Here is a 144,179-nt window from a genome sequence, read left to right on the forward strand (position 1 = left end):
ATATCTGAGTTAAGATGCAGAAATAAAGCAAGCTAAAAATAAATTATCCAAACAGCAGTGATATATGCAGCAGTATCAGGTGGTCAAGATTATATATACAACTGGAGTCCTGGAGGGAGCACAGAAAAAATATTTAAATAAATGATGTTCAAATTTTTTTTCCAAATAAGTGCCAAGGTCTGGGCTTGGCACAAGATTCAGGAGGCACCCACACTTTGTAGATTCAAACAGCAATTCTTTATTCCCGCTCTCACACCGCCTCCACACAGGTCCAGGGACAATCGCGTTCTGCCGTCTCCCGCACAATCCACCTACTCCACGAGGCTCTCTCCAAATCCCATTTTAATCTCACGAGAACTCAACGGGAACAAGCAACAGGAACACCCTAATCCCAGCAATAATCTTCAACCTCTAACTTCCCTAAAACCCATTATCTTAAACTGACAACGCCTTAAACTCAAGGAGCCGGTTACTTCCTCAAACCTGATCAGCTCTAAACCCGGATCCGCCTTGGTCCTTGAGCAAGGTCACCTTATTAAAGCATGCATGCAATGTCCCATCGAATGTCCTCTAAGCAGCATGGGGTACGCTTGGCAAGGAAATTTCGATGCATCATTCCTACTTGGTAATGGCCCTCAGCAAATAAGATGAAGAATATGAACTCACAAATCAAAGAAATTCAACAAATCTCAACAGAATAAGCTCAAAGAGACTCATGGCGAGGCAGATCATAATAAAATTGCTGAAAATCAATGATGAAGAGAATTATTGTAAAAATCAGGAGAAGAAAACATACATTGATGCAAGGGAAATGAAGATAAAAATTATCACCGATCTCTCATGAACAAGCCAGAAGAAAATGGACCCACATTTTTTTAAAATTTAAAAATGGGGAAAAGGAGTCAACCCAGAAATCAATTTAAAAAAAAAAAAGACCTTCAAAGACAAAGTTGAAATAAAAGAATTTTCAGACAAATTAAAACTAGGAGAATTCATTGTCACAGACAAGACTTCACAAAATGTTGAAGTGGTTAGACTCAAGGACAGACAAGAATTTCAAATGGAATAAGTTCACACAAAATGATGAATAGTCTCAGAAATAGTAAATATGTAGGTAACTGAAAGAACCTTGTCTTGTTTTTAAAAGTCTTGAATATATGTGATTTTTAAGGTGAAAAAAGGGGATCTTGTGAGATTTATATCATGTGGAGAAATAAAATCTATCATGATAATAGAACAAAGAAAAGGAAGGAGAGAAAAAAGGTATGTTCGCTCTCTGTGTTTTGACTTTCCTGGCAAGTGTTAGACATGTACCTCTTATCCTTCTGCCTTTATTATTCCACCAAACCCTACTGAACCCAATCTTGGCCTTCATTATCACCTCCATACCAATTCTTCAACTCTATTGCATTCCTTTGTCTTCCAACTAACTCAGCAGGAGCCTGTGGCCCTCACATGGATTCACAGATGCTACAGTGCCAAGAATTGGACAGTATCCATCTCAAAACCTTCTCTTCATCCAGGTAAAGAGAGAGAATTCAGTCTTCCAGTTTCTTTGCCTCCAGTGATTCTCTGACCATGACCCCTTGCTTCCAATGCTCTGCTTTGCCTTGCCTAACGCCAAGCTGTCTACACCCTTCATTCAGTTTCTTCACTTTTTAGAATTCATTGCTGTGATTAATTGCTTAAGAAATTCACTGGTAACTCAAGGGGTCCCATTACCATTATGTGCATCTCATCTCTGCCTGGCTTCTAACACTGCTCTATCTTCCTTCTGTCAATCTCTATTTAGTTCCTTGGTGGAATTCATAATTTCACCTCAGATATTTGCTTTTTTGTTTTCTTCTAGGTTGACCTTCCCTCTGTCTTCCTATGGTAGACATTTTTTTAAGTTTTTTACTTCCCAGCCTATAAGCCACCCATACTTCTTCCTATGTTTGAAGAAATTTCCCTCTGTCGGGGACAGACTTCTAAACTAGCCCCCAGGAGTTCCAAGCCCTTTGGGCACAGACCCTTTCTCCCAGTAACTCAAAAACTAATGCTGTGAATTTCCTGTTATTTAAACACTAATTTCAGATGTAATTAAGTTCCAACATCAATTGACCTTAACATAAGGAGATTATCCAGGTTGGCCTGACCTAATCACAAGAATCCTTTAAATCTGGTTTAGAGGTCAGAGATAAAGTCAGAGAGTACAGAGAGGGATTCAATCAGGAAAAAAAAATTCTTCATTGTTGACCTTGAAGATGGAGGGATCACGTGGCAAGGAATTGAGGCATTCTCTATTCTCTAGGAATGGCCCCCCTAGCTGCCAGTCAGGAAACGGGGACCTCAATGTTACAACCAAAAGGAGCTGGATTTTAGCACAACCTGTGAATTTAGAAGAGGATTTCAAGCTCTAGATGAGAATGCAGCCTGGCCAATACCTTGATCTCTTATAAAACCCTGAAAGGGAGACCAAGAGTCTTGCCCTACAGCTATGAGCCAATAAACAGTTGGTTGTTTTAAACCACCAAGCTTGTGATAATTGCTATGCAGCAGGAAAAAAACCTACTACACCCACATTATGAATTTAGGTAAGAGCAGAAACCATGTACTGGCAAGATGTAAGCATGCACCTTGAGGTTTTGCCTCTTGGATCTACTCACTTCAGACTTAACAGATAATGTCCCAATAAAAAGGGATTGTGACAGTCTCACTCTCCCCTTAGTGTTACAGGAAGTCATTTAAAATAAAGTTCACCACATAGAAATGATGTCCATACTAGAAATGATTAGACAGGACCAATTTTCCCCAATCTTCATCCTGCATCATCTCTCTGTGGCACTGAACCCCACCAGTTTTTCTCTCCATTTGCCTGTTCAATAAACTTTCCTTGGTCACACAGCATGTAATTTTTTTCCTAAGCATTGAAAACATGTTGGATTAAAAGAAAAAAAAAGAAAGAAAGAAAGAGGGGTTAGGATTATGGCTCAGTGGTAGTATAGTCATCTGATACACATTAAACAGGAGGACCTGGGTTCAATCCTCAGCACCACACAAAAACAAATAAATAACTAAAATAAAAGTATTGTATCCATCTACAACTAATATATATATTATTTTTTTAAGAGGAAAAAGACAGGCCGGGCCTCTATACTCAGAGTATAGTGGTTACACCATGTCCACGTATGTTTCTATATTCTACTCATCAAGTCCTGAATATGGGCTGATATTACTTCTAATTAAGAGTATGCAGCTGAATTGAGAGTGCACAGCAATGACCCTCTCCTTGGCCCTCTCCAGGATGAAACCCAGATAGCAAAGAATCCCTGATCAATCACATGCAGGGGTCACATATAGATGTTCAAGCCAACAGTCCCAACTGAAGCTTCAGTGGACAGCTGCCATTGACTACCAGACATGAGAGAAAAGAAGTATTGAGATGATTCCAACTCTGGTCCCTATCTGGCAACAATTAAATGAGAAATTCTGAGTGAAACCTGTGTACCTGATCCAAGTCAACTCTCAGATCTGTGAGAGATAATAAATTATTATTATTATTATTATTATTATCATTATTATTTGCTTTATATCATGAAGTTTGAGATTGTTAGTTATGCAACAATAGATGAATTTATAGCCTAACAGAGGAAAGCATACATTAAACAGTTATCAAAAAAGAAAGAAAGAGTGAGATAGAAAGTAAGAAAAGAAATTTCGCTGCAAGGGTCCCACAAGACACTCTCTTTCTTGGTCCAAAGACATCACACCAGTCCTCTTCCCCCTTTCCAACTTACCTTTCCTTGGTTCTTACTCTGGCAAAAACCAAGGCTGTAAAATTTGAGTCACTCTTTACCTATTTTCTTTATACTCATACTTAATCGATTATCATGGCCTGTTGATTCTCTTTCCTAAGGTACCTGCCACCTGGCTTTTTCTTTCCAATCCCACCACTGCCTCCACCGGTGGGACCCTCAGAATCTCACTCCTGGTTTGTCGGAATGCCTTCCCCAATTGGTCTCCTGAGTTGCCACTCACCACCTGGCCAATGTACTCTAGTTCTTGTCAGACGTATGTTCCTAAACCACATCCTCAATCACAAAACTTCTCCTGCTCACAAAACATTACTCTTTTCACTGCCTAAAACATGCAGTGCAAATGTCTTAGGCCTTCATTTTCTACTGCTCACCTTAGACCTGGTTTTACTTCTCACTCAGTTCTGCTATTTTGTACTACAATCCAGATATTCCAACTTCTCAATATGCACCTTCTGAACACACCTCTTCAATGCCTCTGAGCTCTTTATTCTTCCATCTGAATGCTTTTTTCTTCTCCATGTATCCAGGAATACACTACCTGCAACCTCCAAGGTGCCCACAGCAGTAGCTGTCATCAGTCTTATAGTAGGCTAATAACGATGCCCATCGCTCACCTGCCTCTGGCCCACCATCTCATACAACAGAAGTTATGAATTTTAACTGAGCACTTGACCAGGTAGAGGCTAAGTTCCCACCATTCTCTTGCAGCTTGACACAATCATGTGACTAAATTCTGGCAAATGGGCTGCAAACAGAAATGATCTGTGTCATTTGTGGGTCATACAATCAATACAATTAATCATGCCCTCCCCTGGCTCTTTCCATTTCCTGCAAGCTGGGATGTGGTAAGTACTGGACCAACCATCGTGGTCTTAAAAATGGAAGCTGCAAGCTGAAAACAGAGGAGATACCTTTACAGCCCCAGAATTCCTACTTCTGAACAAAGAGAAGAATAAACCTCTATGACACTATGCTGCTGGTATTGTGATCCCTTTGCTAGAGCAGCTTAGTTTATACCCTAATTTATTGTAATTATTAATCTTCATATTGATGACTTTTTATGTTGTAGATACAGTACATCATATCCTTTAATCCACCCACAATGATACTATGGGGAAAGTAATATTAGAAATACAGAAACATGAAATGACAAAGAGACTTTGCAATTTTCCCAAGGCCACGTGGCTAATAGGTAATGGAATTAGAACTCAAATCCAGGCCAAATGAGTTCAGAAACTGTTCAGCACTGTTCATCTTTCTCTGTTGCCTAACAGTAAAGCCATGCAGGTCTCCTTGAGGCCTGCCAAATGTCTCCATAAGAAAAAAATGCTTTGCATGTACTAGATGTTCAATAATCATTTCTTGAATGAATGCTTGGTTGGTTTTGGGAAAACAGGCTTTTCGAAAATTCTTAACTATACCAATGTGATAGAGTTGTTTCTAGCTATCCAGCACCTCTGAATCCCTATTTTTTTTTAAGAGAGAGGAGAGGGGAGAGAGAGAGAGAGAGAGAGAGAGAGAGAGAGAGAGAGAGAGAGAGAGAGAGAATTTATTTATTTATTTTAGTTCTCGGTGGACACAATATCTTTGTTTGAATATGGTGCTGAGGATTGAACCCGGGCCACACGCATGCCAGGCGAGCGCGCTACCGCTTGAGCCACATCCCCAGCTCCTGAATCCCTATTTTATACAGAACATTCTCCTGGGTGCTTAATACCTGAAATATTTCTCACCAGAGAATACCATACACCCGAGCACTTTAGGTCCATGTCTTTATCCATCGTACACTCAATCAAAAGTGTCTATGTGAGGTAGTTGGGAAACCAACAGCTGTTGCAGTCATCTGTATTTATTTACACAGCTGCTCTTCTCCTTGTTTAAGCAGAAGACTGTGGCCCAGAAACCAGAGATGGAAATAAAATTAGGGGGCTTTTTGAAGACTGCTGGGCAGGATCCCGCATCCTGGGCTCTCAGCAGGAATGTGGGGTCCAGGGACTTTCAAAGTCCTCCTTTGTGCTGTGTGAAGGGTACTGGTACAACGTGAATAGTGCTGGGAGCTTGGGCTGTGGGAGAGGTTATTATAAAGTACTCATGTCCTGCTGGGAGGGCTGAATGTGCCCCTTCTTTAGAGCTCTTATCTGGAGCCCTAAGATAGAAAGGGAATAGGACAGAACGTTGGAGCTGTTCTAGGGTTTGCCTTCGGTCATCCGCTGGGAAAACTTTTAGCAATAAACACAAATCAAGAGGAAGCTAAAGAATGATTTTTTAAGGGGTCTTCAAACAACCAGGCTTTATTTTTTCAAGCAGGGGTGGGGGGGTGCAAAAATAAGAAATTGGAGCCAACTTTCTTTCCAATTAAGTTCCATGGACCTCCCCAAACACAACACAGATGCTGTGATGAGCACTAACAAGCTCTTCAGTGGAGTGTGCTTGAACTCAGAGGCACTTGGAGAATGACTTTTGAAACTAAAAATTTGAAACAAAAACAGAACACATTCACAGAGGAAGATCATAAAAGCTTGTTGTAATCATGACTTGCATTAATTTCTTTGGGAGGTAATACAATAAAGCAGAATTATTTTCCATCAATACGTTCAAAGTAAATTCACTTTTCTCCTTCTGTTCCATACTGATGTACTATTAAGATATTCTTTCTCTTCCTAGGTGCACTTACCATATTTACATTAATATGTCAATTTAAAAGTAAGGCTTATTTTGTTTCAAAACAGATGTTGGGAAACTCTGCCCGTGTTCTGGAATTCCATGCAGCTGTATGTCTCAAGTTCACTAAATCAGAAAGGATGCTGGGTCATTCCATTCTGGGTTCAGGGTCCACAGCAATAATTGCACCATCAAGGACATGAAGGGGACACTAGGAAGATGGTTTAGCAGCACTCTGGGGTTCATTAAGTTGAGGCAAAAGTGTCAGACAGAAACAAGCCATGTATAGGTGCCAAGAAAGATGGATGATGATTCTGAAAGTAGGATCACTGGAAAGAGTTGAGCCCAGTGTCCAAATGCTAACTAGAAGCAGTTGAAAGTTGGTCTGAGGATTATTTGCCTGTGAGATTGTATTAAGGGTTATTTGTAAATCGTTTCAAGGAAGAAAAGAAAAGAAAACAAGGGGAAAATGTATCCGTTTCATGGATACATTTCATGTTTATGTTGGAGTAAGAGAGTAAACCAAAATATGTAGAGAATTTGTTTAAAGCAAGAAAAGCTTTGCATATGAAATGAACTAAAGTGGAAGATGAAGGTTTATTGCTATATCGCTTCTTAATATATGTGTATTATGTCTCTCATCTAAAACAGCGTGGTAATAATTTATTCCTATCAGCATCAGACTGCTTAAAGGACATTATGGCTTGAACTTGGAATGAACTCCAAAATCTCATGTGTTAGGCAATGCAGCATTGTCCAGAGGTGAAATCATTAGATCATGAGGGTTCCGCTGCATCAGTGGTAATACTAGGAAGTGGTAAAGACTGACGACAGAAGGGGCATGGCTGGAGGAAGTAGGTCACTGGGGATGTGCCCTTAGGGGATATAGCCAATAACTATTTCTCTCTCTCTCTCTCTCTCTCTCTCTCTCTCTCTCTCTCTCTCTCTCTCTCTTTCTCTCTCTCTCTCTCTCCTACCATGAGCTGAGCAGCTTTCCTCTACCATGATGTTTCTGCCTTGCAGCTAACCATGAACTATATCCTCTGAAACTATGAGCCAAAATAAACTTTTCCTCCTCCGGGTTCTTAGGTATGTTGGTCACAGTAACGAAACATTGACTAACACAAAGGAAAGGCTTCGTTTCCCTCCTGTGGTGGGGTAGGTAACTCAAGGCCTCTCTCCAGCCTCACATTCACACCTCTGGAATGAGGAGCAGCTCCTATCTGGCAGATTTGGGAAAAATAGACCAGACCTTCTTGGCTCAAGCCCTTCTTTCCTTTTGGAAATGATCAGCCCACAGGAACAGTAGTCTTACCTGGACAGCTCCCAGCCCAAAGCCTCCTCCCTCTATCATTCCCTGACTGTGACTCTTGATGAGGTGGAACTCTGTCTAATTTTATGGTTGTTTCACAAGCCCATTTGGAGGTCCGACTTAGCTATCCAACTCAGCCTTTCTCTCTAGGAGAGGTTATCTATTGATTCTCCAAACACCTAATTCTGTATCTTTTCTCCCAATTTGTTCAGAACATAGACAGAGAAAAGGAATGCTATAAGATGCTCCCTGAGTTATGGTAGAGTTACATCTCAAAAAAAAAAAAAAACACCATAAGTTGAAGATACTGTAAGTTGAAAATGCATTTGGAATAACTAACCTACTGAATATCACAGCTTAGTAACACCTTAAACTGCAGAATACTGGTTGTTTTCCCTGTGATCACAGGGCTGACTGAGAACTGCAGCTCATGCTATAGATTAGCCTCTCAAGAGGCATTATATATACTACTTATCACTGGCCCGGAAAAAGATCAAGATTCAAAGTATGGCTTCTGCTAAGAGCTATCACTGCACTGCACACCATGGTAACATTGAAAAAATATAAGTCTAACCATTGTTAAGTTGGGAACTATCTGTATATAAGGCTGTCTGGGAAATTCCTACCAAATATTGGGGTTTCTTAAGATATCGCAATATATCAGCTGATCTATATATAGTAGTACGTGTAGAAAAATAAGCAAGCAAGAACAACTGTGAACACAAATAATAAAGAAAAGTCTATTTTACAAAGCTACAATAATTAAAACTGTAAAGTTGTCACATTGGTTATGCAGATTGATCAATAAGTTGAATTAGAAAGCCCAGAAATAAACACATATGTAGAAATGTAATAGTTCTCAAGATGGCACTAAAATCAGTAGAGAAAAAGATGATTATTTATTATAGTGTGTTGGAGCAGCCACCTGAAAAAAATTAAGTTGCACTTAGTAATTTGTGGCAAAATAACTCCAGTTGGAGTAAATGCTTAAATTCAAAAAAAAATGAAATAATAAAAATCCAAGGAGAAATTGTTGGAATCTTTTTATAATCATGCAACGGGGAAAAGTTTTCAAAGTACAAGAGAACCACCACAAATCACAGAAGGAAAGGCCAATCATTTCAATCACATAAAAAAAAAAAAAAACCTGAAGTACAGCAAAACCTACCAAAAGCACAATCAAAAGACACATGACAGGGGAAGGAAGATGGCGGCGAAGGGAGTGCATCATCCCAGTGCGCCACGTCACTGAGTGGGAGAAAGACGAGGTGAAATGGCTGAAGGCTAGCTTGTTGGGAATTTCCAGTGAAACTGAGGTGCTCCAGAATCTAGTGGACGGATTTCCATCGCGTGAGGTTCGGCTGCGGGAACCCAGTCGAGGGCGATTTCTCCGCGATTTCTCCGCACGGAGGTCGCATTGCCTGATGGGGGAACGCCCCGCAGCTGGAGTCTGAGGCGCGCACGGGGAAGCGTCGAGGTGCCGGAGCGGGGGTGCAGCGATGCGGATTCTGGGGGCTTCCGACAGTGGTACAATGGCCATGCTTAGTGCTGAGTTCCGGCTTTGAGACAGAGGAGACAAGCGGTCCAGTTCGGTTCCCGACACCGGTCAGACCACGGAGGAGGATAGCAGCTGCCATCTTGGAGAAATGATGTAATCATCCCTGTTTTCTACTGATCTCAGTGCATTCAGCTACAGAACAGGTGATTTCAGGCTGGTATTTGCCTGCATCTCCCAGACAGATTGCTCAGGCGTGGGGCTGGAGAACCTGTCGAGAATACTCTTGGGGGGGGGCTCGTTCCTGGCAAGGCGTGCGCTGGGCTCTGAGTGGCCGGATTCTGGTCCCCGGGGCTGCCTTGGCTCAGGGTTGGGGAACCTGCGGAGACTGCGTATGGAGGCCAGCTCCAAGTGGAGCCTGCACTGAGCTCGGGGCGGCTGGGTTCTGACTCCCGGAACAGTTTTGGCTCGGGGTTGGGGAGCCCGCAGGGAATGCATCTTTGAGCCTGCGCCCAGCGGAGCGTGCACCGAGTTTGGAGAGCTTGGAGCGGCCGGGCTCTGGCTCCTGGAGCTGCTTTGGCCTGGGGCTGGGGAACCCTCAGGGGGGTGCTCCTTGGAGCCAGCCCCCAGCAGAGCGTGCATCGGGATCGGAGAGGCCGGGTTCTGGCTCCCGAAGCTGCTTTGGCCTAGGGCTGGGGAACCTGCGGTGACTGCTTCTCGGTCAGGGTCCTGCTGGGTGCTGTGGGGGCCGGGGGGGCAGAGTGGAGCTGCCGCCTGCGCCCAGAGCAGGCCAAGTGACCCGCCGGCGTGGTATCACGACACCCCAACTGCAGTTGGGGCCAAAGAGAGTAGCCGCCCACGCCCAGAATAGGACCAGCCACCCGATGGCGCGGTAGCCAGGTAATTCCATTTGGAGTAGCGGCTGTGCAGAGCCGCTGTCTGAGCCTGCAAGGTAGGCAGACCTGCGACCCACTGGCAGGACAGGCCTGGTAGCCTGCCAGCGTGGGGGACACGTAGCACGAGGCAGTCACATCACACTGGTTGGAGTGGAGGTGGAACAGGGCCGCCGCCCGTGTCCGGAGGGGGCTCAGCGACCCATTGAAGAGGCAGTCAGGTACCCCCATTGGGAGTGGGGGCTGTGTAGAACTGCCGCCTGATCCCGCAGGGTGGGCAGACCTGCGACCCACCAGCAGAACAGGTCTAGAGGCCTGCCAGCATGGTAGACACGTCACACCAATTGGAGTGGGGATTGAGCAGAGCTGCTGCCCACATCCGGATCAGGACCAACGACCCAAGGGCGTGGTAGTTACGTGACCACAATTGGAGTGGGGGCAGAGCAGAGCCGCCACCGCGCCCGCAGGGGGGGGCCAGACCTGCGACCAACCAGCGTGGAAGACAGACCACCCTAATTAGAGGAAGAGCACAGCCACTACTCACCCTGCAAGGGAGACTTCCCAACTATACAAGAGCAATATAAATAAATAGGGGGTAAATTTCAAAAACACAACAGTTTCACCAAGCAGAAAGAAACACCAGCAGTATGAAAAGACAAGGAAAGAAAGGACCACAAGCAATGCAGGTCAAACGTTAGAAGAGGTAATAGCTGCAACAGATGGAATGTCAGATAAAGAGTTCAGGATATACATGCTTCAGATGATCTGGAGTCTCAAGGAAGACATGAGACAGCAAAATCAGACAATGAAAGATCACATTGACAAGGAACTACATAAACAAATTCAGGAAGTAAAAGATCAATTTCACAGGGAGATAGACGTAATAAAAAACAAACAAATAGAAATCCTAAAAATGCAGGAAGCAATAAACCAACTTAAAAACTCAATTGAGAATACTACCAGCAGAGTAGATCACTTAGAAGATAGAACATCGGACAATGAAGACAAAGTATTTCAACTTGAAAAGAACATAGACAGCTCAGCAAGTCTGCTAAGAAACCATGAGCAGAACATCCAAGAATTATGGGATAATATTAAAAGACCAAACTTAAGAGTCATTGGGATACAGGAAGGCACAGAGATCCAAACCAAAGGAATAAACAATCTATTCAGTGAAATAATACGAGAAAACTTCCCAGACTTGAAGAATGAGACAGAATCTCAAATCCTATAAGCCTACAGGATGCCGAATGTGCAAAATCACAAGAGATCCACACCTAGACACATTATAATGAAGATGTCCAACATACAGAATAAGGAGAGAATTTTTAAAGCTACAAGAGAAAGGAAGCACATTACATTTAGGGGTAAACCAATCAGGATAACAGCTGATCTCTCAACACAGACTCTGAAAGCTAGAAGATCCTGGAATAACATATTTCAAACACTGAAAGAAAATGGGTTCCAACCAAGAATCGTGTATCCAGTGAAATTAAGCTTCAGGATGGAAGATGAAATTAAAACCTTCCACGATAAACAAAAGTTAAAAGAATTCGCAGCTAGAAAACCATCTCTTCAAAAAATCCTTGGCAAAACATTACAGGAAGAGGAAATGGAAAATAACATTGAAAACTAACAGGGGGAGGTAGGACAGTAAAGGGGAGAAAGTAATCAAAGAGGAAAACAAATCAGGTTTAGTAACATTAATAAAAAAATATGGCTGGAAGAACAAACCATATCTCAATAATAACCCTAAATGTGAATGGCTTAAACTCACCAATTAAGAGACACAGGCTAGTTGAATGGATCACAAAACAAGACCCAACAATATGCTGCCTACAGGAGACGCATCTGATAGGAAAAGATATACATAGACTGAAGGTGAAAGGTTGGGAAAAATCATACCACTCATATGGACTGCGGAAACAAGCAGGAGTGTCCATACTCATATCTAATAAAATAGATTTCAAGCCAAAGTTAATCAAAAGGGATAAAGAAGGACACTTCATACTGCTCAAGGGAACCATACACCAACAAGACATAACAATCATAAATATATATGCCCCAAATAATGGTGCAGCTATGTTCGTCAAGCAAACTCTTCTCAAGTTCAAGAGTCTAATAGACCACCATACAATAATCATGGGAGACTTCAACACACCTCTCTCACCACTGGACAGATCTTCCAAACAAAAGTTAAATAAAGAAACTATAGAACTCAATAACACAATTAACAACCTAGACTTAATTGACATATATAGACTATACCACCCAACTTCAAGTAGCTACACTTTTTTCTCAGAAGCACATGGAACCTTCTCAAAAATAGATCATATATTATGTCACAGGGAAACTCTTAGACAATATAAAGGAGTAGAAATAATACCATGCATCTTGTCTGATCATAATGGAATGAAACTGAAAATCAATGATAAAAGAAGGAAGGAAAAATCATGCGTCACTTGGAGAATGAACAATAGGTTACTGAATGATCAATGGGTTTTAGAAGACATCAAGGAGGAAATTAAAAACTTCTTAGAGTTAAATGAAAACACAGACACAACATATCGGAATCTATGGGACACTTTGAAAGCAGTTCTAAGAGGAAAATTCATTGCTTGGAGTTCATTCCTTAAAAAAAGAAAAAACCAACAAATAAATGATCTCATACTTCATCTCAAAATCCTAGAAAAAGAAGAGCAAAACAACAGCAAAAGAAGTAGAAGGCAAGAAATAATTAAAATCAGAGCTGAAATTAATGAAATCGAAACAAAAGAAACAATTGAAAAAATTGACAAAACTAAAAGTTGGTTCTTTGAAAAAATAAATAAAATCGACAGACCCTTAGCCATGCTAACAAAGAAGAGAGAGAACCCAAATTACTAGCATATGGGATGAAAAAGGCAATATCACAACAGACACTTCAGAAATACAGAAGATAATCAGAAATTATTTTGAATCCTTATACTCCAATAAAATAGAAGATAGTGAAGGCATAGATAAATTTCTTAAGTCTTATGATCTGCCCAGATTGAGTCAGGAGGATATAGACAACCTAAACAGACCAATAACAATAGAGGAAATAGAAGAAACCATCAAAAGATTACCAACTAAGAAAAGCCCAGGACCGGATGGGTATACAGCAGAGTTTTACAAAACCTTTAAAGAGAAACTAACATCAATACTTTTCAAGCTATTTCAGGAAATAGAAAAAGAGGGAGAACTTCCAAATTCATTCTACGAGGCCAACATCACCCTGATTCCGAAACCAGACAAAGACACTTCAAAGAAAGAAAACTACAGACCAATATCTCTAATGAACCTAGATGCAAAAATCCTCAATAAAATTCTGGCGAATCGGATTCAAATACATATCAAAAAAATTATACACCATGATCAAGTAGGATTCATCCCTGGGATGCAAGGCTGGTTCAATATACGGAAATCAATAAATGTGATTCACCACATCAATAGACTTAAAAATAAGAACCATATGATCATCTCGATAGATGCAGAAAAAGCATTCGACAAAGTTCAGCATCCCTTTATGTTTAAAACTCTAGAAAAATTAGGGATAACAGGATCATACCTCAACATTGTAAAAGCAATCTACGATAAGCCACAGGCCAGCATCATTCTGAATGGAGAAAAATTGAAGGCATTCCCTCTAAGATCTGGTACAAGACAGGGATGCCCTCTCTCACCACTTCTGTTCAACATAGTCCTCGAAACACTGGCCAGAGCAATTAGACAGACGAAAGAAATTAAAGGCATAAAAATAGGAAAAGAAGAACTTAAATTATCACTATTTGCAGATGACATGATTCTATACCTAGCAGACCCAAAAGGGTCTACAAAGAAACTATTAGAGCTAATAAATGAATTCAGCAAAGTGGCAGGATATAAGATCAACACGCATAAATCAAATGCATTCCTGTATATCAGTGACAAATCCTCTGAAATGGAAATGAGGACAACTACTCCATTCACAATATCCCCCAAAAAAATAAAATACTTGGGAATCAACCTAACAAAAGAGGTGAAAGACTTATACAATGAAAACTACAGAACCCTAAAGAGAGATATTGAAGAAGACCTTAGAAGATGGAAAAATATACCCTGTTCATGGATAGGTAGAACTAACATCATCAAAATGGTGATATTATCAAAAGTTCTCTATAAGTTCAATGCAATGCCAATCAAAATCCCAACAGCATTTCTTATAGAATTAGATAAAACAATCATGAAATTCATATGGAATAATAAAAGACCCAGAATAGCAAAAACAATGCTAAGCAGGAAGTGTGAATCAGGCGGTATAGCAATACCAGACTTCAAACTATACTACAGAGCAATAGTAACAAAAACAGCATGGTACTGGTACCAAAATAGGCGGGTGGACCAATGGTACAGAATAGAGGACAGAGTAACCAATCCACAAAACTAAAACTATCTTATATTTGATAAAGGGGCTAAAAGCATGCAATGGAGGAAGGATAGCATCTTCAACAAATGGTGCTGGGAAAACTGGAAATCCATTTGCATCAAAATGAAACTGAATCCCTTCCTCTCGCCATGCACAAAAGTTAACTCAAAATGGATCAAGGAGCTTGATATTAAATCAGAGACACGGCATCTGATAGAAGAAAAAGTTGGCTATGATCTACATACTGTGGGGTCGGGCTCCAAATTCCTCAATAGGACACCCATAGCGCAAGAGTTAACAACTAGAATCAACAAATGGGACTTACTCAAACTGAAAAGTTTTTTTCTCAGCAAAAGAAACAATAAGAGAGATAAACAGGGAGCCTACATCCTGGGAACAATTCTTTACTCCACACACTTCAGATAGAGCCCTAATATCCAGAGTATACAAAGAACTAAAAAAATTAGACAATAAGATAACAAATAACCCAATCAATAAATGGGCCAAGGACCTGAACAGACACTTCTCAGAGGAGGACATACAATCAATCAATAAGTACATGAAAAAATGCTCACCATCTCTAGCAGTCAGAGAAATGCAAATCAAAACCACCCTAAGATACCATCTCACTCCAGTAAGATTGGCAGCCATCATGAAGTCCAACAACAACAAGTGCTGGAGAGGATGCAGGGAAAAGGGCACTCTTGTTCATTGTTGGTGGGACTGAAAATTGGTACAGCCAATTTGGAAAGCAGTATGGAGATTTCTTGGAAAGCTGGGAATGGAACCACCATTTGACTCAGCTATTCCCCCTTCTCGGGCTATTCCCTAAAGACCTAATAAGAGCATGCTACAGGGACACTGCTACATGGATGTTCATAGCAGCACAATTCACGATAGCAAGATTGTGGAACCAACCTAGATGCCCTTCAATAGATGAATGGATAAAAAAAATGTGGCATTTATACACAATGGAGTATTACTCTGCATTAAAAAATGACAAAATCATAGAATTTGGAGGGAAATGGATGGCATTAGAGCAGATTATGCTAAGTGAAGCTAGCCAATCTTTAAAAAACAAATGCCAAATGACTCCTTTGATATAAAGGGAGTAACCAAGGACAGGGTAGGGACGAAGAGCATGAGAAGATGATTAACATTAAACAGGGATGAGAGGTGGGAGGGAAAGGGAGTGAGAAGGGAAATCGCATGGAAATGGAAGTTGATCCTCAGGGTTATACAAAATTACATATAAGAGGAAAGGAGGGGTAAAACAAGATAATACAAGTGAAAGAAACGATTTACAGTAGAGGGGGTAGAGAGAGAAAAGGGGAGGGGAGGGGAGGGGAGGGGAGGGGAGGGGAGGGGGGATAGTAGAGAATAGGATAGACAGCAGAATACATCAGTCACTAGAATGGCAATATGTAAATCAATGGAAGGGTAACTGATGTGATACAGCAATCTGTATACGGGGTAAAATTGGGAGTTCATAACCCACTTGAATCAAACTGTGAAATATGATATATTAAGAACTATGTAATGTTTTGAACGACCAACAATAAAAAATAAAAAAAAGAATAAAAATCTTTAAAGGACAGATAAAAAAAAAGACACATGACAAACTGGATAGAATATCAAAAAGTTAAATCACAGAAGAATATGTAAAATTTCCTAATACATAGTTTCTATAAACCAAGAACAAAAAAGAATTAACAACTCAATAGATAACCAGACAAAGGTTACAAAATACAAATGACTCATAAGATATGAAAAGATGTCTAGCAACATTCACCAAAAGAAATAAGTAAGTAAGACTACAAAAACATTTTGGTTTTGGTCTTTATTTTGGGTTTGGGGTTTTGTTCTTATCTATTAAATTGGCTAAAATAACCACCAATGTCAATGCATACTTATAGGAGTATAAACTGATAACTCCTCTACTGAGATTAATTTTACTATGTCAGTCAAAATTATAAATGGGCATACTCTCTGACCGTGAAATTCCTCTTCTAGAATTGTAGTCTACTAATATATTTGCATAAATGTGAAAAATGAAATATGCATGAGTTATTCACTATAGCATATTTATAATACAAAAGATTAAAGACTGTCTAAATGTTTATGATTAGGAAGCTAACTTTAAAAATGGTGATGGACCTCCTTTAGAATATAAGCTACATGAAGGAAGGACTCTTGCTTATTTAGTTTACTGATATTTCTGAGATTACAAAATCACCTCACACATAGTACAATTCTAATAATTATTTGTCAACTATGTCCAGACAAGGTAATGCTAAGATATAAAAGGGAAAGATGAATCTGTCAAATACTTCATGAAAGGATGTCCAGATATATTATTAAAATGTAATAAACAAGTGAACAATGTGTATAATATGCTATTAAGTGTATATATACACAGTATATATACATATATGTATATATATATATATATATTTGCTTACATATGCATAAAAAATCCAGGTGTTAATATAAAATAAACTATGACATTGATTGTATCCACAGAGGAAAATGAGCACCCCAGGCTGGGGATTGGGTATGAGTAATAAAGAAACTATTTACCACATAACATTTTGTATCTTTGAATTTTGAATCATATGAGTATATTAACTATTCAAAGAAAAACAAATAAGGTGCAAGTTATTTAAAAATAAAAATGGTTCATTCTCTTGATCATGGGATGGTTTCCTGGATATATGCATATGTCAAAATTTAACAAATTATACACTTTAAGTATGTCTAGTTTATTGTATATCAATTATCCTTCAGTAAAGCTGCTAAAATATATTCTAAATGAGAAAACGGTTCAGCATTCAATAAACAGTGTTGGAACATTTGGTTACCATTTTAGAAAAACAAACAGAAAAGTTAGATCCTTACATCACAACAAATTCCAATTAAAGTACTACATGAAAAACAAAACAAAAACCCTATAAAACGTAAGGGAGAAATATTGGATCAGACAGCTTACTTTTATAACTTTTGAGTGGGGAAGTTCTTTCCAAGAAATACTCAAAACACAGAAGCCATGGTATGTTAGTCCATTTTTCAGCAATGTGACCAAAATACCTGGGAAGAGCAACGTAGAGGAGGACAAGTTTATTTGGGGGTTCATAGTGTGAGAGGTCTCAGTTCGTGGTCAACCAACCCCATTTCTCTGGGACTGAAGTGACATAGAACATCATGGTGGAAGGGCAGGGTGGGGAAATCTGCTCCACTCATTGGTGCCCAGAAAGCACAAAAATAGTCTCCAAAGGCAATATCCTAGTGACCAACTTCCTCCACCCAAACCCCACCTGCCTACAGTTACCACCCAGTATCCTCCATATCGTCTTCACCTATAGACATTGGTGAGCCCCCAATCCTTCACTATCTATACTTTGTTCCCCCCAGCTACCTTCACATACCATGGAAACACCATGAATATGCTGAAAAACCAAAAGTAATCTCAAATCAGACCTCTCCCCTGAATTCTTTCTTTTGTACCCAGCAACATATTCAACATTTCCAATTTTGATTTCTTGTCCTGACCACACCTCACATAATCTGTTCCTGGTCTTTCACAAATCAGTAAATTACAACTACATTCCTTCTTTGCTCTGGCCGAAAACCTTGATGTCATCCATTTAGAGCCAATAAATGCTTATGAAAATTTGGCTAACCAAAAGAGGCAGAATAGAAGAGACTCAATTACTGTTCTAGCTTTTGTAACACTGCTTGGTGTACTAGCATGCATAATGTTAAGCAAAACAAATTTGACTATTTAACTTTCAGTTATTCCATCCCATTTTGGTAATGAATCTTCCCTAGAATCATGTACTCTCAAGCTCTCGAAGTACATTCATGCAGAGTCTTAAATTACAGATGAATCCCAAATGTGGAACTCCAAGCATCTTCTCTCTCTACGATGCTGCTGCCCGCTGGACATCTCCACTTGAAGACCTGAGAGAATCTGAAACACAGAGAGGTCTTCATTCCACTGCACCTCACCTACACCTGGGGCCCTCCACCCATTTCAGTTAGACTCTATTTACCCGGTCGCTCAAGCTTAAAACCTAGGCTTCACCCATCATGATTTGCTTTTTACACACTTTGTTCAAACTTCATCAACTCCTGACAGTTTTTATTTCCAAATACATCACCACATTGTACCACTTTTCACCGCCTCTGTGGTTAGTCAGTCCTGCTGTCAGCTCATCGGGACTCTTCCAGTAGCTTCCTAACTAGCTTCTCTCTCTACCAACAACCCTCCACCCAGCAGCCAGAAATCTCTTCTGTTTGTCTTCTTTGTAGTGCTGGGGATTGAACCCAGGGCACTCTACCACTGAGCTACGTCTCCAGCCCTCTTTGTTTTTGATTTTGGAACAAGATCTCACAAAGTTGCCTTAGCCGGCCTCCAACTTGAGATCCCCTGTCTCAGTCTTCCCATCTCTGCAGTTAGCCCTAAAAAAAAAAAAAAAAAAAAAACAACCACTTCTCCATTAGGCCCTACAATGGCCTCCAGTCTCACTGAGTGAGATCCAAGGTCCTTTCCTGAGACTGCCACGAAAGGGGGTCCAAGAAGGTCCTGGAGAAGGGTCCTCAACCAAGGACCTTGGGTCCTTGACAGCATCACAGAAAAGAATTTCAAGATGGGTCTGACAGAGGCACAAGCAGAAATGTATTAGGAAAGTAAGGAGGCACATGTTCAAGGGAGAACTGGACCATCTCAAGAGTGAGACGTACCTTCGGGGTCCAGGGCTCTCCTTGTCAAGGAAACTTAGTGAGAGTTAGGCATGGGAAAGTATATGGAGGTGACATCAATCTGGTGATCACAGGATGGTTTATGGTGGTCTGGTTGTTCTTAGGATCCGTAGGTTGATGTCTTCTCCATTATCTGATTAATAGATAACACTGGGTAAAGTTACCCTATGTTACAAGTTTCATATCTTTCATTTCCTAATCTATGCTCAAAATGCATGTGTTTGTGGGCTAATTAACAGTGCACAGAGCAATTTTCATAAGTGGGTGAATCTCCAGGAACTTTAAGATTGTGAGAGAAGCTTTGCAGATTTCGCAGAAATTTGGGAGTGACGGGCCTGAGGAAGAACTGGCTTGGAGGGACAGGACTATGAGGGATACTGGCTGCCCCTTTCCCTCCCTGTGTCTCCTTTCTCCTTATCTCTTGTATTTCTTCTATCTCAAGACAGGGTGTCTTTGTTTGTCTAAGGTCTTTCTCTCCCAACTAGAATTCCATGAGTCAAGACCCCTCTCTTTTGTTTACCACCTTATCCACAGCACAGTCCCCCAGAGCAGGGCACAATGAATATTTGTCGTGCAAAGAGACAATAATCTGCTAAATGTGAGGTCAAGGTCAGGATGTGAGAGGGCAACATCAACATCCTTCTCTATGCTTCTTTGCATTTACCCCTCTGCAAAAAGGAGACATTTTGAAGACCCGAATCAAAAAAAAAAAAAAATTAAAGAGAAAATGTTTAGTTGAACTTGATAATAAGTCTTAGCTATATATGATGACTAAAAGATTACTAGAATAAGAAAATTTGTGAGGTCAAGATGAATAGAGCTGAGGAAGTCAACTTCAAGAGAAAAATCCCAGAGAAGTCATCTTCTAGTATGAATTGTCTTTACAATGAGAAATCAAAGTCCCCACTTTAACTGGAGCCTGTTTCTGTCTTTTTGAAGAATATTTGTGACCTTGCCCATGCTCTTCTCCTGTTTATTCTTTTCCCTGTCCTTACTTGAGTAACACCAATTTCAGTTCAGTCACTGTAGGTTTTCTCAATCTCCAGTCTCCAGGCAGCCCCTCAGCAGTGAGGAAGGACATGCCTGAAGGAAGGACCTTTTCCCATAAAGCCTCAACATCTCAAAATAAAGACTGGGAGCATATTAAGAAGACACAAGAGAACATTTCAAAATAGTCAACAAGAAAGCCATGAATTCTGCCTGAGCAGAGTCCTGGCCCTGGGGATTTGGGGATTTGGGGATTTGGGGTGGTTTTTCAGTCTGTGATTAGGAGTTGGGAAAACCAGACATTCTTAGTGGGTAAATGAAATGCTAGAGGCAACTCCAGGATTGACAGTAAATGCCCTCTTTCAGTTCTGGAGGGACTAGCATTTGCTAGATACCTGTAGTCAAAGACCAACACAAAGGGGAGTGACCTTGGAGTCACTTGCAGCCTTCTTACCCTAACCGATCCCCACACATTTTAACCAAGGGATAAGCCCCAGGCTGGGATTAGATTGGGACTCCATTGTACTCACTAAACCTCATAACACTAGATTTCATCTCATGGATTCAAGAGAAAGTCTGAAAAAAATCCTGGAGGAATTTGAAGGCAGAACTAGAAGAAAAAGCACTGGAGTCCTGTCGGATTTGGTGACAGAGACAGAACGCAAGGACAAACAATCCTCTAGAAGGGGACATTCCAGCGGCCATGCCCAGGGCTCAAGGGGTGGGCTCTGGCTTAAATTAAAAAGTTACAACTGGAAAACATAGCAGTCATCTAAAAGGGGACTCTGACCAATTATATATTAAAATTTTTCACTCTGTTCTACATCTGATGAAAGGTGGTTTTTCTAGTCTTTTCTCTTTCATAAATGTTAGCAATTATTATCCCTCAGTGAATCTGTTGCCCACAAGACTGGTCCTCCTCTAATGGAATAGAAGAAAAACTAAAGGGTTTGAGCAGAGAATGTATGGGAATGCAGGGTAACCCTGGTTCTGCTGTTAGATATCCTGGAACGTGGAAGAATGTTTGCCACCCCCAAGGAATCACTCCTGTGGTGTCTGTCACTTTGGATATATTTCTTTTGGCTCATGAAGGTTAGATAGTTCTTGGAAGGACTTTGAGATGATTTTGCTATGATTGGTGTTATTACTTGTTATGCCAAATAGCAGAAAACTTCAGCATTCTACAAAGTACATTGGCACAAACCTACCCTTAATTTTATAAGGCACACCCAAAGACCTTTTCCAACCCAAGAAATGCAACAACTACCTTGTTAAGAAAGCAAAGCATACTTGTTTCTTACTTCCCACTCCTGTAATTGTTGAAAATGTCCTATTCTGTCCTTCTCTCTCTCTCTCTCTCTCTCTCTCTCTCTCTCTCTCTCTCTCTCTCTCTCTCTCTCTCTCTCTCTCTCCTCTGTCCTCTTTGGTTCCTTGCTGGCCCTCCTTTTCATAAGTCTCCATGTCTTTGCCCCTGCCAAACTCTTTTTTTTGTTTTTCTCTCCTATCTGGAATGTGTTTTCCTAGCTATTCCTAACTCTGGGGGAAAAAAAGAAACTTTCTCATCTTTCAAGGTCTGTGTGAAATCCTGCCTCTTCCATGAACCCCTCTCTTCTCCCCACAACTGGAACTAATCTCTCTCCTTTCGGCCTCGGGCATTTTTTAACAGATACATAATGACATAAAAATTATGTATGTTAATAGGGTACTATATAATGTTTTGATATATGTATACATGGCATAGTGTTTAAATCAAGTTAAATATATTTATCTTCTGAATCATTTGTAATTTCTTTATGGAGAAAACTTTCAAAAATTCTTTTCCCTGACCTTTTGAAATGCATGGCAAATTATTATTATCTGTAGTCACCCTACCATACATGGGGGAATCTGTTGTGTATTTTTTTTTTTTTTGTACCAGGAATAAAACCCACGGGGCACTTCACCCCTGAGCCACATCCCCAGCCCTTTTTTGTATTTTATTTACAGACAGGGTCTCACTGAGTTGCTTAGGGCCTCGTTAAGTTGCTGAGGTTGGCTTTGAACTTACAATCCTCCTGCCTCAGCCTCACGAGCTGCTGGGATTACAGGCATGTACCACAGCTCCCAGCTTCTGCTGTATATTTCATTGTGCATGTTTCCCTTGCCATACTGTGAGATCCATGAGGACTGAAACCATTTTCCCCCACTTTGTATCTGGCCATCCCTCCAGTGCTTTTAAACATAGCAGGAATACTATAGGACATTATTTTCATGGGGAGTGTTAGTTAGTCAAGGCAAAGCAAAATCATGTGGCACTTAAATGCCTAAGCTTTGAATGCAGGAGGCCTGTGGTGGAATCCCTGTCGAACCACTTAACCAGCTTCTGACCTCGGTGGTTGCTAATTCTCTCAGAATCTCAATTCCTTCACTGGTAAAGTGGGAATAATAAAGCATAGTAACAATGGAATTGTTGTGACAAGTAAATGAGGCAAATACAAAGTACTTGGCTCAGTACCTGACACATAGGAAAAACTTAATAAGTGGTAGCTGCTTTTATTGTTATTAATATTACTATTAGCATGAAACCTCTGTGCAGAGACCAAAACAGTCTCACCACATGTTAATCTATTTAAGTAAATTGGGAGAGAGTGTGCTGGAGAGGGAATTTCACTAGTCCTGCCAATTCTACTCTCTTCCAAAGAGTCCTCTATAAAGAACAGTCACTTTGTAAAACCTATCCAATAGAAATATAATGCAAATCACATATATAACTTAAAATTTTCTACTCATCACATCAAAAGGACCAAAAGGAACAGGTGAAATCGATTTCAATATATCTTACTTTACCCAATATATTCAAAATATTATCATTGCAAGACATAACCAATATAAATAATTATTCATGAGCAATTTTACGCTTAGGAAGGACTAAGCTTTTAAAATGCAATGTACACTTTACACATAAAATAGCACATCTCAATTTCCACAAGTGGTATAAAAGTGTTACATGTGGCTAGTGGCTAATATATTGGTGTAATACAGGATTTGAAAACATATGTCTTGTGAATGAATGAAATCATACCAGGCTTCCACCAAATGCAGCTGCTATTATAGGACAGTGTGTTTCCTTGAAAATGACCAGAGGTGAGAGCACCCATACTAGGTTCTGGTATTGATTGTGCGGTTCATTTGGTTGACTTTGGACAGACCATTTAATTTTGTTGTTTCATTTCCCACCTTTGTCCTAGGGCTTAGCCAGGTCACAGAGCCATAAAATATGTGACCAGCCACTCAGTCCAGTCCATTTTATTGCCATCCACTCCTCCAAACCTAAGCCTGAGACCTGAAACACAAACCCCCTACTTGTGGTTGATTTGTTAAGACAAGCCACGTGTCTACAGGCCGTATTAATTGAGGCATCACTAATACTATGAGGTTCTTGGAGTTTACTTCAGGTCTTAGGTCTTTTCCTCAGAAGTTATTCCAGCTCCTAGGTACCTTATTCTTAGAATTTGAGTATTTTTAATTTCTGATCCAATCATTTTTTTCCCTTGCCCTGTATTTGAGCCACACGCAGGGTGCAGACACTGACAGAGGGGAAAAAGGGAAAAGAGGTGGGGAGAAGAAACCAGAGGAAAGGGCAAATCTAGTGGCTCCAGATTCCCCACCCCGACTTAAGGCATAGAAGGTTATAAGGCATATAACGGATGTGTAACATTGTTGTTGTTTCATCATAACATTTTATTTAAATGAAGGTTTGAAAACTTTGAAACCCAGAGCTCACCTCACCCTTTTCTTTGGAGGAGAGGAGCTCCTACAATTTTGCCCGAGCATATGCAATGCAGGTCTCCTGAGCCCTGGTCTCAGTGCATTTTCCTTTAATGTCCACACTATGTTTTCACCGGCTGGTGGTGAGAAATTTGAAGCACTTATTGGACTTAAGCAACTCTCATAGAAATAAAGACTCTTACAACCAGGGCCTGTTGGTGTTAGTAACTAGTCGCCTGCATTAATTCTATTTCAGTATATGCAATCCTTTCTGGGTAAGAAAGGAGTCTTGCCTTTGCCTTTTCTATGACCCGGAAGTGAATTGCCTCACAAGGTCGCAACAATTTCCCTGCCTGACCAAGGAAGAGGGGATTGTTAAGTCCTGAGGACTTTCTTCCTTGGTGTCTGAGCTTAAAAATCAGCCTACAGACATGGCAGAATAGGAATTTTGACTCAGGAGCTCAGCATAAACCTTAAATGCATGCTTTAATGCCTAAGCTAATTCTATTCTAACCTAACCTCCATATTGCCATAACAGAATTCCATGACCAAAAATTATTTCAGAAGCTAATGTTGATCTGTGATCTAGTCCCAGACAGTTTCCACCATTCCCCCTGTTTTCTCAGCTCAAAGCTGTATTTTCTGTTGCTTAAAAAATTTGCATATTTTCTCAGTGCCTGTTTCTGACTCACAATAAACAATGCCCAGACCTTCTGCCAAAAAAATGTCCAAATGCGAAATAGTTGCTATAATAGTCGTTTTTGTGATGGCAACTTTGAGCTGTGTGCTTTTAAATTATAATTACTTTTTTTCCTTACAAAAGATGTGTATCTGTCTTGATTGCTGTAATTATGATTCTATACCAGCAAACAGTTATAAAAGACCCATGTCATCGCTGTGCTTCATAAAACCCGTGCCTTTCAATAAGCTTCCTTTGGTGACTGTATTATGTTTGTGTTTAATTTGTGGCAGGGAAACCTAATGAGAAACTATTAATCATTGAGTGTATATAAAAATTTGTGTCCTTAACTAAATAGACCAAAGAGGGATATGGCAAGCCCATTATTGGCATGACATGATTTAGAGTTGGGAAAGGGACTTGAGAAAAATCATCTAGTCTAACCCAATTTTATGGATGATATTCAGAATTGGAAGGGGCAGCCTATGGGTTTGGCGGCTGCAAACATCATGGGACCAGAAGTTTAGGGAATATAAAGTCTTAAACCTGAACTTGGCACTAAGGAATTACGGCACAGACTGACTCGACTTCCTCATTCATTCCTGGTTTTCAACTGCGATGTGTAGAATCCATGGACCAAGGAGTTGTTTTAAGGGGCTTCTTGGGAGAAAGGAAAGGGAGTCACCCATTCCATCAGAGCTGCCCCACTTGGGTCTATTTTATGTTGAATGAATGAAAAAATAACTCATTGACTTTTTTTTTTTCTTTTTTAAGTTTGATGTTTACTGATGTCTTTTTCTCCAGTCTTAGAATCACAGATGGACTAAGAGGGAGAACTACAAGGGCAGTGTGGTAATGACTTTGGAAATTCACATCCAGGGGCCTTGGGAGCACCTGGGAGGGGGAACCGCCCTTCTGGATCTGGGAAGTGGAAGGAGTTTAGAGTTGACTTCCCAGAAGAAATAACAGACCGGAGGCCTTCCTTTTAATATTTACTTTCTTTTCTATCTACCTTTAATAAAAGCTACGTCTTTTATGAGATGAGAAAAAAATGAGAAATCAGAGTTCTAAGATGGGTTAAAGAGAACGCTTGTCTTGTTGGACTGTACTCCTAGGCAAACTGCTTCATCTCTGTGAACCTCCCTTTCTACGTCTGGTTGTTCAGGACTAGTCATGACAGAAGTACCTCAAAGCATTGTCACCAAGATTAAATTATGTGATGTGTGTGAAAGTACTAGTAAACCTATAAAGTCCTATAAAAACAGTGACTATCATTGCTAAGACTCGGCTGAAAGCTTAAACTCCAGTGACTTTCCATGATCTTTCCCAGACAAATCAAGACTGTGGTCCTACTAAGGTTTGGCTCATGTTGGGCATCTGGGGAATATATTATTTCACAGTGTAAAGAATAATAACAATAACAATTGAGAAGTCTTCTTTTAAAAGCAGATTCTCTTTAGCTTCTCCTCTCCCTTGACTTTCTCACTCAAATCTCACTTAAGCACCTGGAGAGTTCTCTCCAAAATCAGATTCACACCCATGCTTAAATTCTGTGACTCCCTACTGCCCAGGAGTAGTTCAAGGTCTTTAATTGGGTGTTTGGGGGCTCTCCTTGCCTATTCTCCAGCATGTACCCCTACTTCGCCTGGCCACGTAGCACTGTGTCTGCTCTGTGCAGGCACCATGCTAGACACTGCACACACAGCAGAGAGCCAGGCTCACAGCTTTTCCTTAGCTTGCCTTCAGTCTTATTGGTAGACTGACTGGTAAATAGGCCTCGGCACAGAGTTCCCATAATTCTCTGTGAGATCCTCCTATGGTCCATGGCCTGAGAATGATAGGAAGTGTGTTTGTGAAAGGAACTAGAATTCGGAGCAGTGGTTGCTCACAGTTTGTTGAGTGAATGAATATGATAAAGATTAATTATAGCTAATTAATTAGAGTTAATTATAATTAATCTCTATAGTTGGATACAGTTAGATTTTGTTGTCTTCATAGGATTTTTTTTTAAAAAAAAAACTTTTTTTTTAGTTGTAGATGGACACAATACCTTTATTTTATTTATTTTTATGTGGTGCTCAGGATCGAACACAGTGCCTCATACGTGTGAGGCAAGTGCTCTGCCACTGGGCCATAATCCAAACCCATCTTCGTATGATTTTAAAATAAAGCCTAGTTAGATAAAAATCCAACTCACCAGGATTCCTAGAGGTTTTTTTCATGGGTGTATGCATGTGTGTGTGAGCTAATTTTACACTCACATATTCATATTTAAGGAGCTAATTTTACACTCACATATTCATATTTAAGACAAAAAGAAAGACCAACAACCAGCAGTAGTACTTCACCTCCTGCTCTCTCTAGCTGGTCCACCCTTACACCCTGGGATGAAGTCTGGTCCTGTTCACTATATTAAGATTCTATAATTTCTCAATTGTAGAACGGACACTCCTTACAGGTGATCCTAAAATGCATGCTATTTGAAAAAGGAATGAGAAAAATCCCTCCTGACATTAAAAATTAAAATAGAAAATATTCAATAAAGGCTAAAATGTCTTCATAATCCATTTTCTTGCTCAAAAAATTCAATTTTATCAGAATTCTCTCATTTTAAGTGCTGAAGTTGAAATCTAACTCTCCTGTACTGTATTAGGAAAAGCAATTGTTTATTATCCATCATGATCTCTCATACTTCAAACCAAATAATGAAGATGCTCCCTTTCTGGATGGGTTAGATTCCATTGTTTCTTGTTATACCAGCATTTTTTCCCCCAAAGGAAAGGACCTGTCTACAATATAGTCATAGAATGTTCAGAGAAAAATCTTGGCAGATTTTCCAAAAGGAACAGCAATTGTTCCATGTGTTTGTTTGTTTGTGGGGTTTTTTTTATTCAGGAATCCCAACATTAATGATTCCCTGGCTCTGGGTCCCCCAGCCCAAGGAGCTTTAAATGAAATAGAGCATACAGAGGTTTATTCATAATTTATGGATCTTTCACTTATTTGGAGTTTCTATGAAGAAAAATAAATGTTTTTAAACTCAAGAATCTTACCCATAAAGTAGGATGGGTAGGGGTGGACAGAAACACATTTTGAGTAAGCCCAGGTTTCTCCCAGGACATTATTGCTATCATTTTTCCAAAAAAAAGAAAGCGGTGCTTTAAAGAAATAATTCACAATATTTCCTTTAGACTAAAACTAAATTCAGATGAACTCTGAACTGACTGGGACTCTTTGCATCTCATTTTCTCATTAGGTTTTATTACAGCCAACAAAACTTTCAGTGGTGAATTACTTCCCCTCTCAATGAACACCAGACTCCCATAATGTTTGCACAAACTGAAATCATGAAAAGGTGTTTAACCAAACTTTAGGGGTTAGAGGAGGGAAAGAAGGGAAATCAATATCATCTCATCTCTGTGCTAACCAAAGTGTGGTGTTCCAGCTCTTTTCCTTGCTTATGAAAAATTTAAAAAAATGAAAATGCCCCTGGGCTTGAAACTCCACTTAAAATCATCTAGGTTTCTCTTTCAAGCTCCCTTGAAATATAAATCATTTCCACAAAAAGGAAAAACAAATTGGTCCTAAATTAGTGGCTCAAGTAGGACCTGATGCAGTCAATAAAGTGCTTTTAAAAACTGTCATGGTATTGAGACATGAGATCTTCTCCAGGCATCTAAGTCAAGAGCACCAATATCAAAAATACTAGTTTTTAACACATAAGGTCAAAAAGTATTTTATTTCACATCCTTATATTATGCCAGCCATTCCAAAGAATTGCTTGATGTTTGCTACGTGCCATAGGACAGGTTCTTAATTTCAAAAAGCTTAGAATTTTGTTGAGAAGCCAAAACTTAACACAGTTTTAAGAAGGACTCAGGGCAAGACATTGTATTATTAAGTGTTGAACAATAGAGTGCAGATGCTAAATGATTCAGGAGGAAAAATGAAAGATCATGAGAGCTGAGACTGTCAAGAGAATGCATTTTCAATAAACTCTTAAAATGATGCCAAATTAGAAAATTGTTATAATTGCTGCTAATTTGTCAATTTAAGTCATTTACGTGATTCACCATTCCTTTCCAACCAGTAGCTGTTCAAAACCGCATACATGAACAGTTGAAGCTGGCAGGAGACGTTTCATTACAACTCCCTTGATTTGCTAATGAGGAACAAAAACACGTATTTTCGTGTTGGATAACAGACACAAGAATTGAGATTTTGCATGGAGAATTTAGTGAGCAAGAACACAAAGCTCTGGCTGTGATTTTTGGTATGAGTTTTGGTTTCTAATGAACTATTTTCTTCCTCCCAAATAAGTTTTATGTTTGGGGAATGAATCAGTCTCAAAAAAAATGTTTTTTTGTTTTTTGATTATCCTATTTTCAAAATTTACTTTTCTTTTAAGAAAAAAAAATGGACGAGAAGTGCTGGTTATATTCTGAAGGCAATGACAATTTTTAACTCCTAAAAATGGTGTGTGGGGTGGGTGGGTGGGTTGGTGGGGGTGTTTAGCATCCTTTAAAATTGAGGCATCTGAATAGCAGCTTATCTTTTGAAATCACGAGACTTCAAGTGTGCATTTGCATTCTTGGTCTTAAAATGCTTTTTACTTTAGAGTTTGGCAAACATCCTAGTCCCTTTGTGTTCCTTACCTTTTCAATCTTTGCATTGCAGGCAGCCTGAGTTCAATTAGATTTGTTATAATGGAGTTTAAACTGCTAAAACAGAGGCAGGTCTCATCTTGTGTTTTCGGTAACTTTAGACAAGTTTAGAGAATTGTAGTAGGCATTTTTCTCTATATTTGATCGCGTTCAAGATCTCCCCAAGAAACGTCAATTATAAACCTAATTCTAAAAGGAGGCACTTCTTCCTAACAGTTGCACGACCAGGCAAAAGAGCACACTCTCCGACTCCCCTAAGAGTAGGAATCCTGCAATAATGTGAGATAATTAAATTTAGCCTTAGAAATTTAGTCTTCGAGATGTACTAATCAAGAGACTCCAGTTTTCCCGAGGGTAGGCGCGATTTATTTTTCAATTCTTCCTGGTCCTGATTTTGCATTTCTAATGCAAGGGAACTGACAAAGCGTGAAAGTGGGCTAAGGAGCAAAACAAAGCCAGCAAGCATGCTTCTGGTGTGCCAAAATTAATCAATATTCCAGAAACCTCGGGGCTCCCCCTGGGTCCCCGTGCCGTTTTCGCTTCCCCACTCCCCTTTCCCGCGCGCTGGCTCCTCCCCTTTTCTTAAGTTGCCTGATAGTAAGTTGCAGTTTCGGAGCACATGCAGTGTGTCAGGGCTGGCCGGCTCGCGCGCGCCCTGCGCTCGGTCCCTCCGCTGTACCTGCTGGGGAACTGGTTGCCATTGCCTGGGGTGCCTTCCACCGCTGACAGGACCCGAGGAGGTAAGTGCGACGTCCCGTAGGCCTACTGGGTTCCATTTCTCGGTCCACTTCTCCGCCGCTGTGTTCTGATCACCAGCGGAGGAGTACCGAGAGGAAAAGCTGGCCATTTTGGTAGATAAAGTCCACGTTAGTGATTGAACGTGGTGTGAGCGTGGGGGGGGGGGTCTGTGTATGGCGGATCCTTCTCTTAATTTGGAGTGGAGTCGTCATTCGGGGTCGATGGGGGATAGATGGTGATCAGAGATCTAAAAAAGAGCCAAGATTGTGGAGCTGGTCTGCTTAAAAGTGACAGACTGGTAAAGGAAATCAGAGCTGTTGGTTCAAAAAAAAAAAAATTTAAAAAGACCTGGACCCTCCCCTCTCCCCTCTCTGTTTCTTCACTTCTCCCTAAGCTTTTAATCTGGTGTGAAGTCTTAAACAAGCTCTAGGTCTTATTATCAATGACCCCAACCTGCAATTTTATTTAAAAGTCAAATTGTTAAGTCTTTTTTTTTCCCCACCCTTGGATTTGCCAAAAGCTTGCGAGGAGTCCCCTGGCTTCCAGTCACCTCCCCCACAGACACACTCGCTGGCTGCCTGGGCTACCAGACACGCAGGTCCCCTTGCACCGGGGTTTTCAACTCAGATTGATCCTGGGGAAGGCATGACTTAGAAGGCAGCTCATAAAGCAGCAGGAGGAAACCCTTGGTTTTTCAGAACAGCTGATTTCCAGAAGGAAGAAGGTTTGCTTAATTGTATTTGAATAACCTAAGAGCGCTTTAAAGAAACCAGAAACCACACACACTGTAATGTTTGGAATGCAAATTGGATTCATCTCCCCATCTGTTCTAGAAATCCTAAATTTTAAAACACTTAGAAGTCAGCAATCGTTTCCTCAGAAGACTCCAATGCGTTTGCCCCAAAGACAAATGTGACTTTGTACTTCTACTTGTAATAAAATGAACATGGATTATGATTTTAGAAATTTTATAGAAGTGACTGGAGCACTTTGTTTATTTCATGGAGAAAAAAGTCTAAACTTTATCCTGTAAACTAGTGAAATGTATTTGTCATATCTTCTGGGCACTGGCATCCTTCCTGTGAGCATATTTACTAGGTGTTTTTATCTTTAATGAAGAAGATAGCCTGTTATTTTACTACCTAGAACAGCAACCTCAACTTTCTTCAACTGTGTATACAACATGAATATCACTAAGTAATTATTGGGCATTTTGTGAGCGTTCAGTTCAATTGGACGTGTATCAAGCGTATATATTGTGAGGCACTTGACTAGGTTCTGAGGAGTAGGATGTCACATCCAGTTCTGAAGAATAATTTTTTGCCTCACTGAAGGAGAAGAACAAACTGAAAAAATAAAACATAAGCTTCTGCCCCTATATTCTGAATTTATGCCCATTCTTCACATACGGTTTGGTCCAGTAAAATACACACTTTTGGAAAGGAAGCCTGGGTTGTAGCTTTCCAGGCTTTGATTTCCACTGAGATTATGCAGTTTGCCTGCAACCTACCATGTGGGCAGCACTGATATCTCACCCCTGGAGGCTATAATGCTTGTCTCTTTCTTTCCCATTGTAGTTGTGTTCTCTAAGACCAAAGAGGTCTGGCTTTCTGGAGGCAATTTGGAGACCCTGAAATAGGAAGAAGAGACTCTCCTAGAAAAGTAAAATATGACGAAAAGCAATGGAGAAGAGCCCAGGATTGGGGGCAGGATGGAGAGATTCCAGCAAGGAGTCCGCAAGCGCACACTTTTGGCCAAGAAGAAAGTGCAGAACATCACAAAGGAGGATGTCAAAAGTTACCTGTTTCGGAATGCTTTTGTGCTGCTCACAGTCACTGCTGTCATTGTGGGTAAGTCATTTGATAAAACAAAACAAACAAAAACCTGTATCTTGTTTCTCTGGGGCATCTGGCTGCTTGGGAACATTATCAGATGGATTGATTGTAGCTGTTCAAAAGAATAGCCCAGCTTTCCTCTGAAGATTTTTTTTCCACACAAATTAGTTTGTTGACATCTTTAAGCCATACATGGTAAACACATGGGAAACTGAGAGAAGCATCCTTTAGAATTATGCAAATCAGCTGATTGTGTGGAGAGGAGAAAAATACTCCAACGTCTTCCCATTTCATGTAGAAGTTAAGGAGCGACAATTTAATCATTAGACATGAGCAGTTAAATAATAACAAAGCAAGTAAGCACATTAGATGTGGTCAAAATGTAATCATTATACAATGTCACCTTTGCTTAAAATTAATTTATACAATTAGTACTCCCAAAATGAGATACAGGTCTCTGATGGTAATTATATTCTAGCTGGTGTGGACTTGGAGCTGAGTATCAACACTTAAACATAGAGGCCCAATATTTTACATGTTTGCACTCTCTCACCCAGCAACTGGGAAAGGCAAATTGGAGAAAATGTTAACACAGACCTCTTTCATCCATTGCCTCAGACAGCCTGCCATAACCAGCTACATCTTTTTTGAAACATTGCCGTTTCCTACTAATTTAGCCTGGTTGACAGCAATCAGTACTAATAAAATGTTGTTTGGTTTGGTTTATTTGTATCCGAAATTTTCAGTTATTATTTATAGGTGACATTGACTTACCTTAAAACATAGCTGAAAAAATACTTATTCGAACTTTTTTAACCAAACTAATATAGTAATCCTTAGGTTGGCAAACTTAAGCCAACACCAGGTTGTAAAAACTGCTCTAACATAAAATTCTACCAGTTTACCACCACAAAAGGGTGTTCATGTATAGTTTTAATCTCCACCTTGAAGCTTGCAAAGTTTGCCATCAACTATTAAAAGATGATGACAATAAAAAATTAAGAAAATGCTGTAGCATTTAGACGTTATAGCTTTGTCTAAGATATGGAATTTATATAAGAAAAAGAAATGGATTTATAAATCATAGACAAACAGAAATACAACAGGAAAGTATAGTTTGTCACAAGACTTTAGCTACATCCCATTTCAATATCTTTGGCTTCTTTCAGTAAATGTTGATTAATAAGAGCTCAATTAATTGTAATGATGTTCAAAGATAACATGTCCTGATTCACCCAGAGAAGTAATGTGTTTCTTTAGTAGGCTCCCAAATTTGAATGTATTCCTGGAAGAGACCCTTTGAGGATTGTGTCCTTGTCCTGGAAGCCAGTGCAAAATGCAGCAGCCCCCCTCTATTTTCACTCTTTGAGTTACAGTCATTGTCAAGCCAGGCAATAGCTGCAGAGTACTCATTGCAAACATTTATTTCCTACTATGCTAGCTCCTTTTTGGTGTTTTGTATATGTTAGTTCACTTGATCCTCAAACGAATCCATGAAGTGAACGGGTAGGTATGAGTCTCACAATCTTCCTCATGTTACCGATGAAACCAATCATGGAGAGTTCAAGTAGCTCACCCAAAGTCAAGGGCTACTAAATGATAAGAGAAAGAAGTCAAACTCAGTCTAGTGCCAGAGGCCTTTCCCTGCTTGCCTGTCTGATCAACTGACGAGCTGACATCTTGTGAAAGATGCTATGAAGACGATGCTGCCACGGGTGTGGGTGGAAGCCAATTAGCAAGCATTGCTAGATGCACTCACGTAGCAGCGTCATTTTAGTGTTTGATTTACCCAGTTCAACTCAGCAGAAAGCTTACGATTCTTCTACAATTAAGCCATATCTCTCATTCATTTAATAAACTTTCATTTATTTTTCAATCCTATATGTATATTAATAGAGCTCAGAAGTACCAGAGTATGTTTGGAAAATATGCAGAAACGCTTATTCAATATGGTGTTCCAAACACAAGAAGGCCAGGGAGGTAGTTCCAGGAGATCTCTTACCTAGAATGTGGCAGAGCTCTTACCTACAATGCTGAAGGTCCTGGGTTCAATCACAGCCATGCAAAATATAAATAAACTAAATAAGTACATAAACAGCAGAAGATTCAGTCTCTAAGACAGAAATACTTTCATTAAAGAACAGAGGAAGAGAAAGTAATAAAACCTGAACATGGAAGGTAAATTGATGGAACAGGAAGTTCCTAAATAACAGATGAATAACAGCCCTAGTAAAGGAAGAAAATGCCAGGCCTTGAGTCCAGTTTCTCTAGGAGGTCTGGGATCACCTCCTAGGCCAGTGAGGCCTTCCCTCCGATTTGTGAGAACGGCAGTACGAGTTGGCTTGAGCAAGGGTAGACCCGTTGGCTGGGCGCCCTCATGGTTGGCTTCCCTAATGGAAACTGAGGAGTTAGAAGCAACAAGAAGAAGGCACTAACAAAGAAACACATAAAAAGAGCTCATTGACAGTCAGAGAGACCACCGAGTCTACACCAAGGACTTGGAATAGCAAACAGACAACTTAGTAGCAAACAGATTTAGGAAAGAAGGAAGAGCCCTTGGGTTATCTGTTGGTGCCTCTTCCATCAGGGTCCAGTGGTAACAAAGACTCCATTTAGCTGGTCACTGGCTTTGATGTCTTCATCAGCCCTAGGCAACGTAGTTGGGAAAAAAGGTGTCTGAACACCAACTCTTTAGTTTATTAGCTACAGCATGGGAAAGAAAAGCAGGAGAGATGCTAGCAAGGAAGAAGGAAGTAGCTACTTTCCCAAAATACAGTACGAGAAGAAATAAAGCTATAACTTCATTTTCAAATTCTTAAATTTTCATAATTTTTAGTAAAAAGTACTAGTAAAACTTATGTTGAGGTGAATTTTTCATTCACTCTGTTTTATCTTTTTCAAACAAAATGTATGCACACTTAATGTATAGAAAAGGAAACTAGAGAAATGTGAGGGAGGACGTGGAGAGGCATGTGAATCTGTATATTCAGAATAAAACAGAGAACCGTAGTTATTTTGATATCACTTCCTTATAAGAATAGGACTGCTTGTGTAATTTGATGTCATTGCACAATGACATTGCATTCAGTGACAAAGTCTGAGTGTGCCTTGCTGTGACTATGGCTCACAAAAAAGAGCAGATTAGAAACCTTATAGAGGTAAGGCCAAGTTCCTTTAAGAGAATTTGTTGGGAAAGCATTAAATAATGTTGCAGACATCTGTCTGACACCTCCTTGCCCCCCACCAAAAAAATATACTGAGAAAAGTGATCACTGTTTTTCTTTCTCTAGAAAAGCACATTCTGGTTTCAAACCATGGTAAGTTGTGTTACGGTTTAGAGTTGACCTCAAACATCTTGGTGAAAGAAAGGAAAGTCTTTTGGTCCTTTGTCATGTTTAAGTCACAGAGGGATGACTCTTTTCCATGTCCAGGGAATGATGGCACAATGAAAATAAAATCTCATGTCAAAGAAATATGAAGAAATGGGTCGTGAGATCAAAGGGTGGGAATCTGTAAGTAGAATTGCATAGAATCAGATGGTGGCTTTACCTGACGGCATTCACAGACACAGTATACTAGCATCTCTTTCCATTATTGGTCTTGCCTTTTACACAACAAAAAAGTTCACATGTGGCTTGCCCTTCATAGGGGTTTAAGAGAAACTGAAGACTTCTCAGAAAAGAAAACATACAGACTAAATTTTTATAAAACATTTTTCCAACTCTCTAATTTTTCTTTGGTAGGAAATTTAAATTGCACTTAAATTCAGTACAATTCTATATAATATCTCACTCAAGCGACTGGTTACTATATATGCCTCGTAGGACAGGAGCTGAGTGTCTTAGGAATGGGCACATGGAGAATTTCCTCTGAATAAGTTTTTGTATAGATTGAATGTATTTTCAGCTCATTTATATCATCTACTGTTATCTATTCTGTGCTAAATAAATGTTAAATTATTTATTTTTATAAATTCAATGCTATTCACCAGTTTAACAAATATTTCATGTTGCATATCTGGCCCTGTGCTATGCAATGGAGATTCCCTACTCTCTGGTAGTTTAGTGGGAGCGAAGGGTGAAAAAATAAGGTGAGAAGGGAATTTACAAGGATCAGAGGTGGTAAATAGAGAAGTTTATAATTAACTCTGAACTTATTTAAATGAGCTAATGTTATGCATACTGTGCTACAGAATATGTGGTGTCTTCTTGTGTTAGTACTTTTGAGGTTCTATTTTCTCGTGAACACCTGCATTAGGAACCCCAGATGTGCCATGTTTTTTTTTTTTTTAAGTGTGGCTTTTGAGGAAGGATGGACTTGGATTCATACACTAGTTCTATTTTTTCATAGCCATGTGGTCCTAAAGAAAGCATTTGACCTCTCTGAGCCTTGGTTTCCTCATATGTCCTTACAGCTATAATATTGACTGCTACAAATAATAGCTAACACTCTCTGATGTGTCAAACTCTGTTGGGTTTTAACTTTATTTAGACCTTCCAAAAACCCAGGTGGGGAGGCACTTTTATTACTCTCATTTCACAGATGAGAAAGCTAAATCTCAGACATTTATCCTAGAGTCCATTCAAATCTGTTAGAGCACAAGTTTCTCATTCTTACCCACCACACTGTTCTGGGTGCTGGTCCCTGCTCGCAGAGAGCACCCTAGTTTTATTACAGCAGTTAGCTCAATGTCTGCAGTGAATCCTCTACAGGAAAGATAAGGAGGAGATGTTGAACTGGAAGATTATTAGAAGTGTCACACGTGAGACTTGGTGATTGAATGAGAGAGGGTAAAGTACAGGCTGATGTCCCGATTTCTGCCTTGGGTGACCAAGTGGTTGACGATGCCACCTATGAAGGAGAGAGGGCCAGGGTGCATGCAGATAATGAGTTCTGTTAGGGATCTGTTGAGTTTGGAGGAGGGCTCACTGCACCATGGTGTCCCCACCATTCTCAGGACGGAACAAGGGTAGTACTATCTTTGGAGTTAAGTGACTTATGGTCAGTGACTCAGGTTATCCTACTGCACAATCTCCTTCATGCCCGAGAGCAGTCATCTTTCAGAAATGCCACAGCATATTCTGTTCAGCCCATCCAAGTAAACAGGGCAGTGACTGTCAGCAGCTGGGCTGAACCAACTGGTAATGGGACCACACTGGCCACCTGCCTGAGCAAGTGGAGCAGGCACATTTTGGTACCCATGCTGACACTGACTCTGCTCCTGAAGCTCCTGACAGAGGGGCATCTCACGCAGGTTGAATCATGGGAATCCAAAGAACGGTGGACAGGTTGTGGGTTCAGATTAATGGTTTCGTCAACACTTCTGGGAAATGAGAAGGAAGAGCATCATTTCAGGAAGCTGGGGGGTGGGGATGGTGGCCCTGAGGCAGGCCCTGCATGGGCATTAGCAGACCTTGGCTGTGCTGCCACTCATCAGAAGCTCCTGGAGCAGAGGACTGGGAAGAAAGGAAGCTGTGGGTTTGCTGTCCTTGCTCCGGAGAAGCAACACAGAGATAGGGAGCATAGACTAGAGTGTGATTTCTCTCTGCTTCATCTTCTCCTTCATGAAGCAGAAATAGAGAAAAATTGTCAGGGCTGGCCATGGTGCACTGAACCCAGCCCTCTCTCCCACCTTCTCAGAATGCATTCCAGGGAACTGTCTGCTACTGCACGGGTATAGTGAGGCTGTATATTGAGATCAGAATTCTGGGCTCTGGAATCAGACAACCCACAGATTCAGTTTTGGAGCTGAACCTCTGTCTTCGTCCAGCATAAAATAGAATAATTTAAAAACTCTGCTAGAATGTATACCCCACTTCTGCCATGTTCAAGCCATTTAGTCTTCAATGATTTTCTTAAATGCTTGACAGGTGACCTGCACAGAGACAATGTGAACCCCTTGCCTTTTGCTTCATCTTTGCTATGCAAATACAGGTGCTCCATACAGAGTGCACTGAGTCAGTGACACTGGCCCTCCAGAGAACTGCAAGTCTCAGGGATCTGAAGAGAATGGGGGCAGGAATGGGAGAAGGTATTTATTTACCTGGTTCAAGTTTAGAAGAAAAGCTTGTATTTCCCTGGCCAGAGAAGAAAGCCAAGAGAGTTGTAGGAAGAGACTTAATAGTTGTAAAGGGCTTTGGGAGGCAGAAATAAAAGCCTCAGAGTGATACAGTCACTATTTGTCCCCTACCTTCCTAGCCTCTTGAGTAGAGCCAGCAAGTAATCCCCAGGGAGCTGTTATCACAGCACAGACTGCCCCACGGAGGGAGCACAGGATCGGATTGTAGATGCCTCTCTCAGGAAAATGGGGAGCTGCCAAGAAGATGGTTACAATAAATATCCCAATATACTCCAATTCATTATTTGTTCCTGCCACTGGAGGCCCATCAAGGGGCTCACCATGTCCCTTTTCTTCCTTTTCTCCTGTGAATGAGATTGTGACGAGTGGACACCATGGGGAGGAGGCAACCAGAGTTAAGCGCCATCTCTTCCAACTGGTATGTTCCAGGTGTTAGAGTACTCTATGTTTATGGAACACTGGAGTATGACAATGGTCAGGAATTTGGTCTGGCAGCTGGGTGAGTTGTATCACTACCATGAGATACGGAAAGACACAGAGAACTCTGGGGCACCCAGTTTAGCCATTATACTCATCAAGTATAAGAATTACGAGTTTTGGGATCCCTGGGAAAAAAAAGCACTTTGGGTACTAATGAGAAAGTTTACTATTTAGATGATGAGACTGTCATTGATTCTTATATTTGTATCACACTCTTCTGTATTTTAAAATTCAGCTGTGTATATATGGTAATTTTGCAACTGAAAAATAAAATAATACATGTTGTTATAAAAAGTAAATATGAGTTTCATGTTAAGCTTCAGTGCTATCAAAATTGTCCAGAGCCTATTCCTCTGGTCAAGAGTGTTTACATCCCTGTGCCTAGTCAAGAAATGGCTCATCAGAGATGATGGCTTCATCCAGAGAAGTATATGAAGTCACGTGGTATAGTTATATAGTATAAAGATGCCTTTGCTTTGTATTTGTAAGATGTTCCAGACTAGAATGCCAACAGCAAAGTGAGACAACTGTGTGTATTTAAAATGTAATTTCTAAATTTATATAGTCCCCAAAAATCTAAAATATCATAACTTTTTTTTTGTATATTAAACCGAGAGAGAGAGCAAAATGTCCTCAAGATGTTTTGAAACCAAAAAGAAAAGATAAAAGCCCCAGAGAGGTTCAGATAAAGGGAGAGACGGCCTGGATGAATTAGGACAGGGAATAGGGGAAGGCACTCCCCATCTCCCCTTGTGTATCATATCAAAGATTTGAAGGTCAATAGGAGCCACCAGTTGAAAGGCACAGTCAAGTTTTGAATTTCAGGACTGAGTTCCTATCTCCAGCGAGGGTAACTCCATTCTTCTTGTCCCCGAAGAGACTTCTCCAGTTCTCCAGCAATGAGTCGAGGCCACCCACTGCAGCTGCTTCCCAGAAAGGAGACAGTGGGCTATTAGTGAGAGAACTTGTAAGAGGAGGCGCGTTTATTCCTAATGAGAGTAGAGATGGGCAGTTCCTGCCCTTCTTACCCTGAAAAGATGGCCTCTGCTGTTAGACATATTGTACTGCCGGAAATTCCAAAATTAAAGCAAGTTAAGTCAAAACCCCAGAAATACATGAGCTCCACTGGACTCTTCCTGGTGTCTTTACCTTATGGATAAATATGGAGGTAAAAGCATCAAGAAGGAAGTTGTGAGTTTGTTAAGAGACTCCTAAGACCAAAGCCATGGTAGTTTTTATTTATTTATCTTTATTTTCTTATATTTGCTTTTTTTAAGGCAAATGGAATAGTCCTATGAGCAAAGCTGAAAGCCAGTAAACAAACTCCCCAGGCCTTTGCAATGCTTTACACAGGATGAGAGATGAAGAAAGAGCATGCCCGCTTTGCCAGATGGTGTATAATGGGAGATTTCAGGTTGGGAATGCAGTTGTTATAACTTCAAGGGCTACTTGGTGGAAGCAGAATATAAGCCAATAACAACTGCATTTAAAGGTTTTTCAGATTCACTTCCTTGTCTCCTGAAAAAGAGAGCTGTTGGTCACTGAGTGACCCACTCACTGTAAATTGAGCACAATCAGGGATTTCATCTCAAATGAAGTAACGTTGTCATTGAAGCAAATGAGGAGATACCAACCCCGTGGAAGTGACTTTTTAGAGGGATCCAGGCATCTCCCAGAAATGAATAAGATCAATATAATTCATTATAGTATTTTTTTAAGTTGAGAACATTTATTTTGATTATATATTCTGATATTTTACTTATGCATTAAATATATTCCCATAGTCCAAGATCAAAAAGTACAAAAGGGTATAAAAAGAAAATATACCACCCATGAGAAAACAAAACCTCAAAAGTACTCCAGAATCTACTTCTTATGTGCTATTAGAGGAATTTTATCAGTTTAAAAATAAGTGTAGGTTTATTATTTTCTTGCCCTTTTTGTACACAAATGATAGCATGGTATACAAAGTTTGCTTTTCACCTTGCTGTTTCCCTCTGTGCAATATTTCTTGTATATTATTCTTTATTATCCCATAAAAAGATTTCTAATCGTCTCTCCAACTGCATTATATGGGTATGCCATGATTTATTTAAGCAATGCCCAATCAGTGGACACTTAGACAGCTTCCAATCATTAAATATTATTATACAGAGTGGCATAATGAATAATCTTGTACAAAAGTTATTTCACCCAGGTAAATAATATCTGTAAGATACATTCCTACAGGTGAAATTGCCAGCTCTGAAACGTAGTTTTCATAAGTATTGCTAACATGTATCCCAAAGAGGTTATAGTAACTTGTTTTCCTCAATTGAGAGTTTTAAAAAAGAACCTTGCTGCTGCCACTGTCAGAAATAAGGATGAGTGGACTTTGTGGTTTGTGCATGATGGCTAGATAGATAATTAAGGAAATCTGTTCAGTGGGAAAAAAAAATGCAGTTTCAGGATAGAATGAAGCAGATCCAGGTATTCTGCCTGTCTGCTTCCAGAGCCCAGATTTAACTCAGAAGAGACACCTACAGCTTTCATTAGTATGATATGTCCGACATTTGAAGCACTTTCACATATTTTATCATCTACCATCTTCATACAAAATCAAGAGATGGAACAGATTTTTTTTCCAAAACCTCACCCCTAATTTATCAGAAGTTTAGAAGCTGAAACATGGAATAACTTATCAAGGGTACTGAAATGTAAGAGATCCAGAGAGAAATCAAACTCCAGCAGCCAGGATCACTGCCACCTAGGCCAGCCCTTGCTCTTCGGGGAACAGCTTAGGGGATCCATCCTAACCAGAGATAATTCCCCAGAATCCTTGAGCTCATAACCTGAGCATCTGAGCACAAAAGAGTCTCCACTGGATGCCAGGGCAAGATGAAATCAGGAAATTGGAGTAAGCTTAATTATCGCATCTCATGGAGACATAGAAGTGAGCAAAACAGAGGCTTTGAAGGAACAAGAGGGAATGGAGGGAGATGGGACACCCTTGCTGCACCCAAGCATGCAACAGAGGAGCCAAAGATACAGCAGAGAACTTGGAAATCTTTTAACATATTTCATTTCCAGTCTCTACTCCTTTATAACAATAATTTTTTCTCTAGAAAAGAAAGACAACAGGTTATGATTATTTAAGTTGCTATTTCTAGAAAGGTTTTTTTTTAAAATAACAGGGAATTCAACACATAAAAGGCTTGTAGGATTATTTGTGAATTAAACTGTCATGTCACATAGATTCTGTTTGTTTTTGTTTTACTTTGTGCTAGGGATTGCACCTTCTCATGCTAAGCTTACCACTGAGCTACATCCTCAGCCTCACAGTTTTAGGACAAGAACACCAGGCTTTTCTCAGAACTCCCAGGTTCTTCTCATAGTTGTCCCTCCGAGTCACATGTGTGGACTTGTGTCTGCACCCTGCCTGGTCACCAGTCACCAGAACTGGTTCCTCTGGGAACTTCTGGTGGAGCAAGGATGGAGCAGGTATTTTCCACCTCCAGCAACAGGAAATACCAAAGGACAAAAGATTAAGCCTGGCCAGGACCCAAATCTCTCAAGGATGTGGGAACAGAAAGGTGGGGGAGTGTTGAGAGGTTGCCTCCACCACAGAGCAGCTTCTAATCAGAAAATGTTTGGAAGTTTGGGCTCAAGGGAAAGACTAGGGACCAGCAGAACTCTTGCAGGTAAACTCACCATTATGCCTTTTTCCCATTTTATAAAACAGCCAATCGAACTTTAGGTCTACCAAGTTCATCAGGCTGGCGTGAGACAGACTTATGACTTCTCCAAATTGGACCAAATCCTGAAATAGAAACTTTTATTTGCTTTGTCAAGTAATTATTTATTGCATACTTGCCATAATAACTGTAATGGCCAAATTTATGAGGTATTCCTCCTAGGCATTATCAAGGGGTTTAGAATTCATTAGAAGAAACAAGATGAATTCATTTAAAGCAACTAAACTCTATAATGCTTTTGGTTTACATGATTCCTTTAAACTCAGAACTTTTAGCTGAGAACGTGAAAGTTCAAGAGGACCTTATCCCCCACCTCTAACATGCACAGACAGCATGTGTAGAGAACCCAAGGCCTCGTGCATGCTAGGCAAGCTCATTAGGGTTTTAAATACCATTTGTTCCACTCTATCCCTCCCACTTTGCAGATTAAAAAAAAAAAAATGAAAGAAGCCCAAAGAGATGATATGATTTGAAGATGTGGAAACTAGCAGATCTAAGTTGGACAATGCATGTTGACACATCAATGCAGATGGCTCATACTTTTTAGGCTTTAGCTCTTTGTCAATGATATAGTGATATTGAATTCTATAGATTTGTTATGAAGATTAAGTTATTCACATAAAGTAATGACTAGCCTAATTTACTGGCAGAATCAGGCTCAGTATCCTCATCTCTGACTCAGTTCATGATCTGTCAAGAACATTCCGCTTGCTCTCCCCTCTACTCAAAAAATGTGTCTCATGAGGAGCTACCCTTGGGAGTCGAGAGACCTAAGTTTATAAGAAAGTGTAGATTCAAGATGCATTTACATAGATAACGAGAAAGAGAAGGGAGTCACACAATTCTGATCAGAGGGGATGTTCCTTAGAATAGGCTACTATGCTCACAAAGCACAATGGGAACTTACTGGGGAGCACAGAGCAAACATTTCTGCAACCAGGAAGTGTGTTCCACAGCAGCTGGGGGCCAGGCACTGGCAGATGCTGGTCATCTACAAGAGAATAAGTCATGCTATTTGCTCATTCATTCAACAATACCTTAAACACCTATCATGTGCCAAGAAATATTTTAAGGGCTTAATATACATCAGTGAACAAAACTGACCAAAAAAAAAAAAAAAAAAGCTCTTATTTCAGGGAGCTTACATTTTAATAGGCAGAAATGACAATGAATAATAAGTTAGAAAATTATGCTGTATTTTGGAAAGTGATAAGAACTTTTGAACCAAATAGAGCCACCTAAGGCAGAAGGAAATTTGGGGTGGGCCTTATTAAGAATGTGACATGTTGACTAAGTGTTAAAGAAAGTAAACCCTGTGAATACCTGGAAAGAGAGTTCTAGGCCAGAGGAAGAGCCAGTGCAAGGAACATTCAGTGGAATTGTATCTGAATTAATGGAGGAACTACAAGGAGACAAAGTGGGAACAGAGGGGGAGGGGAGCCGTTGGTATGGTGGAGCCCATAGGGAGCAGGCCAGGAGCAGACATTGCATGCATGAAGTGTCCGTGCCATCTGAGTTGGAGAGCCAATGGAGGAAGCAGAGTAACACGCTGACTTGGGTGTTAAAAGGGACCCTCAGGGTGTTGTGTTGGGAATAGGCTGCAGAAAGGCGAAGTGGAAACAGGGAACCAGTTACAAGCTGGAAGATAGTGATCTTCAAACCTTGGAGCCCTCATTTCTAAATTAAAAGAAAAAGAAAAATACCCGAGGCATAGGAGGCAAAGGACTTATGCAGGGTCACAGAGAGTTAAAGGCAGGGATAGGCCTAGAATCCCAACGTCTTTTATTCGCCAAACATCTAAAGAGCATCTCTTTGAAGTATGTCTACTCCACACTAGAAGCCTGGTGAGGAGGCCCAGAGACTTTTCAGGTTAGACAGACACTAACCACTGTATGTGTGTGTGTGCCTGGGACATAAGGCTCACTCCAAACAATAGACTGTGGCAAACTAAGTTTCTTTTTGGCATCTGAGCTCCTTTGGGGCACCACTTTTTCTTTTCTTTTGTTTTTCTTTTTGGAGCATTTTGCATTGTGAGTAATAACTCTAGAAGTCTTTGGTCTGCCAGTATGCTCAGGACAAAAGTTGTGGATGGAGAAAAAACGAACAAGATTTTACTATTTGAAACTTTGATACTTACCAAAAATTACATGGGCTGATTTGATCTAAATTTCACTACCAACTGTGTCTCATCCTTTCACTCTCAAAATGTTTTCTTGGATCTTAATATTTCCAAAAGCTTTATTGGATGAAATCTGTATCAAATTCTTAAAATAGATGTTTAAGTTTTAACTTGGTGTGTGTGTATGGCCTTAAAAACAAGCCCAACATGTATTCTTCCTGAGGATCCAGGGAGCATATTTTTCTTAGTTTAGAAAGTGAGATGACATTTAATCTTCCAAAGAAGTATTTGTTATGTAGATTCCCCAGGGAAAACACTGAACCCCTGATGGAATACCTTCTTGAGTTTTTCATGGGTGAGAAAAAGTATTTAAAACTTAAATACATTTTAAATTTTAAAATGCATCTTTGTTTATAGCACTCAACTAGCACAGTTGATTTTGATGACCTTAAACATCCTAATTAAGATATTTTCTAGACTCTGGAAATCTTGTTAAAATACTTCCGCAAGAAGGCTATAAGAGGGCTGGGGTTGTGGCTCAGTGGTAGAGCACTTGCCTAGCATGCATGAGGCACTGGTTCAATTCTCAGCACCTCATATTAAAAAAAAATAAAATAAAGTCCATTGACAACTAAACAAAATATTTTTAAAAATAAAAAACAATGCTAAAAGAAAGTGAACCCAAAGTAGGCAATCTAAAGATCGCTCATGACACCCATGTGTTATATAATGTCACCAAGATGCAAATTTGGGAAAGTTTGTTTCAGCTCTAACACTTCCTACACATTTATTTTTGAGGAGTAATCAATAATGAAGATCTGTCCTTTTGCATTGAGGATGTTGTGGCTATAAAGCTTTTTATGAGCTCTTGGGCCATCTATCAATATGTTTCAAATAATTGCCCACTGATGGAGTTCAGTTTTTCAGAGACTGAGCTCCTTTACCAATGGGAAACAGAACTGCTAAGACCTCACCCTGCTGCCTCTCATTGGTAGGGAAGGCAGAGTGAAGAGCATTCTCAGAAGTCTGTGACTGGGCTGTGAGAATACATTTCAGGGAAGCCTTTTTGTATTGCTGGGCTAGAATGTAATCAGAAAACTGCACTGCTTACCCAAAACAGCAGTCCTTTGCATTCAGAGAATTTCCTCTTGATTTGATGCTGATAGCTGGCTGACCCTACCGCTGGCTTGGCACAGAGAGCTGAAGAAAAATGTCTTTTGTTTATTTGTTCAACAAATGGGTTGAAAAGAGCTAGATGTTACTTCATTAAGTAAAAGCAACAAAAATCTTTCCCCAACTTAATCTCTAGGTTTAGTTAATTTAAGGCAAAAGAGAAATTTTAAAGTAGTAAAATATTGTGTACTAACTTAGGCTCCTTAAATTAGTAGATGACTATCACAAGACTGTGAGTACAGTATAGGGTGTGACAAGTCTGAGCTCTGGGGCTAGACAGAGCTCATTTTGTGTTTTTTTATTATTTTTTTATTATTATTTTATTTTTTATTGGTTGTTCACAACATTACAAAGCTCTTGACATATCATATTTCATACATTAGATTCAAGTGGGTTATGAACTCCCATTTTTACCCCAAATACAGATTGCAGAATCACATCGGTTACACATCCACATTTTTACATAATGCCCTATTAGTAACTGTTGTATTCTGCTACCTTTCCTATCACCTACTATCCTCCCTCCCCTCCCTTTGACTGCTCACTGTGACCTTGAGCAAGCAGCTTGACCCCTCTAAACCTTCCATGCTCCGCTCTGCACCAGCTGTGTGGTTTTGGTAGTTCACCTGCCCTCTCAGTGACTCTGGTTCTTTGTAAGATGTGCATAATAGTCCTGGTCTCAATGGTATTTGTGAGGCTGTGTGTTAGTGCAGCCCTGGCACTTGCCATGTGCCCAATGAAGATTAGGTGCTATTGTTAAGAATGAGAACCCTGGGGCTGGGGTTGTGGCTCAGTGGTACAGCACTCGCCTAGCACACGTGAGGCACTGGGTTCAATCCTCAGCACCACATGAAAATAAAATAAATGTATGGTGTTCATCTGCAACTAAAAAATATATATATATATATATTTTTTTTTTTTTAAATGTATGCGAACCCTGCTTAGAGGCTGAAGCAGGAGGATCGAGAGTTCAAAGTCAGACTCAGCAAAAGCAAGGCGCTAAGCAACTCAGTGAGACCCTGTCTCAAAATAAAATAGGCCTGGGGATGTGGCTTAGTGGTCAACTGCCCCTGAGTTCAATCCCTGATACAAAAAAAAAAAAAAAGAAGGTGAACCCTGAAATAGGCTTTTATTTCATGTCCTTTCCACTTCTATTACACATGGTTTCCAATGAGTAAAATGTGGGCAGTGGAGGGGAAAGGCAGGCTATTTTAGTTAATAAACTTTATATAAGCGTAATGAAATCATTCCATTAAAAAGGGATTTGGCAGAGCTCCTTCATAAATAAGAAGACCTATTATGTGTTCCATACTTATAGTGCCAAGTGCCTCTGGAGGACCCAAGATCATTACTCAAGGGTGTGCACAACATAGGGTTAAAGATGCAGAAGACCTGGGGACCAAGCTCCTTTGAAAACTAACCTCAGGCCCTGTCTACAAGGGTGTTTTTGTGTTTGAGAGGTATTAAAAGAGTAATAGAAAGAGCACTTGGTTTTATTTAGAATCCCTCAGGTCATCCATTTACTGTTTTGGTAAATTTGAGCTGAGTAACTGACCTCGGAGCATCAATTTATTCATCTTTAAAATAGATATGATAATATCTACCTCATAAAGTTGGGATGAGGGTTAAACACCACCATTAACACACAATAGAGGCTCCCCAACATAATCTCCTCTTTCCCAGGAAGATAATTGACTCATTTGGCAAACCCACCAACTGCAAAAAGACCAAGGCATAGACAAGAACAAAACTGATTCAGACTATATCTGAACTTTCTGTCACTCTAAACCACTTCACTCTTCAAAACCTTTGACCTAAAACTGTGCCTTTGAAATTAGGGATGTAACCCTCTCTACTATTCCTACTATAAATAAGAGCTTTTAGAAACTGTGTGTTCTGTATTGGAGAATATCAAGAAACAGACATGTAATAGAGGGATTGATGGCAGAACGGCACTTCCAGGCAAGACCAGCTTGTTGAGTATAAGGAGACACACGTAAAAATCACTACCTTTGGAGACTTTGCCTCCCTGTCTGGCCTTTGTTCTGTTAGATATTTGTTCAGCAGGTTGGAGAGCTAAGGCACTGCCAGACACAGTGCTAGAATGCATTCACTGTGCTGGCTTTCTTTCCATCCTTTCACTCAAGTGAAAATTGGTCATCCTGAGTAAATGTGGTTTTGGGGGGAAAGAGGAGAGAAGGCAGTGGAACACCCCAGGAAGAAAGAGGCTGGACTAAGCCAGCCCCACAGAGGAAGTAGAGTCAGCATTGACAAGAGTTAGACTTTGGGAGATGGAATCAAGCACATCTACTATTTAGAAGGAATAATTGCTTCCTTCATTTACACTGATTTGTCTCTTTTTTGCACAATGTACATCACTAGAAGAGCAGCATTCTATCAATTATTCCGAGATTATAAATTAACTAGGCTATCTAGACCAACCAGGATACTACCTGCTCTTGATAGTATTATCATATGTGAATAAATGCATTTCTAATAACAAACATAGATATGAATTTGTAAAAGCAAATCTGACCTTAAATTGACATTTGAGGGATGTCTGAAATTCCTAATAGTTTTATATGTAGCTATTCTAGGCGACCAAAATGAGTTTCTAGTAGCTATTGAGCACATTTTTTGTTGTCATTGAATGACAAATGCTTGAATATAAATGAACATCAATTCCAATAAAATCACATTTGATTAGAAATAAAGCAAAATATTTGTTCATAATTTTATTAAAAGATAAAGAACTTATGTCTGTGTGACTTGGCTTTTACGTGAACAAGCAGGAAAGATTCAACCAAAGCCTTTCGTTAATTCTTATGTGTTGTGGATGCTGCTGTGTTACATAATGGACTTTGAAAATCAGATTAAAATGCTTTACCCCAAATTGAGTTCCAGGATGATTAAAGGTTAGGTACTTTAAAACAAAGCAAACAAACAAGCAAAGAAATAAAAAATGAGTTAAAGATTTATCAAACTTGAGAGGAGAAGGAAATTAAAGTTATAACTTTTGCTGAGGATTGAACCCAGGGCCTTATGCATGTGAGGTAGGCACTCTACCAACTGAGCTATATCCCCAGCCTTAAACTTATAACTCTTGAAGAAATCACCTACTAAAAAAGGAATGCACACATTAGTTTGCAAAAATGAAAAATATCTGCATATTTTAAAGTAATAATAAATATAAAGAAATTAGAAAAATCGTTAAATATTTGATACATAGGTAAACAGTAATTATCTTTACTAAATAAAGAGTCTATACCAAACATGTATACACACATATATAAACTCAATCTATTCAGATTAATTGGATGCTTATAGAAAATACAATCAGAAGATATGGTCAACATTATTAAATATTAAGTAAACCCAGAAGAAAACATCACATAATGTTACACATCCCATTAGCAAAAGATCATGTAGACTTGTCCCAACAATCTTTCTACAATAGTACTCTCCTCCAGGGAGAATAGGAAGTAAATTCTCATTGACTATAGGAACATTAAACTGATAGGAAGACAGTTTGATAACATGAATTGAAACAGTTGTATCCTTTAAGGCACTTTCTCTAACATTGCACTAAAAAACTATTCCTAGTTGGAAAGTAGCCTTCACATATTCACCATGATGTTCTTCAGACTAAACCACCCAAGTATTAAATGACAGAGGAAGGATTCGGTAAATCCTGAGACAGTTCTTGGATCTGAGATCATGACAGCTAAAGGTGCTGTTTATGGTGACTATATATGGGAAAGTACAGTCTCTGTGACTCCCATATATGTAGCTATATTTCAGAACATTCTAGAAAGAAACTTGCTAGGGCACTAATGATGTTTGTCTTTGCTCTATAGGAGAGGTACAAGGATGCAAGGTGTTAAGAGTGTTGGATTAGAATGGAAACTGCCTAGGTTTGAACACTAGCTCTGCCACTTGAGAATATTTGACTTTGGATAATTTTTAAGCTCACTGTGATTATGTTTTTTCATCAGTAGATTGGTGGTAAAATAGTACCTACCTCCTGGCGTTGTATTCAGGGATTAAATTACTAAAGCAGACAAAGCCTAGACAGTGCCTAGAGTATAGTGAGAACTCGGTAGGCATTAGCCATTTCCTTTTTATATTAGTGGTGGACCCAATACAGCCTTTTGCCCCATCTTCCTGCATTTTACAAAGCAGCTTTGCCCTCTTGCGTATATTACTGTTACACTGTGGGTGAAAAAACAATCACTATTTTCCTGAAGGCTCTGAGAACTGGGTCAGCTATATTTTCTAGTCACACACATTCAGACCCTTTTAGATTATCACAGGCTGTAGTTGGAGAATGGACAACTTCATGGTTGCTGAGGCTCAAGAATTGAAACTGGAGTTGCAGTGACAATTGCGGGGAACTTTGTGTCCCATTTCATAAGAGAAATAGCCCATTTCATAACAAGTTAGGAAAGCTCAATTTCTGTAAAGGGCTGCTTGCATCTTTTGGAAATTCTTGTGTCTCCCCAGTTTTCTTTCCTCCTCCCCCATTCCCACCCCCAATCTCTAGCTTTTAGGTAACTCACTACTGAGTAGTTTCTTTTCTCTATAATTGACATGGATTTTATATATATATATATATATATATATATATATATATATATATATATATATATTATACATATTTAAATATATATTTTATATAATATAAAATCACGTTTTAATAAAAACCAAATTTTACTATATTGATATAAGTAATTTTTGAGGAAGTGCTAGGGATTTAACCTAGGGGTGCGTTAAACTGAGCTACATTTCCAGCCCTTTTTATTTCTGTTTTGAGACAGGATCTTGCTCAGTTGCTGATGCTGACCTTGAACTTGCAATCCTCCTGCCTCAGGGTGTAAGGAAATTTTCTTTAGCAAGGAAAGTACGTTAGGGAGAGGGGAGAGAGAAAGAATCAATTTGTTCTGTGCCTTCATTAATTTCTGAAAATGTCAATAAGTATCATGCATCGTTTGATTTACATATGAAGTTATCATTCTAAGAATATTTTTGAGGTTCCAGGAACAGAAGGGAAACTGAGGAGGAACTTGCTTTCTCTTTTCCCTATTTGCCCTCAAGTTTTCAGGGGAAATTTTTGGCAAAAGTTGGCTCACTTTGAAGTCTTCTCTTGCCAGCAACTAACAAGTCTGTATAATACAGTTGCCAAGGCAATGTCAAGACCATGTAGACAGAGGAAGAAAATGTGGTGTGCAGACAGGAGATGGTAAAACGGATTAGCAGTATGAGCAGGAAGGGTTTATTGTTGTTTTTTAATTGGAAAAAAAATAAAATCACGTTATCTTTTATAAGTGGTTATACCAGCAGTTCTAACATCTATTGTTGTAAATGAACTTCATTATAATAAGTTCTTTTCTCCAGATCACCTTGTTCATGAGGTCATGATTTGTTTCTTGATTATTGTTCCTCTATACCAAGCCATGTCAAAATGAATTCTACTGCATTCAAGTTAGACAAAGAAATTTTTCATTTGCCCAAACCAAAACATTTTTTTTTGTAAGTTCTTCTTGAAGCCATGGATCCAGCCAAACCCTTCCAAATAATGATTGCAAAGATAGATGCTCCCAAATCTGTACAAATATTTGCTGATTGAATAAATTTACTCTTGTCAGGCATGAGTAACCACCAGCCAAATACTTGCTCATTTTTCTAGGTCTGTTGCTTTAGTTTTCAAAACTCTCAATTTCTCTTTCTTTCTTTTTTCTTTTTCCTCCTTTCTTCAGGTACAATCCTTGGATTTACCCTCCGACCATACAAAATGAACTACCGGGAAATTAAGTACTTCTCCTTTCCTGGGGAGCTTCTGATGAGGATGTTACAGATGTTGGTCTTACCGCTCATTGTCTCCAGTCTTGTCACAGGTACCATTTGCAGATTTTGATATTGGTTTGTTGTTGTTTTTGTTGTTGTTGTTGTTGTTTTAAGTGTGCTTGTTGCAAAAGATCACTTAGAAAAGCAAACGCTTTGGTTTCTACTGGATGCATGCTCTGCTCTAGAAAAATAAAGTCCCTTCAAAATGATGGAAAGGAGGCTTTAGTAATGCATGAATGATTATAACTCTCATATTTTACCAATCACAAGAGAAAAATGGATTCAAACAGCCATGTAATCTGGTCTGCCTCACCATGGAAGAGGTGCCCTGCTAGACACCACACGTCCAACTTTCTCTGACCACAGTGATGTAGTTGACAACAGCGTACAACAGGTCTGTTTTCTCACCCTCTTATCCCACCCAGATAACATCTGGTTGGACAGCCTATTAGCTATTGATGCAAGAATGCTTGTTCTCAGAGCCACCAGGACTTGAGCGGGAGCCTTCTTGGAAGCCTCATCAAGAGGTAATGCCCACAACACACTCACCAATTCTGCTGCCACCAACACTTTGTCTTTTCCTGGTGTACCCGCATGATTTCATTTCCTTCTCCGGTTACCCCTCACCCCCATTACCTTTTATTCTGGGGGGAGAGTGGGGAGGGGGTGGGAGATTTCCCTGTTGGATATTTTGTTAGTTGCCACTTGAATTTTTAACCAGTGGAAGCTCTGCAGGATACCTTTCGATTTTCCATGACAGTGAGACAGTAGTTCACCCCTGCATGGAAAAAGGCCAGAGTCACTGGCATATTGATTGACGAATACAGACTGAGCCAAGAAGTGGTAGAGAAACATTCCTGTGAATTCCTCCCTGCCCACTCTTCTGTCTCCCCATAGCACATCTCTGACTCGGAGAAGGAATTTCCATAGACACTGCCCCAGCAGGATGGTTTCTGGGTTTGTAGCTAAAGCCCAGAACTCAGGTATTACTGACCCTGTTCTCTTTTCCCCCTTAGGCAGACCACTTCACCTCTGTGTGAGCTGTCTCTGAGCATCTTTCCCCTTCTTCCCAGGGAGTTCTCAAAGATACTTATAATCTCCTTTCAAGATCTCTGTGCAATGAAAATTTCATAGTGCAACTCAAAAGTCCTGAGGCAACACTCTATCTCATGCCTTGGAGGGATGACCATTACTTGGACAGGAACTGAGTTAGATTTTTCCTCAATGCCTTGTAGATCTCAGCTGGCTCCCACATGTCCAGAGCCCTAAACAAGTAATTTCATGTATACCAGCTTGTATTAGAGGATGGATTGCACACAAACCAGTCCTGTAGACCTTTGGGGTACTTGTTTGTGAAACTGGTCTAATCCATTGCTAAGGAGGGGTAATCGTAGCAGCTTCAATTCTTATCACAGAAACCGTATTCAACGCTGACCTGAGGGCATATTTTCATTTTGTTATCCATTTTTCTAGGGAAATAAATTATTTGCATAAAACATGGGTCAGAACCCACATCCAAGTTTTTATTTAGTAGAACAATGAGTCCCTCTTCATCCCCCCTACTTGTGAAGCATCCAAACTGAGAACATATAATTTTCCTGGACACAAACCAAAGGGTCTTGGGTTCCCTATCGTGGCTCTTCCAGAGTGGAACCAGTATCAAGAGGTTTCTGCTTTTTCTTAATTGTGCTGGAAACCCACAGTGTTGCTGTTGAGAAAAGCCCTTAAATGATAAGATTTTAAAGTGCTACTTTTGTAGCAGACTCAATCCACATTTACCTTGAAGTAGGATTCCTTGGTGTTTTTAATAATTAGTAATCAACTTTATAGAAGGAATTTGTTACATCATTTTGCAGAAAGAAAAAAAAAACCTATGATGCCAGTCCCTTTGCTTGGTTAAAAAGAAATTTTGTTCAAACCTTGAAGAAATTATCCATCTTTACAATATTGTTATTAAACAGAAAAGAATTATAGGCTTCAAACAACCAATATTAAATGGTTTTTATAATGTAATCTAATTGCATTTGGGGAGTGTTGCCACATGGGACCATTAAGAGAGTCTTAGCTCTTACCCAGGACTGTGTTAAGACAAGGAGCCTGAGGACCATAATTTAGCTTTGCCAAAGATCTTTCTAAGGTGCTAGTCTCAAAGGAGTAATTTCCAAGCTACACGGTAATTTAGATACTTACGATCAATTAAAATGCATGATTGATTTAATAAGAATTTCCTTCATGTCTTTTGAGTAAAATCATTCTAAACCAAAGGGTATGATCTATTGGGAATGGCAGGGGGGAATTTTTTGCAAATTAAGCCAACCCCTGAGGATCCCTGTGTGTGTTGAGAAATGTTCCTGGGGAACCTGTTGCCTAGGGAAGGAACAAAGGAAGGCTCCATTCTGTTAGGATGGAAAAACAATCTCAAATGCTTCCAATCTTCAAGCTGGTAACATATATATATGAAGCTGCCCTTTCAGTCTGCTTTTTGTTTTCTTACTTTGATTGAGTCATGGATACAGAGAAATATTTCTCCTCAATGGGAGAAGGATCATGGACAAGTGTAATGACAAGTAAGAAGTGATTACACTGCAGAACAAGCAGACAAAAGAGAGGCAAGGACACTGTTGGGACTTGAAAAGTAAGACTAATCACCTCCTGCCAATCATTGCCACATATCAACAAGGGCCAAATCTTCCTGGTTTTCTAGAGAATGTTGTGATCCAAATTTTTTAAAAGCTCTTTTTCAATGTTGATGCATTTTTAAATGTTGATATAATTCACTAAACAAAACACTGCAAGACAAGCAAAGCGTATCTGTCGGGCCAGTCCGGCATCAAAACTCAGGTCTGGATGTCGGTGGTAATAATGAGAAATGTACTGCTCAATTCATTCACCCGTAAGGCTGTCACTGGGTTTCATATTTTACCTGACACAACCAATGGCAGTTCCATGCCAAAGATTGATTTGCAACAGTGAAATTAGCTACTGACTGCCATGTTTATTGCTGGCTTAACATAGCTATTGCAAAGCCTCTCCCCCTCCATCTTCTGGGTATGACCACATTGTTTAGAAGCTGTTTTAGTCTTTTTTGCAGCAGACAAGAACATCATAGTAAGAACTCAGAGGTCACACTCCCATAGAAAGTATTTCCTAGCGGAAAAACTAAATGATTTTAAGTTCAATGCCTGAGGGTCTGCACAGATGGAAATGAAATTCCATTAATTTGTTATTGCATTTCTTGGACTAAGCATTCTGTTTTGGAAGATTCTAGAAAACAGGTTATATATTTAATTGAATGAAGTCATGTTTAGTTTCACTGAGTGGAGTTTTGCAGTCCTGGGAATTAAACCCAGAACCTCGTGCATACTAAGCAAGCACTCTACCACTGAGCTACATAACCAGCCCTGAAACCATGAAATCTAAGCTAGAGTTTTGTACTTGAAACATCTATGTTTGTTGAGTTATGGCTCCTAGACCCCTGTAAGCCACGATTCCCTTGTCCTGAGTTGAAATTCAAATCTTTCCAAACATCCCTGGTATGTATTCGCATTCCAGAAGGTGCCAGGGAGAAGCTGGGAGAAAGCCTAATGGCTACATTTGTACTCAAGTACCTATTTTTTTGAACAAGAAGAATATGTCTGTGCCAACACACCGCACAATAAAACAGGGATTTGGCACCAATTTCTATTGATTTGGTCAGGATAAGCAGCCAAACTAGATATTTCATGCCAGAAATATGAGTTGGCTTGGCTGACTTCGCCTGATTGAAATTCACTGGATAACAATTAGACAACATATCTGGTTGTACAGTGTAGACATGGCCATCACCTCCTCTTTACTTCTGAATTTTTTTAGGAAAGCTAGTATGTTCTCCTCTTCCATTCAAAGTGTGCATTTCCCCTCAATCACTCATCACAAAAGAAGGTTCGTGTCTGGAAGTGGGGAGCTTTTGGCAGACCGTCTCTGTGGAGTGGGACACATTATAAGTGAAAGGGGATGGCAGGGGGGCATCGACAGTAGCTACAGTAGCCATGTGGGGACCTTCAGGAGGGCACGTTGGAGTGGGATGGTAAAATAGATGAAGTTTATCCTGTAACGTCCATTCACAGCTGTTTACTGTGTGAGACCTGGGCTGGTCACTGGGGATTCCTGAATACAAAAGAAATCTCGAGAATATGCACTTTGGCTGGAAAGGAAGAAAACTTCCCAAATCGCTTAACTGATGCAATCTATGTAAGCAAATTTCTACACTAATGACACTGGTTCTCTGAACTCCCCACAAGAAGGACGAGGCAACTGCATTGACTGTCTTAAGCACATGATCCCAAATCTGATTTTCATAGTCATGGCACCTTTACCCCAAAGGCAACTAGTCCAACATTTTCCAGCCTAGGCACCATTCCTGCTCTCACTTACTTTAATTCTACTTTAACATACTTTTTTTTTTTAAACAGTGCTTCAAATCATTACCAAAAATGGGAACTTCTTGTTCCTTTTCTTGTGAAGCAGATAGTAAATAGCAGTGTTATGAAATTTTGAATTGATGGAGTTGCCTGACAAAGACTCTGAGAAACTCAGACACCCCCTGCCACTCTCATAATTTAAAAAAAGGGAAAAAAGAGGGAGGTGTAAGCAAATGTGTTCAAGGGTGACAAGTAGCTATGACCGTCTTTCCTACAATCTGAAGAACTGAAGGAGAGATGAAAAGAATTACTATCTTACTCTATGATTTAATTTTAATTAAGAAAAGGTTTCCGTGCCATCAGAACCATCGTATTTCCTCCACTCAGGGAAACACTGATGTGGTCCAGCCATCCCTGCAGTTTCTGTCCAAAAGATTGTCCAACTTCCGCCCGAACATGTCCAAAGACTTGAGCTCTTTAAAACCCATTTATTCTTAGAAAAGTAACCATGTATCTTTGTAGCCAAAGTAAAACAAACAATTCTTTCTTAAAGAAAAACCAAACAACACACCTGCTTGCCTGTGATCACCTCTCTGTGTGACAAGCTCTATAATGTGTCATATTAAAAGGCAATGTCCCTTTAAATCTATAAACCGCTGACCTCAATGGAATGTGTGACTTGACAATCGTTAAAGCCAACAAGCTGGAATCTCTTACCTGAGAAAATAATGAAAGTAAAAGCAATAAGTGTTGTACCTCAAAGTATGGCTCTTTGGCTTTAGAGAAACGACAATAAGAGTGGGCTGAAGTTTGTCATTTCATTGATCACAACAGGCCAAAAAAAAAAAAATGAGCTTAAAAAATAATTGGTTCTTGAGCTTGTGAGCGTTTGTTTAAGGCTTGCAAAAATGAGAGCCAAAATCACTTAGGAGAAATTTAATATTTTAGACGATGCATTGCCAAGGCTCTGGTGTGTAGCTCAAGCCAGTTTGGATAATCTGAGCAGTCACAGTCAAGAAAGAGGCTATAAGTTACACACACATACTGTGTTGGAATAAAAACTGTCTATCTTGGATGGGGAAGTGTTTCTTTAGGCTCCCCTTTCTTTCTCTGAAGAATAGGGGTGAAGATGGTCCCATGGGTGTGAGGATTTATGCCTGGCACATAGTATGTGCTCAAGGAGTGGTAGCCACTGGCACTAAGAGCTGTCAGCTGGCCTCTGGCTGTTCTCATTGTGCAAAGGAAAATTCAAGAGCAAGAAGAGAGAGCTTGAGTTCAGGAGCACATAATGAAGGCTGAAGATTCCAGGAGTCTCATTTGTCTATGATCCTTGCGGCAACCACTTCCCTATTAAGGTAAATTAAGGAAACCATAAAGTTAACCCAGTAACAACATGGGAAACAGAGAGAATTCCTTGCTCACCACTGGAGGGGATTGGTTTCTGCCCTGCAGCATGGGACTTGACTTCCTTATCGCAGCTGCATAATTCCAAATATTATCATTGGTTATACAACTGCCCAGTTTTCCCTGAGAAGCTCAGCCCCACTGTGTGGCACCCTGCATTCTGCCAGGCAGCGAATTCCACATGCAGCTCACACGCCGCGAGCTGAGACTTTACAGCTCACCAAAACTTGAGGCAAACTGTGTCTCTGTCTCCACACTGGAACACACCTCATGGCCACCTGGAAACACGTCAGTTGTAGAGAAGCTCCAGTCCAGGACATTGGAAGCCTGTAGGCTGGTCTTGCATGATGGTGTCTGCAGGACTGATCACACTGTGGGCAGGGAGGCTGAGCCATGCCTATACACTGGGGAAGGTTGTAGGATATAGTGGAAGAATCCATCTCTGGGGTAAGGCAATCCCCCACCTTCTTTGTATCATGGAGAAAGGAAATCTGGAAAATTAAATGCTGCTTTCCCTCCATGGATTTGGATTTTGGTGAGATGCAGACAAAGTCTACTCTTTGTTACAGACAACTTCATTCAGTGTACAATTTGGGAGGCTTCCTATGTGCCAAGTAATTTCTAGGACCTAAGGATACCCAAATGTCCTTCAGGGTTCACAGTCTGGTTCATGGTTCTGTGATCGCAAGCCAGGGCGAAAGGCAATAGGAGCCTAGTGAGGGAACCGAAGAAAAATTTACCCGAACACTGTAACCTTCCCTCTTCCCCTGGCTCCCAGTACTCAGGCCATCTTGCCATCAAATGGCAGGGGGAAAAAAAGGACATTTTTTTTTTTCTGACACGTGAGCATTTCACCATTAAATGCAGTAAGAACCAGAGCTGGAGACCTGTGTGAAGTCCCCAGCAGAAGTCACCACAAGCAATGTGGTTTTGCAGATGGGCAGTCAGAGAGAAGACATGCTTGAAAGGATTTCAATCACAAACTGTCTCTTTTAAGAGAGCCCAGGAGATTCATGGCTCCTGAGCTAAAAGGGATGTGGAAGTAGCATGGGCTGCCTTATTCCCCTCCCCTCTCCAGTACCCCTAGAGGGTTGCCATCCAACTCCACCCAGTGGTTCCATTTTAGAAGGTCTCAACTACTGAACCCAAAGGCTATCTTCTGTGAGATCCACCTCTTGGTCCTAATTGTGCTATATGGAGCAACAGAGGAGGACACTTGTACAGACAGTTTCAGGAGAGTGCCTGGTGTCTCTTGCACACCAAGCCCCAGCTGGGTTCCTTGTGCTTCTTGTGTGCCTGTCTCTAGGTGCTCCACCATCCTGTTCACCTCCCACACCCACTGTGGTCCCAGGACTGACCCTGGTGCTCCAGCTGCCATGTGGGACAGTGGTCTGCATCCCGTGCTTCTTAACACAGTTTGGTACCAACTGTAGCAACTCAGTGAAATCCCAGAGAGTTGGGTGCTCTTGGGAAGTCTTGTAGTAAAAAACAAAGCAGTTCTTCCATTGAAAGAGCGGAGCCTTGGGCTCCAGGCTCAGTGTGAGCTGCTGCTTTTCCAAAGGGCTTGGTGAATAGGAAAGTCTCATCTGTGAATTTCTTCACTTTCAAGAGAGCCTGTATTTTGGGTCAATTCTGGTTTGGAAGAAATTTTCGAATTTTTTTTTTTTCAAGAGAGAAAATTTAAAAGCTTCCTTTAAAAAAAAAATAGGAGTCTCTTCTCCCCTTGATTATCAGTGTAATAACCTCTTTCCTGACCCCCCTGCTGATGCATGTTTCCAGAGGCATGGGTTCATTTCCATCTCTTTGTTTCTGCACCACACTGTGATTTGTTGTTAAGTCATCTTAGTCCTCAGAAAAGCTTCTGGAAGGTTCTGTGTCTTTATCTGGCATATCTTGTGCATGGCCTAAAGAACAGAGTATGAATTCTTGGCATCACAGCCTTCACAAGCCGCTTTACCAGCATCCTTGCCTGATGCTTCGCCAACAGAAACCCCAGTTCCTCTTTCCATGTCCTAATGCCCTCAGCACTTCATCTTCCCCCTGGCGTGTTCCCCTCTAGAAACAAACGACCTTTTCCCCACTCCTTTGAGGTCCAGCTTCACTTTCAGTCCTCCACAAAGTTGTTCAAACTTTCTGAACCTAAGGATCCCCTCCGTGGAGTGCCTGTTGCCATTATTTGTGTGTCTCCAGCACACACTGCCGGTGTCTGGCCCTACATTGGAGGCTTCCACTAGGGCCATGTTTTATCCGCTAGAGCACAGGCCATCCTGCCTGACAGCAGACCACGCTAATGGCCACTTGTAGTTACAAAAGCCATAAACAGTGTACTTTAAAATGACACGTAAATATTGATGTGCATAAAGTGAAGAGTGAAATGCTCCTGCACAGAGGAAGCCACTTTTCCCAGGGTGGAAGCTGACAGAGAAGCGGTGGGTGGTAGTGGGAAAGAGTTCAAATCCCAGCCTGACCACTTCCCAGCTCAATGATTTTTTTTTTCCCAATTGTAAGATTTTTCACTATGAATTGTTCTTCAGCCTTGGACAAACTACTTGTCTCTGCCTCCATTTTTTCATCTACAGAATGGGGATAATTGCAATCAATACCTACCTCATTGGATTGTTAGGATGATCCAAGTGATATCTCTAAAGCATTGAGAACATTTCCCGACACGTAATATCTATTAGAAACTGTGACTTGTTAATCTTTCACAACTTCTTTAAAAGCTTACATACAAGATTATGATTTTGTTAAAAACGACAGAATCAAGTGTGTTTTTCTGCAGTATGCTTTAGTTGGTCAAAAATATCTTGTGGCTGTTCTACTGTATTAATCTATACAAATATGCCTTACCACTGTGTGCTCGGATTCCCGCCAATATTTTGCTCTCTCAAAAAATCTGTAATTAAGTTCATTATATACATATCTTCATGTTCTACTTTTGAATGATGGGTTACTAAAAGTAGAATTGTTAGAGCATAAACTATGCTTTAGATAGAATATTTAATAATATTAGATTATTTCTAGCTGGTTATAATTTGAATTTATTACTCTCAACAGTGTTCGTATTAAGAGCTGAAGCTTCATTATTCTTAAGCTAACTTCTTGAAAGTGTATCACAAAATGTTCCCTAATTGAAGAATAGGGATTTACACACACATACACCCCCAAAAAAATCTTTAATACCAACATATTTGAACTACACATTGAAAATTTAAGAAAAAGATGGAAACGTTAATAGCTTCTGGAATCCTGATTCTTATCTTGGAACCCTAAGCTCAACACATCTAAAAGCATTCACATGGCAAGGACCCCAAGAGTCAGACATCAATGTAATAATTCTCAAATAAACTTTTTAAACATTCTTACAAGTATTATTAAAAATGTTTATATATTGAGTTCTATATATAGGTATATTCTTCATGACAAAATATGGCTTTCATGTAGTTTAAGAACAAAACTTTAAGAGTGTTTCCATAAATAGTAGAAGCTACTGAATCTAAGCATGATTGGCAATTCCAAATTTTCTGAAATCTTTTATGTATAATACTTCATAACTTTCAAGCCCTTTTTCAGTTATCTTTCAGACAAAGTGGAGGCCAAGAAAGGCTGAATAACAATTCATAATGAAAAATCTCACAATTTGGAAAAAAAATCAATCTGTTCGTTTTTAATCTATTAAATTTTTTCTCTGGATTGGGCACAAGGCATCATTATTTTATTTTACCAGAAAATGTTTAAATTCAGCTTTCAGAACACAGATGTCCTATGGGAACATGACTTGAAGTCACTATATAATTTCCCATTAAATAAACCCCAGAACTTTAACTTAACTCCCAGTGAGGTCAAGCACCTGAAAAGTGCTATATATGCCAGCTGAGCACATTTCCCTTATGTGAAAGGTGATTTCTAGCAATGCTCATCAGACTTTCAATTGCTAGAAACCTTCTTGTTGCCAACTTTGCCACCACCACGAGCTTCCCCTTGTTCCTTATTTCACGGAAACTTATTTCACAGTTCTAAAAAAGGGTCTTTTATCTATATGAAGTCCCTAAAGTCATTTCTTGGTTTTGGTAGACCTAGATTTATCTTATTTCAAGATTGCACTTATTTCTTAACATGCTTATTGAGAAATCCTTCACTTACAGTTTACCATTTAAAGTGTACAGTGTAATGGCTTTTAGTATATTTACAGAAGTATACAGCCATCATCATAATAGATTTTAGATTTTCATCACCCTTAAAAGAAACCCTGCATTCCTTAGTTATCATCACCCAATTCCTCCATTCCCCCAGCACTAAGCCCATACCTATCTACTTTTTTTCCCCTGTAGATCTCTCTATTCTGAACATCATGTAAGTAGCCTCTAATATGACCTTTTGTGGCTGGCTTCTTCACTCAGCATAATGTTTTCAAAGTTCATCCCTATTGTTGCATGTATCTGTATTCATTCCCTTTTATGGCTGGATAATATCCCATTGTGTGGACATACATTTTATTAATTCATTCATTAGTTGGTGGATATTTGAATTGTTATCATGTTTGTTTTGTTATTTGCTATTCTAAACAATGCTTCTATGAATATTTATAGACATACGTGTTTATTTCTCTTGGGCACAGAATAGAATTACTAGGTCATATATGGTAACTTTGCTTAGTCTTTTGAAGAATTTTAAATGTTTTTCAAAGTGGCTGCACTATTTGCATCTTCACAAGCATAAGAGAGTTTTAAGTTCTTCACTTTCTTGTCAATACTTGTCATTACCTGTAATTATATTATCATATATGTTTTTGTCAGAATGGGTATTTTGTCAGAAATGCTATCTCCTGACTTAAATTGCACTAGTCTGATGGCTAATAATGCTGAGTATCTTTTAATGTGCTCTTAGTCTTTTGTCTGTCTTCCTTGGGAAAATGTCTTTTTAGATCCTTTTTAGTTTGCCCATTTTTAGTTGGATTGTCTTTTTTATTTTATTTATTTATTTTTTTGGTGGACACAATATCCTTATTTTACTTTATGTGGTGCTGAGGATCGAACCCAGTACCTCATGAATGCTAGACGAGCACTCTACCACTGAGCCACAACCCCAGCCCAGTTGGGTTGTCTTTTTATTGTTGAATTATAGTATTTCTTCCCATATTAAAACTGCACTTTTTAAACAACTCTGAACACTAGATTATTCAGCAACTTTTGTGTAGCTTGTCATAAATCATAGTTATGATCATTCTTTTTTATTGGTGCATTATAGTTACATATAATAGTGAGATTCATTATTCCATATTCATACACACACATAATGGTCCTTCTTAAATAGGATTCTTTGCTATAGTCAATACTATAAATAAGCATTCTTAAATTCTTGATACAAAGTATAATGTAAGCAGTAAAACACTAGTGAAAAATGCTGTTCTATCCTAATATGAACTATTGAAATAAACCTTCTCCCCTCTCTCAAAAAAGAAAATAATTGAATGACCGTATTCAGTACAATAGCACTTCATAAAAAATATATTTTGGCCAGGAATGATGGTGTATGCCTGTGATCTCAGTGGTTTAAGAGGCTAAGTCAGGAGGAGCACAAGTTCAAAGTTAGCCTCAGCAACTTAGCAAGGTCCTAAGCAACTTAGTGAGACCCTGTCTCTAAATAAAATAAAAAGGCTGGGGATGTGGCTCGGTGATTAAGTGCCCCTGGATTCAATCCTCCTGGTACTATGTATATACAGTAGCCAGGTGCATTAGCACCTGCCTGTAATCCCAGCTACTTGAGAGGCCAATGCAGGAGGAACACAAGTTCATGGCCAACCTCTGTAGTTTAGCAAGACTGCCTCAAAATTTAAAAAATTTTAAAGGGATAGGGATGTACCTCAGTGATAGAGCACACCTGGGTTCAGTTCCCATTGCTGCAAAAAGCAAGAACATTTTTGCTTTTATCTGAAGAGATTTGTGTTTTAGCAAAAACTTAGAAGTCCCAATATAAGTAGTCTAGGTTTTCTAATTGTGTATTTTAAACTTCAAAAAATGGTAAAATTCAAATAATTAGTCTTTGGCTACACTAGAATAATTGCTGAAATCCTTTAACTTAAAACATAGATGCTAAACTCTTCAGTTATAACCTTTTATTATATTAAAGTGCAATATGTGTTAATTTCCTCAGTTTTAGAGAATAAAAATATAGTTAACTTTAAAAACAAGACAAGTAATACAACAATTTGAATATACCTTACTATACACTTAAAATCGTTAAAGGGGTGAATTTTATTATGTTCTTTAACACAATTAAAACTTTTTAAAAAAACAAGGCAGGAGTAATATTTTAATGTCAAGTCTTTCAAAATGGGGATTCTGAATGGTTATTTGCTTATCAGTCTAGCGTACCACAGTTAAGAGTTTTTACACAAAGCTTTCAAAGCACATTCACTGCTTTGAGTTGGATAGCTTTCTCTCCATCCTGGAATTTACTTTCTGAAGTGAGTCATTTAGATACTTGAATTATCCAGAACGTGCATTCCTGGGGGCAGTGATCAGATATCTAAATTGAGACATTCCTCAGCCACCCCTGGATTGCCCTAAGGAGACGGTTGGGGGCCAGGGTTGGGCGGGGGAAGACACAACAGCAAGAGGACCTCTGGATTCCAGTTTCTTCCAAGGAATGTGGATGCGAAGACTGGCCTGCTGATACAAATCTCACTGGGATGCCTGGTCTCCTGGTTCAGCTCCAGTTCCAGAACATCTCCCTTGCTGAAAGTTATTTAGGTCTTTACCTTAGTGTTGAATTGTATATTCATTATGTTGCTTTTTATTGTGTGTTGTAATCCCAAGCCAGTTATTTTTAATTCCAAAGGGAAGTAAATGTTTACTTTTCATAGCTATTTGAACTTGAGTGTCTGCGAGGGGAGACCCTCATGGTTGTGTTCTTTAAGGACCTTCCCTTTTGAAAGCATTAGTAAAGACCTCAAACCCAAGTCTTAAAACTCTGCGTTTTAAGGAAAGACTTCTACTGCCTTTTGAACATCAATAAGGAAAAGCCAAAGTGAAGCTGGCCATAAAGGCTTACCAAGATGATCGTTGTCAGTAATTTGCACAGTTGTTTCATTCCACTTCTCTCTGATGTCTTGAGTTTTTAGCAGAGGCTAAAGTTTTACTTTTATTTGATGAGCCCATTTATTGTGGTGCAGGTTATGGCTAATTTTTATTCCTGATATAGCCCAAGCATCTTCTTGCACTGGCATTGACATCCTTTTTCAGATATATGAACACAGTCATCCATCTGTATTTTAGGGGATCTGGCTCAAGGACCCCCTTTATACCAAAATGCACAGATGCTCAAAGTCCCCTATATGAAATGGTATCGTATTTTCATATATTCTACACACATCTCCCAAATGCTTTAAATCATTTCTAGATACCTTTTTTAAAAATTAATAGAATGTTAAGTGCTATGTAAATAATCATTATACTGTATTGTTTAGGGAATAATTACCCAAAAAACAGTTTGCACATGTTCAGTAAAGACAAAATTGTTTTCAGAATATGTTCTCTCTGCTGTTGGTTGAATTGGTGGATTCAGAACTTGCAGAAACAGAGGGCTGACTATAATCTATGTGGTGGCTATAGGAGATTCCTCTGTGTTCATTAAAGAAATCCCCCCAAAGACTCTTTGGTGCAAATTAAATTTAAGCTACTGAATAATCTTTCAAGAAACAAAGCTCTGTTGGTAAGGGAAAACTGAAGACGGACTCTTGTCATATGTGACAGGGAAAGAATTTCAGCACACGCCAGTCAGAGACATAGAGGTTTATTTAGGAAAGTGAGTACACGTTGAAATGGAATGTGGACCATCTGAAGAATGACAGATTCAGTTTGGGGGTTCCAGGTTCTTCTTTGAAAGGACACCTGGTGGGGGGGGGGGGTATGGAGAGGTATATAGGAACAATATCAGTCCAGGGATCTCAAGACAGTTTCTGGGGGTCTGGTCAGCCTCAGGATCCTCAGGCTGATGTGGCCATCATTATCTGATCAATAGATAGTGCTGAAAAGTCCCCCCCATTATAGGTTCCTCAAGATATCATATCTCTCTCTTTGCTTAATCTATTCATTGAGGGGTTAATTAATAGTGCACAGGTAGGTTTACAGATTTCCCAGGAATTTGGGGAGTAACAGGATTGCAGGAAAGACTGACTTGGGGAGTGACAGACTGGAAAAAGTATGTGGAATTTCTGAATTGAAATCCTATTTCCTTGTCCTCTTTCTATGTCTCCTTTTTCCTATTATTGCTTTTATCCTACCTTGCTACCAAGGATACATTGGAATGCTAAAGAATACTGATGGAATATTGCATAGACTATCCTTCATAACAAGGGCCGGTTGTTTTGTTTTGCTTTATAAGTAACAATTGATTTCCTCTGTTTATTTTGCTTTTTCAAATTATCTTTTCTGTTTTAATAAAAAGCCACACAAGGACCATAATAAAATACAAACCCTCAAAGAAAGTAAGCAAAATATTCAAAAAATTTTGTTCAACCACACCCTGGTAAATCTGTCTACTTCGTTCTCTGACCCTGTGACTTGCTTTTGGTGTTTCAGTGCCAGAGTTTCCTTTGGAACACAAGCTGCATGAAGGCAGAGAGCCCGACTCTGCTTTAATTAAGCTTTGCAGTAAAGCTCCACACATGCTGCTCAGGTACCATGGTCTGTCAGCCTTTGTTCATGTAAATTCAGATGATTTACCCCCTTAGTGGAAGATGGGATTGTTCCCAGGGAAAACTCCTTGTAGTGGCATATGTATGGTCTCTGGAAGGAGGAAATTCCACCATGTGGTTCAAGTCTTTGAAAACTTTCTGTTTCAATAGTTCCTGCGAATAATGCTGAAAGAAAAAGATAACTGGGAACCTTGCAGGTTTAAGTCATTCCTGATTCCATGAAGTACAGTGTGGTGGAGGGAAGCAGAGCTGCTGGTAGAATTGAAAAGCACACTTTGTTTACCTGCTGTTAATTGTGCTAGCAGGGTATAAAGGTCAGAGATAGAGTCAGTTTCTTTGAATGTTTCTGATTTTTAAGTCATCTCTATTATTCTAGCCTGGTAGTGCAAGCCTGTATTCCAGCAATTTGGGTGGTTGAGGCAGGAATCACAAATTTGAGGCCAGCTTCAGCAAATTAGCAAGACTCAGCCACTTAGCAAGACCTTATTTCAAAATAAAAGAACCAAGGATGTAGCTCAGTGGTAAAGCACCTCTGGGTTCAATCCCCAGGTCAGAAGGAAGGAAGGAAGGAAGGAAGGAAGGAAGGAAGGAAGGAAGGAAGGAAGGAAGGAAGGAAGGAAGGAAGGAGGGTCAGGTATGGTGGTGCATACCTGTAATCCCAGGAACTAGGGAGGCTGAGGCAGGAGGATTGCAATTTTAAAGCCAACCTCAGCAACTTAGCAAGGCCCTAAGCAACTCAGTAAGTCCCTGTCTCAAAATTTAAAATAAAAGTACTGGGGATGTGATTCAGTGGTGAAGCACTCCTAGGTTCAATCCCCAGTACCAAAAGAAAAAGAAAGAAAGAAACCATCTCTATTCCAAATCCCTCCTGTCCATTGTCAAGTTGTATCTATTATTCTAATAAAATATGTCTCATATGACATCACATTAGAAAATACCTTTCTGTTTATTTTTCTTTAATTATCTTATTATAAATGTGTATGGCGGGGAGGTGTTGGCTTTGGGGATTTTGGCTATTTGTTTGGGGGAGTTGTTTATTTTTGCATTTTTAAGTATGTATCTAATTTTATCATTTTCCTCTTAAAATACTCTTCTAGCCCTGCTAGTTCTCAACAAACACTCACAGTTGACCAATTTCTATTTTCAGCCACACATGATTCAGAATGCAACCTTTCTTTTAAGAGGAGTCCAGTGAAATCCTTTAACTATTTTCAACATACAAAGGCAAAATTAGCTGCCATGAATTTCTGTGGAGTAAAGCATCTTTGATTCTTCCAAACAAATGTTTTCGTTTCATATACATATATTTGAATTTGAGTTTATCTATATTTGTTGTTGTTGTTATTAAGGAGAGTATTTCCTTTGACAATTGAAATGCTCCCAAGCATTTCTCACAAGAGAGATGGAGGAAGGGAGAACAAATACCTCAATGAAACTTTAATCAGTGTTACTTTGGCATGTTATTTCTGCCTTTCTACCTCTCAGTCGCATTACACTGAAAGGCACTTACAGACATTAAGATAGGTTCCATGATTCTTCCACAGTTAAAGATTTTCAGCACCTGAAAAGGCAGGTCAGATTTTTACTGACAAACAGTTCCTTAACAAACATTCAGACTCTGGTATTCATTTTATTTTATTTTATCAAATAAAATCTGTTTTTGAGAAAAGAAAGCAGTTGCCACAATTGTTAGACTTTCCAGTAGTTTCTTTTGTCACCATTGATTGCAGTAACTTTTCATGACATTTTTGTTTCTTGTTTTTAATTTGTCTCAGTACTTACTTGGAGGAGGCTAAAATCAGCTGCAAGTTGTAATGAGCATTTTAGGGTCTTATTATTTGAAGCATCCATTATTTTGTATAGAATTGGAGAGTTCAAAATGCCTCTTACAATTAAAAGATGTTGTGATTAAAAGATATTTCTTGTAATCAAGGCATTAATTAACATTAAACTCACCATTTAGTTTGTGCTTCTTTTTTGAGGGCACAGTACATAGATGCATAGGAAATAGTGTTTTATTCTTCTAAATACCTTTCTGTTAAGTTTTTTTTTTTTTCCTAATTACTGTCTCAATGTTGAAAGAAAATTTTAAAAAATTACAGACAGGACTATGCCACTCAATCTTCAAGTTTTTGGATTAGAAACTTTTCAAGGAAATTTGAGATTTGTTCCAAGAAATCTTTTTTAAAAAAATATTTATTTTTCAGTTTTAGGTGGACATAATATCTTTATTTTTTATATTTATGAGGATCGAAGCCAGTGCCTCATGCATGCTAGGCTAGCACTCTACCACTGAGCCACAACCATAGCGCCCCAAGAAAACTTTTTATTGGTGATTAACATAATGTGGAATACAGTCCTCCATTCAGATCTTCAGGGTCTGCCATTTCTGCCCCATAATCAGGCAGACTTTTGTCTGTACAACACCTCATACTTCACAGAAAGATTGGAGAGTTTGGCTCTTACATCCTTTGGCTGCCCTTGGTATTTATGAGTTTAGTGGGCTTAGGTTCATAATCACAGTGTTCTTGCAGGCTAACCCCTGGCCCTCTTGTGACACTGAACTGCTGATATCAATTTCTACATGTACAGATTGTCCACATTTAAAAAGTGCAGACTCATTGAGAGTGAGACTCGAAAACAATCTCTTGAGGCATTAGCAGGCCCCAAGTGGAAGTGGTCTTAAGAGAGTAATTCTCACTATTTCCCCCTTCAATCATATACACTGAAAAGACTTCAGGGGGGAAAGTGTAGGACTTTGATCTCTCATGAACCCTCCCTGAAGTAATGACCTTGATTCTAGGGTTACTTAAGATTCCAATAGAAGACAAAAGTATGAGAACAGAAAAGCATTCAAGAAAATCACCACAGATACATACTTTTGTACTATGTGTAATGAACATTCCTGACTGTGTGGGGCAGTTGTTATAAACTTTATGTATGTTTCACTGTAAAATTCACTACTCCATCCTGGATGAATGAATTTATCTGATCGACTCATCAGTGAAAGATTCTCTGAGAATTTTGTTATCTCTATCACTAAGGAAAAAAAAAATAGGAAAATTGGCATAAATTCCTACTCTTAGGATTCCCAAAGAAAAAAACAATTCTGTCTTCTGTTGGTTAACAAATCCAATCTGGAAGAGCCACATGAGGAGTGGGCTGTGGCCATTTTGTAACTTGGAATTTGTCTGGGTTTTTTTTTTTTTTTTTTTGGAGCTTCATTCCAACAGATTTGCTGTAAAACAAATCCTGGCTGTGTTAAAAGGAGAAAGAGAAGATATGGTTCACTTTGAGAAAATAACCTAAAGAAAAATCCTATTAATTGGTCTCAAAAATTCTCCAGTCCCAGCTTATTTGAGGAATAAAAAAAAATCACTCTTTGCAGTGATTAATAGTACTGAATGTTACCTCCTGTTTGATTTTCACTGTTGGTATGGGAGCAGACAGGGCTGTGTAAACCTGTATGCATCCGCTTCCTAGAGTAGAAACTGGGGGAAACCAGAATAAATGATGAGTGAATCTGTCCACTATCTACCTTGACCTGTAACTCTAGATGAGGGTGGAATTTCTCCTTTCCTGAATACAGGATAAGGCCTTTCATAGTCTAGAATCATTCTTCCCTTTTTAAAATCAAGTGATTGTCCTTTATTATTATCAGCCAACCCATTTTTTTTTAAATCTCCATTCCTTTCCTCTCTTTTAATAGTTTGTTGATGCCAATACCGTGCTGTTTTTGTGACTATAGCTCTGTAGTATAGTTTAAGGTCTGGTATAGTGATGCCATCTGCCTCACTCTTCTTGCAAAGGATTGCTTTATTTATTCTGGGTCTCTTATTTTTCCAGATGAATTTCATGACTGCTTTTTCTATTTCTATGAGGAATGTCATTGGTATTTTGGTTGGAATTGCATTAAATCTTCTATAGTGCTTTTGGTAGTGTGGTCATTTTGTCAATATTAATTCTGCCTATCCAAGAACAAGGGAGATCTTTCCATCTTCTAAGGTCTTCTTTAATTTCTTTCTTTAGCATTCTGTAATTTTCATTGTGGAAATCTTTTACCTTTTTCATTAAGTTGATTTCCAAGTTTTTGTTTTTTGTTGTTGTTGTTTGTTTGTTTGTTTGTTTGTTGAGGCTATTGTAAACTGGGTGGTTTTCCTAGTTTCTCTTTCAGAGGATTTGTCACTGATATACAGAAATGCTTTTGATTTATGGGTGTTGATTTTATATCCTGCTACTTTGCTGAATTCATTTATTAGTTCTAGAAGTTTTCTGGTGGAATTTTTTTAGATCCCCTAGGTATAGAATCATGTCTTTGGCAAATAATGATAGTTTGAGTTCTTCTTTTCCTATCCGTTTCACTTTAATTTCTTTCATCTGTCTAATTTCTCTGGCTAGAGTTTCAAGAACTATGTTAAATGGTTTGTTGATATGAATCAAGGCACATCCCTTTATCTGAATTTCTTTGTCAACATTTTTCAGCCTGTAGGTGATAGTTTGAGCCCCGTCTCCTTTCTCCATAATCTGGATTGTGATGATGGTATCTCTCTGGCGCTATTTGACATTTTTTTTCCTTGTTCTCTACACCAGTGTTTCATGGTCATGAGATCCACAGACAGAGAAGCAGCAGAATTCTGCAGTTAAAAAAGGCCTTGAAGAGCCCCTAGGGACCACAACTGTCAGGAGCTGGAGAAATCAGTTGGCCAAAGAATACTGAGTTAGGCAGGGCCAGCCTTTAACAATGCCATAGATACTGACGCCTACAAAAATTCTTTCTTTTGTTTCAGAACAGCAGAGAGCTACAAAATAAGTCATAAGGTGCTCATAGACACAATGAAGACTGCAAAATTCCGCTTAAAAGTAACTTTTCAGGTTACTCAGATTTTTATGGAGCCAATTCATCATTCTGAAGTCTTTGAGGGCATGTGAAATAAATATAACCTGGTAAAAATATAAACATGGAAGAATTTAGCTATTTTAGATTTAGAAGAAAAGGATAAGGAAACAATTGAAAAGTTTATTTTACAGATCAAAGGAAATAGAGAAACTAGAGGCTAAGTCAAACACTTGGACTCCTCCTTCAATTCCTTCCCCCTCCCCCCACTTTGGCTCCTGGACTGTCCTTATATAGATTGTGATCCTGGCCACCCCTCCACCTTGGTCCAGGCAACACCATATTGATCCTAATCTACTTTTTTTCCTTGCCTTCCCCTCACCCCACTCTTCAGGATCTTGCTCTTTTATTTTATTTTTTTGTTTGTTTGGTTGATTGGTTGGATTTTTGTCTGTCTGTTTGTTACAAGAAGACAGTATGAATGGCGCATGCTTATATCCAATAGCTCAGCTCAGGAGGCTGAGGAAGGAGGATTGTTGAGTTCAAAGCCAGCCTCAGTGACTTAGCAAGACCCTGTCTCTAAATAAAATACAAAAAAAGGGCTGGAGATGTAGCTCAGTAGTTAAGCACCCCTGAGTTCAATCCCCAGTACCAGAAGAAGGAGGAGTGGGAAGAGGAAGAGGAGGAGGATGAGGAGGAGGAGGAGGGGGAAGAAGAAGAAAATGAAGATGACATATGATGTTTCTAAAACTCAGCTTTGAGTTTATTCCCGTTGCTGCTTTTGGAATAGAGGCCAAACATCTGAGCATGTTTGGCATGACTCTCATGTATGTATTTCCACCTTACTTCTCACTCCTGCTCTCCCACCCCCTGCATTCCTGGACTTTGCCTCTGAAACCCTTCCTCATCCTCAGCTCTTCCCTTGCATACCACTTCCTCTGGAAACCTTCCCGCCCTTGCAGTGTACTGAGATGGCCCCATAGTCTCTTCTCCTCCACCAGCCAAATGGAAGTGTCATAAAAGCAAGGACCGTTTCATTAGCATTCCATCCCAAGGGCTATCAACAGTCATTCTTTGAGATTCCAGAGAGTCTTAAGTCATTTTATAAGATGTGCATGTTTCCACTTTCATTTTTTAAGAGTATTATTATACTGTGCAACATTATTTGGAGAGATTATTGCAGGAGGAATAAAGGATCAAAGTTTCAAGGTCTGAAACTGTTATACTGCTTCCTTGAGCAGTATAAAAAAAAAAAAATCTGGGCCTTGATTTACAGAAAGATCATGCCTTACTGCCAGTCTTCGTTATTGGCTCTCCAGACACCCACGCTACTTCTTTTTAAACAGGCAAAGAGAACTTTACCGTGCTTTTCCTGGAAAGATTCACTGATTCAGTCTTTCAGTTAATATTTGGTGGAATGCACACTAAAGTCATGGCATGCAGTTCGGCCCTGGGACAGGAAAGTGTGTGTGCCTGCCGATGAAAACAGTGAGCATGACATGGAAGTTCTCTGCTTGCCAGCTAGTTCGCTTCCCTGACAGGCATTTCCGGATGTGTGGAAAGATTTATTTTGGCACCCCCAGCTCCAACTGGCATGGGCGAGTACGCAGGCACACACACACACTAGCTCTCCCATGGTTCTTAGGATCATCTGTCTCCAAAGTTAACTGAGTTAACACTCCAGCAGAAGAGCAGGCTCTTGGTAACTTTCAAGGGGAAAAGGGCATCTTTCCCTTCCTTAGAGCTGAGGACAACAGCTTAAAAATAGCACAATGTGTGTTTGGCGTATTCTTTTCATCCTCTGCATCAATAACAGGTGTACAGTTACAGACACAAAGAACTAGATTCACATCTTCCGTAGGCCTCCAGAGAATTCCCATAGTAACCCACAGAGCAAGAACTGAGCCTAATTTCGTAAAAAGAAAGTAACCCAATACAGCTATGTACTACTAATGTTGCTGTATCACGTGGTTCTATTATTCTTCTCCCACAGTGATTCTAGGATGTAAATGCACCACAGAAGAAATTTTTACCAAGAACAATTCTTGGGAAACTTAACATGCACATGTTTTCCAGACCACAAAATAAAGTTAATGCCTCTAAAAAGTTGAATTGGAGAAACTGACATGACTAGTGTAAATTGCAGGCTGTGAAATGGTTTGGGTGAGGGGTCAGAAAACTGAAATGCTTTCACCAGAGAGCACAGGGACAGCTTTGAAAACCTCATGTGCAACTTCAGTTTCATTTGCTAGTTTGCTTTTAAATGCATATTTAAAGATACGCTTCTTACATTGTTTTATGACCTCTTGACTTCACATTTGCTTTGTGATTAAATTCCTCACCCACTTTGCAATACTCGTGGTCAGGAATGGTATTACTTAATGAATCTGTTCACACATAAATCTGCAGTGTAGAAGCAGCATCCCCTGCTCACACACACAGCTGCTTGCAATTCCTTCACGTTCCCTCCGAGGAAATGGTTCATAATAGATGTGAACAGATGCTAGCTAGGTGTTTGGCAGCATTGTGAAGGCTACTACTTTTCAAGATTTGGGTTCTTTGGTGTCTCAATGATTAGAGTTTCAACAGCCTTTAAGCTTCCAGTGTGTTCCTATGTTCACATAAATACTTAACTTCTGGCTCCACATTTACCTACCTCTCACCAGTTCTTCTGACCTATTTATTGGTTCTGACAACACCACTACTGAATTCTTGTCTCTCCGAGTCCAATCTGGTAAACATGCACGAGCAGATCTGATTTGGCACTAAAATCCCTCCTCCTTTTTGGATTGAGTTTTTCCAGTTGTCCCCCAACAATGTTGCCAAAACTCCAACTTATAGTTTATTAATTTCCCAAGTCCCCTTTTCCACCCGCCCCTCTTTTCTTCTACCCCATGCGAATCCCTTTTTTCTCCATCCCAGACACTGCTCTGTATGATGGAATGCTGTGGTCCCCTGGGCTCCTGAGCTCTGAGAGCAGACATTAAGTTGTATTTCTGTCTATAGCTCCTGCTCCTGGCATGCAATAAGTGTGCAGTATGTGTACCTCGAATGAGCCAAGGATAGTTAACCAAGAATAAAGAAAATATCAATGCTGTCTTCTTCATCCGCTAAACTTCCGAAGACTCAGAGTACAACTCTGAGAGGAGCTCATGTTTTCCAGGGGAAGTGAAGAAACATACCAAAAATTGTTTGGATGCACAGAAAATGCAGTGTGAGTGGCTGAACCAGTTGGAATCTTTCAGGCTTCAAAACACTCAGTGGGATGAAGGCGCTTTGTGTACTTTGCACACCGATTCCCCATGGATGGATAGCCCATTCACCCTGCTTCTCTACCCTTTTGATGTCCTTATTTGAAATACTTTACACTCCTGCTCCTTTGAAATCTATCCCCCAAGTGTCTGTGAAGCAATTCACATTTGCTGTGGCCTCCATAAGGCTGTCCATACGTTTCTCAGAGGCACAGACACCTCCGCTTCCTTTATTTCCCCTGTCAACCTTCATGGGGATCTGTGCTCTCACTGGGTTTGCCAAAAATACCTGACAGCATCTGCCCTGTGGATGCTTGCTCCATCCCCTTCCTTGCCCCATCATCTTGTGAGTCATGCTCGGCTGCTATTGTCTAGCCAAGGTTGTTAACTTCATTTAATATTGAGCTCCTTCAGTTAGCTGTGCTAGATGCTGAGGAAGGAAGTCCCAGGGCTGTTAATCCTGGACGCCAGGCCCTGGATCTCCCCACTGTGCAGAAGGATGAGATGTTGACATCTGAAAACCTGAACAGTCCCCTGCCCAGGGGTGCAGAGAACACTCCTGTTAGCTGCACATATTTGTGGTAATTCCTGGAACACAAATGTCGGAGCTACCAGAAGGCTCTGAGCCAGTGACAGCTCTGACTAGCTGTGGGAGAAATCACTGGCATTCAGGGCTCATTTATGGAGCGGAAGTAATAGCGATAGTGATAAAAATATTTGTTGTAGAAGCCTGGGGTTGGGAGCACCTGGAGGTGAGCTTGGTGGGGACCATGCTGAGAGCACCCCTTACATGCATCTACAGGCACTGGACTGGTGTCAGTGGTCAGCACTAAAACATCAGCTTCAGAGGCTCCTTTGGCTACCTTGCTAGAGAGAATCTGGTGTAAGGCTCCTCCCCACACTTGCATCTGGGTCTGCCCAGAGAAGATCATTTCCTGTGTCATGGCTCAGGTCCAGTGTTGGTATTGTCATTGACCACTCCTGGCTTTGTCACTCATTGGTGGCCAGTCTTAGAGGTGTTGGGCGTTACTTCACCCACTTTCAGCTGGTTGTTGTCAGAGTCCTTCTCACTCATAGGTGTTTCTGAATGAGAAACCACTTCTGGTGACCCCAAGTAAACGAAGGAAGTCACTGTATTTTCTATGTTAAAAGAAAAAAAAAAAGACTACAAGAAAGCACCTGACTTTCCAAGGTGAGAATATTCCATTTCTTCATCTGTCATAATGCAACCAGTTTTAAGCTGGTCCACTGAAGCAGAACTTTGAACTGCCTTGTGTTGACAAAACGTCTTGAAGCTTAATTCCATCCTGGCCTCTCCACTAACCTGAGGGGTCATTTTATACATCATTGAGCTTCTTGGGTTCCGTGGCCTCACTCCCCAAACCTGAAGGGCTTCAGCCACGAATCAGCCCCTGTTTAAGGCATTCACTTTGGGTTTTTTATGACAGCCTTGGTTTCCAAGAGTGTTTGCAGATTTCCTGGGGGATTATGTTCTGTCCAATCCAGTTTCCCATCATTAAAAAGCATGCAATGCTGGGGTTGGGGCTCAGTGGTAGAGCACTTGCCTGGCATGCACAAAGTCCTAGGCTTGATCCTCAGCACCATAAAAAAATAAAAATAATTGAGTGCCAGTTGAAGGCAATGCTGCGTGGTTTACTAGCCTGGAGCAGAACCTGGCACATGGCACATGGTCACTCCTCAGTTATTAGCTAACTACAGTAATGTGTGGTTTACATCTGAAGCTGTAAATGTTTGAGAAGATTGGTACTGCAACTCAGATCACGTGTACTCTTCCACCTTAAAATGACAAAATAATCATCCTGACTGCAGATTCATTCTATGATCGGTGACAATTTTTATTTTACCTGCTAGCAATTATTGAATATTTCTAAAATGTCAGTTATGGAACACATATGTTTGTTATATTACTGGTTCTTTTGGGAAAAGAGACTTTATTTCCTGGAGTTGCAAAGTCAGTGTTCTGTGGTATTCTACCGAATCATTCTTGTAATAGCTCCATGTACTATAAGGAATCTTTTTTTTTTTTATTTCAAAAATACTCTTCCTATAATAACTTTTTAGCTATGGAATTCCTGATACAATTTGTTTTGGTTATTCTGAAAATGTTTGAGCCTTCCTAATACCTTGGACAATAAAATAGGGTCTGATAAAAATAGTGAAGTAGATTTAAAAGAGGTTGAACGTTTAAACCTAGAAAGTATTTAAGGTTCTATGACTATTGGGGAACTACCCTGGGTGTACTTTTCAGAAAAAAAAACAAACCTGTCTTGTTCCATATTTTTATCAACAACTCAGTGGCACAGAAAGCAGCTACGAGTGTTTTCAGATGACATAAGCCCCAAAAAGGATGGCTTTCACTACATGTGCCTGCGATTACAATCAAAATGACTCCAATAGGCTGCAATGCTGGATGGAAACCAACAAGACAAAGTTGAGCAGGGAATAAATGTACATGTCTGCTTTTAGATTCAAAAGGCCGTTGCGCAACTACAGGATGGAGAGCAACGGAGCTTGGCAGCAGTTCATGGGACTAAAAGCTTAATATGAACCAACAGTAGGAAGTGCAGGCTGAAAAAGAACGAATATAGCCGTATGCTTCCTCGGTAGAAATATTAATAGTTCACTGTAGTCTGCACCAGTCACACTGTGTTGGGAATAATTTGTTTAGTTCCGAGCCTATTCAGGAGAGACTTTGACAAGGCAGAGTAGCTACTAAGAGGGTGTTGACTCTAATCCAAGATACATTTATTGGACTCCTGTTTGGGGCAGGCAATGTGCTAACCAGGGCTGGCAATAAAGACACAAAGGGACCTTGCGGGTCTCTAGCCTCAAGGAGTTGAAATTTAAAACCGAAGAGAGTCCGACAGGTACGCACATGACTATAAAACAAAGCAGACTCTGAAGCCAAGAACCACAAAGAATGTGCTGTGGGAATTCAGGGGCTGGACCAGCAGTAGGGTTTCTACAGGAAATGAGGACAAGCGCAGAGGAAGCCTTGGAAACAAAGATGCAGAGACAGGAAAACTAGAGGCACATCTAGGGAATACTGAGTAGTCTGAGTTGCTTGGAAGAATAGGGTAAGCCTGAGCAGGAAATGAAGCTGAGAAAAAGAAGGTCTGGGCCAGAGCAGGAGGGCATGTGGGAGGCAGTGGAGGCATGACAGATCAAGGAGCGTCTGGAAGTGATGACACATAAGGACCTGTTGGAGAAAGAAGGTGCATGTAGTCAGAGGAAAAGAAGACCAAGGTCTACCTGGGAATGTGGACCAGGCTTTCCTTGGTTTTCTCCAGAAGCAAAAATTTATCTCAAGGGAAATGGGCTATAAGGATCCAGATTACAGGTTTTTTTCTAAGCACTTTTTAGTTTGGGTTTTGTTTTGTTGCTGTTCTTTGTTTGTTTGTTTGTTTGTTTGTTTTAATGAGAGCTGCCCAGTGATGAAGAGCTAACCTAGCAGTTTGTGAGCACCATCATGGATGGACTTAGAGAAAATTTGGTAACTGAGACTTCACGCAGACTGGGGAAAGAAGGAGATGCTGCAGGTTCACCAAGTGGCCAAGGAAGTCTAGGAATTACCAAGGTCTTTGCAATATGTAATTACACATGGCTGAGTTTGCTCTCTTTCCTCTTCTTCCATTGAGGAGATCCATTAGTGTATCACCTTCTGAATAAAGCCACCATGTTGTGATGTCAGGCTGAGGTCCCCATGCTGTGACAATAGCCACTTATCATCATTGCTTTGTTTTACAACATGTATGTCATCCTTTTTACCATGATATGTGTGATATCATGATATCCTTTCAAATATGAATTTAAATAGATTTTTGTCACAGTTTCTCATTAGGTGGATCAAATGCAGACCAAAGGTTGATACAAGCCCAGTGGATGTTATTTATTTTGCAAAGAATCTCCAAAGCAATAGTATAGTGATTTGCAGTTTCTAGAATCAGAAAGATAAAAGATAAAAGAGTTTAGATGTCAACAGTGCCACTTACTAGATGTGTAATCATGAAGGAAGGATTGAACCTCCTTGTCTCCTAGTCTGTGAAGGAAAGTTGACCACTGTTAGTCCCCACCTTGGGAAGTTATTCGGGAAGATCAAAAGAGATAACGCACTTAGTATAGTGCCTGGCGATCGACTCTAATTTTACTAAGTTCTCACATTTTACAGTGTTGTTCCAAGGAGCCTTCAGAGCTAAAAATGTTTTTTTTTTTTAAATAAAAACATCACTGACATCATGTGCCAGCTATTATTCTAAGGCATCACATAGATCAATTTATTTAATTTTGAGAACAACCCTATTTACCAATACACTGAGAGGTTACATATCTTGACCAGTGACAGCTAATAAGCCAGTAAGCCAGGGTTCAAACCAAGCAATCTCTGGAGTTCACTGTGATTATAACCATTTCTTTGCAGGACATACCAACAGATTTCCCCGTTTGTTTCCCAATTTCATCCCAAACCCCTCAGCTAGAAAATTTTATGTGTTGTATTTGCTCAGGACAGTTTCACAACTATAATTTTTAAGTCTTATTGGTTGTAATAAATAGCCCTCTGTAACTGCAGATTCCATATTTTCAGATTCAACCAACTACAGACCCAAAATATTCAGGGAACAAAATGAATTTAGTCTGTACTGAATATGTGCAGACCTTTTTCTCCTTGTTGCTATTCCCTAAACACTACAATATAACAGCTAATTACACTGTACTTACATTGTATTGCATATTGTACATAATCTACAGAAAACAAAATATGCAGGAAAATGTGCATAGATTACATGAAAACACTGTGTCCTTTTATATGCGGGCCTTGAGATCTGCAGATCTGTATTCCCTGAAAATATGGAAGGACGGCTATACCTTGTATGTGTTAATTATCAAGTCCTTTTGCCAGACCACTCAGAGGGCCTTAATAAATGTTGAACAAATACATGAATAAGTGAAAATTTTTAGTTGTAGAAGCAATTAATAGTCACATTTAGAAGAAGTTATCCTTCATATAAGTTCAACACCTCACTAACTCATTTCATTATAGCCCTTTGAATCGTTCATTTAAAATTCATGTTTTGCACCCTGTTTCCATTTACCTAGTTTATAAATATCTTATCAATATTTCTTTTAACAATAATGGCCCCAGTTCTCTCTTTCCTCTTTTAAAATCATTTAGTGTGAGCATATTTTATTCAAATATACCTGTCCACTAGTTGTGCTTATCCAGAACATTGGTGACTACCTCATCATCCAAACATTGACTGCCTACTCCTGGATCCCATGTTAAAGAACCATTTTACCAACCCATCCCATGCAACATCACAGTCTCAAATCCATCAAATGTTGCTTCCACATCTTTTCTCTGGACACACTCCTAGATCCCTGAAGTCTATTCAAGATATGTGAAATTGGATGTAAGTGACTAGACACAATTTTTTTTTTTTGTAGAATTTTTGGGAATTCCTAAATACCTCTTTGAAAAAAAAGATTAAATATAAAGCTGAGAAGCAAAAGAAATCAGGCACATCGTTTGTTTAATTTTTTTAAGTAGAATATGCAGAAACAGCTCCCTTTTATAGATGGAAGAATGTTTTCAAAGTATTGGCCACTACCTGTGGATTATCAGGAATAATTTAATTCCATTGTTGCCCTTGGACCAGGGGGCAAAAAATGTAGCTTTTCCTGTTCCAAGGAGAAAATGTTCTACTCCACACAAGGCAGAGATGAGGCAAGCCAACCAGTTCCCTAGTTTAGGGCAATTTTTTTTCCCACTCTATGAAATGATAACTGCTCTATTGTTTGGCTCAGGTAGCTGGGAGAATATAATCTCTGACTCCCTGGGTGGGACTATTCCTTTATAGATTAGATAAGAACAATTGATGCGCTTTTAAATGCTGAGAAAACTAATCAGAGCTAAAAGGAGATGTTTGTAGGCCACAGCCCAAGAAATATACTACAAGGAAAGCCCCGACTGAACTTTTCTTCCACCCAAATTTCTCTGCTTTCCAGTTTCTCTTTCTCCCTCTCCTCCCGTCATTCTCTACTCTCTTATCTCCACAGTCTTCTCTTTGTCCTCTCCTCATCCCTCAACTCTATCCCTAATGATTTAATTTGGCACAAACTATATCCTAGCTGGCCAAAACGTGGACCTGAATTTTATTAAAAATATATTCTTTATAAAGTAGATAAGAGTCACATCTCTGGATTTAATTTAGAAAATAGATAAGGTGAACATGTTGTGTTCTCTAGTTGTTTCTTTTCTTTTTTTTTTTTTTTCTTATAAAAAATACTTCTTTTTGAAAAATCAAGACTTCAGTCTTAAGTCACACCCTTAGCCTCAGTCCAGTTCAGAGTGCTCAGGTTGGGTTCTGGTTCCAGGCTCCGTCCATGCTGAGGTATGGGGATGGGGGAGAGGAGGGGTGGCAGAAAACCATTCACCCAGGGGTGTGCAGTTCCTTTGGCCCGGGAGTCCACTGTCTCCCGGCCTCGGTGCTGGGCCTGGAGTCACACTCCCGCTTCAGCTGTTCTTTTGGAAGCAGGGCCAGGTCCAATTGGTCTTCAGCATCCATATGTTGCTTTCAACTTCTCTGAGCCTTTCGTTCCAATCCCTATTCTTCTGTGAGGGACAGGCCCTTCGTGGGAAGAAAGGGCCCCCCTGGGAGCCGGACATGCTCTACAGTCAGCTCCAGACGCCCTTTGGTTGACTTTCGACAAGCAGAGCCCAGTGGTGGAATCTGTCGTGGCCACTCCACACCCTGCCAGCTAGGAAACGTGCTGTCTTGACCATCTTCCTAAGAAAGTCACCCGGGAAACACAATCCAAAGTAAAGACGGCTTTTTTGGAAATTGCAAACTATTCATCCAGTGGTTGGTTGATTCTTTTGGGGGTAAAAAGGCAGGGGGGGGGGGCTGGGGCTCTGGCCTCACAGAACTTCCTCTCATTAAACCAGAGTAATTCACTGCTCTCTGCGGGCTCTTTCTGTTAGTGAATTCACCTACTTTTCCCCACTAATGCTAACACTCCTAGTTAGTGGTGCCCGTGGACGGCCGACCCTGGCAGGGAGGTGCCTGTTCCTGCAGGACAGAGGTTTCTTTGCAAAGCCAGCTTTACAGGTATGACCCAGAGTCGCTTTGGCCAGCCCGTTGTCCCCACTGCCCAACACACACTTTTCTTTTTGCTGCTGTTTTCTGTGGTCCTGGGTTTCTAAGTCTTGGCAAGAGGACAGTCATTCCTTTGTGCTCGGCTGTTACAATGAGGTAACCAAAGAAAGGGTCTTGGTCTGAGGCTGTCAGCTGTTACTAATCACTACTCCCCAGCTCATCGTGGGTCCCGCTCGCCTCTCCCTCTTGCTCTGCTTAGCACACATAAAGAAGATGAATTACTCTCTGGTTCCTCTTCAGAAAAGCATATTGTGCCGCACATTCCAATACTGTGAGCGAAGGATGGGCTAATGTGAAGGGTAAATGGGTATCTAAATCACCTCCCAGTGGGTCTCGAGTCGGCAGCTGTGGGCCTCTGAGAAGAGAATTTCAGGGTTGCCCCTTTTGAGAGTTTCTGGCGACCTTGCTTGAGACTGAGAGGAAGTCCCTGCGGTGGGCTCCCTGGCCAAATGACAAGACCATCACAGGGCTGTGTGCAACGGGAAGCAAAACCTCAGACTCAGAAGCCACCACTGCTGGATGGCCTGGACAGGCAGTCTCCTCTCCAAAGGTTAAAGCCAAAGGGCATTAGACACTCTTGGACATGAGAGGTAGCAGTGATGGAAGTTGGGCCTCAGTTTCCCCTCAGTGCTTCCTTATGTGGGAGTTCATTCTCAAAGGACAGCTGTAGCCAGAGAAAAGGAATTGTCTGCTTAGCCCTACCAGACCGAGGGTAAAAGTGATTTATTTGACTTTTTCTGCCACTAATAATATTGTCTGCTCCACTGATTTTTTTTTTCCATTTATACAATCTTTCAAAAAGGAGAATGTTTCTCTTTTTGCTTTTCTGCACTTCATTTTCCTAGGGAACACTGGAGCTCGAAGAAAAAGACTTTGTTGACAAGTTTTAAGGGTCAAATTTTAAAAACCCATTTGCCTGACAAATCATACGCCGTCACAAGTGGCAAGTTCGAGACAGACTTTCCCTTGTCATTTTCGTGGCGTTCAATCTTATAAAGCTGAGTGGTGTTCTAGGTAAATGAAATGGCAAGTTCTATGATATTATGAACATATGTCAGAAAAACTTGGGCCCTCGTGAATACCCACGTGAAAATACTTGTGATTTCATTGTGAATGCTACAAGATCTTTCTCAGCTCTTTGTGAAGATGATGTAATTCTTCACTAGGAAACACTACTAAAAGTAAATTGCCTTCTTTTCTCAAAATTCCATGAAGTAAAACTTTTCTAAAGCTTTCCCCCTTGTTTCCCCCGTAAGATTTCTGTCCAGATGAATTGACCAGGTACCAGTGCTAAGCACCTTCATTTTCTTGGCCTTCCCCAGTGAGATGAAATGAGTTCTTGGGTCTCGTGGGCAGCCCAAGGTAACAGGAAGTGAAAATGATGAGAAGGGAAGACCACAGCTCATAGCTTCTTTTTAAAGCCTGGGCTATTATCAGAATGGGGGTATATACCAGTGTTGCAAACCTGCACCTAAATAATAAAAACATTTTGCACTGTGACCTGGTACATATATGCATATGCTCAGAGGGCTGAAAAAAATGTTTTAATAAAATAGTACTTTATCAAATGTGACACACACTGGTATTTTCTACTATAACCTTTTCATTAATGAATAAAAATACTAGTCATGATTCACTAAACTGATTTCATGATATGCACAGTAAGCACTTATGTAGCCCTAACTCCTCTGTGCCATTCCCTTCTTTCCTTTTTACTTTTTTGTTTATTCACTCATTCTTCTGAAGATATGGACAGATGGAATATTAGCAATTACTTCCATAGGTTCATTTGAAAGAGTGAAATAGGTTAGCAGAGGATGTCAGAAATATGTTATCAATATGTTAGAAAATTTAAGAGTGGGAGAGGGAAGACAAAGGGCCTGTTGGGCGGGGGTCTGGGTGTTGTGGAGTAGAGGTCTGCCAGCATCCTGACCCTCCTGGCCAGCCTGGGGACACCTTGCAGTAACGACCTCCCAGGTCCAGGAATGAAGTTCCAGATGAGGCCATGTGTACTTGGTCTCTTTTTCCCCACAAGGTCTATCTCTCATTGTTCCAGATAGAATGAACCTCATTATTTTAGATTCATTGAGGGAAGATCAATCAAAATTGAAGAATCTAAATTTCAGAGTATTTTAGCAAAAGCAGCTTTAGTTCTTATCATCTGTAGAGTAGCCCAATCTAAGTATTTAAAAAAAAAAATAAGTGTGCGTGGCCTCTACCCAGCACAACAACTGTTTCATCAACAGATAACTAGAGGCGCTTCCTGGGTGCCAGCGCTGTTCTAATGCTTCCTTGGTTTTGTTCTCTGAGGTACAGCAATGAAGAAAACAGATGGTTCTGCTCTCCTGGCACTAAGTTCTAGGAGAGGAAAACATAGGCTTATTGTGAATGTCATTATCTGGGGCCTCCTTTGTACAGTGTTTAGTTATGTTTAATCTTGCCACCTAGGTATGATTAGCTTCTTTCTAGATGATAAACAGAGGCTGAGAGAGGTAAAATCATACTTGGTGAGCAGCATGGTTATTATTTATCTGCTTAATTAGTAATAATAGCTAAGATTTGCCAAAAGCTTACCATGGTCCAAGCACCATACAGAAGCCCCTTTTTAATGCCTATGAGGGAGCTTTTATCAATCCCATAGTACAGATGAGAACTGAGGCTTAGAGAGGCCATACCGTACCAAAGCCAAAAGTGGAATCCTGGTATTCTAATTACACAGCCTACACTCTTAATCCCTGAGCTATTTTAAAAAATTAATTAAGGGGCTAGGGATGTGGCTCAAGCGGTAGCGCACTCACCTGGCATTCGTGCGGCCTGGGTTCGATCCTCAGCACCACATACAAACAGAGATGTTGTGTCCGCCAAGAACTAAAAAATAAATATTAAAAATTCTCTCTCTCTCTCTCTCTCACTCTCTCCTCTCTCACTCTCTCTTTTAAAAAAAAATTAATTAAGTTAAAGGAATGTGCTTCTAAAAATTCTCAAAATCCCAAAAAGTGAAACTTTTCTAAAACTTTCCCCCTTGTTACAGTGTTTATACGATTTCTGTCCATATGTGATTTCTGTCCAGGTACCAGAGATCAGCATCTTCATTTTCTTAGCCTGAGATTGGCCTTAAGTCCTTAGAATATTGTCTTTTAAATAAATTCTGAGAGTTGTGGCTCAGTGGCAGAGTGCTTACCTAACATGTGTGAGACACTGGGTTCTATTCTCAGTACCACATATAAATAAATAAAATAAAGGTCTATTGACAAATAAAAAATATATTTTAAAAATAAATACATTAATTAAGTTCTGAGGCTGTTACCTGCTCAGGAACTGTAATTCAAAGTTGTAGTACAGTGATTCTGTACAGTTATTCTTTACCAACAATAAGGAATCTCACTTTTAAGTATTCACCTTTGGTTCTGGAACCCATGGAATCACAGAACTTTTTAGTTTCTTAGTGGTTATTCTACAAAGAGGTTGAAGAAAATATTGTAGTTCAGAAAAACTATATATATTATCAAAAAAAAAACGAAAAACAAGAAAGTAATTTGCTTGTGGTGTCTCCTTGCTTGTCCTTAAGAAGTAAAGTTCTCACTCTCTTGCCTTTCCTCTGGGAGTTTTCTGGCCCCTGGCTCCTTCCCCTTTCTGGGGTGACCATGTGCCCAAAATCCAGCAGGAGGAAGCTGCATAGGACTTAGGGACCTATTTGTAAATCTGTCATTATAAAGTATATTGCAGATTTAGAGTTTCATTTTCCTATTTTAAAAAAATCACCTTGTATTCACATGAATACGGTACATGTTAGAGCTCATCCGGGTTGTAAGTGTGCCCATCTTGAAATTCTAGGAGGGCTGAGAACAGGCGGCTTTCATTAGATGATGTTTGAGAACTGCATTGTGGAGAAGGAGTACATCTAAAATAAAATAAAAACTGAAGCAGAACAATCTTCTTGCATCAGCAGTTGCCATTATCCCTTTCTGTTCTTTCTGGGCCTGATCCAGGGGCCTTGGAAGAACAATGGAATGTCATAAGGATCAGTGGAAAGACAATTCAAAACAGAAGTCTGCCGCTTTAGATTCCACGTTTCCAAACCAGAGACAGGAATTGGTGCTGACGGTGGTGGGGTTGGGATAGAAGGAGGCAGACTGAAACAGGTTAATTTATGAGACATAAATATTTCAACAGATGAGAGAATGAAATCCATGCAAATGGCAGAACCTTAGTAACTTGGAATTATTTACATTACCCTTTAATGTTTGGCTGAATACATATTTCACTTATCCAAGAAGTCATATCAAATATTATACCAAAAGGAATCTAATTTACAATACAGATTTACAGAGCTCCACATACATATTCATTCCCCTCCCCTCAAAAAAGGAAAACAAAATCCCATGGATTCAGTGCATATTTGTTGTGCTAAACTGATCACCCAAAGACTGTCTTCAAAGACAAAAACATAATTGCATCATCGTTTCAAAGAATTCTCTTTCTTTTCTGTATCTTCCAACTGACTGCTGCCTAAACTATTTAAGTCTTTGAAGCAAAGTTTTGATCTTGTACATTCTAGAAAGCCTGTTCAGTCTCCTTTCAAGGTTTAACTCATTGGTGAACATATCATAGGTTTGCAGAATTGGTTCCTTGCTTGATGACTGGTTATCGATGGGCAGATTTCCAAAAAAGGAAAATAAGACTCAAGTGCTCACAGCCAGCAAGAATCCATGGCCCTCCACCCTCTATTACAACATGCATGTTCTGGAATGGTGAAGAGTTTGTGCTAATATTTCAGCTCTCTAGCTAGTCCTTCTGGTGGCCAGCATTCCTCAGCTCAGCCTTCAGATATGTTTAGGGAATGCAGAAGAACTGGACAGAGGCTTTCCACAATGACAACCCTCCATAGAATTTTCCTCAAGCCAAGTGGCTCATCTCAACATTGAATGCAATGTCGGAAGGCTAAGAGAGTCAACATGGATAACAAAGCAAGTACAATACGGTGGCTCCTTGCTTGTCCTTAAGAAGTAAAGTGGTAAAGATACTCTTGGATGTTGGGTTTGGATCCTGCCACTGTTGTTTATTAACTGTGCAGCACTGGGAAGTTTACTTAGCTTCTATCACCTCTTGTTTCTTCACCTGTAAAATGATAACAACAACATCTGCATTATAGAATTGTCATTGAATCGAATAAACATGTACCATCACACACAAAACTTGGTGAGTCAGTGGACCAGCAAGTATACAAAAATATACAATGTGTTTGTATGTTTTATGTATTTTGAATTAACTTTTGGTTAACACAAAACATGCAAACACATTGTCGTGACTGCAAGAGCCATCATGGTACTTGTAGCAATCATACAAGATAGAATTTCTTGGGTCTCACGAAGGTCTTGATTCCAATGGCAGGTTGTTTTCATAATAAAGATGCCATGATGTCTTGAAGGGGGCTAAGCCCAGACCCAATGCAAAAAAACAAAAAAAAAAAGAGAGAGAGAGAGAGACAAGTCAAGATCCCTATCTTTACTGCTCTCTCTGGAATGTGTTTCTTAAATACACACTTAGATAAATGCATGAATGCATGGTTGTTGTAACACACTCCCACAAATACCCCATACCCAAGTGGTTTCCTGTCTCCCCATCGCCCCAGTACCCTTTTCTCCCATATATTTTAAAGTAAGTGACAAGGCTCAATGCAAACTTTCTCCTTTGCAAACATTTAGGGCATTCTTTCGCAAATTCCCTTTTCTACAAAGTGATTTAGTACTTTAACCTTGCCTCCAGACCCTCTGACATGTGCTTAGTTTCTGGCACTAAGCTTAGTCTCTCGTATTTCACAAGGTTGGGGGAAAGGGAGTTCAGGTGAGGGAAAGGAAGCTCACTTGGGGTTTCCTCTTCCAGAGTTCTTTCTCCACTTTCCTGGTTCCCCAGTATTAAGGCCCTTGCATCCCTGCTGATGATGCATGGCCCTGTTCCTGATGCTCTTTTTAGTTTTACAAGCTGGAGCACCCCAGGAGCAAAGGTGTGCAAGTATCCTGTATGGGACTCAGCCCCCTTTAGGACAAAGACCTTCATGGAGATTCCCACCCCTGCTCTTCCTTAGCTAAAACAATAGCCACTGTGGTCTTATTCTCTTTCAGAAAGAAAGGGCCAACATGCAGAAGTAGGTGAGGCCTCTCAATTTACTCTTGGTTCTCCTTCTGTGCTCATGGCTAAGAGAATGCTTTGTGCTGGTTGTCTTCAGCTTTTTCAGGATAGAAAATATGGAGAAAATACTTCAGTATTGGTTTTTATTTTTCAAAAAATGTAAAACCTACACATTTTATTTCCTAGAGTTGATAGCCCAACAGCTGTGGATACTGGGATAACTTTCCCTGTCTGTCTCCCCAGGGAGTTGGGGGGAGATGGAACCTCTTTGTCTGCCACTTTGTTCTCCAGTGCCCTCTTGGTCATTTAGCATTGTCTCTGAGAGCTATAGGTCAAAACTAGTGACAGGAGCGTCAGAGAAGAGCTGGCATGAGAAGGGAGCAGTGCCACAGGATGGGAGGAGGGAAAGAAAGCATCTCAGAGGAAGGAAACTGTGGCCCGGTACCTCCTAGCAGAGATATCCGGCCTGTTGTGCTTCCACCACTCCTGGTCAGGAGGAAAAGAGCCAGAAGAATTGCAGGCTTCAGTGGTGACTGGTTCAGGCAATCATGGGAAGGATAAATCATCACAAGCACAGAAAGTCAAGATCTTTTCAAAGGATTCGGATCTGAGAATGGAAGTGGTGGGAGGGGACACCTCAGCTGAGAACAGATTAGCCCATTTATCATGTGGTTCATTTCTGAAGTGGTGCCATCTCAATAACTAGACACTTAGCCCTGGGTTTCAAGAAAGTGGGCAAGGACAAAGGAGGTTATGTTCATGCACTAAAGCCAAGTTGGCCTCCTCATTTGTGGGAGCTGCAGTTGGTTTTCTCAGGAGCAGAACATTCAGTAAATTTAGTTACATAAACTCTGAGTTCAAGTTTCTACTCCATTAAACTTGATTCTAAAACCTTAGTCTTAGACTTAATTTTTTTTTTTTAAAAATCTGCTATATAGGTTGTTGTTAAAAATAAGAACATACCAGATACTAAGTATATGCTTATTATGAAGATTACAGATTATATGACTTGAATACAAATGGAATTGTAAATTGAAAGTCATGGCTTCATTTTTTTAACCTTTATATCTTTAGTATCATTTTTTGACAAACCCAACCAGTTACCTGGCCATCATGGATATTTTTTGTTTGTTTTTGTTTGTTTGTTTGTTTGTTTTAATGCTTCACATTGTTCTAAGTATGTTTATGGGAACATGGTCACTACCTAAATATTGAACCAACATTAGAATCTGATATCTATCATTTAAATGCATTTAAAATAATCTTTTAATACATTATAGAAACATAAATAGTAAAGAAAATAGTCTTTTTTAAAAAAAATTGAAACCTACACATTTTATTTCCTAGAGTCTGATGAATTCTAATTGGAATAGGATACAATAGGATTTTAGTGTTACAGAGGAATTGGGGAGGATAAAGAAAGAAGAAAAGTAAGGAAGCAGCAAATGATATGGAAGACGATTTAGTCTTTTGAGAGTTTGGTGTCCTTTCCAACTATTTTGCAGCCCAAGAAGCACTGATTTGTGTCCTACTAGCTAGTGCCACCTGGCCACCTTCAAAGTCATGCCTCTTTTTTAGCAAGATGAAAATTTCTCTCAAGTTGACTCTGAAGATGTCTTGAAAATGAGGGGAAGGGGTATTTTAACTCACAATGATGTATCCTAGACCTTCTGGGGCAAGGAGAGGAAAACAGGGCAGGAATGTGAAGAACGGCACCAAAATAATTTTTTTTTTTAAATTTGATGAGATGAGATAAACCAGCAGAGAACTAGGGTGAGAACTTTGACTTTAGGACAAGTGTTTACCTAAAATGCAAATTGAAAATAGATCTATAGGTGATGGGAATAATAACTTCAGCGTTACATAAAATACACCATATAAAATATATATTCCCCAAAACATTAATAAAATAGTCACTCTTTGGAAAGAATCTAATGGCAGTTAGTCACTGTAAATCACCGCATACTTGAAATTGAAGTCAATTTAGATTATCCTACTGGAAATTTTTATATTATTATTTCTGTATACATACACACACAGTACTCACAACTCCTCCTGTAGGCTCCTCAACCAGTAGTAACCAGGGGAAGAAATGACTTGTACTTTCAAACCATCAGAGCAGGTTTTATTTGGCCAAGTGGAATCAACTCTTGGGGCAGAAAATGGGTGATCACATGTTCACTGATACTCAGCCACCCTACGGCTTTTCCCTTCCCTTTTTGTGATCCTCTGATTCAATGTGGAGCCAAGTTCTCCTACCACATACTGCCGGGTGGGACGAATGAAGGGGAGTACAGAAGGAAATGCGGTTTCCATTGTCTTCCACTGCAGAACTCCTTCATCTGACTCCTGAAATTCTCCTTCTGTTTGCCTTCCCCAGGAATGGCGGCCCTAGATAGTAAGGCATCAGGGAAGATGGGCATGCGAGCTGTAGTCTATTACATGACGACCACCATCATTGCTGTGGTGATTGGCATAATCATTGTCATCATCATCCACCCTGGGAAGGGCACAAAGGAAAACATGCACAGAGAAGGCAAAATTGTACAAGTGACCGCTGCAGATGCCTTCCTGGATCTAATCAGGTACGTCCTTGCAGGCCCATCCTTTGGGGTATATGCTGACCACTAGCCTCCCTTATTTGGGGAAGAGAATCAAACCCTGAACCAGCCTTACTGAACCAGCCTTGCCAGGCTTGGAACAAAGCTCATGTCTTCTTTTTTTAACAGAAACTGAACTAAGAATCTATTTTCTGAGCTCATATAAAAGATGTAAGATGAATAGGGAGAAGGGATAGATTTTGAGAGCCCTGCTTTTAGGATTCAGAATCTTATCACTAAGTTCTCTCCACTGTGCAGTTCACCTTGGAATATTAGTAATTTACTTTCCAGAAGTCTTATTCTTTCAGGCTGGTTTTTTAGAACTATTGATCTGCTTCATTGTTCATTATACATTACAATATAGTTCCAGAAGGGACTTTAGAGATTGTCTGGTCAATGCCTCCCCAAGTTTTTCCTCTTGTACTATTTATGAAGAAAGAATTTGGCAGATCAATAATAAAACATTAAAGGGTAGCTGACTACAAGCAAGTCTTAGCTAATACTCAAAGCAGACTTGGTAATAGTTCACCTTTCACAGAAAGGTAAAGCAAGCCAGAGGTTGATCCTAGTGCATTCCTGCTTTCTCTCATGTGCACCTGCCCTGTGATCAGTCAGGTCCTAGCAAGAAGCATACACTATACTCAAAAGGAACACTGAAGAGGGTTTGCAAAGTACAAGCAGGGTTAAGGGAACCTCCAAGGGATGCTGGGCACCAGAGGACTGATAGTAGGAAGCCGTTTTGTTGCCATCCTGGCTATGAATAGACAAAGGAAGGGAGCTGTTACTGGAACCCAGAAAAAGCTGTAGCCCTGGGATGGAGGCCTCGGACTGAAGCTCTAGCTTATTTGAAGGAAAGGAGCTGCCACCAAACCCATCAAAGAGAGAGCTGGGAGAATCTATACATGGGCCACTTTCTTTCTCTACCCTGTGACCTACCAGTGATTCCACTAGACACACCCAGTGGGCAACCAGAAGGCAAAAGAATCATTATGCCATGGCCCAGTGGCACAGAGAAGAATGGAGAATGGGTCTGCAAGGGCAGGTGGATGACTTCCCAGCAGAGGCCTCTGCATCCCCCATCTGCTTGGCATTCCCCCACCAAGTAGCCTCATCCAAACTGTGTTCCCCAAACCTAACCTCCTCTTCCCTTCTTCACAACTCACCTGCGCAGTGGCTAGGTTCTGTCCTAGATACACACTCTGAAGGACTCCCTTTGATCATCTGAAGGAAGCTCTCCCAAGGGATTGATTTTGTATGTCATCTCAAGGAGCAGGTCTATGGCAGCTAGAGTCCAAAGAGATTTGGGGAATGAGGGTCTCCTAAGCAGCACCCCCCAATCTCCACTGTGGGTAACTTGGCACCATCTATATGTGAGCCCTGCCAGCCCTTGAGGCCCATTCTGGAAAGCCCTTTTCAGGGAGTTAATCATAATGATCAGAAATTAACAAGCCACCCTATCATATTATTTCAAACCAAGTTGGCACCCAATAACTATGTTTTTATTTAGTTCATAAAGTTAGTTAAAGCTTTTCACTGTGTTTCCATGAACTTGACCTCAGGTAGTTTGGATCAGAGGTATTTCATCACACTCTCTTTTCCTGTAATTTCTACCCTGATTTGAAGAGTTGGCTCTTGCAATCCCCCATATGGTTGGTCCATCAGAGTACTGTGAATTCCTGGCCCCTTTTGCCTTAGTGACAAGTGTATGAATATCCAGCCTCCACCTAGACACTTGGCTTGAGCCTTTATCCTGGCATCTCCTCTACACAAACTTCTATCAAGGTTTATAGAAGCAAATACAAGGAGCATAGATATGAAGGAAAAGGAAACAAGTTTATAACCCAATGTAGGGCTGTGATACATACAACTTCTGGAACCTTTTTTTTTTTTAAGTTGTCAATGGACCTTTATTTTATTTTATTTATTTATTTATATGTGGTGCTGAGGCTTGAACCCAGTGCCTCACACATGCTAGGCAAGCGCTCTACCACTGAGCTACATCCTCAGCCCCAAGTTTTGGAATCTTGAGCCCATCTAACTGCCTGGGTCATGTTTCCTGCCAATGAGGGTCTCATCCAATCTCCTCTTTAACAGATGAGTTAGCTAGGACACAAATGGGTGCCATGCCTTGTCCAATGTCACACTGGGTAGCCAGAATGTTGCCCCTCCCTGACAGTGAACTCAAACAACTGCTCTGACAGTCTCTGAGAAAGTGACAAACCCTGCCACATAAGCCTCAAGTTCGGATTTTGTGCACCACCTTCCATTGACCACCAAAGAGCCTTCAGGGATTTGTTGCCAATGTTCCATCCCCCAATAGCCTTTGAGGGGATTTTTTGGAGAACAAAATTTCACAGTCCAACCATGAACTTTGGATTCAGAGCTAGAAACATGGAACAATAACCCAAATAACCACTACTAAATAATACCTCAGTCAGCTATGCTGCTAATGATTAAAGGTTTTCCATTCTCATTTTGATTCTTCCTTGGAGCAGGGTTTTGATGGCATAGTGGCTGAACAAAGAACCCCAATAGCTGACAGTCAAGGTGAATTTGGGACTTCCTGAAAAATATGAATTACATGGGCCACTCTTAGGGATAACCATATGCTTCATTTCAAGTCATAAAATTCACCAAAATTTCTCTTTCTTCATTTGCTGCATGGTTCAGTGAAATGTCTACCTTCAACACAATGAAACTATTTAAGGAGCAAACTTACTATGGGAAATTTTTCAACTGCTTGCTATTTTCTTTGCAGGAATATGTTCCCTCCAAATCTGGTGGAAGCCTGCTTTAAACAGGTAAATACTCTATAGCCACTAATTCACCCTTGAAATTCCTCTTTGGCATACCATACCAAGTGGGACCCTCTATTCCCCAAACCCCATTTCTCCATAGTAAGAAAATTTCTCTTGCCAACCAGATGGAAAGCACCAGTGTTTTCTAGAAAATCTGGGGCAAGAAATGGTTCTTACCTTGCATTTGAAGTCTTGCCATTTACCGAGCACTGTGTGTCTACACACAGATAGCACATTGAGTCCTTATTATTGTTAAGAGGGCTAAGCAAGTGGCTCCTTTCCTTTCCCTGTCCCGCATCTCCCATATGTGAAAGTCCATGAAGCAAGCAAACTCCAATATAAACTGCATTAATAACTTGCTTTAAAGATTAAAGAGACTACTCTAGTTTCTGGGTTTGATTTTAAAAATCATTGGACTACTTATCACTACTAAAGGCCTTAGGGATTCTAAAACAGAACCATATCAGAAAGGACTGGTATCATTTTTTGAATGTCTGCTGTATGCCAAGTACTAATGTTATATTTAGCCCTCACGAAAATATGGTGAGCATCTCTGTCTTCCTTTTACTGAAGAGGCCACTCATTTATAACAACGGAGAGGGGGGGAAGGGTTGTATAACATTCACCAGTTCCCACAGGTAATAAATGGCAGAATTCAGATCCATTGTGATCACCACAATTATCTTATCTTCCTAATATTCTATTCTGTTTCCTAAAAAGCAGTATTTAAGGTGATCAGACACCTACCTGAAGGCTGTAGTGAGATTCTGTTCCTTCTAGCCTCACATCCAAGCAACTCTTAGCCTTCTTCATTGTAGATATTGATACATTTTACTACTAGGAAATAAAAATCAGAAAAGCTCATTTTAAGCTCACTTGACTATAAAAGCTTTGTTGCTCAAAATATGAAAATGGAAACAGACATTCTGGATTAAATAATAGTTGCAAACACTTCTCCAGATGGTGTCAATTCACCTCTGTTGTAATTCCCTAACCTTTCTGCTTGGGATCTATAAAAACCAGCAAAACAAAACCCTGACCTCATGGAGAACTAAGTTTTACACATTTAAGTTCCCCTTTGTTTTTTCCCTTTTAAAATTTTTATCGAGACTATTTTTAATAGGTCATGCATGCACACACTTGCAAATTTTCAACAGAATCCTTCCTTTTAAAAAAAAAATAGAGGCCAAAAATCCAACTTTCTTTGTTCAAAAGCAACTATAACCATAAATAACAAACCCCTTTCAATACAACCAGCCAACCCTAGCACCACGGGGCTGACTATTCTAGTTAGTCAGCTGGCACTGGGTGATATCAAAATGCTGATTTCCAGATCTTTCAGATGGGAAAAGTGCTGATTCATGAACATTTATTGTATTTGGTTTGGAATTGCATTTACAGGATTTTGAAGGGGAAGCAAATATATCTCCCCAGATCTATTTGGCTTAGACCAGAATGCAAATGAGGTCACAGTTTCTGAGTAGGCTGCAAACTGTGTCTAAGGAGAAAGAGTTGGAATCATAGAAAAAGCTGATCAGAATTGAAAATCTACCATGGACAATCTGTAAAATGCATAAGCACCCAACAGTGTGAAGATATTTGAGAGCTGGCTAGAACAGGATGTCCTTTGTTGCTTGAAACTCCCAGCAGTACCACGGGTTGTTCAGGGATGCATCCCCAGAATTGACAGCAGCCATGTCCTTTTTTGGGAATAATGGTTTCCCAATGGACCAGAAAGTCTCCCACGTACTTTTGACAAAGAAATGGCCAAGCACTTCCTGTCTGGCCACGTTTCCTCTAGGCTCTCAGCATTCATGTGTTATTACTCTTATTGATGCTTTGCTACCACCACTGTCAAGGCCAGGAATCTCACTCTCATTAATATCATAGAAGGTTGGGCTTCATTATTTCATGTGGCCACAGCAATGTTGTCAGCATCCCACCTGGCACATTTATGTTGAAGCTATCCAGGAAAGGCCATCGCTTGAGTTAGAAGAGAAATACCACCATGAACTTGGAGACCCAGACTGGAAGATTACGACACCAACTATTCGCCAGGCACCTCTTCTTAAGAACTGATAATATCAGGAATTATTTAAACAGTGGTGTTTTTAGATTTTTCATTTTTAATGTCCACTGAAATCCCCAGCTGAGTCTAATTCCTGAAAGGCTTTGTCACTGAGCCAACCTTAGCCTAGTTCTTTAAAATTTACAAAATGTTCTCATATGTTATGATTCATTTGACCATTGCAACAGCCCTGTGAGGTAGAACCAGCACAGTTATTCCTGTTTGACAGCTGTGGAATAGGAGAGAAAAGGTGTTAAGTGATTTGTTCATGGTCCCATAGCACGATCCCCACAGGGAGTAAAAGGACTATTGTGAATATTTGGGTTTTATGGCTTTTTAAAATCCCATTATTGTCTTTTTATTAGGGTTTCAGAAGAAAGCAAAAGCACATGTGTGTGTTTGGTTCAATATATTTCCCCAGTTATCTCTTTTCTGTCATGATTTTTTTTATGTATTTGAGTGTGTGTTGTGATTTATGTGTATTTGTTTGTGTGCACATGTGTGCGTGTGTGTTGAGGAATAGGGGTTTGCCACATAGAGAGGCGATAGATGGATGCATAGATATATGCATAGATAATAAGGTACTTTCTATAACATTATGTTCTTAAAATAAAGCAATGTATATCATCATAGAAAATTTGAACAACAGAAATTATTTAAAAAAAGAAAATCTCTTTTAATTCGTGTTGTTTTTTTTTTTTTAAGTTTAAAACCAACTATGAGAAGAGAAGCTTTAAAGTGCCCATTCAGTCCAACGAAAGCCTCGTGAGTGCCGTGATAAACAATGTGTCAGAGGCCATGGAGACCCTTTCCCGGATCACAGAGGAGATGGTCCCAGTTCCGGGATCTGTGAATGGGGTCAATGCCCTGGGGCTAGTTGTCTTCTCCATGTGTTTCGGTTTTGTGATTGGAAACATGAAGGAACAGGGGCAAGCCCTGAAAGACTTCTTTGATTCTCTAAACGAAGCCATCATGAGATTGGTAGCAGTGATAATGTGGTATGTATTTCCCTTTGCTGTAAAGCTATATACAAGATGCTTATTGCCATCAACATGTGTTCTGTACTGCAGAAGATGCTACCAGGCCGGATGGCCAATTGATCTCACTCTGGTAAGCACAAGAAAAGTAATGCATTTCTGGGCCCATAGAGGCCTAAAACCTATCTGCAAGTCTCTCTTAATAAGTTTACTTCCTTGTTTTCAAAAGGTGATACCCTAGTGTTTATGGAATCCCATTCCTCTTTCCTCATTTTCCATCTATTCATTTATTCATTTCAGACATATTTATTGAGTATCTATATATTACAAGCATGGAATGCCAGCATTCCATGTGGATACAGCAATGAAGAGAACCTAGGAGGATGTCCTGGATCTTGTCATGCTTTTAAGAGAGACAAACAACAAATATGCAAATAAATTAACCATATGCTTTAGTCACAAGTGCTGTGAAAAACTTACATAAGACAGCAGGTGACTGGGAGAAGGCATGAAATTGCCTTGGAGGGTATAGAAAGGCTTCTGGGGTGACATTGTTTTCTAAGACATGGATGACCTAGAGAAAACAGTCACACAGTGGCAGGATAAGAGCATCCCAGTAGAGGGAAGGGCACACAGAGGCCCCAGATCATCAGAAAAATTGAGGTCTTCTCTATTTGAGCCTCAAGAAACATACACAGCAGCTCTGCCGCAATGTGTAGAAGGACTCGGGAAGAATCATGGGACACTAGGACACAATAACAAGACTTCCTTTAATGAATCCAAGAGCAGAAGACAAAAGGAAAGACTGAATCCAAAATGGAACATTGACCTTGGGAAGTGTTAGAGTCTGTAAACAAGTCTGGATGGCGCCTGGCATTTCGCCAGAGGGAGTGGTTTATGAAGTAACGCCAGTGAGCCATTAAGTGTGCAGATTCCTTATTGGTTGACTGCTGTATCTATTTTATGTTAATTAAGATAAGCTGTGTGGAAGGTATATATACCACTCCTGTCCTACAATAAACGGCTCCCACTCCTGCTGTATCCATCTACACAAGTTCCTCCACCCCCCCCGCCCCCCCACCACCCGCCACCACCCCCGCCCCCCCCACCCCCCCCACCCCCCCCCACCCTCCCCCCCGTTATTTTGCTGCAGCCGGACTGTGGCAGGGAAGTACACTTTGCCCAGCAGGGAGAGAATCCTTTGCTTGGTTTAGGCCTCTTGTGGGGGCTGCTTATCTTTTATCCTGTATTTTTAACATCTAGACTCCTCCTTAGCACCTGAGGCAGGAAGGCATCTATTTGCTAAGAAAAGCACTCACTCACCAACATGATTAAAAATGTCCTTTGTCTTTAATACCACTAATGCCCAGAGAAATCCACTTTTTAGAAGTTTGCACAAGATGGATATGAACTTGTGCACAAAGACGGGTCAGAATGTGGTCTCCACAGGAGCCTCCGATTGGAAGGCTCCTTTGAAATCCTGGCAGGGCTGAAAGTGGACATTTATCTTCATATTATTAAAATGCCTCCACCTTTCACCTCTTGTATGAAAGAAGCCCTTTCAAGGTCACTGAATGAACCTCACATGCAGCTTTTCTAGCTGTATGTTTGACTACACATTCAACATTGAGCTATTGCATTTCTGAAAACAGGTACTCCTGTGATTTCCTGGCCTGTATTTTTAAAGGACATTTGAAAGAAGCATTGTGCTTTTCAGTTTGCAATAAGTCTTCCGCAATTCCCAGCAGACCTTTCTCCTTAAGGGTGATTGGCTTCTCTGTTTTTAGTAACGTGAGTTTACATCATACAAAGGGAGTTGGAAACCAGTTAGTGGGGCCTTTGAGCAACCAGGGTTATTTCAGTGCCACAAGTCATTTTGTGGTTAGTTGTTTTTTTCTCTCATCGTCTACAGCGGAAAGCTCACAAATGGCAGTAACAGCCTGTGGGTAATAGTTACTTACTCAGAACACCTATAAGCTGATTGTGGTGGTACACACATACACCTTATTAATTTTAATAGTTCTGAAATTATTTAATGGTCTCCTATTTATGGTACTAGTTTTTTGCCATTTGCACTATAACACAAAATTTTCTCTTAAGTTTACTTAAGTAAAAAGATGATTTGAAGAAAAATCTTAAGTAATATTCTAAGTAGCATATAAATTTGGAAAAAAAAAATCATCAAGGCCCTGGAATAAAGGGCTGAAGGCAAATCTGAAACACCAGCATGGTATTGTGTGACTCTTGCCTTACCTTGGGGTGTGAGTTATGATGTGCAAAATGCTTCAAAGTCTGGATCTAAGTACAGTGGGTTGTGGCAGTCCTGGCACTTAGCAGAGGTTGGGGGCAAGGGGAGTGGGTGGCATCTGAAGACCAGGTACAGTATAAGGAGAAATGTTGAACAATTCTAAGTGAGAGGAAAGACTGATTCAGCAATATTCAGGGGAATTTATAACTAAAAAAGAAAAGAAAGAAACTCACTTTCTACAAAGTCCCAGTAGCATCCTGGAAGAAAAGTTTGGAAATCCACCCTCTTTCCCTCTGTCTGGCCGCTTGTTGGAAACTAGACCTCCAGGTGTCTTGTGTGGCTTCCCCACAGGTACGCCCCCCTGGGTATCCTCTTCCTGATCGCAGGGAAGATTGTGGAGATGGAAGACATGGGGGTGATCGGGGGGCAGCTGGCCATGTATACGGTGACGGTCATCGTCGGCCTGCTCATTCATGCCGTCATCGTCCTGCCTCTCCTCTACTTCCTGGTCACCCGGAAGAACCCTTGGGTTTTCATTGGAGGGTTGCTGCAGGCGCTCATCACAGCTCTGGGAACCTCTTCAAGGTGCGTGTCTGAATGTGTCTGAAACTTGACCTTGAACCTGGGCCCCTCGTGTCGCAGGCAGGTGGAGACATTTTGTTCTGAGTTTTAAACTTCAGGAACAATAAATAGGCCTTTTCACCTCCGATGCTGATCGTATCCATTTGGGATTCAGGGACTTTGGGGGGGACAAAATGGAAGTCAACTTTCCTTTCCTCTTTATAGTTATCCCCTTCTCCAGCTGACATCTGCCTAAGAGAGAAATGGCAGAATGACCTGGCACAGGCTGCTGGGAAGGGGGATAATCAGAAGTGATATGGCAGAGGAACCCAGAAGGAGGAGAGCTGCCAAGTGATCCCATGAGGGGCCACACTGTTCCTAACCTCTCTCCCTTATTTATACAAGTGCTGACTTAGTTCCCTTTAAGTTTAGGACATGGGAGAGGAAGGAACTGTCTGTCCAAAAGACCAAACACAGACTTACTCAGAAGTACCAGAACCCTCAGCTGACATGCCCTTTGTCCTGTTCTCAGTTCTGCCACCCTGCCCATCACCTTCAAGTGCCTGGAAGAGAACAATGGTGTGGACAAACGCATCACCAGATTCGTGCTCCCTGTGGGGGCCACCATTAACATGGACGGGACCGCCCTCTATGAAGCTTTGGCTGCTATTTTCATCGCTCAAGTTAACAACTTTGACCTGAACTTTGGACAGATTATTACTATCAGGTACAGGGAGAGTTCTTCACAACATGTTCTTTGAGAATGACTTTACCAAGTGTGTTGACTTTGTGTGGCTATGAGCAAACACCTGACGAGAACAACTTAGGGAGGAAAAAGTTTATTTTGGCTTACAGTTTCAGAGGTTTAGTCCATGGTCATCCAAATCCATTGGTCTGGGCTCAAGATGAGGTGTGACATTATGATGTGAATGTATGGTGGAGGGCTGCTGCTCACCTTATGGCAGCTGGGAAGCAGAGAGACACAGCAGGAGGAAGGGACTACAGGACAGATGAACCATTCCAGGGCATACCCCCAGTGACCCATCTCCTCTAGCCACACCTCACCTACCTGCAGTTAACACCTCCTCTCTTCAAACTGAGATGAACTGATGAAGTTACAACTCTCACAATCCAATCATTTCATCTCCAGACATTCCTACATTAACACAGGAATTTGGGGAGTACACTTCATATGCAAGTCATAACACCAAGCCAGAGGTGGTGACACATCCCTGTAATTCCAACTACTCTGAAAGCTAAGGCAGGAAGATCACAAGTTCAAGGCCAGCCTGGGAACTAAGACCCTATCTCAAAATGAGAAACATTACAAAAGGGCTGGGGATGTAACTCAGTGGTAAAGCACCCCTCCACTCCCGGTAAACACCACTGAATAAACCCCCTATACCAAAAAGCAAAAACAAAACAAACAAAAAGAAGGACTTTAGCAGATGACAAGGTGATGAAGGTTGGTTGAGGAAACCGATTAGGAAGAAGATCCCACGTGTACCGGAGGTTGGAGATTGGAAGACTAGTTTTGTTTTTAGATTTTTATTACAGATATGTGCACTCATTAATAACAAAGTAAATAGTATAGAAGTATAGAAAGTAAAAAGTAAAGCATATGCTTTAAAATCATACGCACCACCATATCATTCCACATCTTTCTGTAAGTAACCATTATTCATGTTCAGCTTGAAAAGAACTTTTCCTTTGCATAGACACACTCACTCTTCTTTTTTGTAATTAATCATATCACATATACTGTGTGCCCCTTGATTGGTTTGCTTATCAATATGCCATTTATAAATGTATCTAGCTCATTCTTTTTAATGTCTATGGGAAACATAGTATGGATATTTCCTCTTTTTTAAAAGTCTCAAGTTTTACTTCAGCTTTAATGTATTAGTTATTATAGTCAATATTGGAAAATGAAAAATACACCTGTAAAACTAGATTGGTGTTTTTCTCTGGGGTTAGTTTTCAGGTCGTATAAAATAGATGATAGATGATGCTGACACGTAAGATTGAGAATTTTATTTTTGTGGAGAATATTTCTAACTATTATATTTGAGTTGTCTCAAGAAGGGTAATTTTCTTTCCATACCTTCCCCCAATCTTGGTTTCCTTCCACAGAGGCAACCACTGTAATTTGCCAGTTTCCCCTGTACCCTTCCAGAGACAGCCCATGCTTCTCTGTGTGTATATGCAAATACTACTCTCTCCCCCTTTGGCCTACTGCAAGTTACTAGGCAGAAGGGATTTATAAATCTAATGGCAACAGGGGGCTTTAAGCCTCCTAATCCAAGTTGGCTTCTGCTTTTCATTGTTATGGAGTTTGGCTTTAATTATTATTAACGATATGTTTGAAGATCAAAATAGGTCAGCTTTTTGCTTTTCCTTTCATAGCTTTTTATTATGAAAGTTGCCCTACGTATAGAAAAGCCAAGACAAGCATCCTTTACCTAGATATAAGAATTGTTTTTAGACACTTTGCTGCTTGTAAGAGTTTTGTGACATTTTGTAACATTTTGCTGCTTCTCTCTCTCCACCATGATAACATTTCCCCTGTATATCATTTGTCATGTATCTCCTAACTTGGAACTATTGAACTAAAAATAAAGATATTCCTCTACCTCACCACAGTAGTAAGAATCTTAAAAGTACTTCCTGAATACCCAGTCTAGCTTCAGATTTCCCCAATTGCCTTTTGTAGCTCTTTTTTCTCCCAGACCAAGATTAAATACAGATTTATGCCCTGCATTTGGTTTTATGTTCTCTTTTAATCTATATCAGTAACCCCACATTTGTATTATGTTTATTTAAAAATGTTATGTTAGACTCTGTATAAATGTTTATGCCATTAGAGAAGAATTGTTGTAGGGTGCATTGGAAATAAAAGGAGGCAACCAGAGGTCAATGACTGACCTTGGGGTTCTAGGAGCTCCAGGCCCAGTCTAGCTGCACTGAGGGTAGCAGATCAGCATCTCAACGTACCTTAACCCACTGTGTTAGTCAGTATTTCATCACTGTGACAAAATAGCTAAGAAAATCAACCTCAGGGAGGAAAGATTTATTCTGGCTCAGGGTTTCAGGGTTTCAGTTCACGGTCACTGACTCCGTTATTTCTGGTCCTGCTGAGGCAGAACATTATAGTGGGGAGGGTGTGGAATAGCAAAGCTGCTCACCTTATGGCAGCAGGGAAGCAGAGAGAGAAAGTGGCTGGGAAAAAAATACACCCTTCCAGGACATGTCCCCAGTGACTTGCTTCCACCCACTAGACCCTACCCTGTGGGTTTCCACCACCTCCCAATAAGGACTTCAGTTTAGGAATCCATTAATGGATGAACACGCTGATGAGGTGTGATCCTACCAACTCCTGAAGGCCCCGTTTCTAAACATTGCAACACTAGGGACCAGGCCTTCAGCACATGAGCCTTTGGGGAATAACCATAGATCCAAACCATAACACTTATTCTTGAATTCTAGATCCAAACCATAATATCTATTCTTGAATCTACCTTGGCATGTTGGTTACATAGTTCCAAGTTAGGAAAAAAGGTTCAATTGCATGTGTTAGAGTTAGAAATAATGACAACAGTACCCGTGACTTAAACAAGACAGAAATGCATTTCTCTTTCAGCTGTGCTCCACAAAACCCTTATGGCTGGTAGGTGTTCTACAGAGTAAGGGACCAAGGCTTGGTGCCAAAGTACTTAGGGTGTTACCCTTGTCTAGGTGGTCTAGGACGGCTCATCTCCACCTCCAAATTTTAGCCAGTGGGAAGTGGGGAAGTAGCCCAGCCTCTAAGTTGATCCATCATTTCCACTTGGCCTCAGGTCCATGGGAGGCTGGAAGCGTAGTCTTCATTCTGGTTGTCCATAAACCAGCCAAAACATCTAGAACCGTAGAAAGGAGACAGTACAGGGAACCGTGATTCTTTTCTGCCACAGTCTTATTACTTTACTACTACCATTTTAGATATAAGGTAATGTTTACTATATTATCACATTCTCACATCACTCTTCAAATAGACATTTGACAGACTGAGTCTCAGACAGGTAACATACTTGGCAGGTTCACACTGACACAATACACAATAAAAGTACAGTGCTACAGAACTTAGTTCACCACTCACTTTGCTTTTGAATTGGTAAATTTCTGACCACACTAGTCATTCAAGTTCACTCTTTGAACACCCCTCCACTTGGGTTGGGGACTTATTAGAACCAAATTAGTACTATAATTCTATAGCATTTTATACCTTACAAAACTCTTGTAAGGACATGAAAAAGAACATAGCCACTAGTATCTCCATTTAAAAATGGCTGTAATAGTAGGACCAGCATCAGGGGGGTTGTTGTGAGGACAAATGAGATAAGCCATCTTAGCATATGGCGACACATGGCAAGCACATGATAAATGTCGGTAGGATCATTAGCTTATTGACTCTTTTTTAGACACATTTCCATTTTTCTGAAGCATATCCTCAGCTTTTAACGTGATAAATCATGCACCGGCACCATGAGTTTTGCAGGGTACTCTCGACTGAGAGAGATTTGTGTTAAAAAAAAAAAAAAATGTTTTCTGTTTCAATTTTTCTTTCTACAGCATCACAGCCACAGCTGCGAGCATCGGGGCGGCTGGGATTCCTCAGGCTGGCCTGGTCACCATGGTCATTGTGCTGACATCTGTGGGCCTGCCCACTGATGACATCACACTCATCATCGCAGTGGACTGGTTCCTGTGAGTACCTGTCCACTGAGTTCCAGCTCATGTTGCAGGGCCCCACCACCACCACCACCACCACCACCACCGCCATTCTTTGAGGGTGCTAAGTAGCTTGGCACACCTGTCAAAAGAACTCGGATGAAGGGGGCACTTTGGCTTGGAATCAAATTGTCCTGATTGCCTGATCCCGGGCTGGGATCTGGACACCAAGCCAAGATGCCATGTGCACTGACTCCCCTATCAGACTGTGGGGCGCATCTGGCTGCTATGCTTCTCACTCCATAAAGTCATTCAGAGTTGGGAAACCTGATGTTTGCAAAGCCAACATAAATCAGCAAGGCCCTTTCTGAATTGCACAACACGTCCTCACAGTGACTGGAACAAAACTGCAGGCCCCACACACTGGTTCAGGCCCTTCCTCCTTGTGCTTTCCATTCCAATGGTGTAATATAATGCAGCTGTCCCCATCTGAGTCCCCCAAAACAAGGGGTGGCCATGAAGATAGTGGGAAATGGAACTAGTGTCACTTCATGGGATTGATTTTGGGTTCTGGGGAAAGTTCCAAGCAATGTACCCTCCATAACCCTCAGACCCTAACCACCAGGGCCCATCCCTGTGCCCTCCTCCTTACCCTTCCAGCTTTCTTCTCTGCCCCTTGTTGCTCATAAGTCCACTTCCATTTTTGAAAAATTTGTCCTTGGAATACCCAAAATGAATACCTATAAGAACACAGAGGAGTACTGGCGTGAAAAATGCTGAATTCACTAGTTCTTTAGTCACTTGGATCATGTCCTGGCCCTGTCTGGCAGGCTACCCAAACCCCCAGATCTCCACCTCTGTAAAACATGGTGCTCAGGTCCTCCACCTCCTTCTGATACTGGGAGGACTGAATGCACTGGTGCATAGGAAGCCTGCAGCCTGACTCTGGCTTTTGGTCAGCACTCAGTCACTCCAGCACTTTTGTAGCATGAGGCTACTGTGCTCAGAGTTTCTTAACTTTACACTTGAAACTTTTTGAGTTTAAAACAAAAAAAAATTTATCTAAGTGGGCTCTCTCTTATCATATTAGAACAACTTAAAAATTTTTAAATTCATTTGAAAGCTATGATACTATGTACTAACATACATAATATTGCTTTGTGAGAAACAACTATTTGCAACCCAAAAATTTAGTGGGAAGAAGGGCCTATTTTTACATCTTGAAGTCTCCTTAACGTCTTATTATGAGACAGCTGGAGTCATCCCAACTGCTTCTGCCCCCAGCGTGTTTTGACATCACGTGGCAGGTAGTCTGTAAAACTCCACTACGAGTTCATAAGAATGTGAGAGTGAAAGTGACAAGTCACGTTCTGGTGTTGTATGAAAGGGACAAGTCACGTTCTAGTGTTGTTATAGAATACTTTTGACCTCGGGGACCCTCAGGGGTCTCAGGGCCACATTTTGAGAACTGCTGGCATAATGGAAGGTAAATCAGAGGAAAGAGAAATTTTAAATAAAAGGAGAAAGAGAGAGGCTGGGATTGTGGCTCAGTAGTAGAGCACTTGCCTAGCATGGGTGAGGACCTGGGTTCGATCCTCAGCACCACATTAAAAAAAAAGAAGAATAATCAAATAAGAAGTTACTTTTAAAAAGGAGAAAGAGAGGGGTTCTTCCTCACTGCTGAGACTGTAGCCATAGCCAGCTAGTCACTGGACACTGATGGACTATGTGTTTTTACAACTTTTATAGCTACTATGTCCAGAATGTGACTGTGCAGTTGGTAGACACGCCCCCTGGATTTTAAGAGAGCCTTTTCTATAGACTTCCCAGGAGAGTTCCCGGTAGAAGTTGAGCTCTCGTGATGCTCACAGAAGCCTCCTCTCCTTCCTTCCCCCTCCACCCACAGGGACCGCCTCCGGACCACCACCAACGTGCTGGGTGACTCCCTGGGAGCTGGAATTGTTGAGCACTTGTCAAGACATGAGCTGAAGAACCAAGATGTTGAAATGGGTAACTCAGTGATCGAAGAGAATGAAATGAAGAAACCATACCAGCTGATTGCCCAGGACAATGACACTGAGAAACCCATCGACAGTGAAAGCAAGATGTAGACTAACACCGAGAAATGCAGTCTTGAGCTTCAGGTGTTTGCAAACTGTTAAGAACCGTGTCCATCTCATCATAGCTCATTCTCTCGGGTGAGCGCTTTCCCTCCTTTCTCCTCCCTACTCTGCTAGGATTGGAAACTATTCATCCAAAAACATGGGAGGATTTTGCAGTGGCCCAAATGAATAATTTTCATTTTCATCCCATACTTGAAAATTTAAAATCATTTTATCTTTGTCTTCCCTAATAAGGAACTGGGATCAAAAACAGTCTTGATCAGATCTTACCAAGGAATGTGGCATATCGTCCTATAAATGTGATGGCCCTAGAAGTACCCGAATAAGGTACTGGGATCAAACAAATAGTGAGCTAAAATCATTTTAAGTCAACTTGCAAATTTTAAAAAGACATTTTGACTTTTAGTCTCAAAACGTTAATAACTTGATGAGCAGCAATCAGTTGTGGCTTGGACAGTGGAAGGGCTTTTTCCCCCTTTCTCTTCTGACTTGCATCCTCACTTTAGTAGTAGCAGGACAACCTACATCACACAGAGCACAGCTGTGAGGAGGAACAGAAAGTGAAGTTGCTGTGTGGCCTTGAGCAAGTCACAGCTCATCTCTAGGGCCAAGTGTCCTCACCTATAAAATAGGTGACTCCCCTAGATGCCTTTACAGTTCCTCCAGCCCACACCGCCTGTGACATCATGAAAGAACCTGACTTCTATTTCCCCTTGGAATATCCTGCACCAGGTTCCATTCCATGGAGCATGGAGCTCTCAGAAAGGACACTTCATGGGAGAGAACATTTCTATGTAGGGTCAGAATGGCGTGTGGTTCACCCAGTCCTTGGTCTAAGATGTCAGTTACACAAGTCACCAGGTAGGATGGCCATTCCAGGAGCAGGATTATTCATGAAACCATTTGCCTAGTTGTTTCCAACAGCGGAAGTATCCCTTCTCTTCTACTCTTCCCAAACAGAAGGGACTCCACTGGAAAGGATGTCTCCCACCACAGAACAGACTCTTAGAACACAAACAGAAGAGTAGTTACTAGCAACAGTGTTCTTGTGGTCTTACTAAAGAACACTAAAGAGCTAGGAAAGGACGGAGCATGGTTGACACTATAAAGAGGATTTTTAACACACCAAGAGTATAGTTTCCTTTTCGGAAGAATAAAAAAGAAGAGCTTCATTTTGATTTTTGTTTTGTTTTGTTTTTTTGCCTGAAAAATTTTTTTCTCTTCAGTTCCAAATCATTTCCCAAAGAAGGGTATACACACACACACAAAAAAAAAAGAAAAGTGACTTCTTACAAATATTAAAGAAGTCAAATGAGCTCATGAGTGTGGGTCCATGAGCTGGGTGGTCTCTCATCTGAAAATTTTAATCAGAAGTTCTTAGAAGTAGGTAAGCAAGATACTTCTTTGTGTTGGGATTGCACTTGCCAAATCATTCATAGCTTTCCCCTTGGAGTGGGGATTGCTTTAGTTTTGTTTGTGTCCCTAGGAGAGATGGTAGAAGATGAATCGGTGTGAATAATGTCAATGAGGTCGCAAGAAAAGGGAGCAGGAGCTTTAGTTTCTGGCAAGGCAGCTCCCAGGTTTAGAGGAGATTAATTTTTACCCCCTAAGGAATATCCAGTCAAAGACACTCAGTGGGAGCTGTCAGACAGTACCAGCTGTGTTGGAGTTTCCAACAGAAAATGATGAAGAATGGACTTAATTACGCTAACCAACTGAAAATCTAGACAGACATCCTCTGATATACAATTAGAGATTTTTATAGAGATCCCAAGCATTCTGCACATATAAAAGTTAACATTAGGCTGTGGTGGAGTAAAGCATTTAATGTCAAGGTTCTATTTGAAAAATACACTACAAAAAGTTAATGTACACGGCTGTCATCTTATGACACTAGTAGAGCAAAAATTAATCACGTCAGATTAATTCTGTTATACCGTGTGATGTTTTTTATATACTAACCATTTCTTATGAAAGCAGGTCCCCTAGAGTGATTCTCTTGCCAGCCCATCACAGGCTCTGCATATCCATGCACCCGGTATGGAATGGGAAGCATGACTTTGTAGGAGTATTTTCAATAAAGAAAAAATAGTTTTACATTAATATCTTTGCATGTTGTTTTCATTCTTTTCCCCCAAGGAAAATTAATTTTCCACTCATGAAACTTGTTGTGAGCTCAGGGGGTGCTGGGTATGGATGCCACGTGGTGAAATCTTGATGCAAACAGCCAAGGAGACGACCACAAGGAAATGAGCAAGAACAGGTTCTCCTGCTCACCTCCTAAAGCGGGAGGTGGAAACAAGAGGAGGTGAAGGGAACGCTTTGCTGTAACATCCTGCACTTACTTGTCCAGGTCAGATTCAGATTTCTCAGATAAATGGAATTATTTCCATGTTAGGATTAGAAAAGCGCAATGCCACCGTGGAGCTCTTCCCAAAAAGTGACATCCTGCTCAGCCTTCAAATTAGGGAGATCCATCTCTCTGATTTCTAGAACCATTTGTGAAAAGAACTAAGTAAAATCTGAAGGGGTGTTTGAAACAGCCAGGATACTAGCGAGCCATGATATTCATTCAGAACAACTTCGGACAACTACGTTTCCATGCTTTTTAGTAAAGAATTGACAGGCCATGGGGCACAGTGGCACTCACCTGCAATCCCGGCAGCTCAGGAGAGTGGGTATCGCAAGTTCAAGGCCAGCTTTAGCAATTTATCAAGGCACAAAGCAATGTAACAAAACCCTGTCTCTAAATAGAAACATTAAGACCTGGAGGTGTGGCTCAGTGGTTTAGTGCCCCTGGGTTCAATCCAGGAAGGAAGGAAGGAAGGAAGGAAGGAAGGAAGGGAGGGAGGGAGGGAGGGAGGGAGGGAGGGAGGGAGGGAGGGAGGGAGGGAGGGAAAGAAGGAAGGAAGGAAGGAAGGAAGGAAAGAAGGAAGGAAGGAAGGAAGGAAGGAAGGAAGGAAGGAAGGAAGGAAGGAAGGAAGGAAGGAAGGAAGGAAGGACTGATATGAGATTTCCAGACTGAAGTTGGGTATAGACACTCTTAAATCTGACGCTCTCTCTGCAGGGGCACCTACCTAGAGGAAAGGCTCTAAAATAGGATTCATGGACTCCTAGGTCCTCCATGTGAAGACTTTATGAGCTTATAGTCCTTAAAATTGTGAAGAAAGTTTTATGCATTTGCCTTTTTTTTTTAGGGCAAAATTTCTAATTTCCATCAGTTTCCCTTATAGGATCTTATGGTAGGGAAATGGCAAATCATTGTATTTGATCAATACATTCCTACCTTCTTCCAAGGCATAGAAGATATTCACATAGTCAATTTGGGTATAGGAAGGAGGCTACTCCTCCTGAGGGAACCAAAACTGTGCCCCCTAAAGGGATCAACATCTGTGTGCCTGCGGGACCTTCTGGACACTGAGAAGCATTCAGGGAAGTGCCACAGAAGATCAACCCACAGCTAGGAAGTGCTTTCTCTTGTGGTGAGAGGTTTCCTTCCGCAGCTCAAGTTAGATTTCCCGCATCCCTCAGTGCAGATGTGAGAAGCTGGTCATTCCTACACTGGTTCCTACATGTGGTTGTCACAGATTTGTTCACAAATGGAACTATGAAAAATGTTCAGGTTAACTTTTTTTTTTTAATGTTTCTAAGTACATTTAACAAAATTTTTTAAATCCTAGACTCTCAGAAGTTAGAGTCTGTATCCTTCCTATATTTATCCTGTCAGCATCACGGTCCCTATTTCAATTTTTTTTAATCTTATTTTACTAGTTAAATCCTTTTTTTTTTATGCCTTTGTTGTACACATAACGTTGAAAATAGACATTTTAGTGCCGCTGTTAATTGCGTGGTTCTGAAGGAAGCTTGGAGGAAGGGCTGGCTGCCTGCTGGAGGGGGCGCCCTGGGGGGACGATCTGCTTGGGGGTCGGAAGCACACTGCCTCTTTCCGGGCAGCCCGCTGGGCACTTGACCCAAGGCTCCTGTCACTCATCCGGCCTCAGAGCGCGCACAGCTTCCCCTTTTCCGACCCGGGTGGTCCCAGAACTGGGGCAACAATGCCCAGCTCTGTGTGGCCTCGTCCTGGGGCCAGAGCATTCGAAAGGTATCACGCCGAGGGCAGCTTCCTACTGATTAAACGGACAGAAAAAGAAGGAAGAAGAGCCAAGGGGACTGGTGGGTAGTGTCCTAAGGGGGACAGCGAAGATGAAAAACCGTGGGTTGATCTAAGCAGAGTCCGGGAGAGCGGTGCTCCCGGTGGCCACTAGAGGGAGCCCGGCGCTCGTGCTGGGCTGATGCCCTGAGTAACCTGGGATTCCAAATGCTGCGGGGCAGAGAGGGAGTAACCTGAGAAAATCATCAGGAGGTTTAAAATTCCTCAGTGCCTCCATTTCACGTTTCTCTCTGCTTATGCAACAGTCTCTTCAAAGGAGTCCCCTTGTTTTCTGGGAATGCTCTCCCCCCACCACCTTTCAGCATCTTATTCCAGATTCTGGTCTTTCCCTTCTGTCTCCCAGTCACTGACTCGGAAGGTGGGAAGGTAACATTCCCCAGCGGTCACGCCTCATCCTGCCCGCAAACCTGCTCTCTATCTCAATCTTCAGTTTTGAAATATTCATGGCTTACTGAATTCCTCACCTGTAAGTAGCGTAGTCAGGTAAAATATAGGACACCCCGTTAAATTTGAATTTCAGATAAATAATAAATCTTAAGTGTTAAATAGCAAATCACGTGTTAGTGTAAGTGTGCGAAACACTGTGCAGGGCGTCCTGTATTTTAATTTGCAAATCAGAAAAACCTCATGAACAAGTGAAATGAACTGAAAGATAAAGTGAAAAAGGAGATAAATATAAGAGCTTGTGTGTTAGGAAGTTGTCTTCATTATAATATAATCGTTCCTATTTTGAATTTCTCTCTAAAGGCAAAAACATGCTTTAAAAAGTTCCTCTCTGGCATTTCCTATGTATTTGTTCTGGGTGCATTAGCACTTATTCTGTGCTTGTAAATCTTGTGGCCACAGTTAAAAAGCCTGATGAATCACCTTCAAGACTTCACAGAACTGTCTTAAATAAACTAAACAATGTTTCAGTTATCTATGCTTGAAATATTTTAAGATTCGCATCTGTTTTTCTTTTCTTCCCTTTCCTATTTTCTCCTTTCCCGTTCTTACTCCTTCTGCCTCTCCACCCCTCACTCAAAATAAAATATTTTCTCTAATCCATTACAGGGCTCAAAAAATTGGCACACACCTACCATTTTGCAAGGAGAGACACATTCTTTTCATTTGGAGGCACCTTTTAGAAATACACTCATATTTTTTTGCATATTGTGCTATTCAAAAATGATCATTTTTCCATCACTGTAAAATTAAGAATGAGGCATTTTTCAAAAGTTTTCAGGGAACTCCAGACTCCATGTATAGGAATCATTCTCACAAAAGTCCCTTCTGACAGCCATGGCTGGGGGATATGAGAAGCAGAGGTGATTGGTTCTACAGAAGGAAATGAAATAAAATCATAAATTCTTTCCCAATAAGATATATGCTCAGCCACGATAAAGACAGCACTGAACCTACTAGAAGATGGTGTCCCATGACAACCAACTCTGTAGGTTCAGGGGATCATACCAAGTCCTGAAAGCTGCCAGCCAGGAGCTTCTGGTGACAGCTGTCACAAAGAGAAAATAAAGATCATTCAGGAGTCAGCTCAGCCCAGCACACTGAATGGATCATTGGTATGTCCTGGGGAAAATGTAACCCACAAAGATTCTTGTCAACAACTCAAGTCTGAAAACTGTCACCAAAGTCCCCTGCCTTGCAACTGAGGTGGGCTCAGGGAGGCACTCTGTCCTTGAAGCCGTGAGGATCTATGAGCCAAAGAAGTAGAAAACTAACTTGAGAAAGTCAGAGCCTTTGTTAGAAAACTCACGTAGCCAAGCTAAAAAAATGATCCCTGAACAGCAGCCTCCCTGAAACCCAGAGTCCTCACCTGTCTGCCCAGGGGTTGAAGTCCATCATCTCCAAACCAACTTCCACATCAGGAACCTTGCTTTGGAGAAGAGGTTACGTTAAAGTGGACTGAGCTACATGGTTCGACTAGGCTTAGCAAATGACAGGTCAAACTTCAGCTGGCTAATCTTAAGTATATGGATATAGATTTAATTTCTCAGCATCCTTCCTGGCACTCAGGAAGTTTCTTAATCCGTTTAGAACAACACCAACTTCACAAAAGAGGAAGAGGCCTCAGGATGACGCTGGAGAAGGGGCCCACGGTGCCCTGGAGGGACTCCTGAGAAGCCACAGACCTACAACTTATGGAGGGAGGCTTTGCCCAGGCCCTCCAGGGCCCCTGGAAGCTGGCATGGAGAGTCTGCCAGCCTCTTCGCCGAGGGGCCCGGCCTCTGCACTGGGGCGGCCAGCAGCCCAGGCCACTCTCCTCCAAGGCTTTTGTGAAGCCTGGCTCTCCCAGCAGCTCCGCGCTGCGTGGTGGTTTTGTGAAGGGTACAATTCGAGGCTCTGAGGAGACCACCCAGCTTCCTCTCCCAGAGTCTCCAAGAGAACAAAACTGTCCTTCTGTGTGCCAGCGACCTCCCCCTCTGCCCGGCCCCCTCCCACTCCCTCCTCCGCCCAGCCAAGGGAAAGGGGGAGCCAGTCAGGGCCTTGCTCACACAGTGGCAACCCAGGGGATAGGGTGCTAATGAGCTGTCCAGAGCACTCCAGGCCAAACCCTCGGTGCCTGGGCTGCTGCTGCCACCCTGTGGCAAAGGGCTAATGACCCAGAGCAGAGCAGACCAAACTATGTGGAAACTCAAAGCATTTTCTGGAAATTTCATTACTGTGGACTAAGGAGGGTTATAGAGCCAGAAAGAACTTGGACATTTGAAGGGAAAAGGAACTTGAAGCAATCTGTTGCCTGTGTCAGCGATTCTCAAAGTGTGATCCCTGGACCAGTATCAGCATCTCTAGGAATCTAGTAGAAATGTAAATTCTCAGATTCCACTCTAAACCTACAAAAGCAGAAAATGAAAGGTAGAGCCCAGCAAACCGGTTTGACAAGCACTTTAGGTAGTTTTGAGGCACCTTAATGTTTGAGAAGCCCGGGTCTAGAATATAAAAAGAAATGTACTTTGAAGTTGAGAGAACGGGGATCCTAATCCTGGCTTTGCCTATGAGCAGTGGACCTTGCACAAGTTACTTAACCTCCCCATGCCTCAATTTGCTCATCCCTGTTGTGGTGATCCTTCCTATTTTCCAGAATTGTTGAGGATTATATCAAAAACAAAATCAAAGTTACTGGCATGAATATGTGCCTGATAAAGGGTGCTTGTTTGAGGTATTATCATAATGAAGTCATAAATTTGCTCACGGTACTTCTAGAATATACAGAGAAAATGCAGTTCCTTCCCTCATGTATTTAACAGATATTTATAGAGTGCCTACTATGTGCCAGGCATAATGATGGCAATATGGATGAAGTCTCTCCATTCATGGAGCTACATTTTAATACAGGTGTGATCTAGGATGCTGTATGCAACTGTATTTGTAGATCGGGATTTGGGGAGGCAATTAAGTTTAAGTGAGGACATCCTGGGAAGACAGCTCTCTACAAGACAGAATGAGGGCCCTCACCAGAAATCAATCACACTGGCTCTGACCTTGGACTTCCCAAACCATGAGAAATCAATGTCTGTTGGTGTAAGCTACACAGTGGGTGGCATTTTGTTATGGTGGCCCAAGCTGACCAAGACCAAGGTCAAGTGTAATGTTATGATAATACTGAGTCCAGCGGAGGCCCAGAGGAACTGGAGCACTGTTCAGGTCCGGTGCTGAGGGAAGGCTTCCTGAGTAGGTGCTGTGTGAGGAGAGATCTGAAAAGAGTGAGACACCTGCTTGTGGATCGAGCGGGGAAGAAAAAGCAAGTGCCAACTCAGGTGCCCAGGTGCGAGCTGCGTGGGAGTGACTGGGAGGAGGCCCTTATGGCTGGAAGAAGTGGGGAGTCGGAGAGGGACCAAGGGCCCATCTGGTGAGGTCTTACGGACACAGTGAGGCTGAGGACTCTGTTGTAAATGTGATGGGATGCCACTGGAGGACTGAGAGCTGTAAGAGATCCTTTAATTTTCTTGAATGGCTCCTGCAAAATCCAGGCATTGCCAGTGTGATGGCATTAAGACCTGAGACTTCAAAAGGTGATTAAGCCATAAGTGCTCCTCCATCATCAATGGGATCCATGCCCTTATTTAAAAGCCTTCATACAGCATTGAGTCCCTTGCCCTCCAGCCTTCTGCCATGTGAGGCCAGAGTGTTTCTCTCCTCCAGAGGACCCAGCCCTTACCCTACAACTAAACCTGCTAGAGCTCTGATGTTGGACTTTCCATCCTCCATAACTGTGAGAAAATAAGTTTCTCTTCTTTAGAAGTTACCCAGTCCCAGATATTTTGTTATAGCATCACAACACAGACTAAGACAATATCTAACTTAATTGCTTGTCCTTCAGTCGACATACCAGTTGTTGCCTAAAGAAGTAGCCTCCTTTGGGTAAATTAGACACTTTCTATTTAAATGCTCAGTCTCTTTTAGTACAATACCCTAGTCTTTCTCTTCCTTCTTTCTCCTCCAAATTCTTTTTTTAATTTTTTTTTTTAGTGGTTGATGGTCCTTTATTTTATTGCTTATTTATATGTGGTGCTGGGAGTCACATGTAATGTCTCACGTGTGCAAGGCAAATGCTCTACCGCTGAGCTACAACTCCAGCCCCTCTTCTCCACATTCTTTATCCAGCCTTGGAATTTGCTCCCACCAAGGTAGGGGCCCCCATCAGAATACCTGGCTCTCAATCTGACACCCCCACCTCTCAGAAGTGTGTCTCAGATGTGGAAGCCACACTCCATGTTGGCTCTGGCAGCCAGCACAGTAGGACTGGGCTCCAAGGTCTCCACAAACAGAGTCTTTCTGGGCTTCTATAACACTTTCCTCTTGAGCCAGAAACTTTCCCTCTTCTTCTAGCCACCCTTACAATGGAAGGGTCGGGTTTTCTATGCCTGCTTTTCTTTCTGCATAAACCTCCCGGTAAAAACCCCATAGTCTGACCCAACAGTCCCAACTTTAGATAACTAAGGAAGAAAATGTGGGAATTTAGAAAAATCTCCCTCTACAATATCTGCTCTCAAACCCACTGCCTTGAATCAAGATCCTATTTTGAGGGCTGGGGTGTAGCTCAGTGGCAGAGCGCTTGCCTGGCATGAGTGAGGCCAGGGGATCTCTCCCTGGCACTGATGGTAGGAAAGGGGGGAGATTCAATTTTCAGAATCAGAATCTGAACACTATCAATTTCTTTCTGCTCTTGTTATCCTAATTTCTTGAGGCAAATGAGTGGCCTCGGCTGGCTTGGCAGAAAATACATCTGGCAAGCAAAAGACAAAAACCACACCGACTCTCCATCACCAAATATTATGTTGTTATTACAAAAAAAATAAAAATAAAATTTTATATATATATATATATATATATATATATATATATATATATATATATATATATATATAGCCTGGTGGCAAAGAAATCTTCATTCGGGTTCTTTTTTCACACAACAAGAGTTTTCAAAGACTGATTTTCCACTTTCTATCTCTCCCTTTGAGATTTATTCATTTATGAAATTCAAACAACTTTGGACTTTTATGTGTGGCCTACTTTTTCTCCCATAATTTCTCCAGCTTCTTCCTCCCTTCAGATTGTGACTCGCCCCAGGTCACCCAGGTCTTCTTCACTGTGCTTTAGAGGCCCCGTGAGGGAAAAGACTATGGATGGAGAAGGAGAGAGGGTGCTTCAGAGGCCAGACACTAATGGAGCCTCAGGACAGTCTTCTAGCCCATGAAGGATCATGCCTGGGTCAAGTCTGGTCATTTCCTTAAAAAAAAAAAAAAAAATAACTGAAGAAAAGAAAAGGCTTAAATTAAAAATAATGGGAATCTTTCAAAATCCCCAAAAAGATCAAGGAAAATCTTATAAGGGAAGATTATTATACCAATATAATATACCAATATAATATACCAATATAATATACCAATTATTTCTTGCCCCAATAGGAGGCAGAGACCAGGAAGGCAATAGCATCTCCTCTCTGATTCCCATTTGGGCAGGGAGAAATCAAGGAATCCACGTGAGCAGAATGGAAAAGACTTCCTCATTCCCCCGTCTCAGGCTCTCAGACTCCATGCAGACCAGGCACTTCCTTGGTCCTGCTGTGGGCTCCTGAGACAGCCAGTCTCCAGGTGGATGAGCCCATGCACTGGCTTTGCAGGTCAGAGGCTCCTGGTCCAAATTAGACGCCTCCTCTTATGCCCTGGGCATCCTGGGACACTAACCACTTCTCTAAACCTGCTCTGGGGAAATGGCATCAGAGCTGTGTGGAGACAGAATTGGGTCATACTTAGCTCCTGCCGAGCACATCCAAGTAGTCAATAAACTACAGCTCTTCCGGGGGCTGAAAGTCAGCTGAAAATCCACCACCCTGGCTCTTTACTGTCATGTCACTTCAGATTGGTCAGCAGCGGTAAGGCTTTTTAGTCTCACCCCTGGCTCTTGTTATTACTAGTATCATTATTGCTTTTCCTTTCACGCTGCCACAGGATGGCAGCAAACCATTTCCATTGTGCCTCCCAGCTCTGAAGTTCCATCAGGCTGTTGAAATGATCTACTTAATACAAATGAAGTCAGTCTGCAGAGGGTTGAATTCTAACACATGCCACTTATGGGAGCCAGGAGGAGCAACCTTACCTGTTCCTTCTCATCCAGGCAGGTATCTGCAGGTGTCCTCTGCTGGTGAGCCTCAGGGGATTTCTGCATCCATTTTCTCTTCCTTCTCTCATCAGCTGCCCTCCCTCGACTGCATGGAGTTCCCCTCCACACAGGGCCCTCTCCCCAGCCATCCAGCCCCCAGACCAAGGATTCAGAGAGCTTACTGGTTGGCATGTCAATCATTCCCCTTAAAGTATCCTCCTGCCCCTCCCTCTGTGCCTGACATCATGCTCCCCACAGGCCTGGCCCAGGATCCTGGAATAGTCCATTCCAACCTGGACTCAGCAACTCAGGGTCCTAGTTGTCTAAAGGGAATCAGATCAGAGAGCCCTAGGTCACATCAACTAACTAACCATCAACGGATATCTGTTGAGTGCTGCGAAACACACCCAGCATGGAGTTAGCTGTTGGGCAGGACCAAGAAGGGAGGCCAGGCTGTGAGCTGAGTTCTAGGAGTGCACATACCAGCGCTGGCCTCAGGGGGGTGGCTTGAGTCCCAGCTCTGGTGTTCAGTGAGCATGTGGCTTTAGGGAGGTGTTATGCCGTCTCCAAGCTCCAGTCACCTCATCTGCAAAATGGGTACAATAATGCTATCTATCTTGCCACGGTGACTTCGAGGTGGGTGACAATGCACTCCTGGGGTGCGTAATCACAGTACAACAGGCATTATTTTCACAAGACGGGTTCAAGGAATTTACATGCCCCGTGAAGAAAATTATGTGTAAATATATCACAAGAAAACAAGGCCAGTCATGTCTGGAGTGCAGGAAAATTATCCTGTTTCTCCGGGAACTATGAGGCTCTCCCAGACTCTGGGGGAAAAAAAAGCTTACAAAAGCTCCATTATAAAACAAATCCCAATTCTGTAGGGACTGCTATTTATTACCTTGAAAATTAGGGAGTCAGGCTTCCAGCTCCTCCCTCACCTCACAAGGCTCCTGGAGCATATTCTCCAGGTGGGAGGTCTGAACCACCATCCTGGGCTTATTCATGATTATGCATTAATTCACCAATACTTGCAGCACCTGCTATTTTTGAGCCAAGCATGGAACCTATCAGGACAAGCAATTAAATGAGTACTAGTGAGAGTGAGGATGGGGCACACGGCTGCTGGGGCCTCCTGGAGAAGTAACCCCTTCACTCATCTGTCTTCCTCTCCCCAGACCTCTGAGAAGCAGTTAGTCCCCCATTCTGCCTGTGAGCACCACTGTGCCGGAACTGGGAGCAGTGTCCCTCATGCTTAAGAGCTTCCTCTAGTTGCTGATTTCAGTACTGAAATTCCCTTCCACAACAGGAATGCCCCTCACTTAATTAAACTGCAGAATTCTTATAGCACATGTAGTGTATAAACCTTTGAATACAGATGGGGAAGCCATATATTGAAAACCTGTTGTATCCCAGGTAGGCATGATTCATACCATTTCACATACCAGAAACTTGAGGTTCAGTGGATCAGTAACTCCAGGTAACGTTGCACTTTGAGACATCCACATTCAAAGCAGGTGTTTCCCCTCTGAGTCTACTTTAACTCTGGGCAAGTATAGCACACCTAGTCCTTATTCTAAAACATACTGTGGGATAATCTCCTAAGTCAGTGTTTTTCAAATTATAGCTTATCAGGTTAGGGGGTCCAAATAGCATTTTTTTTTTAAATGAAAGACGAGATTAATCACACATGTTAAAACATTGTTTCCGGAAACTTTTTTAATTGTTTATAGGTGTGTAGGTTTATACCTTGAGTAAGTTCCATTTCACAATTAACAAATTTAAAGCTACAGCTCTAAGCTTTTGCTAATCAATAACCAGTAACCTGTCGGTAATTTTTTCAAAAGCCCACGTGCCTTTCGGTTTCCAGAACTGACTACTTTCCACGAAGGTTCATTTCTGAAATAGAAATTGTTCCTTAGGAAGTGATGTTGTCGACTTTTAAGGAGCTAAATGTTCTTCCAGCACACATTTTCCAAATTCAGGGTAGGGTTCTGCTAATAGGATTCTCTGACCCAGCCCCCCCAAATCGCCCCACATAACCACCCTAAACTTCTCGCAGACAACCATATCTGCAGCCACTGCTTGCCATACCAAGACGTATGGGAGCGCTGGCACTAGGCTGGGGAGGAAAACTGAGTGGAGAATTCTTCGTCGGCACTGACATCTGGTGGTCATGGAGCAGCTAGCACCCCGGTGTCTTGAATTCAAAGCAAAGCACCCACCTCAGAACCAGGTCCCAGAACCAACTCCAGCCAAAATGGTTCTTTGTGTCCCCAAATCCCTCCTGGGACCTCCCTTCTCCATGCAGCTGGACTAAGCAGGATGGAGGCAAATAAAGAGGATTTAGTCTAGTCACACCTAGCTCCATCACCTGTCACATGGTCCTGGTTTAACTAAAACTGCTACGAAGTCAAAAATAAGGAAATAACTATCTACAGTGGGAACTGGGGCATCTTATTTTATTGACCCTCAAAACAACTCCTTCAATGCTGATTTTTCAGACACTTCAGCATTCAAAAGATAATGATTTCCTTCTCTTTATCCAAGGCACTGCCTCATCCTTCAAAGTCTGGAGCCTTACTGCTCAGCCCACCCCCATCATCGATTGCCTGGCTTGCTCCACTGAAATAATAGTTAGTGTTCGTGGGGAGCTCACTATGATGCAGGTGTTGTTCTGAAAGATTCATATGGTCAAAATCAAGTCACGTGGGCCATAACAGCTGTCATCTTGCCCCCCTTTTATTGGAGGTGAGATTAAGTGTGATGCTCAAGATCACAAAACTTGGTACTAAACTTTTTAAACTCAACTGTGAGAGCACGTTGTTAGCCTTTGAACTGAATATGACTCTTTGCCTCCTGCTGTAATAGTAGCTAGCACTCACTGGAATGCTTATTAAGTGCCAGGCTCTTTACATGTATTTTCCATCTGTATAGAAGATTCCTTCCCTCCCCACCCATATTCTCAATTTTCACCTCATCAGAACAGAAGTGAGAGCACACTGAACTTCTTGCATGATGCCCAAGACACTGCGTTCTCTTAACCCCGGGCCTTAGTTACACAGGGCGCTTCTTGCCTGGAAATCTCACGTCCCTACTCCAACTGTCCCCTCACTCCCAGACACTCTGCCCATCTTCAACTTGCCGACTCCAACTCCAACTTCAATGGAGGCAGCATCTGCCTCAGGATTTCTTTCCGCACCCCTCTTTACACCCCGTGGACAGAGCAGAATGCACTCTGTCCCCTACTAGCTACAATTCCATAGGGCAAAAAGTGCCCTTTACTTTTTCACCATTGGACCCCAGTGCCTAGCAGAGTTTAGATATAGACAGACATAAAGACGGATAGACGTGTAGACATTAATGTAGATGTGAATATGGTTCTAGGTAAATATGATGAGTCACATATGGCCATATGGCCAGGGTCAGCATCTATTTGGGCACTACACTATGCCCTTCCCCTGGCAGTGCTCTTCAGTACAGGTATTACTGACATGTGGACGAGACAGTTCATCCAGCCAGACTACATGGAAAACCTAAGGCACTCGGCATCCCTGACCCATAGACACCAAACATAGGTAGGTCTCCACCCCTCTAACCCTCCTTACCACCTCTCTCCATTTTCCACCTTCTCCTTTATTCTTCCCTGTTGCTGTTACAACCCAAACCACACTTTCGCCTTTTTAAATGTCCTCTGGAAAATATCTTCCCCAAGTCAAGAACCACTGTTGCTAAGGTGGTTCTGATTCAGACAGAATATACTTTCCTTCCCACCCCACCCCTGCCCCCAGAACTAGAGACTGAGCCCAGGGGTATTTTACCACTGAGTTATATCCTTTTTATCTGTTAATTTTTTCTTTTATTTTGAGATAGGGTCTCATGGAATTGCTAAAGTTGGCCTCAAACTTGTGATTCTCTTGCCTTAGCCTCCCAGGTAGCTGGAATTACAGGTGAGCACCATCAGACCCGGCTGGAAAATACTTTCTTTGAATCAGGCCATGTTTATGGAACGTTCATTTTTCACCTCTAACACCATTGCCCTCTCAGTTACCTGTTGTATGTCAGCTCCGAGACCCTCATGGGTGGCAGTGAACTTGAGCTGTTCAGCAATACTGTTGTCATGATAAGTCCACCCATAATGGGGGTGAAGGCAGAGGAGGGCAGGAGGAATCCTAAGAGACAAAATGTTTGTCACGTTGACAGAGCAACGTGGTGCTATAGTATTCGCTCTTTTATTTTTTTTTTTTTACCAACTTTGTGAAGATAATAAAAATCTTTTTCTGTTTTCTCATTATCCATTGTTAACATCAAGTATACAAGCTGTAGCTATCAGGTCTATGACAGGAACAAATGGCTGTCCTCGAGAGATGCCTCATGTACTTTAAGATGGTTCTGGAATTTAGAAGATTTACAAGAGGTGTTAACTATTCAACATTGCTGATTTCCAGTTGTGTTGGGAAAACAAAAGTCATTAAATGATTGGTGATTAGATTATTTCCTTCTCTGCAAATGGAGATCTGGTTTTGTTTCTTTTTCTTTTTTTTTTTTTTTTCTCTTTAACTGGACAGAACAAGAAGGAACCTCAAAGAATTTTTTGAAGGTGCCATTCACTTTTGTGGGTGCATGTTTGTGTGTGTGTGGTAGCTGGGGATTGAACCCAGTGGTATTCTACCACTGAGCTACATCCCTAGCCCTTAAAAAAAAAAAAAAAAAAAATCTTAAGACAGTGTTCCATTAAATTTCCCAGGCTGACCTCAAATTTGCAATCCTCCTGCCTCATTCTCTTGCCTCATTCTCCTGCCTCATCCTCCCAAGTTGCTGGGATCATAAGACATGTGCCACCGCACCTGGCTCATTTTTCTATTTTGAAGAATAGTCATTGTCCATGTGAGGACTGTATTTTCATTATTTGTCAGCACATGAAAGAGCTAACTATGGGAGTTTGGCCTGATGATGGTGTACATATGTAATCCCAGCAATTAGGAGGCTTAGGTAGGAGCATCACAAGTTCAAGGCCAGCCTCTGCAACTTAGGAAGACCCTGTCTCAAAATATAAAATTAAAAGGGCTGGGGATGTAGCTCAGTGGTAGAGAACACCTTGTTTCAATCCCCAGTAACAAAAAAATGTTTTGAAAAGACTTGTAGAACTACGCCATAATTTCATAATTTCTTTCATGTTCATAAGCCCTGATCACTGTAATAAAAAAAATAAAGCACTTTGCTTAGAACAATTAGCTTTGACAATGTATGTATAAGCAGAACATTAAATTGTAAATGTGTTCATTTTCTTCGTGACTTCTACATGTTAAAATAATAGAGACAAGAAAAGTAGGTGGAAGAGGATTCTAAGTAATTTCAGGGAATTATTACAGAGTGAAGCTGGTGCGATTTTGTCTCTTTGACATATTGAAGGCAGCCAGCAGAACAAATCTTGTTTCCAGAGTGCATTTTCACTTAGCTGCCCTCAAAGTGGAGATGCGCTACTCCTCAAAAGAAAAATCAAAGTTCTTCAACTGCTGAAGATAAATGACAAATTTGGCTTCCGGCAATACATTCTTGACAGCTACTATAGTTTCAGGAAAAGGAAATAAGAAAATGAAATTTAACAGAAATGAAGGGAAGAAAAAAGATATTTTTTTTTCTTCCCAGTTAGCACCTCACTGTCCTTGAATGGTTTACTTTAGTGCAATTCAATAACAGAGCACTTAGGTATGTCCCCCACATTCCCTTACAGATGTGGATGTTATTTTAATGGAGCTGCCACCTGTATACAATAGGAGGTACCCACGTGTTTAGTCCCTGGATTGATTGCATGATAACTTGCTTGAGGCAACTTGAGAACAAAGCTGAGTCACAACCTGCCTGGGAATGAATTGTACAGGTTTCCATCAGACTTTGCTCTTGTCAACTCAACAATACACTCCTGCAGGATTTTTGCAAGAGCCTGTTCTCCAGCTGGGGCTTCAGATTGAGGAACCTGTTTGCTCCATGTGTGCATAGCTGTGCTGTCCAATATGGCAGTAACTATTTAGATTTCAGTTAATGCAAATAAGTTGTTTAAATCAATTATTTAAGTTAATTAGCTGATTTTATTTAGAATAAAATCAAATTTCAGAGTGGCTTCTTCAGTCACATGAGCCATGTTTCAAGTGCTCAGTGGCCATGTGCGGCTAGTGGCTGCCACCTTGGACAGCACAGGTACTGGACGGAATGTTGCTGTCCTGGCGGAAAGTATTATTTATCCAGTTCTTTGAGCTCAGCTCAGGATATGTGGATGGAGAAAAGCCCATCTACAGAACTGGGGGTTGTCATAGGCACTGTGAAGATTAAATGAAAAAACTGTGTGTGAAAATTCTTAACAGAGTGCCTGGCAGATTATTCAACAGGTATTAGTTTCCGCTCTCTGTCCCAAAGCAGGCTGCTTGGCTGAACTCCTGACTGCCTCTCTCTGACTATATGATATTGGGTACATTGCATTCCCAAGTGACAGGTGAGTGTGGACATATTGCAGCTCAAGCTGAGCACACCAGTGTTTGCAGCAGGAATGGGAGCCAGCGGCAAAATCACTTGGTAAGAATCCATTTGCATGTCTTATGTTAAGGGTAAATGTTTGCCAGTTCATCTCAGAGTTAACAATTAGAAAATGGGGGAGCTGATACTGAAGCACCCACTCAGAACAACTGGATGTGGAAGAATCAGGTAGGATTCCATTTTATTTACACTTGCATGGCCAGCCCTGTTGCAATCAGCATCAGCAGTGACACCTTAGAACACTTCCTATGCTTGACAGTTTTAGAACCTAATCACATACATGTTGGGCCTATGGTGATATCTCTTCTATAGTACATCATCCGCTTCCTTTTCATTTAGCTTGCCTAGCTAACGGGTAATCTTCTTGAAAGCAAGAGCTGAGTATATGCTCTTTATATCCCACATGATATATAGCACAGTCCTGTTCTGGTTATAGGAGAAAAAGAAAGATGGGAAGAGTTTGTGTGCATGTTAAAACTCTGAAATAAACAGGTATTTCACAATAAAATGGCCATGCTGGGTGAGACTCACATGGCCCACTACAGGCTGATATCTGATGTCTGGTCATATTATGACAGCATGTGAAAGAACAGGGTCCTTCTTCATATCAATCTCAAGTAATCAAGGCTGCACCTTAGAAACATGCTAGAAAAATCCTTTAAGGTCCTGCAGCCATTACTTGTTCTCAATTTCTTTAGAGAAGTATATTAAATTATTTTTCTCATATGTTTTTAAATAGTACATAAATGTATTCCCTTACAAAAGATTTGAATGATAAGGAAATACGCAAAATAAATTATAGAAATTGCCTACACCCACTTCTCTCCCTTCCCAACCCCCTGGCAAGCCCTGTTAACTATTTGTTGTGTTTCCCTGAAACAATCTAACTCATCATGTTCAGGTTATGTGTGTGTATTAGTTTCCTCTGACTGCTGTAACAAATTACCACAAGCTTAGAGGCTTGAAACAACAGAAATTTATTCTCTCACTCTTCTAGAGACCAGAAGTCCAAAATCAGTGTCACAGGACCAAAATCAAGGTGCCAGCAGGGTCATGCTCCCTCCAGAAACTCTGGGGGAGAGTCTGTTTCTTGCCCCTTTCAGCTTTTAGTGAGGGTATGCTGGCATTCCTTGACTTGTTGCCACGTCATTCCAATCTCTGCCTCCAAAGTCCCATCACCTTCTCTTCTCTGTATATCAAATCTCCCTCTGCTTTCCTCTTACAAAAATTGCATTGTGTGGAATATTCCTCAGTCATAATGAAGAATGACTTTACGACACTTGCTGGTAAATGGAAGGATCCGGACACTATCATGCTAAGTGAAATAAGCCAGTCCCCAAAAAAAAACAAAGGTCGAATGTTCTCTCTGATACGTGGATGCTACACACAACAGGTGGCGGGAGAATCGAAGTTCAGTGGATTAGACAAAGGGGAATAAAGTGAAGGGGAGGGGAATGGGAATAGGAAAGACAGTGGAATGAATCTGACATAACTTTCTTATGTACTTATGTGAATACACCACAGTGAAGCTCAATATCGCACACATCCATAAGACTGGGATCCTAATTAGAATAAGATATACTCTGTGTTCATGTAAATAAGTCAAAATAAACTCTGTTGTCATGTATAACTAAAAGGAACAAAGAAAAAAATTTAAATTGCATTGTAGTTCAAATTAGGGCCACTAATCTTTCCATCATGAGATCTTTAATTATTTTTTTTTTCAGAGTAGAAATTAGAAGTTTATTAAAGGACAGCAGAAAAGACTTCTCCCGGAGGAAGAAGGGGACCCAAGAGGTGGAATCCCAAGATCTTTAATTATATCACCTCAAAAAGATACATTCTTAATGCATAGTAACATTTATAGGTTCCAAGGATTAGAACTTGGCATATTATTATGCTATTACATTAATATGTAATATATTAGTATATTCTTTAGTGTTTGTTGTTTAAATATTACATATTTATTTATTTTATTATGATTCAGTCCACTATGACAAATTATAAGCTTTTATTTACAAGTTAATGACAATAGCAACAATGAAACAGCTGTCCGGACCTTAATCGTGTTCATTAAACTATAAAAGGCTAACATTCTGATGAATCTCCCTTCTCTAATATCTCTCCTCATTTTTCCTTTAACCAACTTAATTACTTTAACCAACTTAACAACTCTTTGGGGTCATCTTAAAAGAAGTGGGATGTCCTAAGGTAATGTGCAGCTGGTCATTTAAATTCAGGGCCTCAGGATACTGTTTTTAATCTTCCCCTCGGTTCTCCCTTCAGCAAGGCTAACTTAACTCCCAGTGCTACCAGCCCCTTCCATCCTGTTGCATCAGTTTACCACCGTGCTTGTTCCAGCCTCCTTGTCAGAGCCACATGATGAAAGAGCTTCCGTACCTGATGCAAGACTCTGCTCCCTGGGTACCCTCATGCCTGAGCAAGTTGGCTCTCTGCCCCCGTGTGACAACCAGGCTGCCTAACTGAGGAACAGTCACCAGTCCCTGGAGCACCTGAGATCCTGACTTTGAAGGAGCCTTCAGGGCTTCACCTGTGAATCAGAAGGACTCTGCACACAGGTGGGATCACTAGGATAGAGAGCAAAGTAGAGGTAATGGACGATGGAGGAGGAAGGAAAAACAGAACTAAAATCCCAGCTTCCACTGACCTGCTTTCCGATCCTGATTTATCCTGGTTTATTCCAGCTCAAAAGCTGGATCTTCCAGAGACAGTCTGGAAGGTCTTGCCTAGGGAACACACAGTGCAGAGCCTTGGTGCTTCCGTTTTCTCGTGTGATTAAGCATTGAAAATGATGATTAATCTAGAGCTTCCAGGAGAAGTTGAGCTCACAACTTATCACCTTATCACATCTTAGCTCTTACTCATCCTCGCTCCGCCTCACCAGTATCTGTTTTACTACAGGGAAGGAAGAGTTAAATTTCAATGTGAAATAATTGTGAAAGTTCCAGAACTTTCATTCACCACTAGTAATTGCTGCTCGGGAATAAAAAGAAGAAGAAGGAGAAGGAGAGGAGAAGAAAGCATAACTCCAATTCCCCACAGTCTGCCTGCTAGATTTTTCCCCAGTAACCAGCATCATATTTACCAATATATTTTAAGTCAAGCATAAAAAAAAAAGTTGATAATACCAATAGCTTTATCATTTAAAGGGCTGACAAAGGATATAATAGGGCAGTTAAACGCTATGTCAGACCAAGCTCATTACACAAATATGCCCATCCTCGTGGAGGGTTGTTGGGAGGAATGTATCCAGGGTGCTCTGTGCAGCGCCTGGCAAGTGGCAAGAGCTTGATACATAGCAGCGACGCTATTATTAGCACAACAGTGGGGCCCTGTGGAAACTCCATCCAGTAGTAGGAAAGGGAGAAGAAGTGAGGGGGGATGCATGGTAAGAGGTAGGAAGGAGAGAAAGGAAAGAGAACGAGAGACCAACAATCAGACCGATAAGATTTACAAGTTTCCCTTAGGATAAGCTTATGCCCTAGACTCACAATCCAAAAGCACCATTTTTATCTGATTGTTAGATGCTGCCAATTGAGCTAAAATTGTCATAGTTTTCATTAATGTCAGAAAACATATGCCATGCTTGGAAATGCAGTTAACTCTACTCTTTTTCTCTTCTTTACAAAAACTGAAAGACCCGGGTGCTGATTTAGTTTCCCTACGTGCCCCTGGGAGTCAATCCCTGTGTTATGGCTTCATGGGCCATTTGCCTATCTGCAGTATCTGGAACATGTGCCTGACTGGGTGAAGCTTCCCCCTCCTAGCCAGACAACCAAGACCTCCTTTGAATGCCACAGTGAAATGGGTGACATTTGTGCCACCTTTCTGCCTTTCAGTGTGTTGGAGTGAAATAAACAGCTGACGTTCACTGCCAGCCTTTCCCTGGGGAGTGAGATAGCAACCATGAATATTCTTTTACCTATTTGTGTCCTGTATTGGTCCATGGAGGATTTGAAAAGCTTTTCAACAACAACATGTACAATATTATGACATAATATGAATTAGAATAAAGAATCAACAGCAGCAGGAACAATATAAATAAAAACAGAAGGTCAAGACTGGCCTAAGACTCGGACCGCCATAGGGGATATAATTGTGCCTTGAATTTAGCCAAAGAAATTTTCAGTAGCCAAAGCAGCAACCCAGGAGCCAGGCCCAGGAGGACAACTCAGACTGGAGAGAGGGAACAGCAAGAGCCACTGGTGTCACCAGGAGGACTGCAGGGCCCTGCGCACAAGAGGGTGGGGCCGAAAAGGGGCAGGCAGAGGTACCAGCTTCATTCTGGTGGTTGCAGCCTAAACACCCCCCTTTCTTGTGGCCCCAGGGAAATACAGAGAACGATTTGTAGTCGAGGACTCTGTGCAGGTAGTCAGAGGTGCTGTTTAAGGGTGGGTCCAGATGCTTTGGGGATCAGCTGAACAAATGGCAGGGTACCCGTGGGTAAAGCCCAGGATTTCCTAGAGAAACAGTCCCCTATAGCATGCCAACAGTTAAGTGCTAAGCTTGTGGCATCCTGTACTACAGATCAAGACTCTCTTGCTCTTGGCATGGAAAATACTTAAAGCAGGTATTATCAGTCATTCAGCAAGTTTTTTTAAAAAAAAATATATTTTTCAGAATTATTATTATGAGCAACAGCTTCCCGGTGAACCTGCTAGGATACATTAACTGTGCACATGTCCCCAGAGAAACTAGGTGAGTTAGTCTGCCGTGAGCATTTACAAGATATGAAGCAATGCATTTACTGCTCACATTAGTAAGCAGTTACCAGATATGAAGAAGACATCTGCCAAAAGAGTAATTTTCACTTTAAATTGGTTAATATTGAACGGTTCTTGGAAGGAAGAAAGGAAAAAGGAAGGAAGGAAAGAAAGAACACATGCAGGATTCAATCAGCTTTCCAGACTCCTTCTTTCCAGGAGTTTGGAAAGCTGATTGAATGATCAGCTTTCCCTATGATCAGCTGATCCCTAACAAGGAAGCCATAGATCAGCAAACTGGAAGGTTTGCCTGTTTCCTATCATCTATATAGACAGGTGTCCAAGCAACAGAAAAGAAATTTCAAATCATAGAAATGTAATTTTGCAAACAGGTGAAAGTGCTGAGGAAAAATAGCATAAAATTATTATCTATTTTGCTGGGTGTGGTAGCACAAATCTGTAATCCCAGCAACTCAAGAGGCTGAGGCAGGAAGATCACAAGTTCAAGATCAGCCTGAGCATTAATATTATCAAATATGACCATACTTCCAAAAGCACTATACAGATTTAATACAATTACAATCAAAATACCAATGACATTCCTCCTCACAGAAATAGAAAAAGCAATCATGAAATTCATCTGGAAAAAATAAGAGACCCAGAATAGCTCAAGCAATCCTTAGCAGGAAGAGTGAAGCAGGAGGCATCACTATACCAGACCTTAAATTATACTACAGAGCAATAGTAACAAAAACAGCATGATACTGGCACCAAAACAGACGGGTAGACCAATGGTACAGAAGAGAGGACATAAACACTAACCCATAAAATTATAATTATCTTATATTAGACAAAGGAGCCAAAAACATGCATTGGAGAAAAGATAGCCTCTTCAACAAATGTTGCTGAGAAAACTGGAAATCCATATGCAGCAAAATGAAATTAAACCTCTATCTCTTACCATGCACAAAACTCAACTCAAAGTGGATCAAGGACCTAGGAATTAAACCAGAGACTCTGCATCTAATAGAAGAAAAAGTCGGCCCTAATCTTCAACATGTGGGATTAGGCCCCAACTTTCTTAATAAAACTTCTATAGTGCAAGAATTAAAACCAAGAATCAATAAATGAAATGAATTCAAACTAAAAAGCTTCTCAGCAAAAGAAAAAAATCAGTGAGGTAAATATAGAGCCTACATCTTGGGAGCAAAACTTTACCCCTCACACATTAGATAGAGCACTAATCTCTAGGGTATATATAAAGAACTCAAAAAGCTAAACAACCAAAATAACAAATAATATAACACTCAATAAATGGGCCAAGGAACTGAACAGACACTTCTCAGAAGAAGATATACAATCAATCAACAAATATATGAAAAAAGTGTTCATCATCTCTAGCAATAAGAGAAATGCATATCATCTCACTCCAGTCAGAATGGCAGCATTATGAATACAAACAACAATAAGTGTTGGCGAGGATGTGGGGGAAAAGATACACTCATACACTGCTAGTGGGACTACAAATTGGTGCAGCCAATATGTAAAGCAGTATGGAGATTCCTTGGAAAACTGGGAATGGAATCACCATTTGACCCAGCTATCCCTCTCCTCTGTTTATACCCAAAGGACTTAAAAACAGCATACTATAGGGTCACAGCCACATCAATATTTATAGCAGCACAATTCACAATAGCTAAACTGTGGAACCAACCTAGATGCCCTTCAGTAGATGAATGGATAAAAAAAATGTGGCATCTATACACAATGGAGTATTATGCAGCACTAAGAAATGACAAAAATCATAGAATTTGCAGGGAAATGGATGGCATTAGAGCAGATTATGCTAAGTGAAGCTAGCCAAGCCCTAAAAAACAAATGCCAAATGTCTTCTTTGATATAAAGAGAGCAACTAAGAACAGAACAGGAGGGAAGAGCATGAGGAAAAGACTAACAGTAAACAAAGACGAATGGGGGGAGAGAAAGGGAGAGAGAAGGGAAAGCATATGGAAATGGTAGGAGACCTTCAATGATACACAAAATTATAAGAGGTTATGAGGGGCAAGGGGGAGGGAAAAAAAAGGGAGAGAATTGAACAACAGCAGAGGAGGTAGAGAGGGAAGATGGGAGGGGAGGGGAGGGGAGGGGGGATAGTAGGGGATAGGAAAGGTAGCAGAATACAACAGTCACTAATATGCCATTATGTAAAAATGTGAGTGTGTAACAGATGTGATTCTGCAATCTGTATTTGGGGTAAAAATGGGAGTTCAAAACCCAATTGAGTCAAATGTATGAAAGATGATTTATCATGAGCTCTGTAATGTTTGAACAATCAATTAAAAAAAAGAACAAAAAAAATATTACTCAGCAATAAAAGAGAATGAAATCATGGCATTTGCAGGTAAATGGATGGAGTTGGAGAATATCATGCTAAGTGAAGTTAGCCAACCCCCCCAAAAAAATTCCAAATGTTTTCTCTGATATAAGGTGACTGACTCATAGTGGGGTAGGGAGGGGGAGCATGGGAGGAATACACGAACTCTAGATAGGGCAGATGGGTGGGAAGGGAAGGGAGGGTCAGGGGTTAGTAAGGATGGTGGAATGTGATAGACATCATTATCCAAAGTACATACATGACGACACGAATTGGTGTGAACATACTTTATATACAACCAGAGATATAAAAAAATTGTGCTCTATATGTGTAACAAGAATTGTAATGCATTCGGCTGTCATTTAGTTTTTAAAAAATAAATTTTAAAAATAAATAAATAAAATTAAAATAAAAAATGTCTAGGGATGTAGCTTAGTAGCAGTGCACCCCTGAGTTCAATTCCCAGTACTACAAATAAATATATAAATATAAAAAATAATTATCTGTTTTCATGGTATTTCATTCTGGCTAAGTATGCTTCTGGTAGAAGTATGAATATACAGTATACCAGAATTCACATCATGTCTGAATTAACAGCATAATAGTTTCTGAGAGCTGTGAGCCCTCCAATTATCTCTTCTGATTTGGAAAATACAGAGCAGGAATCCCTAGGGTGTTTTCCCCCATGATTTTGTCCCTTATTTCCTCAGGGTATGCAAAATAATGCCTCTCAAAGACATCCACATCCTAATCCCTGGAATCTGTGAATATGTTGGGTTACATGGCAAAGGGGAATTAAGGTTAAAGGGGGAATTAAGTTAATCAACTGACCTGGAAATGGGGAGATTATCTGGGATTATCCCAGTGGGCACAATGTAATAAGAGGGTCCTGAAATGTGAAAGATGAAAGCAGAAAAGAAAGAACCAGAGAGAGAGAGAGAGAGAGAGAGAGAGAGAGAGGGAGAGAGAGAGAGAGCGCACTGTGAGGACTGAACCAGCCTTCACTAGCTTTGAAGATGGAAGGGAGCCAAGAAGGGGGACATGCAGGCACTTTCAGAAAACAATTTTCCCCTGGAATCTCCAAAAAGGAATTTTCCCCTGCTGATATTTTGATTTCAGCCAGTGACACCTTATTTCTGATTGTAAGATAATAAATTTACTATTTATCTCTTCCCAACTCCAATTCATACAACTTTATAATTAATTCACCCTTCTCTCCTCCTGATGATAGTGGTTCCCAACCTCGGCTCATGTTGGAATCCTGGTTGGGGGGGGGGGACTTTCAAAATACTGAATCCTGGACTCCAAACCCAAAGAGTCTAATTTAATTGGTCCAAGGACAGCCCAGGAATGAGGAATTGGAAAAGTTCCCCAAGACAGGTGGGTTTGAGAGCCACTGTCATTAACCCCTTGGTGTCTTGATAGTGTTCAGTCTCACAGTCTGAATCACTGGAAAAGCTGAAGAAATTTGGTCTTCAGGTCAAGTTTTCAGGAACATAAAGCCACAATGTAGGGATGGTTACCAAAGATGCTTCTGCTTCTTATGCGATCATCAAGCAGCTGGCTCCAGAATCAGTGATCAGTGGCAAGCTCACCTTTCTCTGATCAGGAAGATGCTATAGTGGGGAAGCTGCCCATTAGGAAGTTGCACAGACACACTGTGATGGACAGCAGCAGGAGGGATACCTGGGGTAAGCTGCTTCGTGCCCACCAACTTAGTTACCAGACAGTACTGTCTATGTTAATGCTGCTACTGGAGGAAAAAAGGAAAGGAGGAAAAGCAAAAGCTTCATGACTATGATTCCTAGGAAAAAAGCAAGACAAGAACATCTCGCTTCTGCTTTTCAGGCCTTGCACAAATGAGTCTACTTGTCTCCACTTACGTGGACCCAAAACCTTAGCTACAAGAGAGTCCAGGAAAAATAATTATCTACTTTCTAACTTCTTCAATTGTGGAAAGTTCTCCAGAAGAAAACTTGAATGGATCTTGAGTACCAATCTACCATAAAGTCCATAGACTGTTCCTCTAGTTATTCAATATCCAAAGTTACCTTCTCCACATATTTAAACTTCCAAGCAATATCAATATAACTGTCCCCTGTACAAAAAAAAAATACACTTACCTCTCCTCAAAAGGAGAGAGCTAATGTCCCCAAAGTCTCTGTACCTAACTGTGGGTGTTACTGATCACGTCCCTAGTTCAGTCACAATTTCATCATATTCTGTAATGTGCAAATTACCTTATAACATTTACCACCATCAGTAAACCACTTATAAAACTGTGAGGAAAATAGAAAGGAAATGAGGAAAATTGTTAATACATATAAAATATACATAGCAAAGTAAGGACGAAAATATTGGTAGTTGTGATAGTTCTCGTTTCAGTCACCGGGCTATAGTTAGCATTTATAACTTTTTCTTCCATAACTCATGATATGTTACTTTCACCCTTGGTCAGCATCACAGCTGGGCCAGGTTACTTAGCTAGTGGAGTTGTCCAATAATCTAAGCCCTTGGTGATCCTGATTGTACGAGATTTCTGTAGTCCTCCATTACAAGTTCATGTTAAATATATAAATTATCTATATATACCTATTAAATGTATAAGGCTAGTATAAGATTTACAATTGAATATGGCACTGCTTCAATTGCTTCAGAAGACCCCTTAGGTCCCCCAAACACTCCTTCCTAAGGGGATGGGGATGTAGCTCAGTGGTAGAGTACTTGCCTAGCATGTGTGGGATCTCAGGTTCAATCCCCAGCACTGCAAAAAATAAATAAATATTCTTCCCTATGCCATCATAAAACAGTTATCTTATTTCTCATTAATTGGGACTAATCACCTAGCTGACATAGTAGTGACCCCTCTTTTGCCTTTGATTCATTAGCACAAATTGCCAAAAATGATCAGTGGCAATCTCAGATTCCAATTCAATGGGGCAAACTGACAATGTGTGCCTCCTGATACCTTGCAATGAGAAAGACACAACATTGGTTAGATGGCATTCCTGACAAAAATGCACAACTCGGATCTGATTGTGATGAAACAATCCGTCATACTGGGGAAAGAGACATACAGACAAAACAAGACAACATGTCCAATTTATCTTTCATCAATTTCTCTTCAATACATGCCCTACTGTGAAAAAAACACAGGTCACACCTACTCCTCATATTCTGTGCCTATCCTACAAGTTCCACCTGCATACTTTTTCCTCATTCTTTTTTGATACTAGTCTTCCAATATTTTTCCTTCCAAATTAGCATCCAGCTAATCCGTGCCCATTAGCCTTTATCAATAAATCTGTGTTGGCCTGCAGCTCTGAACACTTGATTTTCTACTGACAGTAGAAATGTCAGTCTGTGGAAAGTTTTCCTTGCCCCATTGTACTTCCAGGCTAGAATGCCGTGTCACTTGACCTCTGCCTGATACAAACATGTCATGTGAGTGGGTCCCTAAACCAGACTTGATTTTCTTTCTTTCCCAGGTAACTTGCTCCTTGGACTCTCCCTGAGAACTGTAGGTATTGATCCAGCAATAGGTGATGCCCTGGGAGTGTGAACCCCCTGCCAGGCATTGCACTATACCTTCAAGACCACCCAACAACGAAGTGCTGTTCTTATAGTGTGGATCATAAGGTAACACTGAACTCACAAGGACAGCTCTTGAAATGCAAACCAGACCCATTTCTCAAAGGGAGAAAAAATCAACTGACAATAAAATATGACTTTACTCTATAGTCCTAGGGAACTGCCTAGAGAGGCTGCTACAGGCTTCATGCACTTATCTAATATAGACATTTCAGCCATTAGATCTGCTGAGTTTTTAGGGCTGAGTGAAAGCGCTTCTTGATCTGAAGTCTGGACCATCTGAAAAGCCTTTTAATACTTTATTCAGCCTTACGGTTCACTCAATAAGTGAGTCTGAACAGCATATCAGCCTTACAGTTCACTCAATAAATGAATCTGAATAGCATATCTAAACATAATAAAGATATCTGCCAAACCTGTGCTTCTTTAACTTTGATGGAATATCTCAAAATGCCCCAGACCATTGGCCTTCCATAAACTTTACTGAGGTGACAAACTCTTATATTTTTATGACTTTTTGAAAATGTCCTCTATCATGTACCAGGAGCACGTACTTCTTTTATCATTGGGATGATGTCATTAATAGAATGAACCAGTGTGATGCTCTATGGCATGGGGTGATTATCAATGTCCCTGCAAACTAAAATTGGACCAAGATCCTGGCAGTTGACATAATCCAGAGATAAGGATGATAGGGAAAATGGACTACCATCTCTGTGAGGTAAAAGACAACTGATTCTTGTATTCAGTACCAACTATAACAAGGAAAAAGAGAGTTGCCACAGTTTTATAGTTCCATACTAGGTCAGAAGCTAAATTGATTTGATATCTGCAATAGCCAATACAATTGAAGTCATCATCTGATTAAGTTTACAGTACTCCACTGTCAATCTCCAAGACCCATAGTTTTTCTTAAAGGCCAAATACATTAGTTGAATACATATATAAGAGAAATAACCATCCGGGCACTTAATGAAACCTTCTATGGCCAGGCACAGTGGCACACACCTGTAATCCCAGCAGTTTAGGAAGCTGAGAAAGGAGGATCATGAGTTCAAAGCCAGACTCAGCAACTCAGCAAGGCCCTAAGTATCTCAGTGAGACCTTGTCTCTAAATATATATATATATGTGTGTGTATATATATATATATATATATATGTGTGTGTGTATGTGTGTGTGTGTGTATATATACATATATGTGTGTGTGTGTGTGTGTGTGTGTGTGTGTATATATATATATATATATATATATATATATATAGATTGGGGATGTGGCTCAGTGGTTAAGTGCCCCTGAGTTCAATCCCAAGTACCAAAAAAAAAATCCTTCTATGATAATGCTAATCTGCCAGGTTTCGTTCATGACTAAAACGATCAGGAGTCACTCCAGGGAAACTGGGCTAATTGGGCTGCGCCAAATAACCATACAAGACACACAAATACCTTTTTCTTTGGGGTCACTGTGACAGCTCCTCTGACCTTAAGGGTCCGCAGAAAGAGAGGGTGAGAGCACACCCTGACCCCTTTTATTGAGGAGAAGCTATTCAAATGAGGCAAGGGTCAGGTTTCAGGGGGCTGAGTCTATCTTCATCATGTCCACTGTCAGCAGGTTGACTGACACCTGGGCAGGCCACACCCAAGGGCACAGTAAGAGAAGGGGACACACACAAGGCACTTCTATGGAAGATTCTATCTAAACAGGGCAAGGGGTTATATTACAAAGGAACAGGTGAGCATAGCTTCACCCATGGGGCTGTAGCAAGACATACCCATGCACGAGACACCGACCCTGGAACCCAAGAAGGGTGGGGAAAGTCTAGCAGAATGCTGCCTGACGCCTCAGCACCCAGCAGGGGAGTGTGACTCAGTCACGTGCAGGGTTGATCTCCCACACTAATCTCTACGATTTTCCTTAGGGTTGTAGTATTGTAGTTTGTTTTGCTTTTTTGATAAGTAGTAGTAGTCCTAGCTCCACCTTTCCCTTCAGACTATTCATCCTTGCGATTCAAATTGGGCCTAGAATTTCTAGATTTACAGTATTTTTTATCTCAAGTGCAATCCTGGTGGACTGGCCATCTATTCGTTTCTAGAAACTCAATGATCAATAAACCACTAGCCAAGATCAGAGTGCCACTCTGGTCCTGCTACCAGAAGCCGATTCTACCTTGCTTCTGAAATTTAAGAATTGCTGCTTATCTTCTACCACTCTAGCATCTCCTACCTCCCCCACCGCTGACCTACAGAGGGTTCCATAGCAACACTGTTCAAGAATGTGATGCTCACAGCTGTGTTCTCAATGCCCTAATGAAAAGTTCGTTTTTGGTGAATCATACTGAAATATCAGTTCAAATAGTTATTTTTTCCTAGGTATCTGGATTCCTCTCACTTTGTCATACAAAAAATTTTTGACACCTCAAGTTCCTTCCAAGTATACCATCATTTGGTCTGTTTCAGTCAATCAGGCTGAGTTACAACCATTCCCAGCTACACCAACTTGAAAAAGGAGTCCAGTGTCTTTAGGAAATACATCCACACCAATAAATCAATATAGATTTAAATTTTTGCTTCTTCCTCTATGGCCTAGATTTTAACAATCCATCCCCACACCTACTCTCCAGGTTTTTTGTTGATTTAAATGAGCAAAATCTTTACATTCTTCAACTTTTGCCTAAAGCTTACCCTTCTGGGGCATGCTGTGGATGGACTGTAATTATAGGTCTGGAATGATGAGCCGTGGGAGAGAGGAGCAGGAAGGCAACTGGCATCCAAAGATCTTCTTGACAAGATCATTGCAAAGTCTCTAAGTTACTGATGAACCAGCTTCCTCCAACTGGGAAAGAGAAGATACTTCTCCTGGCCAGGGAGTTACAATGGGGCCTTAGGGGTTTTGTGTATTGGAGTTTAATTGAACTCACCCAAATGGCCCCATTTCATTTATCAGGGTCCCACTCTTCCCCAATTAATATCCAAACATTTACATTCTTTGAGTTCAGACCATTAATGTTAAGCATCCACCCACAAGATCAAATTGCATTTGAAGTAAGAATGCATCAGCATTGCAGTACATAAAAGAAACGATTCTTCTAGAAAGTTATAGACACTCTCTGGTCCTCTGACTGGGTCTCATAACAACAAATTCAAAATCCTTAGCACAGCTTTTTTTTTTTTTCTTAAATTCCCCAACATAGATAGAAACAGCCCTCCAACTCCACAAGGCTGGTACTTCTTATTCTCACCACTGTGGTCAACAGGCACTCAGGCAAGCCTGGCCTTCACTGGGCACTTCATTCTACACAACCTGTGGATGATATTGTAAGTAACTATTTTGTCACTGCCTGTCATGCAGCTGCCAGTATTCCATATTCTAACACTGACCTAATCAATTCTCCCTTCAAACCCAATCAAGTCAGAAAGAAACAAATCCAGATTTCCAATTTCTTTAAAGTCTGTTGCGTGTAACCCTTCTGGTGCCAATAACAGTCAAAGTTGGGGTTTGGCTGAAGAGAGCATAAGCCGGTCTAGCAAGTTTGAGCGTAAAGAGGTTTATTATCAGGAACTAAACAGCTCACTGAATCACTGGGACAGCCAAGGAAATAAACTAAGGTGGAGGTTTCAGAAATGGCTTCCAAAGCCACATGGAGATTTGGGTCTCCAAGTGAGCTCTTGGCTCACCCAAGATTAAGAAACCACAATATGACTACCAAAGTCAGAAAGCCACCACAGTGTGGGAACTGTCATGGAGAGGGAGCTGGCTCCATCAGAACAGATGTGCCTCGACTCTTGTGGATACCACAGACTTACCCTAGTGCTGCAGTAGAAACAAATGCCAGGGCCGGTTGAAGCTCAATGGTGTTTGCTTTGTGTATGTGAGGCCCTGGGCTCCAGCCCCAGCCATGCAAACATAAAACAAAACAGAAAGAGAAAAAGCATGGCTTCCATCTCATTTCTGCCTTCCCAACCTTGCACCAGTGCAACCTAATGACTGATGTTTAAACCACATCCAGAACCCGAGGGCAGGGAATCAGAGAAATGTGATGTTTAGCTCTCCAGGCTGTGCAGATACAGAAAGGTGTATTACAAGGTAGAGGGAGTGGACATCTGGGGCAGATCTACTAAACCTATAAAAACCCCAAATACTGAGTTCTAGTCTTCAGTTCTGACAAAGAACCTATGTCAGTCAATCTCTGTTCGCAACCAATGAGTCCACAGCTTACATTTTTTTATATTCCCCACACACCTAGTATAATCACTTGACAGTTACTGGTAAACTATAGGTTCTCATTGATTAATTGATTGATTGATTGATTCAGAATATATTATAACAGAGGAAGAATTTTTTCTGATGCTTTACTAGAATTCACTAGAAATGGATCCTCCACCCAGCTGCAGCACAAGATATTTGCTGTTTATCTTGATGATATCCCAGAGGGGCTTCTGAATCATCCAAGTAACAGTAAATGACACTCAGTAGTATTGTAGTTTGAAGCACATTGTACAATATACTCATATCTGGAAACTGATATGGGGAACCAAAACACCCTTTCTTTCCATTCACTTCCACAAACAGAGAGTTTACTGTCTTAAGAAAAAGCAGTTTCGTGGCCTTTTGCCTTGAAGTCAATAATATGCCACACAGAAGAATTCCATTGGGATGACCAGTCTGTCTTCTTCAAGATATCCCCTTTCTTGTCTTCCTTTCGGTTGTCTTGAAATGCCTAAGATCTCCAGAGCAATCATTCTGCCTGAAACAGAGAACATCTTTGTGTCTCTACAGCCCCCTCCTTCAAAGTCTGCTCTCAGCACCAAGACCTATGGGGGTGTATAAATATCCAATTCACACAGGGTGCCAAGTATTGGGCAGAACCCACCCCTGGACAGCCCACCTGCCAGCTCAGGGTTTGGGAGATCAAAGGTCATCCTACTCATCCCTCTGCCTTCAGTCAGGACTTTGCAAAATCACTCTTGATCTGCAAGAAACTGATTGTGACTTGCAAATAACATGAGACACTAAGTACCATTCTCTTTCCAAATCAAGTTTCCCTTGTTAATTCCCAAGACATCGATTGAAAGAGAAAAGTAGCTAATGAGGGTGAAAAGGTTGAGTTTCAGGAGCATCAAGGAGATCTTGCCAAGGCCCAGTTGGCCCCGAATAAATTATATTTACTTAAAAAGTTAAGGATTCAGGAGGCAGCACCAGCCCAGCAGTGTAGCATACATTGACATGAGCAAACCAGATCACTCTCAGCAAACAAAAAAAAAGAAAGGAAATGGAGATAATCATTCTAGTAATTCGAGAGCCCCTCTCCTCCTGAATTAGTGCAATAACTGCCCCAGTCCTTAGTGGAGCCTGGATTACAGACTTAGTAGCTGTTCTGGGCTTGGACCCTAAGAGTTATCTTAAGGGTACAGTAGTCTTCCATTCCTACATTCCTAGTGAAAATTTCATGCTCTTTAGTAATGTATATATAACCCTCTTTTTCTTCTTTCCTTAAACACACTCAAATCCCATCTTTCTTCTCTAATCCTAAATTCTCAAGCCTTGTCTATCAAGGAGAGCCAGGCCCTCAAGGGTATTGGCTAGGATGGAGGTTTATGGCTCCAAAGGAAGGCTTTTACTGTGACATTGTTTTAGAAAGGACCCATAGAAAATTACAATCCATTTCTACTGCTTTATAAGAAGTCAATGAGGGCTGGGGTTGTGGCTCAGAGGTAGAGCGCTTGCCTAGCATGCATGAGGCACCACATGAAAATAAAATAAAGATATTGTGTCCACCTATAATTAAAAATTAATTTAAAAAAAATCAATGAAGGGATAAGAGAAGTCCCCCATGATTTCCTGCTAGAACCCTGCCTATCCTGCTGCTTTGTGGCATCTGTCCTTGTCTTCCAACTCCTTCCCCCAGTACACACTATTGGGGATTTCTGCGAATTCTTCTTGCCTTTCTGATCTAGTTTGTGTCTTGCATTATCCCTTTTGTTATTGTTCTATAACAACTATAACCACACACACATAAACACATATATAAAAGCACACTCTGATCTTCTGTCATGACCCCAGTTGTCATAAAGAATAACAGTTTCGTTTTGGAGCCAAGCCATGTGGGTTCCAGTTGTGAAGACACTTGCAAACCACTGGGCAAGTTCTATGCCCCAGTTTCTTAACCTATAAAATGAGGATAATCTAGTTTAAATAGTTGTTTATGAGTATTAAATGTACAAATGCTAATGAATTACTTAGAAAACAATGTCTGGCACAAGGCAACATCCAGTGCATGTCAGCTGTTATAATTACAGGATGTGACATCTAGATGGTGTATTGAGCAACTACATTCTTTACCTGTCCTATCAAGGAATAAAATACTGAGTACTGTGCATGCCCAGGATGCCCTTGGAGGAAAAAGGTCATAGGTAGTTGTTTTTTTTTTGTTGTTGTTGTTGTTGTTGTTTTTAGATGCCATAGCTGATGGTCATTGAATCTAAGATGGAAAAAGCCCTAGACAAAGGCAGCCACATCCGTAAGTAGGCACACGCCAAGGAGAAGACCTGCCAAGATGCTATGCAATTGGAGAACTCCACACTGGATGGGGACGCCCCAACCTCAGAACTTCACCTTGGAAAATCTGAATATAAAAGCACACAAAAATAAAGGAAGAGAGGCTGCTTGGGGCAGTGAAAAGAGGAGCAGACTACCATTGGGGCAATATATTCTAAATGACAATGATTCACCGAGTTACCCATGAAGCCGCCTTAAACCTGGGAAACAGAGGGGATAGCATCAATGCTGACATAATTTCCCACATTTCTTTCCTTCTGGTATATCTTTCTCTTAAAACCTACCTCCTAAGCACTGATTTTTCAAAATTTAGTAGGGATCCATGAAATTTGTTAAAATGTAGATTCTTAGGTTCCCTCCATAGAGATTCTGATCCAGTGGAACTGGAGTGAGTCCTCAGATAGGACCATAATAATGTTGACTGCCCTCTTCCAAGGGTACAAATTCATATTGACCAGGATGTGAATACCTCCTTAAAGTTGTGCAGTACACAAGCCACCCAACCGAATGTGGCAGCCTTGAGTAATTCTCATATAAGAGGCTCAAGGTTTATACTATGAAACACTGAAGGTAACTTGGATATTTTGCCATCTAAAAAAGAATCCAGAAAATGCCAATTTCTTCCTGACCCAATACACATCCTAGTCACTACATATACCTTAATGATGTCTACAGGGCTGCCACAGAGATGGAAAAGTTTAGCCAGAGGAAGGACTAGACCGTTGGTGTTTCATTATATACAGAAAGGTTCAATGAAGGGCTGGGAGTTTAGTCTAAATGTGTCCCTTCTGAGTGCTACTGGCTATGAAGCAATCAGAATGGAAGCAAATACAGAGTTGGAATTAGTTGCTGATGAAGTTGCTTCACAAGGCCCTGAGGCTCCGGCATTATGCTCCTAGCTCCCTACCCCTCTTTAAAAATGCTGTTTTCCCAGCTCCAATAATTGACGAAGGTCTCAATAGTTAGGGAGTAGGAGGACTCCACAGACCCCTGAAAACACAATGCTGCTTTCAGAGAAAGGATTTATCATCTGCCAAGCAAGCTCAAGTCAACAGGTTTTTTTTTTGCTGAGCATAGTTAGATGTTGATTAGACGAAAGGCAATTGGAAGAGTCAATCTCAAGCTACCCAAGGAGACTGGTGTCTCTCATGGAAAAGGAGGACTCCACTGAAACATGTAAAGACATTAAAGGACAGAGAAGAGAGTATGGCACCAGGTTCTAAGTTATATGTAATGAGAGTTCAGAAACCCCAGAGTTACCTGACACCATGTGGAGGAAATTCAAGAATATTCCCAAAGGCTACTTTCACAAAAGGTCTGAAGGGTTTGCTCGGTTTTCTGCCAATTGTGTAGTGCTAGCCTTGGCCTTTGTCCACTTGGCATTCTCTGAACCTAACATTTTACTCCTTCCGCCCTCCCCCCCCCACCCCCCAAGCAAAATCTCACTTCTGCTGCACGTTGCCTGGGGCTTCTCAGATCCCTGGGCTAGGATACCTGTGGGAACCACCCAAAACTTGTTCAAACTGTCAGTGTGAGGGAGCTAACATCTCAGGGTGATCCTTGACCACTCCAGGGTGGGAGCTGTGCATGCCTGTCCCCATTGTGACCCTGAGTGCACAATTATGAGATATTTTTTGGTGGTTCTCCAGGATTCCCAAAAAGGCTCAGGCCTCAGTTTCCTACAACTGTGACCAAACCTGATAATACAATTTTGTAAGTGTGAACTTCCCTTCTTTCCCGGTCCTCCAGTTCCCTGAGATTACTTCCTACAATAATCTACTTGCACACAGACCCTCATCTCAAGCTCTGCTTTCAGAAGAAACGCAGAAGCTAAGACAAGCTCTCGGAAAGGTGGTGATTCCTGTTTTTTAGAACTTGAGAGCCAGATGCAGTGGGGCCAACTTATAGTCCCAGCTACCTGAGAATCTAAGGCAGGAGGATCACTGGAGTCCATGAGGTCAAGGTCAGCCTGGGCAACTCAGCAAGGCCCTGTTTTTTTAAAAAATTGAATATTTTGTACTTAGTTTACAGTAAGCTCAGATATAGAGTTTTCCCTAAGCAGTTTGCCGTCGCAGGAAAGTGAAAAACAAAATGTACTATCTATCTGCTTGATGTGGAGGTTTGTCAAAACGGAGATTATCTTTCATGAAGGCCCCGGATGTGAGGACAAGTAGCAGAAGAAAACACTTTCTGTTTCCTAGGGGCCAGCACTGTGCTATGTGTTTGTAGATTCTTGATTGTTACATTAACCTGAGGAGAGGAGATAGTTAGAATCATCCCTTTTTTGGAGATAACAAGACTTGGCTCAGAGAGAGCAAAAATAACAGAACTGGGACTTGATATCAAACCTAGGGCTCCCAGAACCCATATCTTGCTCATTTACAGATGCTCTCTCCCACCATCGAACTCATGGAATTAGGGGATTCTCTCAAGTGTGTCAACAGAACTTTAGTTAATGTTTTTTTCAGATGTTGAACTAGAAATCAGTGATCTACAAAATTAGTTGGTGTGTTAATCTCTCCAGGTTGAGAGATTGAGTTGGCCCCTTAAAAGAATGAAATCCCAGACACTAGAAAGTCACTTGTATCTGTCTGCTACACCCAAATCAAAGCCAGCCTCGGTCTGGCTCAAGAAATACAAGGCAGCTGTCTGGCTGGTAGTCAACACAGAACATGAGTCAGGCCCACAGCAGCCCTAGACTGAGCACACAGTAGGTGCACAAGAAACGGTGGCCAAATCACTTAGAACCTCCGTGGAGCTCCACGTTCCTCCAAATGCTTGCCAAAGGCAAACCATTGTAGCTCCACCACACAGTTCTGTTATCTATATTGTGTCCCACTTGTTCCTTTTACAAGTGAACCCTCAGAATAATAAGGATCTAAATGCATTTATTAAACTCACACAATAACATTATGAGATGGACAATTCCTTGTATTCATATAGCTCCCGGGGCATGATAACCCACAGTTCTCCAAGTTGTCACTCTATCTCGTTCCTAGATCCCTACTGCTTTATGTCATCATTTATATCCTCTGGGGGGGATACTGATTTTGTGTTTATTTGTTAGCTGACTGACTTTAGTTGTTTCTTCTGGATTGACAAGTCAACACAACTAAAGGGGTTCAAGTGCAGGCGACTGAAAGCTTGGATCCACACTTAATTGTTTTCTTTGGTCACTATGAACTATGTCCCTCTCAGAGCTACTCTCACCTAACATCCCCCAACCCTGGTGAAGGAGGAATCAGAAGTTACTAAAGCCTTGAAGAGAAGACACGCTACCTTCATTCATTTGTTCATAATTATTGAAACAGAACTGCTTTATTTCAACACAAAGAAAAGTAGTTTCTTTAACAACTGTAATTGATTTTCTTGAACCCTGAGGTACCTGGAATTTGGACTCTACACAGTGTTTCTCAAATTGTGATCTTTCAACCAGCTGCATCAGAATTCCCTGGAAGGTTGATAAGATTATAGATTCCTGGGGTCCATTCCTAGAATGCTGGACCAGAACCTGGTTTTTGTGTTGGTTTTTTACAAGGCCTTTGGACGTTAACTAGAAGAGTCTCAATGCAATAGAGTTTGAGGCCCCCTAGACCTATGGAGACCTGCAAGACCTTAAGTAACTAAGCAAAGATGTCACCGGTACACAACACCTCTGCCATGTCCAGTTCAGAGCTCTCAGCCCAGAGTTGGCATGGGTTACCCAGTCCTCCTTTATTATGTGAATTTTTGAGTCAATACATTGGTGAAGGTGAAAAGAAACTGAGAAAAGAAGAAGTTCACCAATAAACTAGGAGAAGAAAATTGACCCAAAAGTAGACCACAGTGGAAGTCACAATAAATATATTATACCTTTCAGTTATTTCCCACATCTATGTATAGCCCTCAGAAACTCCCCTGTGAATACCTCATTTTGGTTCCAAAACTATAGTTATCCAATTTAACTTTGGAAGCATGGAAGAGTTAACCTCACCATCTAATTTCCATTGAAAATATAGGAGATAATAATACTGTGATAATAATACTTCCTTATGTTTGCAACGTAATTTATGGTTCCAGACATTCTTTAAGGACAATATCTTATTGAAACTTTGCGTTGTTGGAAATACTAAAATTAGAGTTTTTAGACTAACAAGTTAAGCAGGAAGCCAGAATTTGCTTCCTCCCTCAAATAATTTCTTTTCAATACACCAAAGTCTCGAAAACCAGATTAGAAGACAAACTTCTGATT

At 40.8% G+C, this 144,179-nt stretch overlaps 1 protein-coding gene and 2 long non-coding RNA genes across 5 annotated transcripts; 1 reads left to right on the top strand and 2 right to left on the bottom strand.

Annotated features, from left to right (window-relative positions):
• Window positions 1-16,214: 16,214 nt before the first annotated feature.
• LOC144365552 (uncharacterized) lies at window positions 16,215-24,290 on the bottom strand. Its single transcript, XR_013424104.1, has 2 exons — window positions 19,331-24,290; window positions 16,215-18,557 (listed from the first exon to the last, which is right to left on the bottom strand). It is a non-coding gene; the product is annotated as an uncharacterized LOC144365552 (long non-coding RNA).
• A 5,724-nt stretch (window positions 24,291-30,014) lies between these two features.
• Slc1a3 (solute carrier family 1 member 3) lies at window positions 30,015-107,503 on the top strand. Of its 3 annotated transcripts, none has more exons than XM_078017529.1 (10): window positions 30,015-30,165; window positions 31,741-32,013; window positions 51,340-51,477; window positions 89,699-89,903; window positions 92,677-92,719; window positions 95,490-95,782; window positions 98,361-98,594; window positions 99,103-99,297; window positions 103,179-103,313; window positions 105,184-107,503. In XM_078017529.1, exons 2-10 carry the CDS (start codon window positions 31,833-31,835, stop codon window positions 105,386-105,388), a joined length of 1,629 nt encoding a protein of 542 aa, XP_077873655.1. In that variant the 5' UTR covers window positions 30,015-30,165; window positions 31,741-31,832; the 3' UTR covers window positions 105,389-107,503. The 3 variants fall into 3 exon arrangements, with proteins under 3 accessions (XP_077873655.1, XP_040129000.1, XP_077873663.1); XM_040273066.2 differs by lacking the exon at window positions 30,015-30,165 and adding an exon at window positions 30,864-30,887; XM_078017537.1 differs by lacking the exons at window positions 30,015-30,165; window positions 31,741-32,013; window positions 51,340-51,477 and adding an exon at window positions 51,883-51,954.
• Window positions 99,394-121,325, bottom strand: LOC120885576 (uncharacterized). The gene is made up of 3 exons (XR_013424128.1): window positions 115,083-121,325; window positions 103,930-104,017; window positions 99,394-102,466 (listed from the first exon to the last, which is right to left on the bottom strand). It is a non-coding gene; the product is annotated as an uncharacterized LOC120885576 (long non-coding RNA).
• Window positions 121,326-144,179: the final 22,854 nt, after the last annotated feature.

Source organism: Ictidomys tridecemlineatus, chromosome 1, assembly GCF_052094955.1.
Source record: "Ictidomys tridecemlineatus isolate mIctTri1 chromosome 1, mIctTri1.hap1, whole genome shotgun sequence".
Classification (NCBI taxonomy): Eukaryota; Metazoa; Chordata; class Mammalia; order Rodentia; family Sciuridae; genus Ictidomys; species Ictidomys tridecemlineatus.

Excerpts from the sequence above, each read along its gene's own strand:
- Slc1a3 (XM_078017529.1), top strand. The coding sequence starts at position 31,833 with ATGACGAAAAGCAATGGAGAAGAGCCCAGGATTGGGGGCAGGATGGAG. Across the intron at positions 51,478-89,698 it reads TGTCTCCAGTCTTGTCACAG|GAATGGCGGCCCTAGATAGT; the intron begins GTACCATTTGCA and ends TGCCTTCCCCAG. Across the intron at positions 103,314-105,183 it reads ATCGCAGTGGACTGGTTCCT|GGACCGCCTCCGGACCACCA; the intron begins GTGAGTACCTGT and ends CTCCACCCACAG.